This window comes from Lissotriton vulgaris, chromosome 3_1 (assembly GCF_964263255.1).
Source record: "Lissotriton vulgaris chromosome 3_1, aLisVul1.2, whole genome shotgun sequence".
NCBI classification, from domain to species: Eukaryota; Metazoa; Chordata; class Amphibia; order Caudata; family Salamandridae; genus Lissotriton; species Lissotriton vulgaris.
The window spans coordinates 1,722,996,414-1,723,140,592 of NC_141689.1; positions in this window are offsets into that span (position 1 = coordinate 1,722,996,414).

The window sequence follows — 144,179 nt, forward strand, 5'->3', positions numbered from 1 at the left end:
TTTGTCTGACCTGTTTTTGTTGTTTTTATGACTCTGGGCACTTTATCACTGCTGATCAGTGCTAAAGTGCATATGCTCACCCTATTGTAAATTGCTGTATGCATTAGTGATTCTATGATTGGCTGCTTTGGTTTACCCAGGGCTTGTAAACCAAATGCTGCTAGTGGGCTTGCAGCACTGATTGTGCCACCGACAGAAGCAGCCTGTAAAATTGTGTCTAAGGCCTGCCATTGCAGAGCCTGTGTGCAGTCTGGTACTGGCATGCTGACTGGGCAAGGGCACTCACTTGCCAGTCCCTAAACCTTCCCTTTTCTTCAAATCAGACACCCCTATTTTAGGCCCAAGGGCTGGGTGCATTGTAAGTATAAGGTAGGACAAGCCCTGGTGTGTGTGACATGTCCTAATAGTGTATTCGTTTTTCACTATTGCAAGGCTATCTGTTCTCCATAGGCCAGAATGGGAAGTTAGATTATTACATTTTATAATCCTAACTGACTCAGAGAACATGGTGGAAATTCGAGTTTAGAATGCCTGAACTCAGCATGATAAAATGAATCTTTTAGTGAAGTTGATTTTAACATTCTGTGTTTGAAAATTCCACTTTCATAAAGTAGGGATTTTCTTGTCTAATTATCCAAACCTGCCTCTGCTAGGTTATGTATTCCTTGTCTGGAGTTTGAGTGACAGGGCTGGAGGATTCAAGGAGACAAAAAGAGTGAGCCCAGTGGTGAACAGAGAGATCTGCATCTAGATGGGAGGGATGAATAGGACTGTGCCTGCCCCCCACAGTGCTGGCTCCACCCCCTGTGGTGCGTCTGATGTCTCTGCCCTGCACTGTGAAAGGAGAGAAGGAATCTTGTCACCAAAGTGCTCCAGGGCTGTGCTTTCCCTCCACAATGCAGGCTCCACCTCCTGTGGGTGTCTGATGGTATTACCCTGCACTGTGAAAGGAAAGAAGGAGTCAAGTCCACAGAGTGCCTTCAGAACTGGTTTGGACTGAGCAAAGGCCCCTCTGCCCTCAGAAGACAAAGGATTTTGGGGTATAAATATTGGGACCCGGATCCCAAGAAATTAGATCACTTTTGGACTACAAGAAGAAACCTTTGCTGAGTAGAGGAACCTGAAGAAACTGAGGAGAGACTATCCCTAAGCTGAAGAGCTGCTTGGGGGATTGGCCTGCAGAGGTTGCCTGACTGCCAAAGAAAGGAGAAAGAACGTTGTGTGCTTTACTTTCAACTTGTGAAGGATCTCCAAGGACTTGGAACAGAGCTTGCCTCCTGCTGAAGTCTTAGGGACAACAGACTTCACCCACCAGCTCCCCAAAAGTATTCCTGAAGTGCCTGCAGTTGTGCTGGACTTTGTGGGGGATTTACATGTCGCAAGGAGCTGTAAGCACGACTCAAGATCGAGAAGCGTGTCGCAGAACTGCCACTGCCGCTTCACAACATGAAGCATTCCGCATCACCGGACAAGAGAATCGACGTCGCAGCAGACGCCGACGCATCGCTGGGAAGCGTGTCACAGGAGAGAAGGATCGACGTCGCATCAGATGCCACTGCATCTCTGAGAAGTGTGTCGCAGGGCCTGTTGCGGCTCATTGCCAGAGAAGAGGATTGACGTCGCCGTAGACGCCACCGCATGACTGGGAGGAGTGTTGCAGGGCATGTCATGGCTCACATTGTTGTGGAAGCAACTCGCATCACCAGTAGATAGGATCGACGTCACCGCAGATGCCGCTGCATTGCTGGGAAGCTTGTTGCAGGGCCGGTCGCGGCATGCATCTTGTAAAGTATGTTGCATTGCCGGAGAAGAGGATCGACTTTGCAGCAGACGCAGCCGGATCACCAGGAAGCGTGTCGCATCAAGAGAGCATCGTCCTTATTTCTTTGCACCCGAATTTTGCGGCATTTCCATCACTGCAACATTACTTGTTGTGGAAGCGCAACGCATCCTAAGGTACATTAACACAAAGTGTCGCATCTTAAGAACTGAATTTAACTAAGCTAAAACTACCATCTGAAAGTACACTATTGTGGATTTTTGTCGTTTATTGGTTTTGTGGAAGTTCTATATAAAGTTTCCTTATTTTTTATATAAACTTTGTGTGGTGTCCATTTGTAGTGTTGTCACTGGGCTACTGTATGCGGTCAAAAATGCTTTACACACTGCCTCTGAGATAAGCCTGTCTGCTCATGCCAAGCTAACAAGGGGGTGAGCAGGGGTTATTTAGGAGTGTACTCCCCTTATCCTGACTAGAGGCAATGGTCCCTATTTGTCACAAGTCCCTACCTGTGCCAACTAGAGACCCCCAAATCTAACACACCCCTACATCCAGAAACTAGATTAAGGCACTGTGGGGATTTAGGAGTTTCTATGGATTTACAAACATTGAAAAATTGTGAAAGGCTGGCAATTCATAAAAAAAAGACATAATAATACAGGCTTGGGAATACATTAAAGAAGATAGAACAGAATAAGTCTCTGCCTTAGTATTTTATTATCTACAGATCTCTAGTCTAGTAAAAAAGTTATGGCTTCCAGATGGTCCACTTTCCGAAGCTCTAACTCATGCATTATTTGTTAAGCAGATGTTGGGAATTGAGAATTGGTACCACATATTGCAGCAACAAATCTATTATTAAATCATCTCAAGAGCTCTTCTGAAAATACAGGAAACTACAGGGTGTCATATGGAGGCAGCCCAATGGAAGGATTATAATAGATGGTCCAATCCGGCTATGCGCCGGGCATGTTTTAAACGATTGACACGTTTTTTCCATGTGACAACTATATTATACTCCAAATAAATTGCAGAAAATGTTCCCCGAAATGTTATAAGGTTGTGTTAGATGCAATCATTTGAGAGGGAACTGGCTTCATATTTGCTTCTCCTGCCCCAAATTGGCAGATTATTGGACTAGGATCTTCCAGTCTTTTAGTAGGCAACTTAATCATAGCCTAGATCCCCATCCAATGGCTACTTTATTGAGGATCTCTAATCTAACTTTAACTATGCGACAAAAACAATTTGTTTTTAATGCTTCTTTAATAGCTGGGTCCCTGATTTTACTAAATTGGAAATCACTGGATCGACTAAAGATTGCACAATGGGTAACGAAAATGAGAAGTATGAAAGAGAGAGAAGAACTCGATTTCCTTAGGGTATGAGGGATAGGGAATTCAGAAATGTGCACAAATATGGAAAAAAGATTACAATTAAAATCGGTATGTACTGTAGCTTTGGGGGGAAGAAATAGATTGGGATAATTAGTGGTAAATACTATAACTTTGGTATATTAAATTTGTCATTACGATCTGTCTATTCTATGTATTTTTATTATTCTGATATGGATGTCATTTTTAGGCAACCAAGAATCATATTGCACTTTACTATTTATTGTGATGGAACTCTGAATTTTTGAGGGATTTTTGATAGATTTCTGTTATTAATTGAACAAATAAAGTTTTAAAAAAAGGACTATCGAAGAACCACTATTGGATTTTTTTCAGCTGGATCACTGATAGATTTCAGCATTGTTAACAAATCTTTCGCTGAGTTAGCAGCCTTATCATTTTTAGGGCCAACAAAGTGGCATGTCTTCTTCTAATAGCATAGTGATAGTAATAATGAGTTTTTTATTGCCTTCCAGTATTTTGCATTTTCGAGGGAGTCATAAGACTTTCTCCACTTTATTTCCTAGGGTCTTACAATTCTTTTTTAGCTCACAAAGATGGGAGTCAAATCATTGAGCAGGCCTTCGGTACACAAAGCCCAGGTGCCCCCAAGATAGGATAGTTTTATCTAGCTTAGCGGTTTTCATCTTTTTCTATTATATTCTCTTTTATATCTGGGTTTGTGTGAGTTAGTAGATGCTCACATTCTATAGGTTCTAATTATGACCAATCTGTACTTAATATGTTAGGAGGGAGGCTAGGTGTATTAGGAGATGGTAGCAAAATCGTAACCTCAAGCTTGACTGATCACATCACAGGAAATGGCTTCTTTTTTTTGGTATAATTTTTATTTCATTAAAGAAAAAAAAACTTAGATACAAGGCAATAGGACAATACATTCGGATCTGTGTTCAAGAAGGAGTGTAACTGCAGTACAGTATAATACAAACATCATTGCTGCAAGGGGGGGGGCAGTGAGGAGACAAAATCAGTAATCATAAAAGCTGCACAAGACTTGGAACGTCGGATCAGGGGGAAAGGGAAACCTCCGGGGTCTCCACGTATGGAGGCGTACATACATTCCCACGGTAGGAGTTCCACTGGCTCCAAATTTTATTCCATTTCCGGGGTCTACCCCGTGCCACATACACCATCTTCTCGCTAAACATACACCAGTCCATGTTCTCCTTCCATGCCAAAACCGTGGGCGGCAGCTGGGAACCCCACAACTGCACAATATCTCTCTTAGCAATCATATTCCCAAGAGTCGCCCACTGAGTCTGTGCCACATCATAGTCATTTGGTTCTCAAACATTCAACAGGCAACGCCTGGCTTCGGGCAATAATGCCACACCCGTGACTCTTTCCATCACAGCTTGTACATGATTCCAGAACACACCACCTCCGGACACTCCCAAATTATATGAAGGAAGGCTCCAGCCAGTCCACAACCACCCCTACATAACCCGTCCACTGAATAACCCATACGAATCAAGCGGCAGCCAGTTACATATATCCGGTGTAGGATTTTAAGTTGAACGAGTCGGAGACCGGCCGGAATCGCAAACTCCTTAGGCGAGGATAGCGGCGACTGCCAGTCCTCGTCATCCAACTCTAAACCATCGCTGGTCCAAACCTCCCTGAGCCGCACCAACAGATCCGTTCGATTATTGATCAATTTCTTATATATCAAAGAAATAGTGCTGTCGGGCACGTATCTGTCAAGCACCCGATCTTCTAGTGGGGAGGATTCGGGGATGTCAGTACCCTCAGGAAAAACCGAACTCAATGCATGGGTAATCTGTGCATAACGGAAGAATTCCCTATCACTTAGCTCATACTCTACCTTCAGTGCCTCGAAGGTCTTGACTTTACCCTTGACCAACAGATCACTCACCCTACTAATACCAATCATATTCCACTTTTCAAAGGCTTTCGTCTTCCACAGGCAACCCAGTATTTCAGACGAGTAAAGCGGAGTCGCGCGGGTCAGTCGAGCCCCCCATCCCTTTGCCGCATTCACATCATGCCACACTCGTACTGCTATCTTGGTGGGTCCCGAAAGTTCCCTTCCCGCTGCTTTAGAATAAAGGGCCCTGTTATAGTCCCCACCTGGTAACAAGTACTTATCCGTCTCGATTGCAGGCTCAGAGGCTGGTCCACACATTCCATGGTTAATCCTTTCTCCATTCCCGCTCCCAATCTGTTCGCCTTTCCTCTTTCTCTGCCCCTCTATCTTCTCTCTCCTGTGGTGTCCCCCAGGGTTCTGCTTTGTCCCCGCTTTTGTTTAATCTTTATATGCAGCCCCTTCTTGTTTCCCTTCGTCAGTTTTCAGTTACTGCTTTCAATTACGCAGACGATCTGCAGCTTATCTTTCCTATTAATTCTTCCTCTTCTGCTTGCTCCAACTTTCAAAATGCCATGCTCTTTATCTATGAGTGGATGAACCTTAGCCAATTAAAGCTTAATCCAAGCAAAACGGAGCTGGTGGTGACTGGCGGTCCTCTCACTCCCTGGTCTCCCAACTTTTGGCCTACCGCTCTGGGTTCTCCTCCTTGCCCAGTAAACACCGTGAAGAGCTTGGGGGTTACCATTTCTAGTGACCTCTCGATGCGGCCTCGCATCAACACCGTCACTTCGGCCTGTTTTTTCCATCTCCGCCGAATCGGGAAGATTTGCAGGTTCTTATCCCAAGAGGCCCTTATTCTTGTTATCCTCGCCCTCATCACCTCACGTCTAGACTATGCCAACTGTCTATACGTGGGGGTTCCTGCCTGTCACCTTTCCCGACTCCAACTGGTTCAGAATCAGGCAGCCAGACTAATCTTTCAGCAACCTAAATACCAGCATGTCACCCCTCTGCTGAAGACTCTACACTGGCTCCCTGTTGCGCAACGGTGTGTTTTTAAAATGGCTTGTACCATTTTTAAATCCCTGTTTACCTGTGCCCCTGCCTTTATTTCTTCTTGTCTGCACGCTTATGTTCCTCCTCGTCACCTCAGATCGTCGGCTCATAATCTGCTGACCATTCCCAGGTTTAACCGTAAAAAACATGGGGGCGCTTGTTTCTCTTTTCTTGCTCCCACTACCTGGAATTCCCTCCCTCTTGTTATTCGTTTGTCCACCGACTATTGCTGCTTTCGCAGTTCTTTGAAAACTCACTTGTTCTGTCTGGTGCACGGTTAGCTGCTCTGACCCTGAATGTTCTTCTCCCGCCTGGTCTTGAGCGCCAAGAAAGCAATTGGTGAATGTGCGCGGTATCAAATCCCTTTTAATCAAAAAAAAAAAAATCGCTCCCAACTGTGAGGCCCAATAATATTGCCTGATATCCGGAAGTGCTATACCTCCGTCATACCAGGGAAGTGTGAGCTTGGCGAGGGCAATACGTGAGCGTCCATCCCAGATCAATTTTCTCTGCAGACTCTCCACCTCCTGAAAATAACTCGCCGGAACAACATCAAACGTATTCTGGAGCGTGTATAGAAATCGCTGTAAGGACATCATTTTAAAAAGAGCTGCGCGCCCAAGTGGTGAAAGCGGTAGCCTGAGCCAACCTGCCACGTCAGATTTTAACGTCTGAAGAGGAGGAAGCAGATTACGATCGTAACGAGCCACAGGATCTAAAGTTATGAAAATCCCCAAGTACTTAAATCCCATCTGCGACACCTGGATGGGACATCCGCGCGGTAGTGGGGGGGTATCACCCGAAAGCACATACACACAGGACTTGGTCCAATTGATCACAAGGCCGGAGTTCCTTCCAAACGAGGTGAGCACATCAAACAATACATTCAACGACTTACGAGGGGACGTGAGGTACAACAAAATGTTGTCTGCATAAAGCGATATACGTTCCTCGAATTCCGGGGTCCACTGAATACCCTTCATCGAAGGCTCCCATCGGAGCCAGGCTGCCAGAGGCTCCAGGGCAAGGGTGAAAAGAAGTGGGGACAACGGACAGCCCTGCCGCGTACCCCTCCCAAGAACAAAAGGCTTAGACACTCGACCATTCACTACAACCTACGCTAATGGTTCCTCATACAAAAAGTTTCACCCAGCCGATGAAACCGGGACCGAAACCAAATTTCGCAAGAGCGGCCCAGAGGTAGGGCCACTCCACCGTATCAAAGGCCATCATAGCGACGCAGCCCTCGCGAGAACGCCTTGCAAGCGCCTCAGGTTAAGTGCTGTATTGCGGTGTGGGATGAAACCGGACTGATCGGGTGAATCAAGTCACTAATTACTTTTATCAAGCGGTTTGCCAGCAATTTAGCGAGAATCTTTGGTTTGGCGTTTAAGAACGAAATGGGCCTGTAGGACGCACAGTGATTCCGTGGTTTCCCCTCCTTGTGGATCACAACGATGGTAGCAAGACGGTGATCACGAGGAAGGGAGCCGATGTCTTGTGACTCTAGAAACATATCACGGAGATACAGCGCCATTTTGTCAGGGCGCAACTTGTAGAGTTCGATGGGAAGACCATTAGGGCCCATAGCCTTTCCCGAGCGCACCAAGCGAATAGTGAGGGCCACCTCATTAGCTGAGATTGCAGCTTCCATTAGGTCCCTATCTGAATCCGACAGGCGAGGCAATGCAATGTCACGCAGCAACAGGTGGGAGTCTTCCTCCGGTCTATTGGAGACTGGGGAATACACTCGCGAAATACTCGACAATCTCAGTTGGGTCAGTCACACACACTCCATCAGGTTTTTCAATCTCAGGCACCACACGACTCGGCCTCTCCTATTTATCCAGCCAAGCAATCAGGTTCCTTGCCTTATCTCCCACATCATGCAGTATGCCCTGCTGCTCTCTACTCATGACTTTAGCGACATCCGTGACTAGGGCCCTATAAACAAGTTGTTTGAGGCTAAGGGCATGAAGCTTGTCACGAGTCACATCTAGTTCCAAATCCCTTTATAGTACAGTTATTTCAGTCTCTAAACGGACCACCTCCTCATTTTTGCTTTTCTTGGCTTCAGCGATTAACAATAATGCCTGTTCTCGGATGACTGTCTTAAATGCCTCCCATAGTGACACGGAAGAGGACACAGATCCCTCATTCTCAGCAAAGTACTGGTCCAAGGACTTAATCAACTCAGCACGAGTTTTGGGGTTGTGAAGATACCAGGGATTGATCGGGGCAACTCGTCCCTCAGCACCCATAATAGTGCCGATCTGGAGCCACAGTGGGAAGTGATCGGATATACCCCGGGTCAGATGCCTAATTTCCCTGACAGAGGAGGCCTGTGCTGCCGGCATCAAAACATAATCAAGTCTAGAGAGATTGCCCTGGGCACCAGAGTGGAAGGTGTATTGTACCTGTCCCGGATGCATCAACCTCCAACAATCTACCAAACCCAGTGTCTCCAAAAACCCACTTAACCAAGACTGTGACCTAGTGAGGTCTCTGGGGGGGGAGCGATCTACACTACTGGAGACAAACGAATTGAAATCTCCACCCATAAACAGGATACCATCAAGAAGTCCCAGTACCACACGCCCAAGATCAGCAAAAGTCGAGGTCAGTAGACCAGGCGGGATATATACAGAAATCAGCGACACAGTCCTCCCCTTCCACCTCCCTGTGAGAACAGCGTAGCGCCCCCTGTCATCAAGGATCATGTTGTCTATTTACAAGGGGAGAGAGTCCTTGACTAGGATGCCTGCACCCCTAGAACCAGTAGTGAACCCAGAGTGTGCAGCGAGACGATACCCTCACCGATTCAAAGAGTGACAAGAGTTTCCAATCAAGTGCGTCTCCTGCAACAACACAACGTCAGGGTAGAGGTGTCTCAGCAGTTGCAACACTACTCCCTGCTTTATCCTATCCCCCAGCCCATTGAAATTCCAACACAGTAGTTTCAACCCACTACCCCACATCCCGGAAATTAATGCAGAATCCACCCCATAGCGAACACAGTACCCAGATCCAAAAATAAAACAATACGTTGCCTTGAGAGAAAATAAAACATACCCAAACTCCCCCCTCCACCCACCAACATGGGCCTGTTACAATATCCCCCACCCTGCACCGCTGCGTTAGACTCAAAAGCCACCCCAACTTGCAGTGTGCCTGTCGCCCTAACATTAAACTAGTCTACAAAAAGAAACCCAGAGGAGAAAAGAGCCCCACTCCCCCACCACCCTTGGGTGTGCCACCGTCAATCACATAAGTTTGAAAGACGTCAAACCAAGCTGTATGTTATGTTAATTGTTCGGAAATCAGGAACCACATTGTCATTTTTATTCTTGTTCCGGCACGCCACCCTCCGCTCCACCTGAGTGTTCCGTTCGATCGCTCCGCATTGGTAATGTATCCAGCCAGTCACTCACTCCCTCGGGACGATCAAAGAAAAACGCCCGGTCCTCGTATTCGATACAGAGCCTGGTTGGAAACAGCATGGCGTATTTCAAGCCCATGTCTCTCAACCGTCGCTTCACTCCCTGAAACCCCATCCTCTGTCTCTGAACGAACTGGGTAAAGTCTGGGTAGAAGCTCACCGTTGTGTTTCCAAACTTCACTGGGCCGCCCACCCGCGATGCCTGCAGGATAGCGTCTCTGCCTCTAAAGTTGAAAATTCTGGCGATAATCGGTCTCGGAGGGGCACCCGGCTTCGGCTTCCCACCCGGCACTCGGTGGGCATGCTCCACAGCAAAGAGTTTACTTAGGCCTTTGGGAGCGAGGTAATTTAGGATGAGATCCTCAACAAGGAGATCTGCCGCAGGAGTTTCAGATTTTTCAGGATCCCCAAAAATATGTACATTATTGCATCTGGCCCTATTTTCAAAATCCTCAAGTCAACGAGCCATGAGATCATTGGAGGATCGCAGATTTCCGACCTCCGTCTGTAAGTCGGACACATCGGTCGTGAGGCTGGAGGTCTTCAGATCTAAGGATTTGACCTTCTCATTAGTCTTTGATAAGTCCGTTCTAATCAAATTGACGTCAATGGCCACGGTGTCGAGATTAAGGGCGAGAGCCTCATATTGCTGGCCAATGGAAGTCTTAATACCAGCAATGGCGCCCATGACATCCTGTAGAGTCAAATCGATCGACGCAGCCGGGTCTTCCTTTGCCAGGGTCTTATTCGTACCACCGGGGGACACCTTGGGATGGGTATATCGATCCATGACATTCGTTTGGATGATTCCCCCCCGAAGAGACGTCTTGGTTTTTCGCTTCTCGTTATCGGGCCTTCCCCCCCATAGCGAACACAGTACCCAGATCCAAAAATAAAACAATACGTTGCCTTGAGAGAAAATAAAACATACCCAAACTCCCCCCTCCACCCCCCAACATGGGCCCGTTACAATACCCCCCACCCTGCACCCCTGCGTTAGACTCAAAAGCCACCCCAACTTGCAGTGTGCCTGTCACCCTAACATTAAACTAGTCCACAAAAAGAAACCCAGAGGAGAAAAGAGCCCCACTCCCCCCACCACCCTCGGGTGTGCCACCGTCAATCACATAAGTTTGAAAGACGTCAACCCAAGCTGTATGTTATGTTAATTGTTCGGAAATCAGGAACCACATTGTCATTGTTATTCTTGCTCCGGCACGCCACCCTCCGCTCCACCCGAGTGTTCCGTTCGATCGCTCCGCATTGGTAATGTATCCAGCCAGTCACTCACTCCCTCGGGACGATCAAAGAAAAACGTCCGGTCCTCGTATTCGACACAGAGCCTGGTTGGAAACAGCATGGCGTATTTCAAGCCCATGTCTCTCAACCGTCGCTTCACTCCCTGAAACCCCATCCTCTGCCGCTGAACGAACTGGGTAAAGTCTGGGTAGAAGCTCACCGTTGTGTTTCCAAACTTCACTGGGTGGCCCACCCGCGATGCCTGCAGGATAGCGTCTCTGCCTCTAAAGTTGAAAATTCTGGCGATAATCGGTCTCGGAGGGGCACCCGGCTTTGGCTTCCCACACGGCACTCGGTGGGCATGCTCCACAGCAAAGAGTTTACTTAGGCCTTTGGGGGCGAGGTAATTTAGGATGAGATCCTCAACAAGGAGATCTGCCGCAGGAGTTTCCGATTTTTCAGGAACCCCAATAATATGTACATTATTGCATCTGGCCCTATTTTCAAAATCCTCAAGTCAACGAGCCATGAGATCATTGGAGGATCGCAGATTTCCGACCTCCGTCTGTAAGTCGGACACATAGGTCCTGAGGCTGGAGGTCTTCAGATCTAAGGATTTGACCATCTCATTAGTCTTTGATAAGTCCGTTCTAATCAAATTGACGTCAATGGCCACGGTGTCGAGCTTAAGGGCGAGAGCCTCATATTGCTGGCCAATGGAAGTCTTAATACCAGCAATGGCGCCCATGACATCCTGTAGAGTCAAATCGATCGACGCAGCCGGGTCTTCCTTTGCCAGGGACTTATTCGTACCACCGGGGGACACCTTGGGATGGGTATATCGATCATGACATTCGTTTGGATGATTCCCCCCCCGAAGAGACGTCTTGGTTTTTCGCTTCTCGTTATCGGGCCTGCCCGCCATGTTGGGCAATGTGCCCCCGAGGGGCCTGTGAGACCGGGTGAAAATGGCCCTTCGCGGTCAAACCCACCGGAGTCTTCCAAAGCAGGCACCAGCAACTCAGCACACAAACACTTGCGACAGTTGGCACACAGTGGATTCACAGAGTTGGGCTAGACCTCGGGCAACCCGATCGATCTGAAGATAGGATAAGGCCAAAGACCCAAAAGCAAAACCGAAAGTTAACTCCAAGGCAATGAGCAGAGCCCTGCGGCAGTTGTTGTTCAACTACTGCCTGGGCTTCTCAACGGCTCGAGCTCCAGGCGTCGCCATGGGGTGGGCCTCAAAAGTTCAGGATGTCGTAGTGGTGGTTCCCGAAGTCCGAATCAATTTTTGAAAGCAGCTAGTCTATCAGCTGAGTTTCATCTCCAATAACCCGTCTTCGTAATCAGGATTTCGTTCAGGATAGATGCAGAAGGCGGCGAGGGTCCCGGGAGCCCTGTGCTCACGCGGCCATCTCGGATGCGCGCGAAGCTCCTCCTCCCAAGAAATGGCTTCTTGACTGTCATATTGTGTACACTGGAAAGGTTCAAGAAGATGCCCTTTCTTATGTGTGGGGGAATTCACAAATGCATAAGTTGAATTGCAGCTAAATCTTGTAATGGATTAGTTGCCTGACAGCGAAATACATTGCCTAAGTGAATATTCAGATTGCCTAAAATTGTGAAGTTGGCAGTTTTAAGGGCCTGAATAGCTATTGCTGTGGATGTAGCTTGTAGAAACTGTGTCAGGGATAAAGGAGGGAGATAAACGAGGGGCCTGAAAATACCTACGAAGTCAAGAATTTAAGGGAAAAGAGTAAACTTTCACAGTCTGGTACTGGGAGCTGCAAGGTGACAGATTAATGCAGAGTTGTAGACTATCACTATCCCACCACCATTTCTGCCAAACCAATCACACCTGGCAACATTGTAGCCTGAGGGGATAGCAAAACCATATCCGACATGGAGCTCTCCTGAAGCTATTGCATCCGGCTGTTCCTCCTCAATAACTGCAAACAGATCAAGTTTATGTCTTGCTGAGATTTACAGTTAATCAGGAAAAGGTGCCAAGACACATATCTCATGCAACTGCTGGGTACAATAGCAGACCTTGGAGTATAGGCACAAATTTTACAGGTTAGTGCTAATAAATTAGGGTTTATAGAGTGCTAACACCTTTTTTCTACACTAATCCTGTACTGTGAGAGTTGGGATACAGAGTAAATAAGATGTTCTAGTTTTAGTTGACCAGGGTTCCTGGCCCTGGGAGCTGTCTGGATGCAACCGGGGACAGACAGGTGCAGATGGGCATGATTTTAGATAGCCATTTGCGTGTCAGAGGCGCACCCACTGCATGCGTCCACTACATACCCGTGCATGCGCTTTCTTTAAATAGTGCTGCAGGAAAAATAAGCTACAGGGCAAAGAAAATGGCGTCTCCGCATCCTAACAAGATAGTGACAAATTCTCCCTCTGCAATTAAAGCACGGGCCAGAGAGCAAGTGAAGAACTCCATATTTAATCAGTGCAACACTGAATTACAGTGCAGAATACAAGTATACAGAAACCAGTTTAAAAACACAATGTCTAGCCTAAAAACAGTTGGCACAGCCTGAATGGCCACAACATATACAGAGAGTACAACCTGTGAGAAACCCGGAGGTAAGAGTTTTCTGTGTGGGTCAACTGACAGGTTGAGAATTTCAGAGTTTGGTAGAAGTTCACCTCTTACCTCATCGTATCAACCTCATTATCATATCCACAGAATATCCCTAGAGCATCCTCTCAGGGTAAACTGACCACAACGACAAACCAGCATTGAATTTTAACAAAGATACATCCACTTTTTTTTAATTTTTTAGTCCTCATACTACCTCCAATCTTTATTAATAAGCACCTATCGGATTGTAGCGACCCATGTGCCTAGCAGATTGTACACTCTTCTTCTAGCAATAGAGGATTACTGGGCTGCCTTGGGTAGGACTTGCTCCCTACGCCCACTGCAAAGAGAAGATGAAATCATTGGACAGATCAATTTAACAAGGTGTTCAGCAAATCCCAGCAGCCACCCCCCATGATTTTCTTGTTTTTCAACCAATCCATCTTTTCAAAAAAGGCCAGTGAATTTTTCCACACCTGCCAAGAGGGAGCAGAGATTTGAGTCCATAATTTACAGATTTTGCTTCTTGCGATCAGGATTACGTAAAACTTTAACTTTCATTGTTTTACATGCAGACACAAGCTCTTCAGGTCTTGCTGCCTTATCCCAGACATAATCTAGGCAGTGATTACCTCCACAATGGTACACAATATGTCAGAGATAGTCTTACCCACAGAAAGACAGAATTCTTGTAGCATCGGACAAGTAGCAAACATATGCATGTGGTCTGCACAGTTTTTTCTGCACCGCTTTCATTTGGAGTCGCCACTTCCCCTTATTTTGCCAACCTTTTCAGGGTCCAGTAAACTCTATAGAGGGTAATAAAGTGGTTCTTCCTTAATGTAGCAGATTTGACTACCATGTAAAGTGTAGATAGAGATACTTGCTTTAACTCTTACACCTCCGCGTCCAGCAAATATCCAACCCATGGGGAAGAGGGTGCTTTCATCTTTTCATTGACCGCTATGAGTAACTGTTGATACCATAATTCCACTTCCTTCTTCTTGGCCCATAGATCTTGGAGGTCAATTTCCATTTGGTTAGATTGCACATTCGTCCAGTCCTGATTCTTTAGCCATAAGTTCGCTTGAAGTATTTTACATCTAGAAATGTATGTCTTATGATTCCAGTATTTCCATATCAGGATCTGTCCCCCACCTAGCAGCTGTCCCCATCTGTTTATTCCACTCTGTCTGAGGGTATCCGTGAGAGCATCAAGTATAAATTCCAGGGTACCTAGGGAATCCAATATCGGTGACAGCATACTGTGATATGCATTACCTAAGAAGGATCGGACCTCAAACCAAATTCTGTCTGCTGCTTGTGACATTTTAATCTGACCTTCATAAAGCATTTTGGGGGGCCCCAAAATGATATAAAAAGCCTTCCTTAGGTAATCCACAAAGCATACTCTATACATTCCACCAGCTATGGTCTCATCAGGGATAGAAACTAAAATGTTATTGGTTTGGAGATGGAAGACCCAACAATATAGCTGAAGGTCTGGGAGCCACAACCCCCTACTCCAACATCCTCCTCAACTTCTTCCAGGAGAGACGCAGGCCCTTATTGGCCCAAACAAAAGATGTTATTCTCCCCTGTAGAGCTAAAATACTTTTTTTCAAATTTTAAGCAGCTATTATCAAACAGGAAGGTGACTTTGGGTAAGACGAACATTTTTACCAAATTAACCAGCCTGAAAAGAGACAGTGGGGGATTCTGCCATCTTTTTAACAATTTTCCAACTTCTTGGCTCGCTTTCTCAAAATTCAATGCAGCAAGTTTCTTTACGTCCCTGATTATATTTATTCCGAGGTATCTCATTTCTGTAGGTCTCTTTATTTCCCCTTCATTTTGGTTCCTGTTAGACCTGTCAGCCCTAGGGTGGTCTTACCCCGTTTTTTTTCGCCCTTTTGCCTTGTTTTTTTCCACCATCTTTTTCGTTGGACCTAGGTCTCTGGGCGCCTTACCACTGCCAATCAGTGCTAAGGTGCAGGTTCTCTCTCCTATCAACATGGATGCCCCTGCTGCTGTGGAGTGGTCTTTTTAGTAACAAACTAGTAGCTAGGAGCAGGCTGAGACATTAAGATACAGTAGCAATGCCATCCCGCCTTTTCAGCACATAGCCTAGACTGTGGGAGTTCCTGGAACTTTCCGGAATAGGGGAGGGGTTACACTTTGCCGCCTTGAGAGAGTGGTCACCTGACCTAGGGGTATTTAGGGAAAGGAGGGAAACCTGTTTGTCAGTTAGCGCATCACTGCACCAGGGGGAACCTCTGCGGGAATTTAGGTGGTAGGGCCTAGGGGAGGACCCTACACCACTGAAAGTGACTGGGCCTAGGCACTGCCTTCTAAGCTGAGTTAGGGACTCTACCAAACCCACTGATCTGGCCCAGCATTGGGAACCCAGGGAACCACCTTCAGTGAACCAAGGGAATCATCCTGCCTCTGTACCACCAACTCAACCCCCCTCTCTTTTGCCCCCTCAAGAAACTACATAAGAAGGGCGCAGAAACCAGCAAGCGCCACAAGGAACCACTTACCTGCTGGGGGATAAACCAGGTAACAGTGCTGCATCATCCAGGCGCTTCCCCGTTCGACCTGTGCCCCCCTATGCTGTCCTGCCTCAGCTATCTTGCCCTGAACTGCCCGAACTGTTGCTGCAGGGGCTGTTTGCCTTCTAAGCGCTCCTACATCTCCAAGCGCTATAACCTCTTTGCACTGTTCTATCCAGAACTGTGCCTGTAAGAAGCTGCCTTGGTGTCGGAAAACTGCTGTGTCCGAAGCGCTATTGCCAGAGCTGCTTTTGTGCCCCCACGTCATGTTAAACTAAGCTCTGTGCCCTCTCAGCGTTGTGCCTGCATCGCACTGCATACCTTATTTACCACCACAGCCCAGGTCTCATCTGGGTGCCCCCTGTAGAGCTATTGCCACCGAGAGCGCTGCTGTCATCACCGCTGTGGCCCGGAGTTGCTGGCGCTGCCCTGCGCCACCTGGGGGATAATGTGGGGCCTGCCATTACAGCCACGGCCCGGCGCTTTGCGTGGGAGGCCCCCGCTGCTGCCTTCATCGTTGAGGCAGCCCCCGGAGCCAGGAGAGGGCCGCTGCAGTGCTGCAGTAGGCCGCAGTAGGCCGCACCAGACCTGAGAAGCCAACGCCAACCTGCCCACGTGACAGGGGCGCCAGCGCGTCATCGGCCGAGCCCCCCTGTGCCACGTTCCGATTGGCTCCTGAGGGCTGACGTCGAGGTAGCTGCCCCGGGATAGGCTGAGCTGGCTGCGCCCCTCTACAGCCACGTCCTGACTTGTCCCGGGGCCGCAGGAGCTACCAGGAGGCCCGGGACCGGTCCTAAGACAGCGCGGGTCTCACGGGAGGGCAGGAGCCCTCCCCTCTCACCAGCACCAGCCCGTATGAGGCCCGTTTTGCCCAACACAGCCAGAGCCGGAGAATAAGGTAACCCACCCGGGGGAGGAGGGCGGCAGACACGAGCGGAAGCGGGGCCTCTAGGGAGCAAGGAGGAAGCCCCGTGACCGCCCCGTGACTGCCGCTCCCCTCGGGAGAGCTGGAGTTTGGCCACGTTGGCCCCAGTTAGCCTGAGAAGGACCTGCACCATCAGGTTAGAAGGAACTAAGGACCCCTGAACTAAGTAATGGCCTATAGTAAAAACCGTTTTGGATGCTAGAGTTAACCCCTGGTTAGGGGAGTGTTTACTGCCTGCCTGCTCTGTTGCACCCTTTAAGTAGGGGTATATGTTTTAATGAGCCAGGTGCTTAAGGACTGCCCCTTGTTGCAGCTGATCCTAGGAAATGTGGTTATGTAGGTTCTGTTTAGGATAAATATTTTTGCCTGAGTTTTACAGGAAGGGTTTTACTCATGCCTATATAATGAAATGTAGATCGAGTTCTCATGAAATGAATTACGTACCTATTCTTTTATAATGAAATGTTGCCTGGTGAATTGATGCTGAATTGATCACAATGATTTACTTACCAGCCCTGAGCCAAACCTAGATAAAAGCATCTTGTTTTAAAAAGACTAGCTGGTGTGGTGTCAGTTATTGTGTGAGTTTTGTTGTCTCAGTGTGAGTGTGTGCTGCACTGCTACTTTACTCCTATCCTTTGGGTGCCTTCCCGCTCGCGCCAAGCTACCGCAGTGGAATTGGTGACCCCAGTTCTTACATTAGTGTTCAGCGGCGGGATAAGGATCTGTGGTTGTGCAGCACCCTCCAGTGAGTCAGTGTGCGCCGCAATTGGACACCTGTGGCATGCAAGCTTAGCAAATTGACGTCCACTGTCTAACTGATTGCCCAGATTCCTGTTAACCTGTTACCTACTTCCTAGTGTTCTTTCCCTTCAATTGTCTGGATCCTCACCTGTCAAAATGGAGTTTGAGCTGGCCAATCTAGAAGTGTACAAGGCGGCAAAGCTGAGCGACTTCTTTCAGGGGATGGGGTGTCTGTCGGGCGAAGGGTAAAGAAGGAGGACCTCAGGAAAGCCTTGAGGGCATGGGTAATGGCCCACCCAGTGGGGAGAGGGTATGGGGGACAGGAGGAGCTGGGCACACAAGAGGAGGCGGGCGCTCCAGGGGAGCTAGACCTACTGCACGGTACACAGTCAAAATATCGAGATTTAAATATCGACCTACCAAAATATCGTGTTTGATATTTCGAAGGTGTAGACTATCGATGTCAAGAATATCGTTGGACAGAATATCGACCCTAAGGTAAGTAATATCGAAATTCTATATATCGATGTAAGTAATATCGAAGTTAGTAATATCCATAGCATATATATCGATGTTACTAATTTCGATGACACTAATATCGATATTTGTATTTTTTTTGTTTTTTATTATGTATGTGTTATATGTTTTACTTAAGTATTTAAAATAATAATATTATATGTGTATTAATTGTATATATTAGTAAATTTATTTATAAGCAAATTATATGTTTTAGTACCGGAGCGGGTTGTGGGTTTATAGGGGAATAGGGTGCGAAGTAATTTAATAATGTTAAATTGATTATTAATTAGTAGGATTTATTAATAAATTGTAATTAATTGGTAATTATTTTTAAATAATTGGAAATTAATTTTAATTAATTGATTAATTGATAAATATGTTCTGTAGCCGGTTATGAGTTTATAGGGAAATAGGGTGGGAAGTAATATAATTAGGTTAAATTAATTAATAATTAGTAGTTATTATTAAATCATTTTAAATAATTGGTAATTACATTTAATTAATTGGCAATTGATTTTAATTAATTGATTAATTGATAAAAATGTTCTGTAGCGGGTTGTGGGTTTATAGGGGAATAGGGTGGGAAGTAATTTAATAATGTAAAATTAAAAATTAATTAGTAATTATTATTAAATAATTTAAAATATTTGGTAAATAAATTTAATTAATTTGTATTTCATATTTATAAATTGATTAATTGATATATATGTTCTGTAGCGGGTTGTGGGTTTATAGGGGAATAGGGTGGGAAGTTATTTAATTATGTTTAATTAATTAATAATTAGTAGGAATTATAAATTAATTTTAATTAATTGATATTTAATTTTAATTAATTGGTAATTAATTTTAATTGATTGGTAAATAATTTGGATTAATTCATAAATAGATAAATGTGTTCTGTTGTGGGTAGTGGGTTTATAGGGGAATATGGTGGGAAGTAATTTTAGCTTAATTAAGTAATAATGTTTTTAAATTAATTGTTTAGTTAATAATATAATTGTTAATTAATTATTAATTGGTAATTAAATATTATAAAATGGTATTTTTTAAAATTTATTTTAGGTTAAATATATTTAGCTAATCATGTATTTTATAATTATGTATAGGTATTGCATATGGTTTATATTTATTTAATAGTTTATATTTTTATAATTAAAAAAAGCTTTTATTTATAAGTATGTTATTTTAACCCTTACGCTATCCAACACTTTCCCTACTGTTGCACTCTCTGGAGTTGGAATAGTAATTTTAACCCTTACGCTATCCAACGCTTTCCCTACTGTTGCACTCTCTGGAGTGGGAATAGTAATTTTTACCCCTACGCTATCCAATGCTTTCCCTACTGTTGCACTCTCTGGAGTGGGACTAGTAATTTTTACTCCTACGCTATCCAACGCTTTCCCTACTGTTGCACTCTCTGGAGTGGGAATAGTAATTTTAACTCCTACGCTATCCAATGCTTTCCCTACTGTTGCACTCTCTGGAGTGGGAATAGTAATTTATACTCCTACGCTATCCAACGCTTTCCCTACTGTTGCACTCTCTGGAGTGGGAATAGTAATTTTTACTCCTACGCTATCCAACGCTTTCCCTACTGTTGCACTCTCTGGAATGGGAATAGTAATTTTTATTCCTACGCTATCCAACGCTTTCCCTACTGTTGCACTCTCTGGAGTGGGAATAGTAATTTTTACTCCTACGCTATCCAAAGCTTTCCCTACTGTTGCACTCTCTAGAGTGGGAATAGTAATTTTTACCCCTACGCTATCCAACGCTTTCCCTACTGTTGCACTCTCTGGAGTGGGAATAGTAATTTATACTCCTACGCTATCCAACGCTTTCCCTACTGTTGCACTCTTTGGAGTGGGAATAGTAATTTTTACTCCTACGCTATCCAAAGCTTTCCCTACTGTTGCACTCTCTAGAGTGGGAATAGTAATTTTTACCCCTACGCTATCCAACGCTTTCCCTACTGTTGCACTCTCTGGAGTGGGAATAGTAATTTTTACTCCTACGCTATCCAACGCTTTCCCTACTGTTGCACTCTCTGGAGTGGGAATAGTAATTTATACTCCTACGCTATCCAACGCTTTCCCTACTGTTGCACTCTTTGGAGTGGGAATAGTAATTTTTACCCCTACGCTATCCATGCTTTCCCTACTGTTGCACTCTCTGGAGTGGGAATAGTAATTTTTACCCCTACGCTATCCAACGCTTTCCCTACTGTTGCACTCTCTGGAGTGGGAATAGTAATTTTTACTCCTATGCTATCCAACGCTTTCCCTACTGTTGCACTCTCTGGAGTGGGAATAGTAATTTTAACTCCTACGCTATCCAACGCTTTCCCTACTGTTGCACTCTCTGGAGTGGGAATAGTAATTTTTACTCGTACGCTATCCAATGCTTTCCCTACTGTTGCACTCTCTGGAGTGGGAATAGTAGTTTTTACCCTTACGCTATCCAACGTTTTATATAATTAATTGTAAAAATATTAAAAGTTTATTTAATTTTTTATATTTATTACATTTTATTTATGTTATTGTTTTATGTTTGTAAATGTATTAGTAATTTAGATTATATTTTATTAATTTATAAATTAGTAAAATAAATATTAATACTTATTGTTCAGTACATATATATTATATATTTACTGTATATATTTAATTAATGTATTATTATTAAATATGTATTATTTATTAATTTTAAACATTATTAGATACTTATAACTATGTAGATTTTATTTATTAGTGTTATATACTTTATTTTACATTTATATATAAAAAAAATATAACGATGTTTTTAACATCGATATTTTTAACATCTATATTATTGTTTCGATATTTTTGTACTTACCATGTTGTAGATAGGATGTCGATATTCTTGTCCTCGATATTTTTGACTCAATATTCCTGTAGGTCGATATTCTGTCAGTGATCCCTACTGCACATTGATGTTAGTGAAAATGTGTTGCCAGGAAGACGTTCCGGGGCAGGCAGTATGGTGTCTAGGAGGAGTGCATCTCCAGAGGAGTATGAGGACAGTAGGGAGGAGAGGCAATTGAGAAGGGAGCTTGCTAAGATGGAGAAGGAGAGAGAGGAAAAGAGGTTAGCGATGGAAGAGAAGAAGCTTGTGCACAAGCTTAGCCTAAAAGAGTTGGAGCTGCGAGCAATGCAGATAAGTGCGCAAGGTAATCTGAATGGTGGCAGCGTACCAGAGGTGCCACGGGAGCCTACGTTCTATCTACCAAAGGAGGTGATAGCTATCTACAGTGTGGGGGTGACATTGAAAAGTGGTTGGAGGCATATGAGGTGTCCTTGGTAGCCATGGGGTGCCCGCGAGTTACTGGTGGGGTGGCCTGTACCAATACATACCTCCAGTGGTAAGGGACACACTCCTGACTTTAAAGAAAGTGGACCAAGCCAACTACCCTGTCATGAAGGAGGCCCTGCTTAGGAAGTTTGGCCTTACCCCAGAGAAGTATGGCCAGAGGTTCCGCAACAGCCATAAGCTGCATACCTAAAACTGGGTGGATTTCTTTGACTATGCCCAGAAGGCTTTAGATGGTTGGGTGCGTGGCAGCAAAGTGAGCGAATATGAAGGGCTGTACAATTTGTTTCTAAGAGAGCACCTTCTAGATAAATGTTTCCCGGAGCTGCGCCAACATCTGATGGACCTCAAGCTGACCGACCCTCGTGAACTTGCGGAGGAGGCGGATACATGGGATAGCACTCGGGTGTCCTACAAGGGACCCGGGGGAGATGGCCCGAAAGGTGGACAGGGTTTTCCCCAGAAGAGAGAGGGGGGAGATAAAAGGAAGGAGTTCTCTCGAGGCCCACAAAATAGACAGCCTGGGAAGGGGGTAGGTTCCCCACCACAAGCTAGATCCCAGAAACCCACTTACCCTGACAAGAGTCAGCAGCCAAGAACTGTCCGGTGCTAAGAGTGTGGGGAGCTTGGGCACTACAAGGGGGATCCCCAGTGTCGCAAAAGGTCCCCAGCCCCCAAAGGAGGTAAGAGCCCCAGACTGGCTAGTGTAGCGCTGGGGGAGGAGTTTCCCCTAGATAAGGGAGGGGAGTGGACAGGCCTGACCCTGGTCTCACTCAGGGACAGAGAGATGGTCCCAGTGACGCCCTTGCCATCGAACAGTGCCAAATACCGGCAGAGGGAGCAAGTTAATGGACATGAGGTGGAGGCTCTGAGGGACACAGGTGCCAGCATGACTATGGTACTGAGACGACTGGTGTCCCCCGAGCAAGTGATCCCTGACGTATTCCATCCGGCCGTGTTGGCTGACGGCTGTGAGTAACTACCCTGTGGCTCAGGTTCCCTTTGAGTGGAGAGAAGTCAAGGGCCTGTTGAGAGTTGCTGTAAGCCCTGCCTTGCCAGTTCGGTGTCTGCTCGGAAATGATCTGGAATATATCGCCTGGAAGGAAGTGGAGTTCCAAGCCCACACTGAAATGCTGGGGTTACCAGGATGGAGTTGCGTGGTCATGAGGTCCATGGCTACCCGGCAAGGAACTCAACCCAGGTTGGAGCCTGAGACAATGGCCCAACCCAATGCTGGTCAAGAAGAGGATGTTGTGGAGGACACGCCCCGTGAGATGGATAGGGAGCTCGCAGAGGTAACCCCGGATTCTGCGGAGGTGGACAATGTTCCAGTGGGGGACTAGCCGACCCCTGTCGAGTGGCGGGTGGAAGGAGGGCCTACCCTGGAGGAATTCTGTTGGGCGCAAAGAGAGTGCCCCACGCTTGAAGGCATGCGGTGGCAGGCCGAAGTCCAAGCGACTAACCAAGAGACCGGCAATTACAATATTTACTGGGAGTATTGCCTCCTCTACAGTGAGCCTAAGGCTCCGGTGCATGGATCCTCAAGGGCCCTAGTGGTCCCCCAATGCTACTGGGCCTTCCTGCTAGAATTGGCACACAAAAAACCACTAGCTGGACACCTAGGCCAGGACAAAACCTTTGCATGGTTGGTCCCACATTTCTACTGGCCCAGAATGTGAGTTGCCTCTGACACCTATTACAAGACCTGTAAGACTTGCCAGGCGAGTGGCAAGATTGGGACTAAGCTGAAGGTCCCTTTGGAACTGCTCCTGGTTGTCGGTACCCCTTTTGAGCGGTGTGGTGTCATTTATTTTGTGCATTTCCTTTCTCAGTGTGAGTGTGTGCTACACTGCTACTTTACTCCAAGCCTTTGGGTGCCTTCCCGCTCACGCCAAGCTACCGCAGTGGAATTGGTGACCCCAGTTCTTACAGTTCAAAATAATTAATTACGTTATTTTATACCCTGAAAAAGCGCAAAACATTCTTACCTCCACCACAAGTTGTGGCAAGGCAGAGTGGACATCTGAGGTGAAAAGCATTAGGTCGTCTGCACATAACGCATTCTTCGTGAGAGTATATCTACCTTAAAGTCCTTTATTCAATTTCGAACTTTGGGAAAATGGCTCGATATAAAGATCAAAAAGAATAGGTGAGAGAGGACACGCTTGTCTTGTCCCCCTAATTCTATATCCTCACCAGGGATGATAAGCTCTCTTTCACCAGACTATGAGTGGTTGGATTTCTATAAACCTCTCTAATGTATCTATCAGAGGTTTACCCATAACAAAGTGCTCTAGTACTGCCATAAGATAGCGCCAGGTAACTCTATTGAATGCCTTGGCAGCATTTACAGTCACTACCCCAAGGGGGCACGCTTTGTTGTAGCTAAATCTATAGTAGCGATCAAAGCATGATTCAGCTCTCTCAAGTTCCTCCCAGGTATAATACCCCTTTGGTCCTCATGTATTAAGTATCCCGTTACCTTAATAATATGGGCTGTCAGGATACTACTAAAAATCGTATCATCGCTATTAAGTTGAGAAAAAGGACAAAATGATTGACATTGAAGTGGGCTCTTGTCGGGCTGAGGAATTAACGTTATTCCAGTCTCATTACATGATTTCGGTATTGGCTTACCCTTTACTAGAATAGAGTTAAATAGGTTAACACAGATTAGAATAATCTCATCTGCAATGGTGGAATAGACTTCACTAGGAACAGCGTCGGAACCAGCTGCCTTGCCTTTTTTATTTTCTTTACTGCTGCCAATATTTCACTACCAGTTATTTCCTGACCTAAATAAACTTGCTGTTCCTGAGATAGTTTAGGAAGGTGCTTTTTTTAAGCCAAGCATCTATATCTGCTCTATTTGTTACGAGGTCCGCCAAGTATAGTTCCCGAAGCAGCCCTTGAAGACCTCTCTTATCTTGCTGTTCTCTTTTATGATATGTCCGCCACTATCCACTTCGATCTTCCTAATATAATATTGATTCCTCTCTAACCTTGCCTTCCTTGCCAGCAGTTTTCTACAGTGCTCCCCCTGCGCTATATCTCTAGTTCTATCAGCATCCCAGAGTTGCAGAACCTTCTCTTCTATCTTAACTTTGAACTTTGTTTGTAATTCCTCAAGTGTTGCAACTGTCTTCTTCCTTTCTTCTTAGCCCAAAGCCTCATTTTTCAGCACCATTTCTAGTCTCCCCATCCCTTCTGCTAATCTAGAGAATTCCGTTTATTATCCCCTTGCCCAGTTTAACAATAGACTTTTATGTGTCTCCCTTAACCAGGCTTTGTATGTGTCCCATTCTACATGCACGGGTATTGATGGCAAGTTCCAGGTAAAGAACTCCTCTCAGTCATGTGCCAGTTTTGCGGCTCTCTCCTCTGAAAGCAAAATACTTCTTTTAACTGCCCATCTCCTAGGCCCCCATGTGTCCCTCGATTCAAGTTTTAATATAAGGCTGCATGGTCTGAAAGGTGAATTTGCAGATGTTCTATCCACACCACTTTCTCCACTTCATTCCATAAAAAAATAGTCCAATCTGGAATAGTGACTGTTTTTCTTACAAAGAAAGGTATAGTCCCTACAGTGTCCCCTTATTTTGGCTGAAAACACCACACAGATTATAGTTTTCCAGCATACCTGCCAGGTATGCCCTATTTTTTGGAAAATTAATTTGTATTCATGTAGAAGATCTGTCTAAATTAATATCTAAACGAATATTAAAGTCCCCTCCTAGAATATTAGGTGCTTTAAAATCGACCACAGTGAAAAAAAGATGAGCCAAATGTGAGACCTCTATATTCGGACCATAGTAACTCACTAACATAGGTTCTGATGTATATTGACTTCTACTATAATCCAACGTCCAGACTCATCAGCATTATACTGGACCAACTCCACTCCTGATTTTGTTTTTAATTAATAATGCTAAACCTTTCGTGCGATGTGGTTGATCTGTGGCAATAATACTCTCCACCCACTTTTGCTTTGAAGAGAGGTCCCTACATTTCTGTTTCCTAAGAAGAGCTTTCTTGCAGCATGATTATTTGTTATTTATGCTGCTTTAATATTGTAAGATAGCATGCTGCCTCTTTTTAACCCTCAGTTGATTCACATTCCAACATATTATGTCACGGCCAGTGACCCATTCAACCCCTGTGCCCATATTTTTGGGGGGTGAGACGACTACTCCTGAATGGTGTTTTTCTACTATGCCAGCTTGAGGACTTGAACTTTTTATGATTTTTCTCCCACTGCGCCCCACTTGTTGTGCTTCCCCCCGGGAATCCACCCAGTCCTACAACTCATCCTATCCTATTTGAGCTAAACGCTGAGGGAGTAATGGAGTCTCGTCTCTTTGCTCAATTTACCTTTTAATTTTCCTGATTTCTCCCCTTCTTGACTTGTGCTATCTATTGGTCTACTTCTTGCAGATTGAGAAAAGTATGCATTTTGTTTTGCCACATCACCTTCAAGGTGGCCTGGAATCTCAACAGGACGTTTGCACAGAGCCCTTTCAATTCTCCTATTCTCCCATTCTGTTTCACAATTCCCACCGCCTATCTGTAGTCTCCCTGGAGATATCTGATCTTAAAAGTGACCTCCAGTGCCTGCAATAATTTTCTTTCAAGCCTCTCTATTATGGTGTAAGATTAGAAGTTTACCAAAATCTTCTAGGGGCTCTTTTGCCCTGGGAGTAATTTAAAGGGGCCTCTATGCACTCGCTGCATTCCCACAGTAAGGATAGCAAGATTCTCCTCCTGTGGGAATACACTTCTCAACAATTTTGTAACAAAGGATTTGATGTCTGTTCCCTCTGCGCCTTCCAAAATCCCCAACAATTTTAAATTATTCTGCCTGTTGTTGTTTACCAATTTTTCTAGTTTGTTTTGTTTATCCTTTGTATCAAGTGTACTACTTCTTGGGTATTTTCTTGAACTACTGTCTGTAGTCAAGAAACGATCTTTAATCTCTTGGGCAAGCTGCCCTAACATCCCCTGCAACAAGTCTGTTCTTTTTGACCCCGCACTCCCTAATTCTTCAACTGATGTGGCACTGCTTGAGGTGTTTCCTACTTCTGCAATAACTCCCCCTATTTCCATGTTAAAATCCACTACACCTAAGCATGAGAATAGTTTTTTTTGTGGGAACAGCCAGGTGTACCATTGACCCGCCTTGACTGCCTTCATCCATGTCCCTCGTTCCTTCCCTGCTTGAATGGTTCCTAGGGTGCCGGGCTACTCCCACGGTGTACCCTACTGCTCTCCCCATCCTCCCCCTTACTTAGATCTAATCCGGTCTTAAAATAAGATTTTAGCGAAGGTGTCATTTCTTTAGGCGTAATTGCTGCCAAGTCCTACTTCTCCATTACTTTGGTGGCAATCTCGGCTCTAGTGGGCTTCCCAACACACTTTTTAGTTAAGTGTTTATTGCTTCTGAGCTTTATATGTTTGATAAACACCTTCACTGGTGGAAGGCAACTCCTTTTTCCAAACGCCAATTTTTCTTCACTCACTGCCCATATGAGATTGTGGAACTTCAGCGCATATCGGTTTGTGTTCTCCTTCTGCCCCCCTACCTGAGGTCAGTCAACTCCTGTCTTTCTCAAATGCCTTTTCTCTCTATGCCCTCTCCTGTGACACACTTGTCAATCCATTTACTGTTGAGCTGGGGGCAAGCAACTGAAGAAGACTTACCCTCTGACCCAAGGAGCTCGACATCCATCAGAGCATACGTACGGGCATAATTTCCTTCACCACCAGTCCCGCTAGCATCTAAACACATCTTAACTCCACACCCAGAGCGCCTCTCCTCACACCCTCGACAGGTGCTGACTCTGTTTAAACTGACCCTGACAATGTGGCAGCCTCCCTCATGGGCACACTACATAAGGTGGAGCTGCCGAAGCTGAACTGCCACAATGCAGCAGCACAGCATTCCCCGTGCCATCATTCTCCAGTCCTATGTCGACCACCCAATACTCTTAGAGAAGGGGGGGCTTCATCCTTCAGCATAACTTTGGTAAGATAAGCATAATGCTAACAAATGTGTAGTTTCTCCCAAAGGATTGCTTCCGACCAGCGCTTTAGTCTGACGCCACGTTCCTGGATTCCTGCCCCCTGATGCATCCATCTTTTATCCCACTTGCCTCTCCTCCCAAATGTTTTTGAGTGAAAGTAAAGCGGGGTAATTTACAGTGGTGGCCAATAATTTTACCAGGGCGGGAGGGGGCAACACATGCAAACACACACACCACACTCATACCCATTCAATCACACACGCAGACACACACCCATTCACAAAACTCACTAACAAATACACATACATTCATACATACACGCATGCATGCACTAAACAGAACACTTACCTTAACTGCAGCTCAGAGGTAAGCCTCAGAGGTCCCAGGAGGGTTGGGACTGCTGCCTTCCCTCATTGGCTGACATTAGGTCAGCCAATGAGGGAAGGCAGCCATCTCAATTCTCGGAGGTCCCAGGAGGGCCGAGACTGATGCCATCCCTCATTGGCTTACCCTAGGCCAGCTAATGAGGAACGGCAGCAGTCCCAACTTCGTCACAGAATGGAATGGGCTCAGTGAGACTGCTAATCCCACCAAACTCGGTGAGGAATTGTCACTGATTGACACTCAGCCCTGGGCACTTCGGGGCTAAAACTGAAGTGCCATGGTCCGAGAAAATCGATCACGCTCCCCCTCATTATGAAGGAGAGTGCCTCAAGGCACTTTTGTCAGGCTGAGGAGGTCACGCCCACAGGACTGTAAAATCCTCCACCTCGCAAAGTTCAGCTCAGGCAGTCAGGATCATGCACATTCAGTGCATTCTAGCTCCTGGCAGCCTGACCTGAACCAGAAGAGTGCCTGTCAGGCGAACCTTTGTTCAGCTTGACAAGCACTCTCTTCTTGCCTGGAAAACAGTGAGGGTGTGGCCTCTCAGCCCGTACAGGCCGGCAGCTGCTGGTAAATCAGCAACAGAATGGCATAATAAAGGCCTAACTCACAAAATGTCTGAGTTAAATGTATGAGTTTTAAACAGTGCATTCACACAGCTGTGCTCTCAGCTAGTTCCTGCGTTCATGAGAAGGCCTAAGATAGAGCACAGGAAAGTAAAGCTCCTACATCCTCACCTCTGTGGTGTCTATTTTCGAACACAGTTGCATATTCAAACCCCTCGGGTTATTCTCCTACTGCTTCTTTTTCTTCCACATATTAATGCTGTCACCATTGATTTATGAACAAATATCCTGGAGCCAGTAAGGGCAGATAACCAGGAAGAGAATGTATTAACAATATTTGCATCATGGCATTATAGAGATAAAGTAGGCTCAACTGCTTGGTTTAACCTTTTCAACCTTTGCGCATCCCGGCAAATCACCTCAGGTTCCTGGGCCACAGATACGTCATGACAGAAACATTTCGACATCTTTCCTTTTGCCAAACAGCATGGTATAGGGAGTCGTTGTACAAAGTGGATCAACATCTATTTATATTGTGAATATTCAAGCGTTCAGCATCACTTTTACTCCTCTGTCTTTAACCTGCACCATCCCAGTCATCCAGACTTTTCATATATCTCTACCAGTCTTCTGTAAATGCACCACGCGATGATTTACTTATCAAAGATTTCAGTATCAGTGTGGTCTGTCACCATAAAGCTTGCTTATCTGCGGGCCGATTCTATCTTTCGTTGTCAGGTTTTTTAACGTTGCAAGTTATGGTATAAAACGTCTAAAGCTGGCGCTATCTGTTAACGCGACTCTGAGAACGTGACTGCTGTTTTTTTTTGTTTCCATTAAGATCTTCTTCGTTTTAACCTTTACTGAACGCTTATGGACACCAGCTGATAATTTGAGCGTGAGGGATCATTTTTCTGAAAGCAAGTGTTTTTGAACCCTGAACCTAAAATTGTAAGGGTTGGCACGAACAGTACAGGAATCGTGCTTGGCAGTGTATCTATCACTCTCTCTGTTCCTTAGCACTTTTAATTAATCAAACATTGATTATTGCTGTTAGCAACAACAAGGGTATAACTCACAAGCAGTTCCAAGAGAAATAAGCAAGAGATTTACAATTCCTTAATTAAATGAATGAGAGCTGAACGATAGTAACAAACCTCAATGGGCCAGATGCAACGAAGATTTTAACCATCGTTCACCGATGCTGCAGACTGATGTGTGTTGCATTTGGGAAAACACAAATGGCAATGTACAGCAGCGCTGCACACGTCTCTGGAATGTGCAAAAGCAAAAAGGGCTGAAAAGGGCTGTTCCTCCCTCCTTGTGATTCTCAAGGGAATATATCAAGGATGTGTGACTGCTTCTGCGATCACTAAGCAGTACAAAAAGTTACAGACTGCCAGGAGAAGCCATTTACTATCCACAAAGTGCGAACAGTCATGAGGATGGCACATTGTTCTGTATTTTAGGGATTTGTGAACCTGAGGTATTTGGTTGCATGCTTTTTCAAATCACTATTAAGGATTGGGGGGCTACATCTTTTAGTGAATCAATAGTGTGAGTGTGTAGAACTTTCTGAGTTTCGTCAAGGGTCCTACCAATGCATACAAAGTATTGTCTAACATTTCTTCCTTGATGACCATCCCATAATTTTGGAGCACAGCACTGTTCATCATCCCATTATTTTAAAGCACAGGTATATGTTGTAAAAAGCACGCATTTCCTCGTATAAGCCACGTGTTACTCTTTTACTTTAGCTCCTAAAACCGTCTCCCTGTTTTCCACTCTCCTTAGCAAAACCAACACTTTTCGAGCAGTCACTTTTTCAGTGCTTTTCAGCCCCTTTGCAATCATTCTGCAGTCCTTGTTGAGCCTCTTATCCAACCACTGGGCATTTAAGGCTTCCATTCTGGAAGCAGTCATATCATTCAATTTAAATACCTCATATGTCTTTGTGAAGTGGGGCCAAATAAAGTGAAAATAAAATAGGGATATTTATACATAAATATCACAGCTAGAAAGCCCTGAGCATTCTTTGCACTTTTTGTTTTCTAACTGAAAGTTGGACATTTTGTAGCCAATTCAAAGAAGCATTTGTGAGTACATTCTTGAGTACATGCAACAGTTTTCCTGTAATACTACTTCATGTCGTTGCGAACGTCTTTGTGAATTTGCCCCATGTCATTAGATGGACTGTGTTAGAAAATGCCCCTTTTTGCATTTTCACCCTAATTTATGTTGATTGGTGTTGTTTATTACACTCTGTTCAGTGGGCCACTGCTCTCCAGTACCCATTGAATGTGTTCTGACCCCTAAGACATGGAAAATTATGCTAATCCACAATTGGCTTATATAACTTTCATGCATCACTGTAGGATATGGTGTAGAACATACAACAGTGGAATGGTCGTTAAATGTCACCTGTAGACTGTGCAGTGTTTGGTGCTTGGTGACAAATATGAAGAAAGTACACAGTTCAATAATGAAACAGAAAAGTAATGCTGACTTTAACACAATTGATATTTTTTCAAAACAATTACTCTGCTGCAAGTTCAAGTTTAAAATTTGTACAATTATTTAAGCATCTAATATGAAAACACATCGATGTTTCTACTCCCTATGCCCTTTTTGTTCATCGGGTGATGAAAAGGTAGCATCTGACAATGTAAGGGGGCAGGGGTTTTCAGTGGTGGCCGCTCCATTGAGTGGAGGAGCACCACCCCCGTCACCACCAGTAAATAAAACGAGAATAAAACGGATTTTAGACCTGCTTTATTATCATTTATTTTATTTGCTTGGACCCGCCCCCAGGACTCTGACGAGTCTTGGAGCTGGGTCCAGGGGATGACACTGCTGGTGAGGGCGTGGTGGGCACGCCCTTCACTGCACATGAGGATTTTGGCCGACCGGCTCAGGCTGGCCAAACCCCTCATGCTCAGTGAAGCTCTCTCCAGCCTTAGCTGCACTGATGGGGCTGGGGAGAGCAGACACAGGATCCCAGTCTTCTGTGAGCGCAAGCTGCCGATGCTCAGGCCAATCCTGCGAAAGCCGCATCAGGATTGGCCGCAGGGCAGGCTGGGAGCCTGTGCCAAGAGCCAGAAGCAGGAAGAGCTGACGTGCGGAAGAGGGTAGCAGTATTAAGGTAAGATTTTTTTTGTACCTGAGCCCTCTCCACCTCCCTCTTCCCTCCTCTCCTCCTCCCTCCTCTGGCCCAGCCCACCCTGCCTCCTCTTTGGCAGGGAACAGGCCGCTACTAAGGGTTACTCTGATGTCTTACAGAAAATGTATCATGAATGTAGGCATTTGGCGGTCTAAACTTTGGGTAATTTATAACTTAATCAGACAGGCTATGGTCCAAATCGATGTGTATCTGTAAAAGAATAGAGTTACTAGAGCTAAGCATGATAGTAGAGATTTTATTTTTAAATAACTTACGTTTCAAAACTGGGAACCAAACATTTACATGATCACCCATTATGGAATTGTCCTGTACTTAACAATATACAGCCCATTCCTGTCATTTTCCAGCACTGACACACAATGTGCTGCCTAGCGCCAATGCAGGCACCTCTGCCCCAGTGGTGGGTCCTCTGCTAAGGAAGAGGAGCATTGCCCCACTACTCAAAAGGACAACTACAATGATAATAATGTATTATTATTATCATTTTAGTTTTCAAAAATAAAAACTGAAGAGGCTGAGTTTATTACATTTATGGACAGAATGCTTATTTCTTATTGCCTGCTGACTGAGAGGGAATCTACTATTTAGGCATACTATTCCAAAGATGTACAATGTAAAGAGTTTAGATGCAATTAAATTAACACAGGCCTACAGACAGAAATGCAGTTCAAGCACAGGAACTGAACTAATAGGAGACATACTTGGAGCTGTCATTCCACCTGGGCATCATCTTAAATGGCTAAAAGATTAGAAACGTGTCAACAGTGGTCGATAAAATAGCAACCAGTGCATCCGGAGCTTTGCTTGGAATTAACGCAGAATTGATAGCTATAATGTCGGTGGTTTTACAGGTTCAACTTGCCTTAAACATCTTACTTGCAGAAAAGGGCGGAGTCTGCTAAATGTTTAAATTAACTCATTGCTGTACATACATACCTGATGAACGTAGGGAAATAGAAGGCTGGGCAAATATTATATCAGGTTTAGAACCTGAATTTCGTGATCTGGGAGCACCAAGCTTATTTGAAAATTCAGGAAAGTGAATTGCCACAATTGGACATTGTTTTTCAACAGCAGGAAACGGTATATTTAAGACTATTCTAATACTAGTAGTAATAGGGGGGCTTTGCCTAATATTTATTTATGCTCTGTTCTTGAGCTGTAGATATATATTTTGCAAAAGAAAGGAAAGGTTGGAAAAGAAATGGTAAGAGAAGGATTTGGGTTTGAAGGGTATTATGAATGACGTTTACAAGAACTCTTTAAAATGTAGTGGCTTGACAAGAAAAAAACGCGACTCAACTGACAATGAAAGTGCACTCTGAGAAGGACTCATAAGAGAAATCTAGAGATGTGATGATTAATAAAATCATCAGATGGGGAATTGTGGAAGATGAACATTTTTACATAAATTTAACTTCATAATAATACTGAAATGTACCTAACTTTGACATATAAAATTTGTGTCAACACAGTGATTAGGGAACATGTGTTTTTATTAAACGGGCAAAAAGTGAAAATGCAGCTTATTTCTGCAGAAAGCTCCCATTTCTATTTTTCTTTTTCCTGCTAGGCCTCAATGTTTTCTAGCTTCAATCCTATCTCTTTATGACAATAAATGCCTATTTGTAAATGCTGATTTAACGTTATAATTGAACTGCAGAATTTGACTTGTTCGTGAAATTTGCTAGTTTCTGCAAAATATATTTCCTTCCTTCCTCCCAGTATATGACTTCATCATATTTTAAATAGTTTTCTCTGCCATATGCTTATAATGGACAAGTATATTATTGGAAGAAAATGCTTGCTTTAGGTTAAAATGTCATCAGCTAACCAGGGCATGCTAGATATTAATGTTTTATTTCATGAGCATTCCATTGTTACACGATGGTACACTGAACAACTAACTGAGTAGGCTTTCAAAGGTTCTCATGAGAAAACTTCCTGGATGACTATTTTTGTAATACTCTGTAGCCACATTCAAATAACTAAATGTTAATATGGACATTTACTGTGGGAAGCGATAGGGAAGACGACAAACGATCCTCTCCAATTGGTTAGAAGTGATTCAACATTCATAGTTTGCAACATCTTTCATGCTTTCTATATAGTATGTGTTCCTAACTAGAGAGGTAAGGCATTTTATGCACCCTTACCCTGCCATGCCATTTAGCACCTAGTTGTAATAGCCCAAATTCCCACGAGTTACTGCTAGCGATGAGTTCCTTTTTCTTCTTTACCTTTAATGAGAAGTAGTTCTATCTTTATACTGATCATAGCTATGGCTGTATTTAATTCCTTTACCTGTTTTATTAGTTGCTACTGCAGCTGTTCGGAAACATGGCTGAGTTTCCAGAACTACTCTTTATGTGGAGTTCCACATTTCATAGCTATTAGTCTTTTGCTCCAAACATTTCCTTGCTTTTTTCCAAAATGACTATGTATGGTTTCTTGCTAGGATAGGCCCTTTAGAATAATATATGGACTAATACCTTTATGAAACATGCTGTTGTTTTGTAGGCTTGCTCTAACCATATTTCTCTCAATATTTCTGTAAACATATTTATTTGACTAATCTGAATAAAAAGACAAACATACAGACTCATCTCTTAAAGAGAAAATACAACTTTAAAAAACTGTATCAAAGCTCTTATCATTGACTGAACAGTTAATGCTGTAAGATAATGATTATCACAGAGATGTATTTTGGTCATGCTCCATTCTAATACAGTGGCAAAGATTCATTGACCAGAAGAGTTGTGGAAATTGGAGGTTCACTCAGTAAGTTAAAGTGGGTACTAGTCATCAAAGCTCTTAACCAATAGAAGTCAAATCTGTCTCAATTTTGAGAGAGCTAGTACTGGCTGCATTTAGGGATGTTGGAGGATAATTCTCATGTCTGCATATTCCCCTTGTTATTTGATTACATGACCTTGGTTTTGGATGCATATTTTTGCTCTGGACATAACCAACCTTCTAACAAATCCCAGTGATTATGACCTTATACCTAAATATGGTAACTAAAGTTTTTTTTCACTTTTTGACATATCTGACCTTTAAGGCACAGGAGAGTGGCACTGAATTACATCAGTAGAGTAAACGTTGATTTCATATTCAGGCTACAGCATGGACATAAACTACTCCTATGGGTGCCTATAAAATATGCTATCAGAGCTGCCCCTTCAGCTCTGAGCCCTGCATACCCAGATGCAGTAAGCACTTTTTAAAATAAACCATCAGGTATGCTTATAGTCCTACTTATAGCATTAACAAAGCCACCTGTGAGTAGTGCCTTGTTTCCCATAAGATCTAGGTGTATAATGTTTAAATGCCATATATGTCATAATGTGTGGGTGACATGTTTCCACTATGATAGGATTAAAATGTTCTTTATACCTTATAGGCTGGATCTGCTTTTCTATTTTTATTTAGGCCTGATTTATGTATACAAGTGTTACTCTCGTAAATTGGCTTAGTAAATGTTGGTAATTGAGTTTCTGGTTGAGTGGGGTGAAACCCTGCTCAAGCAAAAACCTCATGTCAGGCTGAAACACAGAAAACTTCAAATTAACCTGTGCTTAACCCTCTATAGATTTGCACAAAAGCAGCCGGACTTATGTGCAAAGTTTTTTTACACCACTTATACACCACTTCAAACAATAAAAAAAAGTGAAAACACAGCACAAGCAAAATCTCACACTAATTCTGAAAATAGAGTAAAATATAATAAAGTATTTGACACCGTAATGACAAAATTCCACTCAGTAGAACTGTATATATGCAATTTTAGTTTCAAAAGTGTTTTTATTGAAAATTTCAGCAGGCATATATTGAGATATCTCAGCAAGAAAAACAAGCACGAGGCATAGATAGCGGGCGGGACAGACAAGCATGTCTTCCCTAGTATTCCAGAACAAGCAAAGTACATATGCCCAAGGAGCAGTTCGACATCTTGAGTATAAAAGGGCTGTATAGCAAACGAGTGACATAAGGAAAACAACAAGAACCAAGAACTCCCCTACCCTCCCCCCAGAGCCCCCCACCCCCCACCCCGACCAGTGTGCTCTTGAGTGCCAATATGACCAGCAGTGTGCCACAGAGGTTCGGCGTGGCCGATTGTAAATTCACCGAGAGTCATCGGCGGTGCTGGTAAGACGTAGGACTCGAAGGTATTTAGAGCATGTAATTTCATTGAACTCCTTGGACAGGAGGGTTACCAAAGGAAGCCACGTCTTCCGAAAGGCTTCGGTTGAGTTAGTAAGAGTGGCATGGATGCGCTCCATTCCAAGGGTGAACCAAAGTTTATGGAGCCATCCCGTGTGTGTAGGCTTAGTCATGGACCCCCATAGTGATAATATGTGCTGTGTGGCTGCCTGCATGGCGATGCCCATCTGCCGACCACGCAGTGACTTTAAGGGGAATGTTAAGGCGTTAGGCAGACCTAACAAAGCGTATGCAGGGAATCTCGGGATCTCAGTCTCGAAGGTGGAGTCGATCTCATCCAGGACTATTGTCCAAAAGTCTCCCAGTTCCTGGCAGTCCCAGAGGATGTGAGTCAGGGTACCCTTTTCCCCACACCCCCTCCAGCAGAGTTCGCTGTGCGTCGGGTTTCCTTTGTGTAGCCGGACTGGGGTGAGGTGCCAGTACATGGCTAGCTTTACTGCTGTCTCCCTCGCCTTGGTGTTGCGCGTAGTATGTGAGGCTCTATAGTATATGTACCCCCATTCTTTGGGTGACAAGGCCCTACCCAGTTCAGCCTCCCAGCGCTTTTGGCTCGGTGTTTTTGCCGGGGTGGGTGGAGGTGTGAGCATTTGATAGAGTTCGGAAATGAGGTGTTTGTCTGTAGTTTTAGTAAGCAGCCATTTCTCAAAGGTCGTCATGGGGCGGCTCACTAGGGCAGTGATTTCAGGATTAGTGAGCCAGTGTCGAAGTTGAAGGTACTGGAAAAAATGAAGATTTTCTATACCATACCCTTGTTTAATGTCCGCGAAGGGAAGAAAGCCCTGAAAATCAAAAAGGTCACCTGCAGCTCGACATGCCGTGCCTCGCCACTGAGGGAATGTGCCTGCGCCATCACCCGGAGGGAAGTCAGGGTTATCTAATATGGGAGTAAAAGGGGAGGGGAAAGTGGTCAACCCGTGTCTTAGTGCCACCCGATCCCATACCTGTAGAGTCGTGCGTGTGATAGGGGATCGTAACATGTATCTCGGTCTATGTTGCTTAGCTAGAAATGGAACTCTCCATAGCGGTGTTCGCGCCATGGCCCTGTCCTGGAAGAGCCATCTCTTCTCTGACTCGGGCCGGTACCATTCCACTAGGTATCGGAGCTGGGATGCTTGAAAGTATCGCAAAAGGTTCGGGACACCGAGACCACCTTCAGCCATGCTCTTATACGTCAGTAGTTTGTGAATTCGTGCTCTCTTCCCCTCCCAGACAAAGCCAGACAGCAAGTCCTGTAGGGTTTTCAAAGTACCCGCTGGGGGAATAATTGGGATTGTTTGGAACAGATATAAAATCCGCGGCAGAATTGACATTTTCACTGCTGCCACCCTCCCCAACAGAGAAAGAGGTTGCTTGAACCATCTCGTCAGGTCCGATCGGATCTGGGTGATGAGAGTGGTATAATTAGTGGAAACCATGAGATCTGTTGAGGGAGTTAAGGTAATCCCCAAGTATGGTATTTGGGTGGTCAGCTGAAGGCCGCTCCCGTGTCCTATAGCTGGGGCCCGTGGACGTGCATGTTTGCCTAAAGGTAAGATTAAGGATTTGTCGATATTGATGCGGAAGCCAGAGACCGCTCCGAATGAGGTAAGTTCCTCCATAAAGGCGGGTATGGAGGAATCAGGGCGGCTCAGGGTGGCTATGACATCATCTGCATAGAGACTGACAGGATGGGGCTCGCGTCCGAAATCGATGCCCTCGATCCTTGGGTTGTCCCGGACCCTCTGTGCTAACGGCTCGATATACATCGCAAAGAGGAGGGGGGAGAGGGGGCACCCCTGCCTGGTGCCACGCTGGATCTCGAACGGGTGTGAGTGTAAGCTACCCAAGCGGACCTTGGCCTGCGGGCGATGGTAGCAGCTCGCTATGCAAGAGCAGAATCGGTCGCTAAGGCCAAACCGACGGAGTACATGTTGTAAGTAATTCCAGTTCACGTGATCGAATGCTTTTTCTGCGTCGATAGCAAGCAGCGCCGAATCCGAGGTCTGAAAGTGCGATTTGTCAATAAGGTGGAGCACCCGTTTAGTGTTATCACTACACTGGTGGCTGGGGACAAAGCCAGATTGATCTGGTTCCAGAATTCCGGGGAGGCACGGGCCAAGGCGCGCGGCAAGGATACCCGTAAAAAGCTTCAGGTCAAGGTTTAACAGCGAAATAGGACGAAATGCGGAGCAGTGTGTGGGGTTTTTTCCCAGGTTTTGGCAGCACCACCACCTCAGCGGCCAACATGTCCGGAGGTATAGCTCCTACTCCCTCAAATGAATTGAAAAGGCGAGCAAGCACCGGGGCCAGCTGTCGGTTAAAAAGCTTGTAAAAGCCTGCCGAAAAGCCATCCGACCCCGGGGATTTGAGCTGGCGTAATCTGGATATAGCAGCTAAGACTTCATCCTGGCGGATAGGGGCGTCCAGAGCCTCCGCAGTAGTCTCGGGGATTGCGGTGATGGCCGTCGTGGCCAGGTAGACCTCGATGTCCCTGGATGAGGTCTCCTCCTCCCCGTATAGGGAAGCATAATAGGAACGAAATGCCTCAGCTACCTGTGCGTCGTCAGTCAGCACCTCACCGTCGGTACCCACCAGAGTATTGATTTTAGTCCATTGGGTCTTGGCCTTTAGAGCGCTGGCCAGTAAACAACCCGTTTTGTTCCCTCCAACGTAATAAGTATGTCGTAGGCGGAGAGCCGCGAATTCTGCTCTATCAATATCTGGACTGGCTAATTGGGCCCGAGCCGCCTTCAGCTGTTTCCACACACGGGGGGCGCAGGTGCGACTGTGAACTCGCTCCAGCTCCGCTACTTGTGCCGTGAGGTCTTCCCGCTTGCTTTTGCGGTCTTTGGCCCCCGCAGCAGCAATAGCTATGAGTTCGCCACGTACAACCGACTTCAGGGCTCCCCAGAGAGCTGTCACCGAGATGTCGGGTGTGTCGTTGGTGGACAGGTAGTTATCAATGCATTCACCAATACGTTTAGTGACATCAGGCCGTTGTAGCAGGGTTTCGCGGAGGCGCCACGGGCCACGGTCACGGCCGGCCGCTCGAAGAGTGAGGGAGAGTTCCACCGCATCATGGTCAGAAATGGCCACAGGTACTATGGTAACCTCCTCAAGAATCTTAAGAAGGTCCGAGGAGCCCAGGAAGTGATCAAGTCTGGCGTAGGTACGATGCACATGTGAGTAGAATGTGAATTGTGAGGCCATCGGGTGGTGGGCCCTCCAGAGGTCTATTAAGTCCCTATCCGATAGCCATTCACGACCGTTGGATGACAAAGCCCCAGTCCCCCCGTAGCGGTGCCCGGATCGATCGGTGTGCGTATCCATAACAACATTAAGGTCCCCGCCCAGGAGTAGGGGCGTATGCGGGGTCTGGAGAGCTTCAGAAATGGCGCCTTTCAGGAAGGTCTCCTGACCTGTGTTTGGGGCATAAAGGGAGCCAATCGTGAGTGTTGTGTCACCCAAATGAAATGTGTGCACCAAGAGGCGGCCCTTGATCTCCCCCACCCTGTTGCCCACCCTCCCCCGAAAAGATCTAGAGATTAAAATCGCAACCCCGGCAGTCTTTGTCGGAAGGGAGGAAAAGAATTGCTGCGGGAAGGCTCGCGAGCGCATCCTATGCCAGTCCTTCTGCAGGAGATTAGGCAAACATCCGCTCCAGAGTTCTCCAAGTAGGAGAGAACAGCTCTCCTCTTGATCGGGTTGTTTAGCCCTTTTACATTAAGCGTTATAACCTTAAGAGTAGTGTCTGTCATCGCGCAGGGGACATGTGACGCAGCGCAGAGTGGACTACAGTCGCACTATAGGAGCATGCGGTGGTGTATAGCAGGTTGTGTATGTCTCGGTTGTTCTGTGTGCCTAGCCTTGGACCTTGTATGTAGACAGGCGACCCATGTCGGCATCGGCACTTCAGTGAGGCATCTCCCGGCACAAGGATAGAATTAGTTTGGCACACTGGTCCCCACCCCGGAGCCCCCCCTAACCCAACAAACCCCCCCAAAACAACCCATAGCCACCAAAATATGCAGGGCAGTACACATAAATGAGAATGGTCGTGAGCGGCGGCTCTGTAACAAAACCCCCAACCCCGCCCCCCTCCACCCAGTCCCAACTTCCCTGAAACCAGTAGTCCCAATCCTGTCGATTCGCGCAGGATCGTGGTAGAGAACATTGAAGGGGTCATCTCCGATGGCGGCCTCTCCGGCCTCCCCACCCGACCCGCCCACCGTTTGGGCAGAGCAGTTGCGATGCATAGTCTCCCTAGCGAAACTGTTCATTACTCTGGGCAAGAAGTTTCTTTGGCCACCTCCGCCACCGCAGTCTCACGTTCTCGGGAAATGACAGAGGCATCTGGTTTGAGGCGCCGGTAAGGGGATCGTTTGTGATGCACAGTCTGCCAGCCTCCCCTGGAGGAGCCCTGCGAGCTCCTGAATACAGGTTCAGTGTCAACTTGGCCCAGACCCAGGAGGTCACATGTGTCTTTGAGAGACCGCAACTGTTGCAGTCGTCCGTTCCACTTGAATATTATCCAGAATGGATGTCCCCAGGAGTACGGAACCTCCTTCTGCCGTAAAAAGTCAGTCACTGGTCTGAATTCTTTCCTTTTCTGGAGAGTAATGGAAGAGAGATCCTGATAGAGGGCAATGGAATGACCCTGAAATTGAATGGGTTGGGCTTGCCGGGCTTCACGGAGAATCCGTTCCTTCAACGGAAAGTCCGGGAGGAAAGCCAGGATATCTGGTGGTGGGGCTGGGGCTCTACGGGGCAACCCCACTCGGTGCGCTCTGTCAATGCGGATGGGAAAGTCTTCCGCTTCCCCTAGGATGCTCCTGAAGAGGGCCTGCAGGTATGCGGCGACATCAGTCCCTTCTTCTTTCTGAGGGACCCCCCGGGCCCGTATGTTGTTGCGGCGGGAACAGTTTTCAAGGTCCTCAGCGTGGGCTTGGAGGTCTAGTTGTTGGTCAGTGAGCCGCAGGACCTCTTGTTGGAGTTGTTCAATTTCGGCGCTCCTGGTTTGATCCGCTTCCTCGACTGCGACCACGCGTTCACCGAGGTCCTCTACGTCGCGCCGGAGTTCTTTGACTTCTCCTGCAACCTCTTGCTTCAGAGATTTGAAGTCTTCGCGGAGCGAGTTGAATAGTGTCTCCAAAAAGGATTTGGTGATGGGCACTTGGTCATCCATGGCCGTGGGCGGTGTCTTCCCCGTCCCAGGGGATGGTGGGTCCTTGCCAGACCTGTGCTGTGATTTACCCAGTAATTCAGGGAGCGTCTGCGACCCCTTCTTGCTTCTTTGTCCCGCCATGGCGTGGGAGGAAGTGGGGCCCGATAGGCAGTAGGTCAATGGAGCTTGGGTCTTGGTGGGGGGGCAGCGAAGCGGCGGAAAGGTGGCAGAGGGTGCGCAAGTGTCCAGGCGGCTACTCCTTGTGGAGTTTGGGCCAGGACCAGAGCGGCAAGCCAATCACCCGTCACCCGGGGGGGCAGAGAGATGGCGCCCACCCGAACCGGCAGGCACCCTGCCCGATGGGAGATCGAGGTGCGGGGAATGTGGCTCCTCCACCCTGCGGGATGCGCCTGGTTCAGCCTCTGATATCATGCAGTGTCGGCCCTCACAGTCAGCCCTTCGCCGGGGGCTCGATTTTGCCCCCGAGTTCTTCCCTGCGCCCCCTTCCACTCTCCTCACCTGCGGGTGTTCAGCGTGCTCGGGGTTCCTTGCTCACCAGGCAGTCCCAGCGTCAGAGGTGCGGCCCATTGGGCTCTCCAGAGCCATGCAGCTATGCTCCGGGCTGTTGAGGGCCTCCAGAGGTCGTGGGAGAGCAGTGTCAGGGGCCTCGCAGGCGACGGGCCCTCTCAGGTGCTCAGGCCGGCCTCCCGGTCAAGGAACTCGAGGTGGGCGGGGAGAAGGCCCAAAGCCGGGGCCTCGATTTTCACAGCCGCCGGCTGGGCCCTTCAGGTATCCACTGGGCCGCTTGGATGGCGGCCACCGCCTCCCCCGGTAGTTGTGCTGGCAGGGGGGGCGCACAGCGTGCACCCCACTGGAAAGGGCAGCCCAGCCCACTGTTCGCCGCACCGGCAGGCTGCGAGGAGAGGTGCTGATGCTTTGCTGGCAGGCCCGAAGCCGAGGCCTCGCGTTTCGCGGCCGCCGGCCAGGGACGGCCCCAGTCCCGGGTGGAGGTGTCGGCGGGGTGGATGGGTCCCGGAGGCTCCGCAGGTGCAGCGGCGGAGGCGGAGCCCGGTAGGGCGTCGCTGGGTGCACTGGATCATCCGCACCCCGGGCAGGATCTGTAGGCCACCGGCAGCCGCCAAGGGATTGCGCACCCGCCGGTGAGGCCGCCGCCACAGAGCGCCAAGTCCCGGTCTCGCGGTGGTTCCACCGCGGCAGTCACCGCGGCAGTCACCGGGGCAGCGGTCGTGCTGTGGAGTCCCCGCAATCAGGCAGTAGTCCCCCACCTTCGTGCACAGATTGTGGGAGATTTGGGCGATTTTTCGGCGAAACGGCGGGATCGGGCAGGGAGCTCCGGAGACCTGCGTCCGATCACGCCGCCATCCCGAACACGCCCCCCCTATATATGCAATTTTGAAGATTTAAGTGAACATGGTGCTCAGAAGCACAAACCAACTGTGGTTATCTGATTGCGCTGGACCAGGGCAAAGTCATAAGTTAAGGCTGTCAGAGATAGAGCACAGGCTAGTTTCAGAAACCAAGTTAGAACCGCTGATCAAAATACTTTAAATCCTGGTTGTGAAGCACTGAAAGATTCTGTGTTGAAGATTAATTGCTCAGTGAAGGTTCCTGAGGAGCTGCAAGTCTCAGATGTGGAGTCCTGCATCGTTGTCGAGGGTGCCATTGATGAGGGGCTTGCGATGGAAAGATCTTAATTGAAGCTGCAATACACCGGCAGTACCAGAGAAGCTGCAGGGCCGAGATGGAAGTCCTGCCCCACCATAGAGGATGGCATTGATGAGGGGCTTGCGATGAAAAGGTCTGCATCGAGGGTTCATTGTGCGCGCAGTGGCAGTTCTGATGAGACTGCAGGCTGTGAGGCGAAGTCCGGTGTCAAGTACGCACTGTGCTGCCGTGATTCTAAAGCGGTAGTGAGGAAATGCATCACGCTGTCGGTTCTGGTCACAGAACCACAGCTTGGCTGGTAGAGCACATTCAGGCCCACTTCAAAGAGTTCAGGACTGGGGTGGAATGACTTGGGATGCAAGACTCACATCAAGTAGAGTCCAAGTGCTGGGTTCATGATGGTTGGAGCCTTTTCTGTCCCTAAGGCTCTGATCAGGAGGCTAGCTAATTTGGAATTACTCTGATGGTCATGTGTTGAAAAAGCAGGTCCAATCCTTTCACTAAGGCAGCAGGGCAGCAGGCAACATGGCAGCAGAGTAGCAGTCCTTCTTGCAGAGCAAGACCGCAGTCTGAGTCTTCCACAGGTCCAGAGGTATACTGAAGAGTTGGGTGTGAGAGTACATTATTTATGCCTGATGCCAGCCTTGAAGTAGGGGAAGGTTCTATAGTTTTCCGTCCCCCGGAGGTGTTTGTAATTTCGTACTTCCCTGTCCTGGCCCCAGCCTCTCTGGTGTCACCAAAGACTGGTGTAAAACCCTTTGTGAGGGTGCCCAGGCCGAGCCTTGGTGATGTGCAAGTGTGGTAGGTGGCAGTTCGTACCCGTAATCAAGTCAGAGATGGTCAATCTTGCCAATTTCCATTTGTTCCACTGTCTGGGAGCAATACACAAAGACCAACTGCCAGTTACACCTAGTCATGTTGCCTAGACTACAGGCTGTGCACATCAAATTGTTTGGGAAAAAAAACGCCAACTTTCTAAAAGAGGAATTTTCAGATTTGTGACTTTAAATCCAATTTTACTATTAAAGCGGGCTTCAAATTACAATTCTTTAGACACCAAAGTAGACATTCATTAATGTTCCCAATAGAAACTTATCACTTATTAAATGCAATAGGTCATCCTAATGATACCCTATGGTATCATATGGGAGAGGCAGGCCTTGCAGTAGTAAAAAACTGCCAGTACCAGGACATGTAAAAGTTAAAAGTACTTGTCCAGCATTTTACATATACTGCACCCTGCCCTAGGAGCTACTTATGGCCTACCCTAGGGGTGACATATTTATTAAAAAGTAAGATTTAGGCCTTGCAAAACGTTTATTTTGCTACATCAAAATGGTGGTTTAAACTGAACACATAGGCTGCAATGGCAGGCCTGAGACACATATAAGAGGCTGCTTAAGTGGGTGGCACAATCAGTGCTGCAGGTCCACCAGTAGCATTTAATTTACACCCTGGGTTCATGTAGTACCCTCTTACTAGGGACTTGCAAGAAAATGAATTTTAATTGGATGTGAACACATTTTACCATGTTTAGAGGAGAGAGTCCTAAGCCCAACGAAAACTAATTTGGCATAAATAGCAGGAGGAAGCCAAAGGTTTAGGGGTAAAACTTCAGAAAGGGACTAGTCCAATACTAACTGTATTGATTAGCAGAAAACAGACCACAAAAACTAAGAACAGCTGCAACATGAAATGACATTCCACCGTCCAATGCCCTCACTGTACACATCCACATTTGCAACCCCCTTCTAACAGGAAAATTTGCAGACCCACTTGTCCAATGCAATCCTCAAGAGCAACAAGGGCAGATACCAAAAAATGGTTAGAAGAGCAGTACCACGTGATATGCAATTGCAGACAAAACAAATCCTGTTTGTTGAAGTCAGGTGAAAGGGAGCCTGGCGAAGGATATTCAAATAAAAGTCAAATACGTTTCTTTACAGGGAATTTATAGCAAGGTATTGGATTTACAATGGCTGCGTCACAATACTTATGATTCCGATATTTCTGTTCCCCTGTTATTTATTTCCTCTTTGTATATTATGTTCACAAACATTAAATAAGTCACAGCATACAGTTAGTCTGGTAGGTCTGCTTATATTCCTTGCATACTCAAATCTTCTCTACATATGTAAACGTATGTATACTTGTAAAGCGCACTATCACCTTACAGGCATCCTGGCGCTGTATACCGCTGTGGAACCCTTCCTGGCTTTCCCTGTGAGATGCCCTCTACTGGGCACCCCCAAGGTGAAGCCAGGCATCCCAGTGCTTTCGGGCCATTGTGGAGATTAAGCAAGCTATTGCCCAGAGTTGCAGAGTGGGACCCATGATTAGAGTAGGCACCGATGCGAGAATTATCGAGTCCGTGGACATTGAGCCCAAGACCCGCCGCATTGGGAATTGAACTCTGCATCAGGGTCTGCCACTTCTAACCAGTGAGCCACACTTCTCTTATACATATATATAACATATACATATATACATACCAAACCATTGGCGAAAATGAGCCCGCGCCTCTTTCGGATGGCGGGCCTCAACAGGGTTTCGCCTTACCCCGGTACATCCAACAAAAACGTTGTCAAATTCGTTTCAAAAGACAACAAATTGAGGCCCAAACTGCATTCAAAGTGAGTTTATTAGGTGATCACACCCAACGCGTTTCGCAGTCGCAGCCGCAGCCGCTTGTTCACCAGTGAAGAGTGGTGTTAAACAATAAAGTTATATACAAAAAGGAAAACATTGTCATGTGACCAAAAGTAACAAGTGAAACCAGACTCTCACAGTTTCCTCATTTTTCAAAATTATAGATGCAATTCATTTTCTGTACCATATTTTGTGTTCATTAGTTAGTAGGTCAGCTGGGGCTTGATTACGAATAACTTGAAGATGGCCACAACGATATGGATTGTATATATCGGGCAATCGGCTAAGGAATGATGAAATAATTCCTGTGTGAAAATGTAAATATACAAGAGACTATACGTAAGCCCACTGGGGCTTAAATACGAATAACATATGAATTACTGGACTATTGGCCATAAGCAATGGATTAGCAATTGTGCCCACTGTTTTGGAATGTCAAAATAATCGAATTTTGTTTGAAATCGGCAATGATTCGTAACCAGCAATGAATTGTGGGACTAGTAGTTCCTAGTGAATCAACTATCACGGATGAATTGTGATAGATAAGATTTAATTTATTGTTAATTTCGGAATGCTGACCTACTAACTAATGAACACAAAATATGGTACAGAAAATGAATTGTATCTATAATTTTGAAAAATGAGGAAACTGTGAGAGTCTGGTTTCACTTGTTACTTTTGGTCACATGACAATGTTTTCCTTTTTGTATATAACTTTATTGTTTAACACCACTCTTCACTCATGAACAAGCGGCTGCGGCTGCGAAACGTGTTGGGTTTGATCGCCTAATAAACTCACTTTGAATGCAGTTTGGGCCTCAACTTGTTGTCTTTTGAAACGAACTTGACAACGTTTTTGTTGGATACATATATACATATACACATATAAACATATACACATAACACATATTGGAACATTTAAGCGAGAAGTGAAGAGCTTCATGATGTGTAAATACCTTACATAGGTTTATTGATCACGGTTACAAACAAGTGCAGCTCTACTTAAGAACATTCCCGCCACCAGTAAAGGGGAGCCTCAACGGGAATAAGTTGTAGGATTCAACGATTTGAGACTGGCGTCATTACTGAGGCAGGCATCACTACCTCATGACAATATGAATTTATATATTACCTCACATCGTAAAACCATATAATCTTCTACCTCATACTGGTTTGCGTAATTAGATATGTTGTAAGTTAACCGTAACCGACCTCCCAATGCATAATGTTCATACGGAGGGATATATATCTATACGCGCCTCCCAAAGCCTTATAACTATCTACCTAATATTTGTGTGATGTGACTATCTACCTCAGTTCTATGTGATGTGATCTATATGACTTTATATGTAAATCATTAACAAGCTCTCTTTTATGTGAAGCGCTCTGATACCCATGGGTCTTGTTTGCTCTATACAAAACACTATAATAAATAAATAAATAAATAAATACATAACAAATACACAATAATATACACATTAACATAAATATACACATAAAAAATTCACTTACCTTACACTGCCGCTTGATGTTCTACTGCACGTCCTCATTGTTCTGCAGCATGTTCTCCAAGAGCAAAGAAAACAGCCAACTCTCTCACCCAATCAAGACACTGTTCTAAAGTTTCTTGATTGGCTGGAGTGGGCTGGCTACACGTTACAAAAGGCACTGTAGCCCTATGCCTGCTCTCCAAACCTGCTTTTTAAGACAGCTGGGTTGGAGAGGTTTCATTTGCGCATGTTGGTTTGACCATAGCAAGGGAGTCGGCCAAACCAGCATGCACAATTCAAACTTAAGCGGCCACTTCTCACTGCTGCCGATCATTGGCAGCAGTACGGCACTGGCCCTGCCCTGCCCTCGCACTCTGTTTGGTGGTAGAAAGTGTCAAAAATAAACTGGTAATAAAACCATCATTGTTTATGCTTTGTGCCCAGCAGTGTGGGGGAGGGGGATGCTCCTCTGCACCCATGGAAAAACCGCCACTGCTCAACAACCTGTCGGGGCATTTATACACATTGGATTAAATCCTTTCATTTTAAGACAACGAACCAGGTTCTGCTCAAAGCTCTTCATAATTCCTAAGAAATACCTCAAAGAGAGGCACATCTGAATATCTTCTGTAGATCAGCTAAAGAATTGTAATTCTAATTTTACAACAGTGATAACGTATATATCAAGTATACTCACAAACATTTTCTCAGGGGCCAAAAGTATACATCATTAGAGAATGAAAACAATGTAAATCATAGTGGATTCATTTTGACAGAGTAGCACAAGGATGGATTGTGTTTTCCTAATGTTTCCTTTTGACCCAAGGTACTGCTAGAAGAAATTCAGCATTGTATACTAGTTTCTGTGATGGAGACAGTGCCAGATTTACAAAGCCTTTCCTTTGCCATTGCATCAAGCAAGGCAGCCCAAGGCACAGTAGAGGCTACAGTGAGATTAACTAAGCCAAGCAAAGTCACCTTGCATGGCTCTGCGTGGCTTTGTAATCTGGAGTAACGCAAGGAAGCGCAAGTCACTGTCTTGCACTACTCTTCCTCTCGGAAGGCATTCCATGGGTGGAGCGTGGGTGTTCGCACACATAGTTTTTGGAGCATTTCTATATTTACTAACCCTAGCAAACCTGAGTATGCTTTAGGATGCTATGCCTGCCAAGGTGTGATGTAAGGAGAAGAAGTTAAAGGAGGAAAGAGAAAAGTGCCTTGAAAGAACGTTTTGTGCAGAAATGTATCTTTTCTTGCATAAAAACAAGACTGCCTGTTGCGCAGGAACTCTTGCACCATGGCACAAAAGTGTCTGTGTTAATGCTAGGCTGCACTACCACAAGGATAGAGAAGGAGTGTGTCATATATTAGTAGATACGCAGAAAATTGGACCACTCTCATTAAATTCTTGATGAGCATTTTGCATTGTTCAAAGTTGCTTCAGTCGATGTCAGGCTTTTCCCCAGTGTTTGCAGCTGCAGGTAAACTGAAGCAATATTGAAGGTGAGATTTCTATTTTCTCCTGTAAGCAGTGTTTTGGGTACTGTGTCTGCCAAGGAAAGTTGCACTCTCAAGCTCCCTTGATGCTCAGAGAGTGAGAAATGGATTAGCTAACAGAAAGTGATGTAAAGTTAAATCTAGATACAGCACAAAACAATGATGGAAGGTGCTTTGAGAATGTGAATATCCATCCATGCTTATGAGTTTCTATAATGAAATAATGCTTGTGAATGAAAACTAGTGATAGAGAGAGCATGTGAGTTCTTCCACATTTGAGAAAAGCTTTGCTGATAAATTTGAAGCACCATAAGGTGTGGGTCCTCAAGTGATCAGATGTAACTACATTGACTTGCTTTTAATTCTGTATTTAGTCCTAATTACAAGTTCATCTTCAGACCTGTTTGGGCTTTCTAATTTTAGGTTTTGAGTGGCAAAAATAGCTATATATCAAACTAATCTTTTAACCAGTTAATAAATAGAAGCAGTGACGCTGACGTTTTAAATTAGAATGCATTTGAAATGATAAAAATCTAGTTCTTAATTGTAGTATTCAAGTACTCATCTCAACCTTTCACACTACTTTAACCTAGTCGCACCACACTTCACAGCAGTTTACATCAAGGTTTTTTCAGATACAATAGCTGCTCAGGATTGAAAAGCTCTCGTAACACATACGCTTTAGGATAATATCCTCATTCAAATCCAAACCCTCAAAATACTCCCTCATGACATGATACACAGCGCATATATAACTAGGCGTGCTTTCTGTTTGATTCGATCAAACATATATATCTAGTGCACTTTGCAGTGACAAAGATATGTTCAATTTTCTCTCCAGCTTATGGTGTCCTCTTTTCCCAATTGAAGATCTACATGACCATCTTGTTACCCAGGAGGTCATTTTAACTAACCTTTTGAATTTCTCAGGCCCACCCTTTCACTCAGCTTTGTCCAACTCAGTGGAGGGGTAATTTTATATAGTTCTGATTTCTGGAACTACCTGCTTCCCAATGTTTACCATTTCTGCTTATGCTCCCTTTCTCCAATTTCTTATCTATGAGACTGCTCATTCTAGCCAATGGGTTATTTGTTACTTACTTTATCCATTTGTAATATTTGCGACTGCTGCCCTAGCCCTTTGTTTCCCATCTGGTATTAAGTTCTTTAATTTATACCGCTTGATTGGCTGCTGCCAGTGCTCCTATATCCCTGCTGGGAAGTAGCCCACTCCAATATCAAGTCTTCTTGGAAAGGGGCGACCACTCGGTCCCCCCGAACGTATGGTGGAGTACCCCGATCCCCCCGGGAGGCCATTTTGGGCGGGGGGCGAGTCCCGGCTGGTATGCCCGAAGCGGCGTAGCCGGGGCGCGCCGTTTCCCGCCCTGTAGGGGGTTGTCCTAGACGCTGACGCCGCCGGCCACGCCCCCGGGGGGCAGGCGGGGGCGGGTTTACGCCCGCCCGAAGACGGTTAAAAGGAGCAACAAGCCAAGAAAGCATCCTCTTGTTCCTGTGCTCTGAAGCTGCACCTCCCCGCTGCACGTGAGCTCGAGACGGAACGAAGAGCCAATTTTGACCCATCCACCAGCCCCTGAGGACAGCCAGTTGTTTTGAATAAAGTTTTGATGTGGTAACTCTATTTCTTGCAGGTTGTGATGATTGTCGTGTTATTTTGAGTATGCAATAAAGAATGGTCATCTACAGTATGTTTTTTCAAATAAAGTAATTCTGCACTAGTATTGATCATTAATCATACGTGAAATAGTTATGGTTGTTTTGTAATTGAGTGATTTTAGTTAAAATTGTCGTATTTATTTTGGTCGGGCGGTAAGGTCATGATCGGTGAGCAGTAATTGGAAGATCCCTATGGGGGGGCGTCACCCATTACGGATGGGAGCGCTCGGGGGAGGTGGCCATTGGCCCCTCAACGGGGAGGCGGTCCCTTCTAAGGATGGGCCGCCGGAAGGAAAGGAAAGGCGGTCAAGGCCCCTTCCTGGATAGGAGGGGCTACGGGCCCTCCTGGGGAATTTCCCGGGGCCAGGACATCTGCGACGGCAGATGGGTAAGTTGTGTGGGGTTCGGGAGGGGGTTTACGCTACCTTTTAGACACCTCACACGAGTCCTCGGACGACCGTTAAATGGCGTCGAGTCCATTGGGGCCCCCGGCAAGTCAAAGGGAAATTGGTAGATGCACTTGAGGTACGCCTCTGTGCGGTCGCCCCCCCTCACAAGTGAGGGGGGTATTTTCTGGTTTAGGGATCTGACACCGGTTACGACCTTGCCGTTGGCCCTTAACGTTAGGATGTACAATTTCAAGTCAAATGTTTTGTAGGATGTTAGTTCGGCTAGGAGAACCTTTGTATTAGAGATCTGTTAAGATTAGCCAAACATCGTAAGGTGGAAATGAAATTGTACATAATATGAAACTGTTATTTTAATGTTTTAATTTTGTTTCATATTTTAATAAATACGGCCGGGAGGGTCACTCCCTCCCGCCTTCCAAAAAGTTCAGAACAGTTTCCAGTTTCCCATCCTTGGGGATTGCGTCGAGAGGGGGTGGCGGGTATCTCTGCCATATGGCCTGTTACTCAACAGAAACAGAATGTAACTGCCCAACTAGGCTGTAGGATTATTTAGTGTATCTCCTTTATTGAATTCAATGTATCCAGTCATCTTCATTTAATGGTGTTGATTTTTCAACCCTCCTTTTTGGATTATCAACTCCATATGTTTTCTTATATGTATGTATGTATGTATGGGGTATTTGTTTAGGGTGAACCCATTAAAAAAATCAGTAAAGCCATGCAGTGTACAGAAGTCTAAGCTTCATTCACTCAGCCACTGGAAAGATAGCTGGTTGCTGAAAGCAGAAAAGGACTGTTGCTGCATTGGGCCATAATATCCCATGAAGAGATGTGTCTTCAGATGGTTTCTGATTTAGGCGACAGCTGGAGAGTTGGAGATTTCCTCTAATTAAGGAAATTGTACTTTATTTCCTGGGTTTACATCTCATCAAAGATTTGTTGCCAATTGTTTAAGGGTGAGAGTGGTACTTGCATAGAATTTCTAGAGATTCCCAAACATAAAGAGACTGCATGTGCCTTGCTACTTAAAAGTTACCTTCCTGCAGTTTGTAGAATTTTTTTTTGCATTAGGAGAGGGATTCTGCAACTAATCTCAAGAAACAAAAAAATAGGTTGCTGTGATGAGATCATAAGCAAACATAACAGTCTTCAACAAGAAGTATCTTCAAGTGGCACAGTCTTTATCACTACCTCCAGTAAACACAACCATGTAGTTTTGGAAATACTGTATTTTTATCCAAGTTCCTCCTGATATTGAATAAGTGAGAAGCACTTTGCAGTAGTCCAGGTCTAAGCAGAGGTGCAGATCAGAAGACATTGTTGCAGTACTGAGGGCCTAAGAGCAACTCTCAGGCACCAGCACACCTTTAAGCCTCAAAAGCTTTTTTTGCATGTTGATTCTTTTGCCATGCATATATTTGCACATTCATACAAACACCACTCAGCACAGTGGATACCATTATCACTTTCCATCAGGTAATATTATATTCTTTTTGTCCCTGGTTTATTTACCACTAATATTTACATTATGAACCAATGTCAAGTAGTGCTGAAAATGTGTCAGTCGATGATGACATATTATCCATAGTCTTTTATAAATAATAATGATATGTCAACATTCGATACCCATTAACTTCCTTTTGTGCTGGTGTTTTGTGTGCACCTGAACATGCTGAAAGATGAAAAACATCAACAATGAAGAAAGATCACCACATGAGGAAGATCACCAGCTTTACCACAATCATCTGTTCCCTGCTTTACATATGCACATTATGTGTCTGCTATAATCTAGGCATCATTTGGAAAAAACGCCACAATTAAACCTTGAATTTCTGAGGGGGGTGAGGTGTGATGCCTATTGAATATGGCAGAGCCCAGCTAACTCTCATCAGAAGGACGCAGGAAAGACATCATTTATCTGCAGTTCTCCTCACCAATGCCTCCTCGTGTTCAAGGGAACTTCATTATGACTCTTCAGAGCACTGCTCTCCTCTACTGTTCATTGTTAAAGGAATGCTTTTTCTAAATACAGAACAAGGTATGTCTCTCCTCATATGGCACCAGCCATTTTTGTATGCCTCACTTCCTCCCAGACTGCTTATCTCATTATGTAATCTTACCGAAGGGGCCTCATTCGATGCAAACATGATTTACATGTATACTTCAGGGAAGGAATATATTCTTATACTTATAATTTTTTTATTTCTGGCAGGTGTTTTTGTTTTTCTTCTCAGTCCTGTGGTACTCATAGATTACTATATGCTCCCTTAGTTTCTGTGACATAGACAATTTATATACTTCTGCTGTTAAGAACTAAACTAAGAAACGTATTATTATATTTAATTTATACTGCGTCTTATACTACATTATTTCAGAGTGTTTGTCTGCTTGCTTAATAATAAGGAGTCATGCTCTGACATACCTCTAGACTTCCTTTTTTGAAAGATACTCATTTTATATAGCAACCTACATCTTTTATGGGCCGATTGAAAACAATTACAAAAGCCAAAAACTTCAGAGCTTCTTGCCAACAATCCGCATGCCATCTGTTAGTTCCACAGAGCTGGGGGATTGATGAGTAGAATATCTTTGTGTCTCAAAGGATTTCTTACTCCCCAAACATGTCTGCAAATAACAATCCTAAACCACCTGCACCTCAAAAAAGCTTACATCAAAAGGCCCTAGAAGGTTCCACCTTCGCCCATCAAACTCCCCCTCCAGTGTCTCCGGATCTGTTGTTGGAGGAAATATGGGCCTTTCGCCCTTATATGGAAGAGACAAGTGCAAAGTTGCAGAGTCTTGATGAAAGTTCGTCTCAGATGGAGGAGCAGATTTTGACAGTGGAGCAACAAATCTTTCATCTTGAAACACAGTTTTTTTCACTCCGAGTTGGAGACTCTGAAAATAGACACAGAAGAAACAATCTACATACGTATGGCTTACCTAAGAGCACAGAAGGTGCAGATGCAATTACTTTCTTCAAATGTTTCCTTCCTGGGCTGCTAAGCTTACCAATGTCAACCTTGTTTAACATACAACATGGCTCATCGATTAGGCCATCAATCTAACATGGCATCAACTTTCATGAAACCTCGAGTAGCCGTGTTATAAATTTGTGGAATATGCTGATTTGCTTTGAGTTCTACTGTCAAACTGATGAAGCAAATCTCCAGGTGAGGCAATAGCATTTCTCACAAGATTATGCTTAAAGCACTGCAAACAAGCACAAAGAATTTCTAAACATGAGACTAGCACTTTGCACTCTTGGAGCCTGATTTGGACTTTTCCACCTGTGCCAATTTAAGGTCACTTATAATAACAAAACAGCGACATACGAAGACCAGCTCATTTGAAAACTTTATTTCAAGATTGTAAAGTTGAATTCATGGAGATTTCCAGGCCCTCCAAGTGTTTGCATTTACTTCGTTCTGGATTTTCTATCTCATGTGATGTATTTATACATGTTATAAGTGAGTTGTTTCACTTTATTATTATGTATGCAGCTATCAACTTCTTTATTTGTAACTCTCACCACTAATTTACTTCTTTTTACAGGTGCTCCCCACCTGCCATCCTCTCCATGTGGCCTCAAAACCCCCCATCTCTTTGAGAATCTTATTTAAGTATATCTATCCCGCTTATTGTATCTACCCTATTGCTTACATTTGTAAGACCTCACGATTTTCCTTTCCCCACTTTTTTTAATCTCTCTTCCTTTTCTTTATCATAACTCTGTTATATTCCACATAGGTACCTCATATAGTCGCAGGTAAACACTGCAACCTTTCACCTATATCCTTCCCTACATTTCATACATAACAGTTCATAGGGACTGACCTTTTACCAAGATTCGACACTGCATTCAGAACGCAGGTTTTTCCCTGAATTGATACTCATACATTATGCATGAGGCTTCTTGGAAGCACAGCAGGACTCACAGCATGACAAACATCTCCTGTATAATATATATGTTACAGTTCAAGCCTGACATCATCCTTTAGGCCGACACAGTAACACAGCAAGGTAGAACCCTTGGGGAGACCTGTGGGTATAGATACATCATGTCTTGCTTAGACAGACAGAGGAGACTGTGACTTCCCTGCTGACACACTGACCAGAGATGCTGAGGGTCCTGCATGCTGACGCTCCAGCTAGCAGTGGTCTAACATCCCTTGTGGGGTGTCCAACTCAAGACCAGGACAGTGCCCCATATTCTCTCGTTACTCGGGTAAAAGGGTTGACTAGACCTTAGCGGGATTCTGAGCAAAACACATAACACCTACATCAATGCTAGGTACATTTAGGTACATCCATTTAGGGAGGCCTCGTAGGAGTACACATTTTCTTTAGCCTGGGCGGCGAGCTTTGCTCCGTTCATGGAGTTTGCAGAGTTTTCTGCACTCCACACTCCACGGTGCTCATGGAGTGCAGAAAAATCCGATGCAAGATGTGTAGTGGAGTTTTTTTCCCACTCGCGATCGCGAACGGTAAGTTTGCGATCACGAACAGTAAGTTTGCGAGCGCGAGCTGCCGCTCGGGTAGAATTTCTACCCGAGCGGCAGGACTACCAACACAAACTGCAGTTCGCACCGCACTCTGCCACTTGTGGAACTTCGCAGAGATTTATTGTAAATTTGCGGAGTTCCTCGTAGCAAAATTCTGCAAACTATGCTCAGGCCTGACTTTCTTCTCATGTATTTTATGTACTTGTATATATTCATGATTACTGTATGATGGTAGAACTGTACCTTCTCTTTACTTTCGTAGTACTGCTAATCATATATATCTGCTACTGTCTGATGGTTATTACAGCACATCTATTCTACACTGGAATAACAACTGTTCAATAAATCCTTATTGAAACACCCACACTGTTTATTCTGTGTATCTCTAAGACAAAAGAAGTGGGTACAAGTGACTGAGCAAAAACTAGTATATTGTTTCCACGATCCTGAGGGATCAGGGTTGTCATGTTCTGAGGTTGCCAGAAACTATTCTCTCCCCGAGGAGACTCTTGTGGCACTGTGAGCTAGCTAATGCAAACAGGTTAACGTATCCGGTGGGGGTGCTCAGAATCAGTCTACCACCAACCCGCAGTTTTTGTTATCCGAACACGCAGATCCTGTATAGGATATATAGGAACTACACGACACCTCTTTTTCCATAATTTTTTCACCCTCCACATAGAATTTCTGTCTTGTTTTTGCTCTTCATCTTCCACTTGGTTTTTATTTTCTCGCCCATGTATCAAGTCTGATCTGCTTACTTTTTTGTTACAGTTATGTCCTCAAATATTATATTTTAGAATGTCAAGGGTTTTGGTTAACCAATCAAAATACAATGGGGTATATTTACAAGAAATGGCGATCTTCTATTTTGCTGCACTGGAGCATCAAATTTGTTAGTGCCGCAGTGCAACAGTTCCTAACAAAATGTTAGCGTAGTATTTACAATACGGCACTCCATGGCTTTAGGAAGAGGCCAGCGTTAGAGAAACAAATGCTGATGTCTGCGCTGAGTTGGTAATAAAATGTGATGCTCTACCCATTAGCGGACAGAAAAGCAGACTGTAAGAAGCGCTGGCATAATTGTAAGCGCAAAAAAGGCGAAACTGGCAACCAATCTCAAGGTGCGAAACGTTTCACTTTCAGGGACGTATGTATGAGGAAATGGCACAGTGTGGTATTACAGACTGGATGTGGTAGTTCTGCATCCCAGGAGGAGCAGGTGTCTGCTGTCATCTGAGAGGAATCAGTGGTTGAAGAAGCTAGACAGGACAGTGCTGCTATGATGAACTGCAACAGGGTAAGTTACAACGAGAGGCAATGTGGGGAAGTCTGTATTGTCATGCAGTGCAAGCAGCTATGTCTCAGTGCTCTGCAGCACTGTCTGCAGGACAAAGGGTAGGATGCTGGCTCATCCATGATGAACCATGGAATCAACGGAAGGCTCATGGGCATTTTTATAATATGTTGGTGTAGGGCAGACTGCAAGCCTTATTGCTGTGTTACCCTGCTTCAAAAAGAAAGCGCAGGAATTTTCCGTATGTACAAGATATGTTGCATTCTTGTACGTTCTGCCAGCGACCAAAGAGCAGACTTCCGCCAAAGCAGACACCCTACTCCATTGGTGCCCACAAGCTGAATGTGCACCAGCATATACGAAAGCACAGGGATGCATTATATCTTCATCAATACAACACAACCCTGCACTTTCCTAATCATACAGCTTGGTGCAACTAGTTGGGTTGTGATTCTGTGCTGCACCACATGTCTATGAAATATGCCCCTTTGTCTCACCTGGGCCTATGCACATTAATTTAGCCTGCAAATCCATAGCATCGGAGCACACAGTTAACAGCTGCCATGGTAGTGACAACATGAACTCCCCTAATCTACTAAATAGGACTGAGGGTTGGGGTGAATGCAAGTGATGTACACCAGAGGACTATGGGCCATATTTACAGTGAAATTCTGCACCGGGTTGATGCAAACAAATCAGCTGTGCTGTGTTGCATAATTGCACAAATGCAGGGCTGGGCTGGATTTACAGGGATATATGCCACCCATGTGCACACCCCTGCACTGGTGCAAAAAGAACAGCCATGTGCTAATGCAAGCACCCTTGCATCATGGGGCAAGGGATCTGTGTTGGCTGTTTTTTAGAGGGCTAGGGCAAGGGAAAACATAGGGGTGCGCCGTAATCTTATAAACATGCTACATCACTGTGTTATTGAAATGATGCAGTGTGGCATTTCCTCGTACATACCTCCCTGAAAGTGAAATGTTTTGCACCTTGATTATCACCTGGATTACTCATGTTAACATCAAGGAGAGATCAGCAACCGCAATTCTCCATCTCATTTCAGTGCATGAACCCTCATCTTCTGGCCAGCAGCCTGTCCTAGACTTCAGCGATGAAATGAGAACCTCCATACCATTAACCAGGACACCCTCCAAAACCTCTTGGACTACATAGGGACACCATCTCCATACACAGGGAGGGTCAACAGCATTGTGGGGTCTCCACATCCCTTGCCTACCAAATCATCATGCCCCAGCTGCCATCCCACCCAGACCCCGGGCCTCCGAGGACCCACAGATTAACTTCAAATGCAATGCTGTAGGAGCCAAGTGGGAGTTGATAGAGCAGTTGTGGGTGGGAATGGAGACCATGGCAGTGGCCTCCAGATCCATATCTTTGGCCCCTGATCTGTGTGTGCCACACCTACAGCACCACCCTCACGTGATAAACCACACACATCAGAGGAGGAAGATATACACAGCAAATCAAAAAGTATCCAGTAGCAGTCATCTGTGCCACATACCCAATTTTGCCTTTGCTTATGAACATGCCAGGGAACATCTGCTGCCACTGTTCTCATTTTGACTTCGCACTGTTCACCTTGACCATTTGTGGACTGTCAATGTGTCAGACCCTCCCTAATGACATTGTGGTCATCATCATCACTGAAGTACTCCTCTCCTCCACATGTCCCATAGCTTTTTCCCCACATAGACTCTTTCTGGACATTTACTGGCTCTAAACATCCTTTGGGGTTATTGTCCAATTAACTTTATCTGCAAGTCGCTTCAGCATTTGCACATTTAGTTAAATGTACTTTAGAACTACCTGTGTGTTGTCTGTCTGTAGAAATCAGGACCAGGTTGACCTAGGCCATTCTGTGAGGCAAATACACTAACTACTTGCCAAAGGGACATGTGATTTTTGGAGTCATGGACAATGCTAGGCAGTGCAAGTGTAACATATTTTTTAATCACTATTTGTATGATTACTAGCAAGTGCTTACTCAAGGTTGAAAGCATGAAGTTATACTGATGTTATGCAGTCAATGTTAATGGAATGGTGAACAAAGTCACCCCACAAGTGCCCCGTCCACCCATGGTAGATTGCAGTCATACAACTTTGGGCTGACAAGTAAATGCTGCACAAGTGAATGGTTAGGGGGCAGCAATCAATGTGTGAGTCCAAAATCCTGCTAATTGGCCAAATGGTTTTAACCACAACATTCCTCCAAGGCATGTTGCATGATGTACCCACACTGAGATATTGTATGTTAACACATGATTTACACTGTGTACAACCTCCATCATGATAGCCACGTCCACAGCTCTACAATGTCTGATAGTTAGATGAAGTAAAGTCATGGCCAACCTGACAGATCCCTGTCCATAGGTAAGACACCTACTCACAAATCTGGCCAAACACTGCCAGCAAAGACATATGCATTTTCATAACATTACCTGAGCACACATCGTAACTCCTACACAGTAAATCATGGTGTAGACTTATATGTAGCAAACAATGGGCCCGATTCACAGAACTACCTTAAGACAAAATCCTAAACTTACTACTTTTGGTATAAAGACAGACTAAAGACAAACTTAAGACAAACTTAGGACAGATTTAAGACAGACTTAAGACAAAATCCTAACTTTACTACTACTAAATCTCTTCTGTGAATACCAAAAGTAGTAAGTTTAGGATTTTGTCTTAAGTTAGTTCTCTGAATCGGGCTCAAAGACATTTAATGTCAATAGAAACCGAAAGATATTTTTAAAACTACCTATCCTATACTAACTAACTATTCTAACCTAACCTATACTATCTTTTAGCACAACATGATAAACATAAAAAAAACAGTCCCCTTAAGGCTGGTTTTCACACAAGGACAACAGAATCTATACCTAAACATCTACTACCCACACATAGAATCCTATCACAATCACATATTTTTTAAAATTTTATATTTTTTGTTTTTATTTTTTATACAGACAAAATCACAAAAAACACTAAAAGTATCTAACCACTAATAACCCAACCCAACCTTAAAAATCCCTAGAAGCACTATCCGTACAGTATCACTATGCCTACACTAACCTAAACTAAGCTATACAACCATTATGTACAAATTAAAACAATGTAAACAGGGGAAAGGGCAGAAAGGGTCCTTGTGACTAAGGTTTCTTGGGTCTGGCCACTGCCTGCTTGAACTCTTGGGGCACGGTCAACGCCTGGCCCATTTTGTTCTCTAATGCTGCCACACATAACTTGAGGTTGGAGATGTCCTTTTTAATTTCCATTTCAAATGAGCTAGGCCTTCCTGTGGCCTTAGGTGTGGGTCCAGGTGGTTGCAATGGCCCACTGGTGCTAATACTGTGTATGGGTGGCTGTGAGGTACCCGGCTTCAGATTGTCCTTTCCTGACTGAGCTCCCCTTGTCGAGGGAATGTACTCCCAGTGGAAAGCTTCTCCACTTGCCCTGATATTTCTCCTCCTCGTGCTTCCTCTTCATGGCACTGTGTGCCTTTGCAACACGTCGAAGATGGTGGCAGCACTCTTTGCTTTTGTTGTGCTGCCTCAGCTGCTCTGGGGTCATGTTGTCTGTTGAAGCAATGAGGATAGCTGTCAGTCAAAGGGTAGCTAAGAACAGGTACCAACATCATGAAATGTTATTATTTATTCAACATCTGAAGTAGCAGACCCACAGCCTAAACTCTTGTTGCAACTTAGAGTGAGCATACACATGCCTAATATCTATCATTTCAGATGTCCTTAGCCCTAATTACAAAGGAAGGCCAATTGTTGCACAATGAAATTGCAACTCAATTGGCACATATAGGCATGACTATGTCAGTACTGTGTATACTTGGGAACAATGGAATGGAACACATGTTACCTTCACTGAACATTAACGTGCCTTCCGCACCCTCAATGGCGGTTATGCCATAGGCATTTGCCACAGTAAGATGTGCAATGTCTGCAATGTACATACATTGTATCAAAACAAAGAAACATATCAGGACACATTGCTACCTTTCCAGATGACTTGTCAGGATGACATATAACAATGGACGCAGGATAAGTACCTCACATTACACAGAGGCATATGAAACCTCTCACGCTTTAACTGTAGTAAGTCCATGAGGGACCATGCCACTGCTCATTACATGCTCCTAATATCATAGCATGTGCCACAGGCACGCATTCCTTATTTTTCACAACCACGTCCATGTTCAGCTATGTATCCACTACCACATATTTATTTTTTAAGTTTTCTATAGCGCGGACCAGACCCAGGGTAGGGTATCAGAGCACTTTACAGAGAGTACATAGAATGCATAAAAAACAAGTAACAAGATAAAGGCAGTACATAATATCAACATCTTCAGTCAAAAGATAGGAGGGGTACCGGCGACAAGGATAAAACTGATCAACAGGTAATAGGAGCGAGGGAGTCCTTGGAAGGGGAAAAGAGGCAGGAATGAGAATGTAGAGCTGGAATAGATCATGAGAGAGATTACGGGAGGAATTTACACATCAGGAATGATTTTGCTTCTCTTTTGAACAGAATGGTAGAGGAGATTTTTCTGATGTAAGGGGGGAGTTAGTTCCATATTCTTGGTGCTGCTCCGGAGAATGCTCGGTTCGATGTTTTTTTCTTGCTGAAACGTGATGGTTTTAGAAGTAGGTTATCAACACTCCTAGAATGTCTGAGTCCTCCAGATAGGGTGGGTTTTTGGGATAGGTACTGGGGCGTATTGTGGTGAAGCACTTTTTGAGTGATGCATATCATTTTAGGTGGATTCGAGCTTCATAAGGTAACTGGTTGAGTACTTTCAGGTGTGTCGATATGTGGTCAAATTTTCTAGATCCTGTTAAGAGTCTTGCTGCGGCGTTCAGGCAGGCATTTAGAGGGGCAGTTGAGATTTTTGGGAGCCCGGCTAGGGTGGTGCATCAGTATTCCAGCCTTGAGATGACTAAGGACTGAACTGCTGTTCTGAGGTCTGTGTTTTCAATGAATGGTTTCATTTTTTATGGTAAATGATATGAAAGCGTGCGTTTGTGGCTATCAGGTTGATGTGTGTTTGCCTGTTAAGATTTTTATCTAGTGTGATTCCGAGCAGTGTGGTGGAGTCAACCAAAGTCGGCTTGCATTTCAGAGCAGTGATCAACTTGGTCCATTTCTTTGTTTCCAGGGACTTATTGGGGGGGAGATATTAGAAGAAATTCTGTCTTTTACGAGTTTAGCTTCAGGAAGATGGTCGTTAGCCAGTGGACAACTTTTCGAGCGCCAGGTTAATTCTTTTTATGTCTTCAATGGAAAAGATCTTGATGTAAAGTTGAGTGTCCTCCGCGTACATGTGGTAGGAAATGTTCGCCTACTGGAGTAGATCAGTTAGTGGTTCGACATATAGGTTGAATAGGGTGGGTGATAGGGTTGATCCCTGTGGTGCTCCAAGAAGGTTCAGTGAGGAGGGAGAGAGATTTGTGTTCTCCATGTACGATTGTGTTCTGTTTTCCAGGAAGGATTTGAATCATTAAAGGTCTGTGCCAGAAAAACCCATCCTGTTTTCCAGTCTTCTTAGAATTTTGTCGTTATTGACCGTGTTGAAGGCTGAGGCGAGGTCGAGCAGGACTAGTAGACAGGTTTCATTGCGGTCAACAGCTAGGAGGGCGTTGTCCACTATGTGCAGAATGGCTGTTTTTGTGCTATGACCGGGCCTGAAACCTGATTGGTGGATGTTCAGAAGGTTAAAGTCCATGATGTGTTGGTTCATTTGTTGCTGTGCACATTTTTCCAGGACCTTGGCTAGCATGGGAATGTTGGTAAAGGGTCGGAAATTATTGGGATCGGCAGAGTTTGCTGTCGGTTTCTTCAGTATAGGGGTGATTTGGCCCATTTTTAGGCAGTCCTGTATGTGTCCATTTGCTAGTGATGCGTTGGAGATTTTGGTCCAGAGAGGGGAGATGACTTGGTAGAAGTGGTTGTTGAGTTAAGTCGTTGCTATGGTTTTGGTGATGTCATTAATATCGTAGAGTTTGAAAGTGGACCAGTGAGAGCTGTTTTTTGGCAGAGGTAACTCAGGTTGAATGCTTTTTGGGGTGGCTGAGTGGGTTGCTGCTGCGTTAATCTCTAGTTGGAGGGAGTTCGTTTTTGCTACGAAGAAAGAAGAGAATTCTTCACAGCTAATTGATAGTAAGGTTTTAGCCAATTTGTCAGATAGTTGTTTAAGAATTTCAAAGAGTTTCTTAGGTCTATTTTTGGCATTATCTAGTTCTGATCTAAAGAAGTCTTTTTTTGAATGTAGAACATGTTTGTTATAAGAGTTTCTATTTTTTCGAAGTAGTTTAAGATGGAGGGTGGATGGATGTTGTCTCCATTTCCGTTCTGATGATCTAAGTTTACGCCTTTCTTCATTCAGGTCTCCGTTAAAACAAGGGTTGTTTGGAATACGTTTGAGTTTTGGTGGAGCAACTTGGTGGAAGACCTTTGTCATTGTGGAGTTGTAATGATCGGTGAGGTCATTGACTTCTGACATGGTGTTGGGGGGGATGAGAACTTTCTTACAGCGGGATGCTAGGTTGTTCCAGTCGTGGTTTTTTGTGTTTCTTATCCATTGTTTGGGCTTGTTTTGTTGTGTAAAGGATTTCTTGGACGTGAAAGAAATATGGAAGGTGATGATGTGATGGTCTGACCAGTCACATGGGGTGATTAGGATGGAATCCATGGCATTTTGTTTAGAGATGAGCTTTGTGATAGCTTGAATCAAAGAGTGGTCTTCTAGGAAAGTTTTGACGCCATTGACCTGCTTGTCTAGGGGGTTATCCCAGTGGAGATTGAAGTCACCGAGGAAAATGTCGTTGTAACGAAGTGAGGAGTTTGTAGAAATGATTTCCATAAGTTGTGTTCTTACCTGGGGGATGGTGGAGGATATGAAGTTTGTGGAAGTGGTTAGCTGATGATTAGACAGAGATCCCAAGGTATGCACAGGAGTCCATGTTCGGGGTGAAAATTTGAGATGGTGAGATCAGATCGATGTATGCAGGCTAAACCTCCACCCTTTTTTATAGTTTTGTCTAGTCTAATGATGTTGTAGTCAGGGGGGACAAGAAGGTCCAGACATGGCGAGGACGATTCCTTCAGCCAAGTTTCCGTGAGGATGATTAAGTCCGTTTTCATGTTTAGGATGAGATCAGCGATGTCAGAAGCATGTTTAAATCCTGAGCAGCAGTTTAGGAGAAGGCAGGAGATCGGTTTTGAGGCGTTTTCTTTAGTTCGGCTCGTGGGTAGCTGGGTTGTGGGTAATGGACTGGAGGTTGTTCAGGTTGATTCCTCTTTGTTTTGGATGGGATAATCTGTTTGTGTTGATAGGGACTGGGAGAATAGAGAATTCTTCATCATTATTTGTGATGTGACAGGCAGGGGGTTCATATGACAATAATAGAATTTGGATTTCCATATCTGTTAGGTGGTTGAGATCTTCTTCAATTGTATTGGGGCCTGTCGGATTTTCGTAGAGAAGTGCAAGGGATTGGACTTCTAGTTCCGTTAGGCAGTGACATGTTTTACGGGTGCGTAAGTGTCGATTGGACAAAGGCAGCAGGATAGTTTTTGTCATGCTGTTAACTTCAGATAGAGACTGTTGCAGATGCGTACGTTTGGATAGAGATTTTTCGGCGAGTCGTAGGATGCTTTTGATTTCCAATAGGACGTTTTGGAGTTTCCTTAATGTGAGGTAGGACTGGCTAAGGAGTGAGTCTTGGTCCGGAGGGTGATAGGGAGGAGGGAACAGAGTTAATGAGCTGGGAAGTTTGGGGGTAGTATTCCTGAGGGGACTGATACCTGTGAGGACAGTGTGGAGCGTATGTGTGGTTGGGAGAGGGGTAGTGGATAATGAGGGGTGTATTGGCTGGCTGGGGGCTCTAAGCTGACTAGAAAGCATAACCGTGTCATGGTGGGTGTTATCCGTGTTTGGTGGATGGGTGTAGGGTGAGGGTTGTGGAGATAGGGAATGTGGTGGAGAGTGGGGATGAGGAGGGTGGGGATGAGGAGGGTCTGAGACTGGAAGTAACGGGAGGGGTCGTGTTGTTTGATCTGATGATGTTCCCATAGGAAGGTGTAGGCAGAATGTGTTCTAGGGTAGGTGGGTTGATGATGCCTCTTTTGTATGTTCTGGGTAGGGGAGATGGACTCTGATTTACAGTAGATGGGGGAGTGAGTGGAGTGGGTAGGTCCTGTGGGGCTTTGGGAGGGAAGATGGTGTGTGTTGTTAGGGTTAGAAAGTATTTGTCAAATAGTTTTAGGTCTTTGTTAGCTGCTTAAATAAGAATAATGCAATTTTTGTAGTAAATATGTTCAAAGTGGATCTGAGGTTTGGTGCAGGAGTTGTTGTTATCCTGGTTCCGTAGGGTATATTTTTATGGATGCGAATGGTTAGTAGCTTTGTAAAGGTAGACCGCCATTTGGCTGTTGTTCTTGTAAACAATATGAGGTTATTGATTATCGCGCCATTCTTGGTGTTGAAGGAAGGGTCCAGAAGCAAGATGTCGGGGTTTTTTCTAAGGAGGTTATGTTTGAAGGTTTTAGTGGCACTTTTAGATAGGTTGGGGGGGTAACTAATAGAGTGTGCGCTGTTTCCTTCATGTATCATATGAGTTCCAGCCATGATGTGGTAGGTCCTGGTGTCTTACCTCCTGGGACATGGGAGGGAAATTAATCGACGGTGGGAGCCTAGTTTGCCATTTTGATTGTGTCATTGTAGATGTCCACCTGCTTGGCGGGTGGATGAATTGTCTGTAGTGACTAAACTGTTGGGACTAAGGAACCCTATTTTTGTTCAAGCTTCAGTCACCTTACATAATAGATGTAAAACTTGGCACTGGGTAGTCTTTTCGCTTACTTCTTCCAAATTGTATTGATGATTCATTCAATCTGTCCTCGTTTGATTGTTCATGACTACATCAGGGGGTCAAGCATATACTGGTTCGGGTGAGGGAGACTGCTGTATACCTTTAGGTTAAGTTAAAGTCAGTCCTCTTCTTAAAGTCAGCCATGAGGTTTGCTAGAGAACAATTTGTTTAATTGTCAAGTAAGTTGAGCATATTTTGCTGCTTTCTGTTTGACAGCTTGGTGCCATTACCATATATTTGCATGTCTGCCACTGGGATCATGTCTGTCCTGTCAAACCACTATCATGTAGCCCATCCCAGATTGGCAAAGTTTTCTCCTTGACAGTAATCAGAGACTGAGGAGACATCGGACATGTAACATCAACTTTTCCTGTCCAATTTATCTCCTTCTAAAAGTTCTTTTGTGATAGAGTCTGGCATGTCACAAAGCATCACATCACATTCAATCCTTGTACCACACAATTAGCATTGATGAAGGTACTCACCTGTGAAGTTTGGGTCATTGAAGTTCTTCACCTCACCACGCATGTATGATGGTACAAGACACAACATGTAAATCACATCAGTAAACTTAGAAAGCATATTTGATATGCAAAAGAAGTACAGTACATATGCATGGCTATTTCTCTAGATAACCCTTTAGCTTGTAAATGATCAAATGACACAGTTGACATGCCTGAATGATACACATCAGTAAGGCTGGCTGAAGTGAACATACATATGAAGAGCCAAAAAAATCTCTTGCCAATTTTCAGAACCAGGTGATGAACTTCATTACTACCAAATTTCACTATGGTAGCTGACTTTAATGATGCTCTATACCTACATAATTCACATACCATACTCAGCAAGGTATTGCCATACTCAGGCCCTCTTAAATGCTGACACCAGGAAATGAGTATGGTACATACATCTCAGTTCGTGCATACTTGTTCCCTAAGTTAGGTGAGGTTTGTACCTGTCAGTGCTGCTGAGTGCATGATATTGTTCACAGATATTCCATGTATCCCTAAGTTTAAAATTGCATAATTGAACAATGACACATATGGTTTAGATTGAGATATGTCTCATTCGGGCTAGCATATCCTCGGATACAATACCATGTGAGCAGGATCCCATCTGAAATACATTGGCCCTCTCATACTAGAGGCATGTACTATGTGAGTCTCATATGTAAGGACAGCTCCAGTGGCTCTTGCTTCAAAACCTCCTCCATGAGGCCATGCAAAGGCTGCATGTGGGATTTGCTATGCATTCAGATGTATGTGGTCAATCAAGCCAGTGCAAAGTACAGCGTAGCCATGGTGGACATGAAGGAACCATAACTTTTTCATAAGAAATGCTGTTTGAGATCAGTGTTATTTGTATTGTCACATTCAGAGTTAGCTAAGCAGTGTAAGTCAAGGCAGGCCTCATTAATGCTTGACAACTATGGGGCGGTATGTCAAGGTGGATCATCGGCACATCACTATGAGCCTTATTTCCAAGGCCCTTGCGAAGCCAGTCCATGACTTTTGACAATGTAAGAAGTGGCATGCCAACAGCCCAAGGGGCTTGTATATAAGCCTATTTATGTATAATGTATGTTCTGCAATGGCCCATCACAACTGTACCTTACAAATGCCTGATGTCAAATAAGAAGCTCTGGAGCTGATCTGCACTACCTGGTCTGTCAAATGACTTGTCAGGATGGGCTATGGGCATGTACATCAGCTCAATGCCTCCCTGTGAATCATTTGTATCACCTACAGGGACACAAATACTTGTTTGGCTCACACAGTTTCACAGATAGCACTGGTGCACTGATCATGCCAGCACTACAGCCATGGCATTTCTGGCTTTTGCATGGGAGTAATGCAAAATTAATCCTAAAAGTCATGTGAGCCATATTTGATCCTACCACTGATCATCAATGGGTACATGAGTCAAGTAGGATAGCATACTAATCATGGGTACATGCCAGTTGCTCCACCAACTTCTATACCGATGTAATCCAAGAGGTCTGACTCCCTGCTGACTACATTGTCCCAGCATTGTTTTAGTTGGTGGATGTTGCAGTCCACTCCATACATCCTCTGCATATGTTGGTGTATGGACTCCCACTGTTGTTTTCTGACCTTCACGGGTAGCCCTGTATAACACAACCCCACTGGCAAGCATGGCAGACAGGCAATGTGTCACTAGCCACAGGAAGCTCCCAAACTCATGCTCATTCATGGGGTGGCAATAGCTCTTCCCTGGCATGATCCCACCCAAAATAATTACACCTAAACACAATAATAACCCCCACCCAAACCCTTACCACCGGTATACCAAATATACCCTAAAGGATGAACAACCAACAGTACACAGAACAATACACAACAATAGACGACAATTACGCACAGAAAGGATTGAGGGATATGACAGGGACAGCAGACATGACACACTAGCTCCAACAACACCATAACCACTCTCCAGCACAAGCAAAACACCACCGCTCCCAAGCCCAGGCAAAAAAACTGTGACTTAAAGTGAAAATGAAAATAACTTCACACTTGCTGGTTTACACCACTTCCCTTTATTCATTACTTCACTTCCTGGGCAGATGCGCAACGTTTTCAGCCGATGCGTCGCTTTTTGATGCTACAAGTCAATGCAATGATTTCACACAATGCCTGACAAGGAGCAATGCATTTTTTAGAAACCACTGACTGGGAAGCGTCCTTTTTAGGTGACGTGGTGGCTGACAAATATCACGCTTAATGGTGTTGCATCAATTTTTTGGGTGCAATAGGTCGAAAGTGTGTTTTTTTGCATATTGGAAAGTGCAATACATCTAGTAATGTACAGGGATTTGCAGTGTTGGGTGTAAATAGTGGAGTTGACCTATTTACAGTCTTACATTTGCTTAATATTTGTGTTTTTCAGTGAACATATGTGTGGGTTCATCCTGTTAAGGGATCATCCAATGCATAGTGCCAAAAAACACTGTGGTAGGACAAGGGCACACCTTACCAGAGGTGCCGGTGAGCTAAATTTTTTTGGCACCCATTGACATTGTATTAGATTCCTCCTAGGGATTCAAGGGACTACCACTGCCATTGGTCAGTGGATGCAAATCTACGGTTGCTCAGCCTGCTGTCAAACAGGGCCATGTCCCACAGTGGAGGTATCAGCCTGTAGTGAAATTTGGGAATGTGCAGAGATTGGCTGGATCCATCTGGAAGGGGATTTATGTACAGTGCCATTTGATTGTTTGAGTATTTGCATTTCATATCCAAGGGCTATACCCCACAGGAAAGTGAAAGTGTCATCATTTGCAGCCAACATGATCCTCAGTCATTGTAATTGTGCTATGGTAGATCACCATGCATGCCTTGGCACGACCTCCTACATATTGCTTAAAGTAGGGCTACATAAATCATAACATAACTACACTCTGTATCAAGGGGGGGTTTCTTGTGCATATGAGTGGGTGTTAAAATGCAACACTGCTTCACTGGCAAAGTATGGTATGTAGCATTTGAATGTGTGATATGAAATTACCTAATGGATTTGACATGTGGATATAGTTGTTGATGTAGTATATGTAGACTATAATTTTGAGACTGTGTAGGTGGAACACTTCATAGTCATCATACTATCAGTGGCCTCTACTATTGTCCCAAGTTTGAGGCTATACACATGGCTAGCAGCAGGAGAGACACACACACAGTCATTGCTCATTATCTATGTTACCACACCATGTTAATTGTGGCTGGCAATGGAATACTATCTGCTACAGGTAGTTGGCATGCACACTATTTCATTGTTACCAGATAATGTCCAATGCTGTTTGCTACTCATAGCTGCATATATTATCTGTGTGACAGTTAGAAGCAGGTCAAATGTGTATGTTTAGGTGTTTACTGTGACTATGTAATCAAAATGCATGCACAGTAGTAGTGCTAATACATTTATTTATAAATAGTTCTACAATGTTATATCTGTCATTATTGTGTCATCCCATGTTCATGATGTGGTCCCTCTGACATGTTGTGGAACTGATGGTCCAGTCTGATGAGGCTCTTCATATTCCTCTTCCTCATCATCTGGCAGGTTCTGCTGCCCATTGTCATCAGCCCATGGCACATTTGGCCTCACACATATGTTGTGCGATGTGCAGCACACCAAAATTATTTTGCACACCATAGGTGGTGAATATTCAATCAGCCCCCAGAAACATCAAGTCTCCTGAAGCAGGATTTTTGAACTCTAAATGTTCGCTCAATGATGGACCGGGTGCTGGTGAGGACCTGATTGTAGCTCAACTGGGCCTCTGTTTGTGGGTTTTTCAGAGGACTCATGACCCACGGCATCAGAGTGTATCCTTGGTCGGCTGCTGAGACAGGAGGTGTAAAATTAGTTTAGAGTCATGACAAGGGATGGTCCTACATGTGTGTACATTCAGTGATGTGTAATGAATGACTCATACACTTTGCTTACTGTAAGAGACATACTGTGCCATTGTGTGGCATACATGCATGCATGGTTTGGAAATGACTAACACTGTGCTACTCATATAGGTGTGCTGAGTTCAGTAATTCACTTACTATTTATCATACTGGTGAGTGTCAATGTCATGCACGTGAAGATTGTTCGCCAATAATTAGAGTCAATTTGCAATTAAGTAGACACATGTCTCGCATTCATCTATTTTGTCTAATATTGGCTACCATTGCTATTCCAGAACTGATACCTGTCTGATTTGACAAAATGTAACTGGAGCAGGTGACGTGGAGTACTTGAGTCACACATATTATCCATTGAGAGTTGGAGTCAATATTGTGCAATGTGTACTTCCATGTGAAGGATAGTGAGTGGATATCAATGTTGGGCATGATAGTGTACACATGGCAGTGAGCAGAGTCCACTATGGTGACAGTACCCGATGGGTTTGAGATATGTGTTCATTGTGTGCTGTACAGTACAAACAGGAGACTAACTACACTACAGTGCCACACTGCTTGTGAACAGTGTAGGACATATTTTCCATGTGATTCAGTGTCCAGGGTTTGTGGCTGAACTGTCAGAACCTGTGCAGCATTGCTCCAAGACAAACAGATACTTTCGAAGATTACTGTGTTGTTGACAGTCATGGGTGATGTAGTGTGTGCATGAGGCTGCATACTTGCTGCAGTGTCTGGGGCTTTAGAGGACTGAAAGATTGGTGTGTGCGCCTCAAAACGGTGTACACATAGGATGTGAGTTGTATATGATGAGTGATGTAATGTAGCATGGTAGACATGATCTTGTGAGGTCCCTATATGACAATATTTCTTAGTTTCACAAGTCTGGGATACATCTCATGCCTCATGACCATCGGATTTACATGTAGACCCACATCATTTTAACAGGGATTACCATGCTTCAACAGGGTGTTTAGAGGCAGCATTTTACATGGTATTGCATTAGTGAGGCTGTTTGAGACTATTGAATGCACATACAGGGCCTCATGTAGCAGTTGTTGCCACTGGGCAGCAATGGATGTTATTTGGCTGTGCTGATCTGCTTCTAAAGTGAAGAAGTGGAATGTTCCATATTCTAAACATGCAGCACATTTACAGATTGTCTGCATATGCACCATCACATAGTAGTTATTAGTGCTATCACTCCCCCTTGCACCATGATACACATGTGTCAGGTTAGTGTCCTCACATGACGTCATACTTTTAGTGACACATTCCAGCACCAAAAGGCCACAATATATGCAATTCCCTCTTTCTATGTGTCCTGTGGAATGCAGGACACATAGTAATTGGACATGAGAGACATGTAATCATGTATCCTCATTTTCATCTCCCCTCAGGTGGGGGACATAGGATGTGAGGAAATGTGTGAGATCTTTATTGGTGTTGCATAGCAAAGGCTACATGAAGGCCCACGGCACACATCCTTAATGTAGGATGGATGAATGCTGCACTTTGCTGTGACTTGCCTTACTGCATACCTATAAGACCATGCAATATCATGGAGACAGACTTTGCATTGTAACACTGATATGATTTGGGGAGCTGCTCCACCAGAGCATCGTGAAAAGTGATACTCCATCAGCACAGTTCACTCGTACATGTGGCCCACAGTAGAGTAGGTGGTCTCGACATGTGTGACTTGTATGATTGTGTTGCTCATATACCTTGTAGTATGGCTCAAGAATGTAGACCCACACCAAATACACATGCACTGTCTCATTCAAACCAAGATTTATATGTCATATTATATGCTGAGAGGAACTTACCGACCAGTAGGCCATTACCGTAGGTTCCGTTCTGGATGTGTTCATTGATGGCTGAATGCCGGAAGATGAAGGAGTCACAGGACATTGCAAGGTTACTTCGCAAGGACATTTATGAAGAGCCCCAGATGGTCCATAATTGCCTGTACGTTTGTGGAATAGGTGTGCTTCCTGTTGAGGTAGATGTGTGATGTTGCCACTGGAGGCACTGTTTGCACTTGGGTGCAGCCCATTGCCCAAACACATGTGGATATCTTGCAATAGCATAAAGCCTTGCTTGCTCTCCTGTTGTTGCTGTGATGTGTTGGGGAAGTAGAGGTACTGTGTTGTGAAGCTTGTGATGGCATCCAGATGGGTGGGAGGAACCTTGAGAAGGATGTCTGGGATACACCTGCCTGACACTCCCGCTGTGGTGCGTTGGAAAGTTCCAGACACCAACATCTGGAGTAAAGCCAGTAGCTTGGCCTGCAGAGGTATGTTGGTGCAGTGCTGTGATGTTGGCTGCAGCCTTTCTGCAATCTAGTGCTAGAGGCGGACAATGGACTCCTTCCTGAGCCTGTATTGGGCAATGACGTCCTCCTCTCTGAGGTCAATTAGGGTTATCCTCTGGTGGAATGTCCGCTTCCTTCTCCTGCGCAGACTCTTCGGTGATGGTGATGGTGGCGGATGTCTCTTTGGTGCTCCAAGCTGCAACATTAGTAGATCCATGGTGTAGTTGAGCTTGTCAAAGTGATTTGGGTATGTTCTGCGTTTATACTAGTGCGCTTGCCTATTTTTAGACCTGCTTTTTCTTAGCTGTAAAAAACTCATGCTAATGGGTTTCAACTTTTTTTTTTCAAAAGTAGCGCCATTTCTGATAATCCTTACACATACTGCAGTGGCAGTTTTGCCATGGTTTTCCTAAGGGAATGCCTATCTTGCATATCATTACCAAATAGCACAGCTAGCAGATCTGGCGTTAAAAAAAACGTAGACGTTAGCAGTGGAAAACTGAGCTACCGGTCTCTATCGTCACTTTGTAAATGAGGCACTAAATAAAAAAAGTCGCCATGTCAAAATATTGTTGCTGCAGTGAAATTATTCTTTTAAATATGCCCAAATGTGTTTTATCTCACTTATCCAATCTTAAAAACAGATATTGCACGATTGCAAGAATCACACCTTACAGAAGTTGAATCTTTAAAATTGATGATGGGGGGCGGGGGGTTGGAGATTCTTTCTGTTCCCTAGGCAATGGCAAAAAGAAGTGTTGTAACTTTATGTCATAGATCTCCTAACATTTATCTAGATTCAGAAAAAACAGGCACAGAAGGTAGATTGTTACTTACATAACTTCTGATTGAAAAAGTTCAGATTTTCATTTTCAATATTTATGGGCCTTCTATGACAGATTGTCGATTCGGGTCTACTATAACTCTTCCTCTTCACTCCAACAATTCGCAGATGATCATTTCATTTTTGCAGGAGATTGTTTTCAAGTTGTTGATCGATTGATCAACAGAAATTTTACCTCTCCATTTGCACCCAAAAATATTTGCTAATGCCCTTAAACAAAGGACATTAATGGATGCCTAAATACTTTGTTAACCTGCTTTGAGAGAATATATATATTTCTCCACAGCACATCACACAGTCAAGAATTGACCACATATTCATATCTCATAACTTAACCCAAAACTTACTCTCTGCAGAAATAGGATACATTTTAATATTGGATCATGCCCCTGTATTTATACAATTAGGCACACTGCCTAAAACTAACTCCCCAAAATGCTGGAGATGTAATAATTAATTGATATTGTATACCTCATTTTCTCATATCTTTCTCTCTATTCTTTCATGAGAACTTCCAATTAAACCAGTCAGATGATCTTGCGTTTCCAAGCTTTTGCCTGGGATTTATCATCAATCATGTCTCCAGAAAAAAATAAATCATCTATTACTAAATCTAGAGAAGTTGTAGCAAAAACTAAGCACTTAGAGCACACCAAGTACACATCAAAATTAAAAGACTGCTTAGAAGACAGCATGAATGCTAAACTTCAATTTAATACACTATCCACTGAAAATGCCTCTAAATATCATTTTAAATCTAGTACCAAATATTACAGAGAACAAAACAGATATGTAAAATGATTGCCCATTGATCACAAAATTAAAAGAAGCAAAATTAAAATGGAATCTATTGTAGATACTCATCAAACTTTACATTGTAAGAATTCTTAATTTATAAATATCTTTATAACCCTGAAGCTTCCCCATCTGACACTGACATTCTTTTTTATCTTTCGACTATACAAAAATCTTCTTTGTTGGAACTCAATTTCTTTGACCTTGACAGAGATATAACTTTGATGGAACTTCATACTGAACTATATATTCACTCAAAAAAACAAAGAACCAGGCTCAAATGTGTTTGCAGGTGAATTTTTGTGTACAGTTTTCGAACTTTCTTCGTCCCAAAATGTCTTCTCTTATGGATTCTTTTTTACCTTACGGTAAGTCCTCTAGATCCTTCTTAGATGCTCTCATTTGTCCTATACCCAAACAAAGCAAAGATATACAACATTGTAAAAATTACAGACCCATTCCATTTGTTAATATCAAATATAACATTTTCTCTAAGGTCTTGGCTCTTCGACTAGAATTCTTACTCCGTCATTTCTTTGGTAAGGAACAATCTGGCTTTGTTAAAGGGAGATTCATATCTGATAATACATGCCTACTGTTTAATATCTTATCCAGATCTGCTCACATTTCTGATTCTTTAGCAGCAATCAGTTTAGATGCCAAAAAGTCCTTTGATTGTGTCAATTGGTCCTTTATTTTTCACAGACTGGAATGGTTTGATTTTTGCCTAAAAATGATCACTCTCATATCCCTTTTATATACTTCTCCACAGACAGCTATTTTCGGAAATAGTCTTACTTCCTCATATTTTATTTTCAGTAGAGGAGTTCAACAAGGCTGTCCCCTTTTTCCATTTCTTTTTAACTTAGCGCTTGAACCCCTCATTCTAAAATACGACAAATTCAAGATCTGCACGATTTTTTCAGTAATGGACAACAGATTAAATTGGCAATAAATGCTGTTGATATCTTACTTTTGATTTCAAACCCCTAATCCTTACTTCCAGCTTTTTTTAATTAAACCAGTTCTTATTCTCTGTGTCTAGTTACAAGTTAAATCATGAGAAATGAGATATTGGCCTTGAATAAATTCACCTTTAAGCATGACTTGATCATCTCCAGTTCCTTATGGAATAAGTACTAAAATAAAATATTTTTGGGTATGGTTCTCTCAATCCATTAAAACTTCCATTTCATTAAACCTGCAGGAATGCATTACTGAATTAACAACACCCATAAGCCGATGGCACCTTTTACAACGTTCTTGGTGGGTAATCTTGATGCTATCAAGATGATGTTTGTTTCCATAATTTTATATACTATACTGTACATCCCATTAAATATCCTTTCTAAATATTTTAAGAAAATTAATTCTATACTTACTTCATTACTCTGGAACAAAACAAAACCTTATATTTCCCTCCTAAAAGGATTGGGGGTAAATTTCTTGCGCTTTTCTAAATACCAAATGGTCTTCTTATTAAAACAATCTTTGTACTAGATTTCTGAGTCTTAAGAGTGATAGCCATTAAGAAAAGACTTGCAAAAAAAGATGTTATCTCCTTTTTCTTTTTGCAAAGACATGCCTTTTTTACACAAACCACAAGGTCTCTCCTGGCCAAATGAAAATAAATCAATGCAAACTGTTACATTCTGTAATGTCATACATCCCCAATGATATCAATTACTTCTTCAACTCCACAATTGTTTCCAAAAATAATATCCATAAATTAGAAAGCATGTAGAAAAAAAGGTTTAATATAGATAAATCAGCTATGAGTTAACCACACCTTTCTGTCATTCTCAATGGTGCGACCCCTCTTAGGTTTTCTTCTTCTTTTCAAAGCAAATTTCAAATGCATATACTCATTAAAAATCCTGCTGAGCAGCAAAACTCTTTTTTATATTTACAATAGACTCTTGGTTGATATATTTATCAGAGGCTTGCGACACCTTTGGACCACGTAATGTGGCACATGCAGGACAGAAACCTCGAAGTCAGATTTATGAAGCCATTTTGCATGGCTCTGAGTGGCCTCATAAATCCGGAGTAGCACAACACAGTGCAAATGGCAGCTTTGTGCTACTCTGCCCTGGGTATGTTTTCCATGGGTGTTGTATTGGGCGTTACCACTCAACTCCCATTGATTTTGACACATTTTGAGATTTACAAGACTTGTAACCTGGGAATGCACCAAAATCTTACGCCATACCAGGAAATGTGTAGAAATATCTGTATTTCTCCTCTTTTTTTCCTCTTCTGCAGCATTGTACAGCGCACATAGAAGGAGGAACAAGCATCTCAGGATTATTTTTGTGCAGGAAGGTGTCCATTCCTGCAGAAAAATAATCCTGCATGCATGTTGAAAGAATACCTGCATTGGCGCTGGGCAGTCCAATTTGTGCCAGCACAGAGGGAAACATCAAGAATGCTCTGTATGCTTTAAATACGGTGCATTTCTGCCATTACCCAGGGACACAGCACAGCAAGGTGCCTGGCTACGCTGCACTTCGCCACTATTTCATAAATATGCTACTTAATATTACCCTCATTTTTACACACCATATAGCCAGGCGTTTCTGATACTTCCAGGTCATGTCATGCACAACAGCCACATTAAAAATATTTGCTGTTCACATGTCCTTTCGTCCATTATTTTTTATTGAAAATTTAGAACCAGATGAACCTCACCTTTTAATCAACAGCACTTTTCTCCCTTCTCTATGGTTTCTTAGGAAGTTTGTCTGATGATTGGGACAATGTTTCAGTAAATATAGACATTTTGATCTATTACTTGCCGTTTCTTCCAAACAAATATTCAAACCAATCTTTTTGAACATGGGGGTGCACTATATGTAATAATCACATACTAGGCACCAGTTACATTCACCCTGAATCACTTGTTTTAAAATGTAGTTTTATGATCTCCAGTCACTAATTTTCTAGATAAACATGCACAATCATCTTTCCAACGTCAACCACTGACAAAAGTGGTTCTCCAACTTCTTGACTTCTCTTGTTCTCCCTGATAACATTTAGAAAGATTTTATACATTTCAAATTTGCTTATATAAATATCAGGCAGCTTTTACTATTAACCATGCTTGTTTCCTTTTTGCTGATATTGTCATATTATTCAGTTGTATTATCTTTCCTTCTTCCCTCCCTTCTCTCTTTTTATGATCCATTTTCTAATTTTGAATTGAATGTATTATCTTCTTGTTATTGTTTCTAACTTCAATAAACTCTTTGAACTTTAAAAAAGATGATCTTCTTTGCAAAGGCGAATCGACTCTCCAAAAGGGCTCAAAAGAGAAGATCCCTGGTAACCAGCTTTCAAGAAACCAAGTCAACAGGTTTTTGGAACTCCCATGTGTGTCTATGAATCTCTTAAAGTCAGCAAGCAGTCAAGGCTTCACTCACAGGTTGTGTGGAGATGAAACTAGGTACAGTACAACACAAGGTACCACTGTTGCAATACAGTATGAATGCCAGCCAATGTTGTGTATTACTCTTTTAATAATTCACAATTCAATTCTTAATTAATGTTTTGGAACTCAAAAGAGGTCCACATACAACAAGACAAGACAAATATAAAACCCATAAAATCACACATTATACAGAAAAATGAAGAAATAGATACACACATATTTAAACAGTTATACCCATAAACTCATTTTCTGTTGCAGCAACCTAGATATAAATTGATGTAAATTCATAAAACCATAAGAGATTTAAACTGTTTAGCAAATTACTCAAATTTTGAACATTCAAAATTCATATAGCACTGCAGAAATCCTGAATCTGAGTTAATATAAATTCATAAAGTCTTTGAAATATTTCGAAACTTTGGTACATATTACTTCATTTTTTGGATGAAATAAAAAGCACGTGCTACCCCAGCTGATTTGATATTATTATTTTAGAACATTGGCATTAGAAATTGGCGACACTAGAGAGATAATGTGGAACAAACAAAAATTATATGACTAAGATCCTGGGTCCCAGAGTTACACAATTTACACTCTTTCCCTTTTTTCCCAGAATAGGACCAGTTTGCCGTTGGAGCATTTAGTTAAAGCAATTTCATTCAAAATAATATCCAAAAACGGCAGAGACCATGGTCCAAATTCCAGGTCAGGTACTGCTGAGCTCCCTTGGGCTTGCTGTCAGAGATACCGCATCCAGTTTTTTTTACATTCAGAACATAACTTTTGTCCAATAGCTAATAGAGCTAGAGGCATCCTTTTGGTAGCTTTTAAATTGTTTGGGAGAAAGAGAAGTTAAAACATCTTCCTGCAGTTCAAGGTAACTTAGCGCCAAGTCATAATCCCAGGAAAATGTATATATTCCCGGTTCAAAGCAAACAATTTCACAATTCATAAAATCCCTTATGGAATTCTATTCACTGTTCATGAGCTGAAAGCCCCACCGAATCACACCGGCCAGCCCTTGTATATATGAACTTGTCAAACCAGATTCCAACCTCATTGCTGCGGAAGTAACAGACGAGTTCAAAGTACACAATTTACATAACATTTGCCCTTCCACTTTCTCTAAGAAGTACCATTTTGATACCTTTGTAGATTCTATGGCATATAGTAGAGTCAGAGGCACTTTCACCTTAAATACAGATAGCATATGAATAAAATGTCTTCACCCCATTGCGTTGTAAAAAACATGTAACCCATTGGCATGCGAAGTAGCTTTAGCAGAACAATATTTAATATGTGCTTTTTGCAGCATGTTACCTGCTGCACTTTTCCCTAAAAAGGGATAAGAGTTTACGTTCTCCAACTTTTCTGAAACTATACTCCAACCATATTTACTGATCTTCCCCACCTTCCTGCTTCTTAAAATTAGTTCCTTACTCTGTTAGACTCTGATTTTCAAATAATATAGAAAGGTATACTCTTGCAAAGATACAAGCTTATCCCCCAGGCCCTTGGGAGTAAGGTCCAGAAATGCAATGTCATCTGGATACACTAGACAAGGAAAAGGATGACAACCTATCTCTGGAGCACCTCCCTTGTTAGATACGAAGCAGTCAGCAAGGTCTGAAACATACAATGACAAAAGTAATGGGGCCAGCAGACAACCCTGTTTCAGCCATCTTTTGTTGGAATTATAGAGAATTGTGCTCGATCCCCCCTAGTAACAGCTGACATCATGTGAAGGAATGAAGGGCAATTATTAATGAAAGGAAAATACCAGGCATCCCTAACTTCTTTAGTTTTTTTCCATATTGTTAGACAGTCTACTCCATCGAAGGCCGTGGAAAAATCTTTGAATGCCACAAATATATCAAGCCCTCGAATCGAGGTTTAATATTCCACTATCAGATTCAGAATTCATATGTTATTGAGTGTACAATGCTTCTTTCTGGAACACGCAAGTTCAATAGGGAGTATTATTTCCTCCTTCACCCACTCTGTATGGTTTTCCAAGACACTTCTAGCAAATATTTTCCCTACAGCTACTATCAGTGCTATTTGGCGGTAGTTGCCAGTGAGATGGCTTGGGCACTTTTTGTGGATCAGAATTAAAACACTTCCAGACCAAGATGGATAAGTAATTCCATACTGATAACAACGAGCAAAGAGGTAGTAAGGTAAGAGGCCCACGAGATGGGCCACCTTTTTACAACAGTAATGGGCACTTCATCCGGGCCCATTGCCCCATAGGACCTGATTCCCTCAATTATACCCACAATCTTTTCTCCAGAGGGAGCATGTCAAACTGGGGTGAAGAAGAAGAAACAACAATGGAGTGTGAAGCCATATAAAATCGGCGTTGTCTGAATAAAGTTCTTCCAAATTGACTCCAAAGGTCGGATAAGTAACAGATGCAATTATGCTATCATTTGAAAACAGGAACGATAGGCAATAAAATAAACATTGGTAAACAAAATTGGGCACGAAAACCCCTGCCTACTCCAGAGGGGAGGTGCCATCAACGTTCTCAAAGTGCTGCTTCGACACCCACAGCGCAGGACCCATAAAACGCTGTCTACTCCTTCTTCCCTGATGGAACTCCACGTCCCAGGGTTCACTGCTGCTGCTCCAGGGGGGAGGCACCATCAAGGCCCTCAAAGCGATGCCTCGACCCTTGTGGCACTGGACATGAAAACTGCTGCCTGCTCCTTCTGCCCTGGTGGGACTCCACGTCCCGGGGTTCACTGCTACTGCTGCAGTGGGGAGACACCATCAATGCACTCAAAGTGCTGCCTCGACCACCGCGGCATGGGATCCAAAAACTACCGCCTGCTCCTTCTGCCCTGGTGGGACTCCACGTCCCAGTGTTCACTACTGCTGCTCTAGGGGAGAGGCGCCATTGATGGGCTCAAAGCGCTGCCTCAGCCCCCCTGTGCGGGACACGAAAACCACTGCCTGCTCCTTCTGCTCTTGTGGGACTCGATGTCCCAGGGTTCACTGCTGCTGCTCCAGGGGGGAGGCGCCATCAACACACTCAAAGATCTGACTTGAGCATCGTGGTGCAGGTCGCACATGGGCCGGGCCCTGGAAAGCACGGCCCAAGGGTGGGGCCCATCGGTGCTTATAAGTGTCCGTAGGAGGTTAGGCTGGGCCCCCCTCTAACACCTGGCTACTGACCAAGTGTCACACCAAGGTAATGGTGAAAAGAAAGACAAAACAACATGTACGAGGAGGTGAGACTATTAGCACCTTGTATTCATTTTTAACATGGGTGACGAACGTATGATCAAACAAAATAGAATTAACTGAATGCCGTCTTTCACTGGTAGTGGTTAGAACTCGTTCCAGCGAAAACATGGGCCTTCATGTTATAGACCTTACCGACATTGTGGGTCACAGGGTCAAAGGGGGGAACTGGGCAGAAAAGCCAGGCTCTACTTTGGACATACCCTTATTATCACAGGGGCGACCCATTCAACCACTAAGGCATCTGGGAATATAAACTAAACCTACAAAAAATGATGCCTATGGTAATACTTTATGAAATCTCTAATGTAAGACAGATACCATAAATTATCTGTCTTCAGTTTCTTAAAAACTCCGTGAATTAATCTCAAAATCTACTTTGTCATCATTCATCTAGTCACCATCCAAACAATTCAATAAATCCAACAAGCAAAAGTTGGTTTCTATTAATTATTTTAGTAAACCATATCTTTCTTAAGGAAAATTAATTTTCTCCTTTTCTGATTCTCATTTACTTTTTTTATACATATATAAACATATTTAACATTTTTTGAACATGTATATTTGTACAATATGTACAATATCTACAAACATAAAGACAAACACAAAAGAGCAAAGAAATGTTCTCCTGAACCGTTTTTGTGCTTCTAATGCCCAATTACTTAAACAAGGAAATTTATGGCACTTAATTATAAGACCTTATTTCTTTGTCTTGGTCACCACATTGTATTTACATGGAGCCGGGGAAAGTCAAAATCCTTTGTACTTCCTTTTTACTTGAGGCTCTCATAAAGATTTTTTAAACTCAATTCTGTATTTTTTGGTGGTGCCAATATAGACAACAGTCAACGCGTTTCAGCCTATAGTAATTCAGGCCTCCTCAGGACTTTGGGCAACAAAATATTTTCCTAAAAAATACAAATAAATCATATTGACATATATACATTATTAAGACTTCGTTGTCAAGATATAATACACCATATCTTCAAGTGACCATCCTAACATAGAAGTCCACGATCCCTAAAGGTATTTTGGCAACGTAACTCTATGGGTATCACCAAACAGCGTGCAGATAGAATCCCAAGTGAACGAGAATACAATAAAGCCAAAAAATTGAGCTAAAGAATAGGAGAAACCAAATTCTACTTATTCACACATCAACACTGGACAAAACAAGCGTAGTGAAGAAACGGAGGCTACCCTTAATTCTCTTCTATCACAGTGCTCAAACCGTGCTCAAACAACCAATTCCCAAGTAGTAAATACCTGCAGCAGAATGTAGTCTAGATGGTTCCCAAAACTCCACAGGTAGGTCGCAAGCCTACCCGACCGAGGGGGCTAAACGAAATTTAAATGGCCCCAACCTGTAGTATCTGAAAAACAAATTAAGCGCACTTTCATGTAAACTAGGAATCTCTGTCCGTGTCTCAAAGGCACAGTAGAATCTGAGACACCTACCTTAGGGTATTAGCGTATATCGAGAATCGCTTCTAAACCAGTCACAATTTCTTGAGGGTACGGCAGCGCACCGCGACCCTGCACGGCGCTGTTTGAACTTCAACAAATGGTTCCAAATCCCGTATTCCTGAGTGATAACTCGAATCTGTTCCATAGAAGCCCATGTTCTCGTCTGAACATGGGCTTCAATGGGAATTCACAAGAGCATATTATCAAGCCCATTATCGCCACTTTAGCTGCAGTTTCCTGCCGCTAAAGCAGCGATAATTTTAACGTTGTTCTTGATAATATGCCCCCCGTATGTGGTACCCAGGAAAGTCAAAAGACAAATGTGGGCTCAGACATAGTTCTAGAGAGCCAGATATTCTTAAGTTGGTTATAAAGCTCTCGATAGATGTGCTACTGAAATTTTGCATCCTGGGAGGGGATCCCAGGGGCGTACCCACCATTTTTTCCACTGATTGACAAGATAAGGAAGGACCAAGGGTTTGTTTTGACTTTGAAACAAATCAATATGGGGGAGTAAAATATTCATTGATATAAATCTTTTCTCCTGTTGATGAGATTGGCTGGACCATATGCCCTTCCAAATTATTGGCTGCTATAGATGTACAGAGTATAGGGGAGGATTCGACTTCTGCCAGTGATTCTACATTTATTTCTGGATTTATCTTCATTGAAGCCAACTTATTAGATCCAGCCTCCCTTTGGGAACAGAAGGTAGAGATTGCATTAAAGCCTTTCAAAGCAGTAATTTGTAGAGACTTGTTTTTCAGATGATTGGCTTTAGTTTTCTACAAGCTCTTGAAAAGACCTGACTCCCATAGCGGAGTTTCTTAGCTGTTGTGGCTTAGCCTCTACCAGGCGAGCCTTTATATCAAAAACTTTCTGGGGAAAGGCTGTTGAATTCTGGGCACGCAACAGTGAATGGCTATTTGTACACCAAGAGGTGGTCCACAAGCTGCACCCGGTCCACCAGCCAACCTGCCCCAATGCAGTATCACACCCCTTCTCATACTTCTTTCCCCCTGTTTGAACAGCTCAAACCAACTCCTTCTGCATTTACCAGAATACCCCTAAAGCCTCCATTCAACGAATACTGGCAATGCGGAGGATGGGGCGGAAAGCAATGGAACTTCTGGGGATAAAGAATCTAACTGTACTTTATGGTTGGTAGACACAGACACTGGGGCCATGCTGCATGTGCTTCTGGGCCACTTCTGTGTATGTAGTAAGAGCCATTGTTCATATAAGAATTATCTGCTTTCTTGTCAGATTGCTTGTCCTCAAAGAACGGCTATATAAGAGGAAACACGAGCTCTTAAGTACTACAGCACTACAGCACTCACTACTTTTCCTCGCTTAGTTGTCCAATTGTTATCCACCTAGCTGCCCAGACACCTGGAATCCTTGCTTGATCTCGGGGTGGCCGCCACTTGCCTCTGGTTGCTTCTGGTTACTGCTGCAAATGTTCATGTGCCCACATCATACTAAAAAAATACCTTCTTAGCAGTTCTTTAGTTGCTGCAGCAACATTCCCAGCAGCTTCCGCTGCTTCAGGGACAGGATTTTCAAAAAAGGGCAGCTCCAGCCACTCCTGCATCTGCTTCTTTGGCCCCACCCATTTTCTGACAGGGAGAGCAGGGATAATCAACCAGGAGCATGCTGCTGTCTTACTTCGCCTACTGGCGGCTGGTGGCTAATGTTGGCAATGGCTCAGCACTGTTTCCAACAGGGGTTTTAGTGGGTAGACTTCGGTGCTGTTAGGCCTGACCTAACACGGAGCAGCACAGATGCGACACACACTGTGAGGTCATTCTAGTGAGTGATCACATATAATCACTGCCCGTTTATTTATCACCTCCAACCGAGCCAGGTCACGAGGGGAGCAAAAGGATACAAATTCAGGGAAAGGCTGGGTGGCTCTCTACATCCCTCCCATCTTTTAATCAAAGCATATATATAAACAAAACTCTTTTGCACACATTTACACACAAGGTTTCTTAGCTTATGGCTGGGTGCCTGGTTCAAGCGCAGTTGATATTGCTGACTTCTCAGCTCCACACTCTGCTCCTGTTCACTGGCAGGGTCTTCCTCGGATGCACTTCAGGGACACGTCGTCTGACTCTTTTTTTCATGACTTCACTTGCAGGGGAGCAGACTGGAGTGTGTTGCGCACCCTCGCCTCACCTGCATTCTTCAAAGGCAATGAGGCGCAAATATGGATGCTCCTGGCAGCGCAGCTGTATGGGGAGGATGAAGCCATCTTAGGAAAAGCCACACCCCCTGGTGACGCGGGTGTGGCAAGCCAGGGCAGTGGGTGCAGCCGGCAATTACAGCAGGCTGGACCAACAACGCAGCAGGCGGGAGCTGTCCTGCTGAGGCCCTTGACGCTGACGGTGTCACTGTGACACCAGGTAGCAGCAACAGGTGGAGTCGCTGGCAGAGGTGAGGAATCATCCCACCCTCATTGCCAATGAAGTGGGTAGACCTCGGTGTGTTAGGCCTGACCTAGCATGGAGAAGCACAGATGCGAAACACACTGCGACTACTAAACCTCGAGAGATAACGTGCGATCACCGCCGGTTTATTTATCCCCTCAGACTGAGCCCGGTCATGAGGAGTGCAAAAGGATACAAATTTGGGTAAGTGTAGAGACGGTCTAGTTGATCGCGCTCAGGGCCGGAACCGGACGGGAGCCGGCAGGAACCGGAAGGCGGCCATTTTGTATAGGCGCCTAGCCGGGTGAATGAAAAGCGCGCTTCCCTGGCGCTCCGTGAGAATCTTAAATAAAACCTCTTAAAAATATACGAGGCTGTGTGATTATTGAGCAGAAGGTACCCTCCTACAATGGCGACGAGGCGGGACACGGCGAGAAAGTAGGAAGCCAAGAAAAAAGTAATAAGCATTCTATGAAGAATACACGCCAATGAGTACCCAGGAAAACTTGATGAGGGCACACCACAGCAAGCACAAAAGCGATAATCAGGAGCGCGGCAGAGGGAGGTGAGCAGTGCATGAGGCCAGAGGTAGCATAACCCACGTGCCTCACACCAGCCGAGCAGGCACATAAGGAGTCCACCAGCAGTACAAGGGTGGCCACTCCAGGAGGAAGGCAGTGCCAGAGGGAAGCACGCCATAAGTACATAGGGCACCCAAGGCGGCAGAGACAAAGCCAACCCAGTGCACAAAGGAGTGGGAGATGCAGGCGCACAGAAGCACCAGTCACAGACTCACCACAGCAAAAGGCTGGCGGATCAAAGGGCGCAGCGGGAGGCGCAGATAGCAGACGAGACCAAGGGAAAGACACAGAAGCCAGGCAAGCATCGGGCAGCCCACCGAATCGCAACGTTTCTGTCCAAGAAGTCCAGAGAGGTAACGAGAGAATGGCGACACCGTCCACGTCCCTGGCAAATATGATGCCTTTCCTCCCAAAGAGAGGAGAACCCACAATGCTGTGGGAAGACTGGAAGAGGTACTTCTTGAACTACTTAGAAGCCTTAGAAGAAGAAAGCGACGCAGAATACTCCAGCCCGAGGAAGAAGAAAATCCTACTACACAATCTAGGACCAGAGGGCCTGAGGGTGTACGACAACTTGGTAAAAGCCACGAGAGATCCAACAGACACGGACGTGTTCCGACATGCAATAGATGATTTGGACATGCATTATAGGCCGGTAGTCTGTGTGGCCATAGATCGGTCCAACTTCTTCCAGAGAAAGCAAGAAAGCGGAGAGAGCATAGACGAATATGTAGCGGCATTGCAAAAATTGGCCTTGACCTGCAAATTTGGCAACCTGAACGACGAACTGGTAAGGGATCAAATAATCATGCATACGTCCAACACGACGATACAGGAGAAGCTATGGGTGAATGGCGATGCCCCCCTCAAAGAAGTGTGGGCGTTGGTCAAGAAAGCAGAGATGTCCAAAAGATGCGCGCAAGCAGCCAGAAAGGAGACCGGGAACACGCAAACGGTGTGCAGGGTGACGACGCATAACAAGGGAGAAAAAGGCAAGCAACAAGGACCACCCAAATACCAATACACCAAGCGAAGCCAGCACAACGCTGGTGCGTCGTTTAAGTCAAGTGGAGAGAGACGGACAAGTTGTTACAGGTGTGGAAGCACCTCGCATCTGAGCAATGACAAAGTGTGCCCAGCATTTAGAGCAAAAAGCGCGTTCTGTGGAGTGTTTGGACACTATGAAAAGGTATGCAGGTGGAAGCCCAAGGTTGGCGGCAGTCAAATATATTGACCAGGGCAGCCCCGAAGAAGAAGAAACACATGCCGAGGAAGAATACCTCGAAGAAGTCTTATACATTGATGCCCAGGTCCTGGACGTGGATTGCAAGGAGTCCAACAAACCTATACTCAACATGAGCATAGGAGGCGTGAAGATCGACATAGTAGCTGACTCGGGAGCCCCCATCACAATAGTACAGAGAAAGGTGTGGGAAGAGAAAATGTTAAGAGAAATAAAGGAAGAGCTAAGGCCAATGGACTTGAGACCAGTCACCTACACGGGGCAAAGAATACCCATGCTGGGGTATTGCCCGTTGACATTCGAATTTAGAGGACGTCGACCAACATGTAAGCTATATGTGGCTGAGAAAGGGCCATCGGTGCTTGGCTGGAAAGATCAAGGCGCACTAGGGATCCAACTAAATCCTGGAGGCATTGAGAAGGTGTTGTTGATGGACATGGAACAAGAACAAGAAGAGGAAGCATGGGAGAAGACATACCCCAAAGTGTTCAGCAGGAAGATTAGGGAGTTGACCAAATTCAAGCACATGATACGACTGAAGGAAAGAGCCACGCCTGTGAGCCACAAAGTCCGAAACATTCCGTTTCGCTGCAGAGAGGCGGTACAAGAGGAGTTGGACACATTGGAAAAAGGAGGCGTGATTGAAGCGATTGAAAGCGCAGAGTGGTTATCGCCTTTAGTGGTAGTGCAGAAGCCCAATGGCAAGGTGAGTCTATGTGTGGACCTCCGGGAACTCAACAAGAACATTCTCGTTGACAAGTTCCCGCTTCCACGAATAAATGAAATGCTCGCGAGGACAAAGGGAATAAAATGGTTCTCAACTGTAGACCTGTCCTCGGCATACCATCAAGGGACACTCCATCCCAAGTGTAATCACCTTACATCCTTCATAACGCCATTTGGGTGTTACAAATTTGTGAGAATGACGTTCGGATTGGCATCAGCAGCGGCTGTATTTCAAAAACGAATGCACCAGCTATTTAAAAATGTGGAAGGTGTCCAATACTTCCAAGATAACATTCTTATAATGGGGAAGTCGAAGCCAGAACACAATGAGAAACTGCACACAGTACTAAGGGTGCTACAAAACAACGGCCTCACCGCAGAGTGGGCAAAGTGCAAATTTGGGGTACCGTCAGTGACATACCTGGGGCATGAAATAAGTGAGAAGGGGATTGAACCCAAGAAAGAAAACATGGAGGCGATAAGAAAAGCCCCTGCCCCAGGCAAGAAAGAAGACGTCAGGTCGTTCCTGGGCATGGCGGAATTCTATAGTAAGTTCATCCCAAACTTCGCCACAAAAACGCACCACATGCGACAACTACTGAAGGAGAGAAACGGATTCAAGTGGGGCAAAGAGGAGCAAGAATAATTTCAGGCCCTGAAGAAAGAAATGAGCGAAGCCATACCCCTCAAGGGTTTTGACCAAGGAGCAAAATCCATTCTCACCACTGATGCCAGTGACCGTGGCCTCGGAGCAGTACTGATGCAAAGGTCAGACAGCGGGGAAGTGTCCACCATTTGCTTTGCATCCAGAGCTCTGGCACCTAATGAAGAAAAGTTTAGTGTCACAGAGAAACAAATGCTAGCGGTGGTGTGGGCGATGGAACACTTCCGACAGTTCCTATGGGGAGCCATGTTCTTAGTTCGCACAGACCATAAGCCTTTAATAAAAGTGCTGATGTTGAGTGGCCATGCGCACGCCACCCAGAGGATAGCGAACATGACATTGAGGCCCTTGGACTATGTATATGAGGTGGAGTACCTACCAGGACCCCGGAACAAGGTCGCTGATTTTTTAAGCAGAGCAGCCGCCAAAGAGAAAGCAGAAGAACAAGAAACCCCAGGATGGGAGGGATACATGGTGGCAACCATGCAAGACCTGGAACAAGTGATCAGTGAGCAGGAGTGGGCCGAAGCGTATAGGCAAGATGATGACATCGAGGCAATAAAAGGATATGTGACACATGGGTGGCCAGAGAAGAGGCACCTAGATGAGAAATTGAAGAAGTATTGGGAGGTGAGAGAGGAGCTATCCCTTGGAGAGAACCCGATGTTCCTACTGAGGGGAGACAAAATAATTCCTCCCCAAGGACTAGTAGGACACCTTTTGGCAATCTTACATGAAGGACACCAAGGAATATCAAGAACGAAGGCCTTAGCAAGAAGAGCATATTGGTGGCCCGCCATCGACACCCAAGTGGAGAGGTTTGTGAGAGAATGCGATTCGTGCTCTAAAGCAGACAAAACACAAGCCTTGGTGAGACCACAACTGGGCAAGTTTCCCATACCCAACAGTCAATGGGAGATGGTGTCCATTGACATTATTGGACCCATCTTGAACAGTGAGGGGGTACAGAAATATGCCATTGTGTTCGTTGACAGGTACTCGAAGTGGCCTGCGGTGGAGGTGAGAGAGACCGTGGACACAGAAATGGTACTGGCGTTTCTGAACGCCATCTTTGTGAAGGAAGAAATCCCCAAGATCATAACATGTGACAAAGGGCCACAGTTCACCTCAGCCAAATGGAAAGCGTTCATGTCGAGAAATGGGATTGAAGTCAAACACACACCTATATACCATCCGGCCGGAAATGGGCTGGCCGAACGGTTCAATCGTGTAATAATGGGGACCATACAAGCGGCTATAAGTGATGGGCAAGAATGGGAAAAAGAGCTACCCAAGATGCTGTGGGCATACCGCATCACTCCGGGAAGCACAGGCTACAGTCCATTCAAGATATTGAGAGGAAGAGAGCCGTTCACGAAGGACAACCTCGCATGGAGACAAATGGTAGTGCAAAGCAAATGGTCTCCGGCGATTGTAAAAAGGAATCTGGAAAGAGCACAAGAGGCATATACAGAACATTACATCAAGCGATGTAATACTCAGGCGGTATCTCTAGAAAAGGGAGACTGGGTGAGAATGAAGGTAGCCACCTTGAAAAGGAAAGGAGAAAGCAATTTCACGCCACCCCTTCAAGTACTGGAGCCATATGCCAGGTCCGCGTTGTTGAGCGACGGCAAGGTATGGTCACCAGACAGGATGGCGAAATGCTACAAAATCCTGAGATGGGAAACGGAAAGTGAGACCGGATATGAAGGAGGAGCTATGAGGAATGAAGTCAGTGGAAGGACACAAGAGCATGTAGGAAGAAAGGAAGAGCAAGTAGAGGACATAGAAGACAGAGAGGATGAAGTGGAAGAGGAAAGAGCTACAGGAAGTGATACCACCGTGACAGAGCAAGAGGAAGGAAGGAGCGAGGAAAGATAGGAAGGTACAGGGATTGTGGTGAGTGACAGGCGAGAGCAGCGCACTACCCCAAGGACCCTGGGAGGAAGAAAGGAAGCAGAGGAAGTGAGAACGCGAGCGGGACGTGTGGTGAGGAGACCCAAGAAGTTCGAGAACTTTAACATGGACATGCAGTAATGCTGTGTTGTGTTAGTTATGATGTTTGTTTATGTTTAAAGGGGGGAGATATGTAGTGACGGTCTAGTTGATCGCGCTCAGGGCCGGAACCGGAAGGGAGCCGGCAGAAACCGGAATGCGGCCATTTTGTATAGGCGCCTAGCCGGGTGAATGAAAAGCGCGCTTCCCCGGCGCTCCGTGAGAATCTTAAATAAAACCTCTTAAAAATAAACGAGGCTGTGTGATTATTGAGCAGAAGGTACCCTCCTACAGTAAGGGCCAGGTGGCTCTCTATAGGGAGGAGTTCCGTCAGAATCAAACCTCTGCCTTCCTTCATCTGCTGGCGGCACACAACCCACACTGGCATCACGCTGCTCCCCCATACCCAAGCCTCAATGCCACTAAGAAAGAGATGGGGGGCAAGGCAGGGATGGCGGGGAATATAGAGAAGAGCGGATTGGAACAGAGAGCCGCTTTTCAGCTGCTCGTTGGCCGTTCGACAATCGTGTCGCGATACTCCTATACTTTCCGTAATATATCATATCTAGTAAAAATATTTACACTGTATATGGTAACTAGATAATGGACAACACACAAAGAACAGTACACTAATGTAACACAACAGTGAGAAAGGAAACCGCTAATCTTACAAATAGATCTGTAATCTTGTGTGGCAAACAGCTAACCAACTAAAGGCTAGAAAGGTAAGTTATTCAGTAATTAATGTAGAGATCCTGGATAAGTGCACCTTATGAAGTTCACGGATCTTCAATTTACACAAAGCTCAAATATTTATTCAGCACACAAAACACTTGGAAAAGAAGGTCAAAGGACCGTAACTGAGCATTTCTGGTGCTATGAAGGCTTCACAAAGAGCTAATGTTCAGAAACTACAAAACTTTACTTATTTTGCATCTCTTAGTTATCAAATAAGGTTTCTGACCTGAAGCATGCATGAACATTTTAAAACCTCAAAGCAAATCAAAGAGAATGAAAGGTACAGAGGAAGGGGCAGCTAAAACTTTACCAGCAACTGCTCAATCACCAGTCAACCCCAAAGCCTGAGTGCCTGCTCTGCAGAGAACTTGATTGGTGGTAATTAGCTGCCTCTATTAACCTCAGTACGTTCCCTGCTAGCTGCAGAATGAGCCTAAATCCCATTGGCTTCCATTAGACCTTGGCCCCTATATTTAAAAATGTATAATTCTTGATCCCTCTATCTAATTTGATGTTTTATTTATTTATTAATACAATTTATAGAGCGCATACATATGCCCGCGGGCGTCTTGGCGTCTTGGTTTTAGATTCTTTTTCATCATTAAAATGTATTTCTTTGTATTAAATGTGTTTGAGATGTCTATCTGAATCAATTCTAGTCTCTAAGATTGTTTTGTTAAGGTTGCATAAAACAGATGTATTTTCTCTTTGAGAAGTCTGTCCCTTTGTGTCAAGGTACCCACGGTAAACTTAGGATTCTTCAAAGAAATGTACTTTTACTTGTAAGTGTTAGTTTATAGTTTGTTTCACATGTTGGACATTAGACACAGCTCACATCAAAACTTGGGCCACTCCTCTGCTGTTATTAATCCAGTTTCTTGCAAACAAAATTCCCATTTTAGATTCAGACCAGCTATGAAGCCTCAAAATCAGAAGTAATCTGGCTAAGTGATCTAGCACATATATTTCTTATAGAGTTGTGGAAGAGATCAATAGAGCAGTAGCTCATATAGAATAGTAAAATTCCTCCAACAAAGAACATTCCAGCTGGCAAACGTCCTCCAATAATAAACTTTCAGATAAACGTTTATATCTAGACGAGTGGATGGCCAGTGACATAACCAGAGATGGTCTGATTTGCCATGCTCTGCCGAGACATCTGATAGGATGCACTGTGCTCCACAGTAAAACCGCTGGATGTATGTAAAGAGGAAGTACTCCATATGTTATGACTCAAGGTTACAGCAACCTATGGGTGTGGGGGTGGGGCAAAACAAAGTGTAAATGACAATTTTAACATCAATATCTGGTGGGGCGGGGGGCGTTATTACGTCTCTCTCTGTGTTTGTACGAAAAAGCAGCAGCGGACCTTAAAATGCCGCACCTAAACTCCAGTTCCAATAAGTCAATGTTTAAATATATATATATATATTTTTTTATATTTTTCTGTGCTGCCAACCCCGACACCAGCTGCTGTTTGGCGTCGCTGTGCTCTCCAGATCAGTTAAACAATTTTTTCAATGCTCATGGGGGCGCACCAAAATAGAAGTCCAAGAAAAAATAAGTAGAAAAATGTTCTTTATTTATCTTTGTCCGTTTAAAATACACATCATCAGTAAAATATGCAACGAGTTCAGCCAACGCGTTTCACTCCCTACCAAGGAGTTTCTTCAGGGCTGAAAATACAATAAAAAACAAATACTCCCAGCAGTTTCCTGCGTCTTAAAGTATTTACACATTTCCCATTTGACACTACATCATATAAAGATTCTTTATAGAACACTTATTTCCCAAAAGAAGGAAATACACAATAACCAGATGTTGGGAAAGACTGATCAAAGATTGTTGTGTAGCACACAGATGTAATTCACAGATGTAATTCTTAATATACATTCATATTATAAAAAAGGCAGTTATCTTAGGAGCACCTTTCTAGACGGTTACCACCACGGAAGGGGGAAGAGTTTACATGGAAGGCCGTGAAGAAAAGTGTAAAGATCATAATTGGTTCACAAATTCACAAATGACTCATATTGTAGTACCACAAGAGTTTTAAACCCAAGCGCATCGGGATCCGCGGAGAGAAGTGGACGGCCCACAGTTGATTAACAGAACCACATATGTCTCAATTTGCAATGACACAAAAGCTAGTACCAGTATTTCACATTTATGGGTAAGAGAGAGTTAACATCCAAGAACTACAACCTTTTATATCGCTTTCCTATAGGTGCTTGGAACTAATTTTTACCTTATTATACCATACATTTGAACAAGAAAAAGAAATCACAGATTTAGGCACAATACATCATTTCTTATCTGATCTCTAAAGTTCATATCATAACATTACCATCCTAATGTCCATTCCATTAGTGTAACCCACATCCAAAATAACACATCATTCTTCCAACCATTTCTATTTGGGTTTAAATTAGAGTAGAGCGAGAATGAATCGGGAGTGGTAGAGGTAATTTAGACTTGATTCTCTTATGGGTTAGTTATAGGGAAGAGTATAATAACAAGACTGTAATTCTTACCACTGCAATTCTTTTTGGTGTGTTGCGTTCAGGTATTTCCCCTGTTATCACGCTAGTTTTTTTATATATATGCCAGACGTTTGTTCACTCCTGTACAATTCTATTCAATAAAGGAAAAGTTGTTTTGAGCCCTTTATATTTTAAGAATTTTAAGAATTATTTTTCATTTATTCCCTTTTAAGCATACCTTAAGTTCATGCAGTTTCTGTCTTCCCTTATTTTTTCACGTTTTCAAAAACTTGATATATCTTGCCCATAAGTCGATTCAGGTGGTCCACTGTTTTTCCATCCCTGGCCGTATTAGTGCAAGGTTGTTGCGGTACTAGGTGGTAAAAAAAGTCAAAGGAGACACTAAGCCCATCACGCAATCGTATTTGACATTTTGCTATGTTGTGTTTAAACTTAATGTCGTAAAGACTTCCCTGCTAGCAGTTATATAGTCATGTAAGCCCGGTTTCAAGAGTAGCAGACTATTAGTTAGGTAAAAATAAAAATAATTCTGCCTTACGTTCCATCAAAATATATCATCACCCTGTGAAGGCAAGAGGACACACTCCCCTGTGCCACAACCCCGCAAAATACCGATGAGTCCCACCCAGCGCTAGCAATGGGGATCACCCGTCTACGACCTGGCCCCCACATTATTACATCCAAAATTAAGGAAACGATTTTGGGAGAGCATTTTTATGATAGGGTTCCGTTGTTTTCCTTATGTTCAAACCCTCAAGTCTCCCAAAAAAAAAGAGAAAAGGACCCATGAAAGCACCGTTGTAATCAGGTGGAGGAACTCATATATATAAACCCCCACCTGAACTGCTAACCTAAGTGATCTAGCACATATATTTCTTATAGAGTTGTGGAAGAGATCAATAGAGCAGTAGCTCATATAGAATTGTAAAATTCCTCCAACAAAGAACATTCCAGCTGGCAAACGTCCTCCAATAATAAACTTTCAGATAAACGTTTATATCTAGACGAGTGGATGGCCAGTGACACAACCAGAGATGGTCTGATTTGCCATGCTCTGCCGAGACATCTGATAGGATGCACTGTGCTCCACAGTAAAACCGCTGGATGTATGTAATGAGGAAGTACTCCATATGTTATGACTCAAGGTTACAGCAACCTATGGGTGTGGGGGTGGGGCAAAACAAAGTGTAAATGACAATTTTAACATCAATATCTGGTGGGGCGGGGGGCGTTATTACGTCTCTCTCTGTGTATTGCGCATTCATTCTGCATGCCCTTGTCCTATCTAAAAATACAAATGAAACCAGACATAAAAAAGCAGGCTGTTAGTATGGGCATAAAGAACCAGATTGAAAATGACTATCATAATCACATTTTAAAATGATCAAAATCTAATTAAAACAGTGATGAATGCCCAGGCAGTCCCGTATTACGATCTCCGTAGGTATTTGTGTAATAACGTGTTTCTTCCATTTTATTTCGACATCAACGAACAGCTGGGAAAATATTATTTTGTCTTCATAGGCTGCTGCTATTTTTGCAAGCGATGAGTTGTGCACATACCACCAGTGGAGTCAAAAAGCGTCCCGGATTCCAACCATTTACTAGGATTCTGAGAATAAACACATGGCCGCCGCAAGCCTCTGTATAGCTCTGGAGTTCCTAATTTTAGTTCGCCGTGCTTTGAACGTGATGCCAAATATATTGCACAATGCAACAGTTTGGATGTCGGTAAAACCCCGGAACATGACAGGTTGACCCGGCCATTTCCAGAACAAACGTCTCTAAGCTTCCTCGGCTTGAATAATTGAAAAGCTGAGAGCCCAGGCGTCAGATAAACGTAAAGGATAATTTGAATTTATTGCAAGTAATGAAAGAATGCTGCCGGCGTGTCAGTCATTTAGAAGAGTCAATATTTCATAGCTCCTGTGCCTACATATGTACTAATTTGCCACAAAAAAAGAAGAAATATAAAATGTTGGCAGAACTACATCGACTTATTGGTTTCCATGGTAACCACGCCCTCACATGCAATTAGTTTTAAGGGAAACCCAATCACCATGGCAGTCGTTGTTCTACGTTGACAAAAAGGAAGAAAATGGCGAATGCCCACTCGAAAGCAGCGTGTTAATATTTTATCAGGGCCTGGAGCAAAGGGAATATAGTCTTGAAGCTTTAAATCGTTGAGCGTTAATAATCTAGTCAAACGTTTTATGGCCAGCACAACTTTTGTTTTTGGTTGATGGATGGTTTACATTTCAACACAGCACGGCGTGCTACGGGGAACTGTTCTGTGTAGTGTTAAAATGAACTGCGCAAGTCGTTTTGTCCGGCGTCTTGGAAACCGTTTTGGAACGTGCATCAATGCGCAAAAATGAGGGACGTTACAAGCTATCGACAACGCTTCACCCAAGTAGTTGCATTGAATGCAACTCTTTAATTGTGCATGTGCAGGAATGGTGGTTGCACAACTGCAGCGTAGAAGCAACGCACTCTCTAGTTTAACACGTTTCATGGTAATTTTATTATTATTCCTAATCCCTACTAGTCGCATTGAGAAGTACATGTCACATAATTAACAAAGTGTCAACACCAAAATGACATACATAAAATACCACTAGCATTGCTCAAATACAACCCACACACATTCAAACACACATAAACACATAACGTGCACATACCCAAATACAAACATACCAACATGCACACGCGAGCACAAATGCACATTCCTTTAAGCACACAAACATACGCTATTATAAACAAGTCACGTGCAAATTATACCGTTATAAGAACTATTTTCATGTGAATTAAGGAAGTTCTCAACTTCTCAATTGCAACAAGAGCCGAGATTAGCCGAAATACAATTCTGGGTTGTCTAAATGGTAATTTGGCAGCCAGAGAGTTTTCTGTATTGAAGTAAATATGGTTGTTTTATGTTATCCGGCATTTTGATAGGCATGCCAGTTTCCCGAGGCGTACTTTCTCAAACACAAAAGCGAGTACCATCATTAACCTCTCACAATATGCCCCTGGGTGCAAAATGGTGGCACAGCAAGTTTTGTGACTGAGGCACCTGGGTATTCCCTTTCTTCATCATGGTAGTAACTAGAGCAATATTTTCCCACTATTGACATAAAGCAGCATACCCAGTGCTGCAATATAAGCCACATACCGTAAAAGTAGGGCAAGCATGAATTGATTTATGAGTACTTTGAGCTTGTGCTGTATCTTATTAGAGCAAAAAGAATTGCGGTATTAGATAGCGCCAACAATCTTTGGCAACAATCATCTCCTCATCTGCAAATGCGGTTTAGTCCTCTGCTTGCATTTCCAACATACTCTCATTTAAAGCAAGAAGCAAGGCTTGCATGTGATGTGGCCTCTTGAGAATTATAGTTGCAATACACACGATATGGCTATTCTAAAAGGTAGCTTACACTTAGCGTTATATTAAAGAAAAAAACCTCTTTCGGAGTGAAGTTTTATTTCATGCAAAGTTTGTTTTAAATCCGTTCATCAGTTTTTGAAATATCTTTTGGCAACAATTTCTATGGTAGTTAGTATGGGAAATGCTACAATTTTTTCCATGGACAGATCTTCACAAGACTTGCCATGCTGAAACATATATGGATATATTAGAAAATTGGCAAGTTTCATAAATATGTGGTCATAAGCTCATGAGTTATGGGCAAATAAAAAATAAATGCTTTTCCAATAGAAAGCGTTGCTGAACCGTAAATATACCAAGGTGAGCGCCATTGTGTGTTGTATTATATTATATCATATTACATTTATTATATTATATTATTATATATTATATCATATCATATTATAGAATAGTATAGTATAGTTTACTATAGTATAGTATAATATAGTATAATATAGTATAGTATATTATGATATCTATATACATACCACTACAAAAACATTTGGAGCATTCACAGGGTGTTAAAATTGGCTTTATAAACCGCAGATGCATTTCAGCGTAATGCCTTCCTCAGTGCCATAAAACCATTGTCCAAAGTGCACGGTGTCAGGTTCATTTAAAACATCCAGCATTCCTATTGGTTAGAACATGGCCAATAGGAGGACAGCAGTCACCCCCAATGTGGTAGTGACGTGTCGATATCCACGGTGTCATTGATTAAATTATGTGCCACTCTGCCCATTTAACATGTCTTGCCCCGATATGCAATTGGATGGCGGCCACAGTCACTCACACCAGGATTCGCTACATTTTTGCAAGTCCTGTCATAGCTCGATGTTATCACACATGGGCTGCCGCTTTCCTTTGTAAGTTTGAAAAATAAACCCCTGTGCACTTAACACCCGTCGCCTGCCGCTGGATGTCAATCACGACCTCTCCGCAGGTGTCCATCAAATGGCTGGGCATACCTGGATTTGCATAATTAAACAACCAGCGATGGTCGAGGGAGTTTGAAAGCAGCAGTTCAGGAAGACCAAAAATGAATCGGTTTTCAAACTTCCCACAAGGCCGCCGAACAAAAACATTCAGAACACTCGCGGGGTGTTAAAATTGGCTTTATGAACCATAGACACATTTCAGCGTAATGCCTTCATCAATGTGAAAAAAAACATTGTCCAAGGTGCAAAAGTGTTAGGTACATTTAAAACATCCAGCAATCTTATTGGTTGGTCCGTGGACACTAGGACATCCATGGTGTCATTGATTGAATTATGGACCTCGCTGCCCAATTAACATATCTTGCCCGGATGTGCAATTGGATGCTCGCCACTGTCACCCACACCCAGTTTCGGGCACATTTTGTTGCCAGTCCTGCTCATCCAACTCATCAATAACTAATATACACACTCATGTAGTTAGTGACTAACTGATGCAGCATGTTATATAACAACAAAGACAGCGATGCCCACATTCACATAGTTTAGTTACTAATCCATGTATTAAGTGAGACACTTTTAATTACTCACTTAAACAGACAGTCAGATAGATACTAAATCCTCCAACCAGACAGTTATATATCCATTCAATCTTCAATACAGATTGGTATATATATATATATATATATATATATATATATATATATATATATATATATATATATATACATATATATATATATATATATATTCATTCACTGGAAAAAAACATAGGTTTGACACCAGTTATAGTTAGCTGGAAATTTTACTGACATAAAACCATTGAAATTCCCACGTTATAGTTAGTTGGACTCACTATAACTTGCGCGCCTGCAATGCACTGCTGATGACGTCACATATTACATCACTCATGACATGGTCAGTGACATCACTGATGACATCACTGATGACACCATCCAGTGAATGTGTGTCTTTCTGAAAAATAAATATGTTTTATTTATGTATATGTAAAGGCCGATGGAAGAATAAATGTTTAAATAAGTGTCTAAATGGATTTTTTTTTTAAATTGATTGGGTAAACTGGCTTATTAAGTGTATCTCAGTGAATACATACATTAGCGAATAATGTTTAAATATTTAAATATATGTATCAGTGTTTCACTTTGTGTATAAGTGGCTGCATGGGTTGGTGAGTAGCTACTTGTGTGTGTATATGGGTTATTAGATGTATTTTTTAGTATCAGTATGAGTGTCTGTATGGTTTGGTGGGGCTATTACTTAGCACATAGATGCATCAATGACTGACTCACTGTTTCTATGTGTTTTGAAGACAGCATATGTGCAGGACTATATGGGTGGATGATGGGTATATGTGTGTGTTAGTGAGTGAATGACTGTCTCACTAGTGTCTTTATCAGTAACTACATATGTTTTAATCTAGTATATGTGAGTATTGATGTATATAAGTGAGTATATGTGAGAGTGAGAGATTGTAAGAGTTCCTGTTTAAATAAGTATGTGTTTCTATAAGTGATTGTTTAAGAGAGTAAGTATGTGTAAGTTTCCTTAGAAGTAAGGTGGTAGTGTGTGTATAGCTGTATATGCAAATAAATGGCTGTTCAATAGTTTATTTGCATGTGTGAGTATGTGTGTGAGTAACGTTTGGATGACTGTCGGTGTGTAACAGGATGTATAGGTGTTTCACTACATATGATGAGTGAATATATGTATGAGTGACTATATAGAACTGTTGGTGAATGAGTGGATGAGTATATAGATGGTGGAATTACTGAATTGGTTGTTGTAACTGGTATGGGTATCTACATTTTTTTGAAAATGTTAGTTTTCATTTTTGAATATGTGTTTCAAGGGTTACATTACACTGAAAGGAGGCCTGTCACTCTGTCACAAGGATGGTGTCATCAGTGATGTCATGAGTGATGTCACTGACCATGTCATGAGTGATGTAATATGTGACGTCATCAGCAGTGCATTGCAGGCGCGCAAGTTATAGTGAGTCCAACTAACTATAACGTGGAAATTTCAATGGTTTTATGTCAGTAAAATTTCCAGCTAACTATAACTGGTGTTAAACCTATGTTTTTTTCAGTGAATTTAATAGGTTTTTAAATGCTAATTCCTAACTAGAACTGGTGTGAAACCTATGTTTTTTTCAGTGAACTTCATAGGTTTTGTAAATGCTTATTCCTAGCTATATATAGGGCCTGAAACCTATGTTTTTTTCAGTGAATTTCAAAGGTTTTTTAATAGCAAATTTCTATAGCTATGAAATATATTATTTTTTATAATGAATCCTATATTGTATATTTATGTAATACTATTTTTTATGTATATTGTTCATGGTTTTGTAATTTTTTTTATTTTGTTGCCCTGTTGCGCTCCCGGTGCGCGTACCGGTGAGCGCACCGGTAAGTGCAGTCTTTCAGCGCGCCCCGGTGTGCGTACCGGTGAGTGTCCCGTTTGCGCTATCATCATCGTGACATATCTCGTAGCCGCGTCCGCGTGATACGCACGGGGTAAGCACACCCGGAAGCACCCGAGCGCATATGATCGCGCTACGTAAGCGCCCCAGGGAGCGTAGCATAAGCGCGTCGGGTCATGTGACCTGAAAATAACACTTTTCATTGGTTCAGGACAGTTTTGGTTTCCAAATGATGAAATCCCGGGTCATGTGACCTGAAAATAACACTTTTCATTGGTTCAGGACAGTTTTGTTTGCCAAATGATGAAAGCCTTCACCTTTTTTCCTCATTCTCACTTTTTACTTTGACTGAGGAAGACCTGTTTGCAGACCTATTTGTACCTATTTGTACTGAGAAATGGCTACTGTAGCAGCAGCAGCAGGAGCATCTCAACCACCACCACCACAACAAGGACCACCACAACACCACAGTGGTGGAGAAGAAGAAGAGGAGGAGGAGGAGAGGCGGTACCTGCCTGAAGATACTACCACCTATAAGCCAAAGGAGCACATTGTGTGGGAGTTTTTTAAAATCCCAAGGGGCCTCAAGAATGTTAATGCGCCAAACGTTACTTGTTTGATCTGTGGCACTGTACTTTCCAGGGGGAACCCTGCCAAAAAGTATTCTTTTGGCGACAACACCATGATTCACCACATGCAACACCGGCACCCAAACAACTATGCTGCGGCAGAGGTCAGAGAACTGACCAGAAACCCTCCCCAGTCTTCTCCCAGCACCTCCCAAAGTAAACTACCCACTCCATTGGGTCCAGAGACAAGGGAGATGGTCCCAAACATCCAAACCCAGTTTGGAGATTTCAAAATAGTTTGCAAATTTTGTGGAAGGACAATTTGCTATGGTGAGCAAAGTATTAAACTCATCAACCGTGCTGGTAACAACCACAAGTGCCAAACAAACCTTAATTTTTTTTGCTTCAGTTGAGCCGTTTACAATTCCCTGTTGTTTGTTTGTCCCCATAAAAATTCCCCCAAAAATATAAAATTGTTTATAAAAGCCAAAAAAAGTACAAAATGTTCCAAAAAACAATATAAAAAATATAAAACAACAAAAAGAATAAAAAAACAGTTCTTTTTAGAACTACCTCCAATTTATAAAAAAATGCTACATTTAAAAAAAAAATCTGTCATTCTTTTTTCCCCATGGTACGCTCCCCGGTGCGCGTACCGGGCCCTTCCCCCGCGCAAATTGAAAAAAAAAATGTTTTGCCCTGCGGGGCCCTTTTATGGCCCCCACATCAAACCTAGGGGGTCAGGGGGGTCTAAACTGCCCCCTTTTGGTCAATTCCCCATTTGTTTTTGCCACCTCTTGTGTCTCAATCCTACTGAGACACAAGATGGCGGCCGCTCCGGACTATTTGGAATGTTGAAAGACACCCGAGAGCCAATCAGCTTTCCGCTCGCGAACTCGGTGTTGGGGCGCGCTTATAGATATATATTTTTTTTTTAACCTAAATTACTCAAAATCCACTTGAGCACATATCTTGAGACATATCAAAGGCACATCGGGCTACCAGTCCCTACATTTTTGCCAAGTTTGGTGGAAATCCATTCTGCCGTTCGGGCTAAAAGTGAGTCCAACCGCCCTATTGAAATTAACATGGGTAAAACATGTTTTGGGACCCCCCCTTTTATCTCGGCCCCCGCTTGACAAATCCCCCCCAAACTTTCAGGGAAGTAGTGGAGCGCAGCAAGGCAAATTTCAGGAAATTTTCAGGCAGATCCCTCAATCGACGCCAAAGTTATTCCCAATATAATGTTGCGGACTCCCTATAGAAAATAATCCTAACTATAACTACCTACTAGCGACCGCCAGTAGGTAATATATATATATATATATATATATACACACACATATATATACATATATATATATATATATTACCTACTGGCTATCGCCAGTAGGTATATATAGTTAGAATTTTTTCTCTATGGGACTTTTGAAAATTCTATGTCTAATAACTTTGGCGTTTGTGGACGGAATCGGCTGAAATTTTCAGGAAAATGGCACATTTTGATTCTGAGCAGCCCCTGAAAATTTGGGGGGGTTTCGTCAAGGGGGGGCCGAGAAAAAAGGGGGGTCCCAAAACGCGTTTTTTGCATTGAGTTTTCCATAGGGCGGTTGGACTCACTTTTAGCTCGAACGGCTGAATGGATTTGCACGAAACTTGGCAAAATTGTAGGGACTGTTAGCCCGATGTGCCTTTGCTAGGTCTCAATATATGTGCTCCAGTAGTTTTTGAGAAATTAACGTTCAAACCAAGATATATATCTGTAACGGCGCTCTGGGCAGCGATCCGGTCCGCTTACTTTTCGCTTATCGGAACTTTGCGCGCAGAAAGCTGATTGGCTCTCCGGTGTCTGTCAACATTCTAAACAGTCCGGAGCGGACGCCATCTTGTCTCTCGGTAGGATCGAGAGAGAAGAAGAGGTGAAAAATGAAAGGGGAATTTAATGAAAGGGGGCAAGGTATCCCCCTCTTGACCCCCTAGGAATGTTGTTGGGGTTATTAAAGGGTCCCGTGGGGAAAATAAAAAAAAAAAAGATTTTTCACGGTAGAAGCGCTTCACGGGCCGCGAACTGGGCCGCAAACTGGTAGCGAAACGGGAATTCGCCATTTTGTGCTTCGTTAATTAAATTACTAGGTATAAGGGGGTGCGGGAGACGTATCCTAATCCCCTTACTAGTTATAAGTGGGTGCGGGAGACGTATCCTAATCCCCTATGTTTCCTGAGGGTGGCTGAGGAGGCTGATATATGTTGATACATCTCTTCCAGCGGCTGTGCGTGAGCTTTTTTTTTTTTTTTGCTGCGTGACAGTCCGGAGCGGCCGCCATCTTGTCTCTCGGTAGGATCGAGAGAGAAGAAAAGGTGAAAAACTAAGGGGGAATTTAATGAAAGGGGGCAAGGTATCCCCCTCTTCACGCCCTAGGAATGTTGTTGGGGTTATTAAAGGGTCCCGTGGGGAAAATAAAAAAAAAAATGATTTTTCACGGTAGAAGCGCTTCACGGGCCGCGAACTGGGCCGCAAACTGGTAGCGAAACGGGAATTCGCCATTTGCTTCACGGGCCGCGAACTGGGCCGCAAACTGGTAGCGAAACGGGAATTCGCCATTTTGTGCTTCGTTAATTAAATTACTAGGTATAAGGGGGTGCGGGAGAGGTATCCTAATCCCCTATGTTTCCTGAGGGTGGCTGAGGAGGCTGATATATGTTGATACATCTCTTCCAGCGGCTGCGCCATCTTGCCTTTTTTTCGAATGCCACAATTTTGTCGTGCACGGCAGCCATTTTAGATGCCAGGCTGGTCCCAGGATATCACCTAACCCTGCGGATGTAGTTTATGGCCCCAGCTGTAGAGAATTCAGACATGCCAATCCTCCTGATTCAGGCGTGTGACTACTGATTTCAGTGCTAGTCTCCCGCCTCCCGATTTCTGCAAGCAAAAACCCGGGGGCATATTACGAACAACTAGCGATAATTTTTGTCTCTAACTTGTTTAGAGACAAAAATTATCGCCGCACATCGGCGATTTTTATCGCAGATAAACCTTGCTATTATCGCAGAAAAGTCAGCGATATTCATGTATTATTGACCTAATGCTCTTAGCCATGTTATCCACCTCCCATTGGATAACATGGCTAAGAACTGCTCAGGGCAGGTGTTAGATTTTGGAGATATTCGCGCTTAGCGCGAATATCTCCAAAAGTTGGTAATAGAAGGTAGCGATGTTAGGGACTGTTTCCAGTCGCTAACATCTTGGCACGCCACTTTGCATGTCATTAGTGATAAATATCACTGACATGCAAAGCGGGGCCCAAGATGGTCGCTATCTCCTTTTAGCTGTCACTAACTGGTGTTAGCGACAGCTTGGTAATAGGGAGATAATTTTATCTCCGCTTTCATGGCTTTTAAAGCCAAAAAAAGCGGAGATAAACCCCCTTGATAATATGCCCCACGATTCCTTGGGGGTTTCAGCCGACAGGGCTTGGTATTGTGTTACATGGTAATTTTTCCATGAAACGTCAGAGGGTCGATGCAGGGGTTGTAGAAGAGGTGATAAACCATTTAAGCCTCATGAACAAGCGCATGGTCTTTTAAAGATTTGTGAAGTACTCGGGGCGGCGGTGTGTGTGTGCCCTCTTTCAGGAGCGGGCGGGGGGGCACTGCCAGCAACTTGCCAGGTCAGGTAGTGTTCAACACGTGCATCACCCTTTCTCTGCCTGCTATTGCGCTCCATGCTTCGGAAAGGTAAGAAAAAGAACGTGCATTTGAGTTTGAAATATCCGATCCTGCAGCAGCACACTTCCAAAGCCCACACATGACAATAACCCGATTCAAGGCCCCATTCACCCGTTTTTAAAAAAATAGATAACACTCCAACAAAGTAAGGTTATAAAACTTTATTAACTACTAACTTTAACAAACGGAACAAAAACTAAAAACATTTAAACATTTCTCAACACAAAAAGCAACAATGGTTAGAAGCGGTCTTTTGTGCGAATAGTCCCAAGGCAGCACAACGTGCAGAGTTCTGGACGGCACCCAGGTGATGTCGCCTGGGTGCCGCACTGGTTTAGGGATCCTACAATGCTGCTCCGAAAAAATTGGCGTGGGGCGTCCCGGGTGGGGCGAGGGGAGGCCTCGTCAGTAGCGGTCTGTTGTGCGAATAGTCCCAAGGCAGCACAACGTGCAGAGTTCTGGACGGCACCCAGGTGATGTCGCCTGGGTGCCGCACTGGTTTAGGGATCCTACAATGCAGCACAGAAAAACAGCGTGGGGCGTCCCGGGTGGTGCGGGGGGAGGCCTCGTCAGTAGCGGTCTGTGTCCAGTGTCACATGGCTGACACAACATGTACGACAGGCACCCAGGTGATGTCCAGTAAACTGCCGCACTGGTTTTGGTATCCTACAATGCTGCTCCGAAAATTGGCGTGCGGCGGCTCGGGGGGGGGGGGGCGTGGGGGAGCCGGCGTGAACGGGCCTCCCCAGGTGGCGGCCATCTAGCTGAGTTGCGCTCGCTCTTGCGGCCACAGCGTCTCGCTCACCATGTTGTTGAGTTGCTCCCACTCTTGCAGTGCAGCGATAGGCGGCTGCCACATGGCTCTTAAAATGGCGGACAGCTCCTCGGTTTTAGGCCTGGTCCACTGAAATGGCCCTGGGACACTTTGGAACTCGGACGCTTGCCTGCTAGGGCTTGGGCTCCATTCTCGAAAAGCGTCCGCTCAGCCGTGAAGATTGTATAAAAGTCTTGGGGGCCCCCGACTCCCGCAGGCTTCCGGTGGGGAGCGGCTGCCATGATTGCTCGCGGAATGACCACGACGGAGCCACGAGATGGTGGTGCTCTCATGCTGACGCCAGCTTCAGTCTGAATGATCCAGAAACAAGGTGGGGCTTTCATCGTTTGGGAAAAAAAAATGTTCTAAACCAATGAAAAGTGTTATTTTTAGGTCATATGACCAAGCCTTCCATCTTTAGGAAACCAAAAGTAAAATGAACCAATGAAAAGTTTTATAAACAAGTCACATGACCTGTTATGCGACATAGGGCTACAAAAAGCGTAGAAAATCCGTTGGCACGTGAGGCGGCGTCAGTAGCGGACCGATGTGCGAATAGGCCGAAGGCAGCACAACGGGCCGAGATCCGGATGGTACCGAGGTGGTGTCCAGCAAATTGCCGCACTGGTGTGGCCATCCTACAATGCTGCGCCGAAAGACGGCGTGTCCAGCTGAATTGCGGTCACTGTTGCGGTACAGTGACTCGAACGCGCCGAGATCCGGATGGCACCGAGGTGGTGTCCAGCAAATTGCCGCACTGGTGTGGCCATCCTACAATGCTGCGCCGAAAGACGGCGTGTCCAGCTGAATTGCGGTCACTGTTGCGGTACAGTGACTCGAACGCGCTGAGATCCGGATGGCGCCGAGGTGGTGTCCAGCAAATTGCCGTACTGGTGTGGCCATCCTACAATGCTGCGCCGAAAGACGGCGTGTTCAGCTGAGTTCCGGTCACTCTTCCGGCACAGTGACTCGAACGCGCTGAGATCCGGATGGCACCGAGGTGGTGTCCAGCAAGTGGCTGCACTGGTGTGGCCATCCTACAATGCTGCGCCGAAAGTCGGCGTGGGGTGCCCCGTTGGCTTATGAGGTGATGTCAGTAGTGGACTGATGTGTGAATAGGTCGGAACCAGCACAAGGCGCCAAGATCCGAATGGCAAGTCCTGGATGTTGAGTGCCTCAGTTGAGATTTCTGAGCAGTGCTTGTAGGACTGTCTGAAGCTTATTTGCACCTGCTGCAGCTTCACTAGGTCCGGCGGAACTTTTTGCCTTTTCCTTTCTGCTTCTTTTCCTACAATGCGTTTCATCTGAAGACACGACCAGGTCCCTGAATGTGTGCAGGGGGACGCTATTGATTGAATGAACGCGCCGAGATCTGGATGGCACCGAGGTGGTGTCCAGCAAATTGCCGCACTGGTGTGGCCATCCTACAATGCTGCGCCGAAAGTCGGCGTGGGGTGCCCCGTTGGCTTATGAGGTGATGTCAGTAGTGGACTGATGTGTGAATAGGTCGGAACCAGCACAAGGCGCCAAGATCCGAATGGCAAGTCCTGGATGTTGAGTGCCTCAGTTGAGATTTCTGAGCAGTGCTTGTAGGACTGTCTGAAGCTTATTTGCACCTGCTGCAGCTTCACTAGGTCCGGCTGAACTTTTTTCCTTTTCCTTTCTGCTTCTTTTCCTACAATGCGTTTCATCTGAAGACACGACCAGGTCCCTGAAGGTGTGCAGGGGGACGCTATTGATTGAATGAAAATGGCGGCTTGACACAAAGCTGACTCAAGCGTTACTGTTGGTGCTATACAGACAAAAATTGGTTTTCAGTTTGTACATTCTTCAGGTTTTTTTTTTCCATCCAAGTCTGATTGAGAGTTTGTAGAAAAATGGCTTCAGATTTTCCACATACTACTCTTCAACATTCTTCCTAAATGTAAGAATGTGAAACTCACTAGGAGAACGGCTGTTTCTGTTTCCTTTCAAAATGCTGCCACCAATATTTTCTGAATGGAAGACACCATCTTGTAGCATAAAGGGCCGAAAGGGGTTCTGGTCTGGCCGATGGTTGGTGGAGACATTTTGACTATATCTTGGACCTGCCCGGCCTCGCCCAAAATGGCGCCGGTATAAATGGGACTCGTAACTCTTTGCCCGCAAATGTATATCTAGAAAATGTTATTGTAAGTGGCCCTGTCGTATTTTAATTACAAAATGTACGTCCACCGATTCCGCAACTGTTAGACACCTTTGTTCTTGTCACCTAATGGCCCGCTCGTTACGTTCTTCTACAGTGTAAATGTCTCCTCATCATATACGATTTCAGTTTGCTCCGTGGCCGGCCCACGTGGTTGTAGGCCCGTATTTGTATACTGACATTTTTACAATAAAGGTTTTTAAAACAAAACACGGTAGTAGTATTTTCATTTGTAAAGTTTTTACTTTTACAGCCCTTCTAAAATTTAGACAGCTATCAGGTGCTATTTCACTAAGACACCGTACCTCTTTGACAAAGCCTCTGAATTGTGTCATGGAAATTTATTCTATGAAAGTCCTGGGGGCTTGCTTATATGGCTCTGAATTATGGGGTTTTTCGAATTTGACTAATTTGGGCCGAGCAGAAAACAGGTTCCTAAGAGGGGTCACAATGGTCCCACAAAGTACCCCAATAATCCCGCTAAAACTAGACCTGGGCAGAAAATCCGTGGTGGATATAGCGAGGCTTCGGCCACTCCTGTATTGGAGGCGAATTATGGTAACCTCAGAGCTAGCACATTATGCAGCAGCTTTGATGGATGTCATTAAATTCGATCGCTTCCACACTATCCCATGGCTAAGGGAGTTGCGGGGTTTGCTTACAGAACTGAAATTGGACCACCTATGGGACAACAAAGATCTAACTTGCTTCCCCTCTAAGGAAAAGCTAAAAGAGCTTTATTGGGAGATGATATATTTTGCAATATTCAGGGACAGTACAAGCGCAAATCTAACTTCTCGCTTCTTAAACTTAAAAGTGTATCCATCGTACGAATGTTTTTGGGACTTAATCGAAAAACCGTATGATAGAAAACTTTATTTTCAATTTCGCATTGGCACTTTACCTTTAAAGGCATTTAAGAAGCACTGGTCCCAGACATGGGATGAACATTGTCACCATTGCAAAGAGGAAATTGAGCACATCTCTCATTTTTTGTTTTGTTGCCCTTTGTATCTGGCCCCCAGACGCAAGTGGTTAAAACCACTATGCCTAAAGTTGGGAACCCGAAGCCAAGCTGAAGCCCTCAGGATACTCGAATCTGATTGTACAACATTGTATGTGGTTGGTGTAGCAAAGTACCTGGCATGGTCGTGGTTAATTCGCACCCGATCATTATTGGCTACTGTAGTATAATGGAAGTATGTATATCTATAAATTGTAAACTGTTTTATTGCGACAAACTGTTTGTTTTTAACCTATGAAATGTGTCTCTTAAATTGTAATATTGTGTCTGTAATTTTACGACTTTTTATTATGTCTTATTCGACATCAAATGTTTAATATGTATTTTTAGAAGTATTTTTATAAGTAGTATTTATTGTATAGGGTTAGGTGAATGCTTTTATGACAAATTGTCGAATAAAGCTTATAAATTGATTGAAATTGAAATTGACTTTTAGTGACTGTTTTCGAATCAGTAAAAGGCAAGTGAAATAAAGCAGTCCAATTACATGACGGATAAAAGGTATAATATGTAGGAACGCAGTAAAGATAAATGGTCAAGGGCAGTTGTGTTTTCCACTCCTGCAACATAAAGTGATCGATAAGAATCTGATAATCAGGCGTATCGGCGACTAAGACAGCAGGCCGAATCTCTTTTACTCAACGGCTCCGTCATGGAAGGAAGAAACGCCCTTTTTCTCGAAAAAGGAATATATTTTACTTGCAAGACAGTTGTAAATTTTCCGGGAAAGTACATTAGCCTGGAATATTATAACATATGTTTGAAAAAAAAATATTGTTCGAAAATAATAAAAAGCGTAATTTTTAGGTCATATGACCAAGCTTTTCATCATTAAATTAACAAAAGTAAAATGAACCAATGAAAAGTTTTATTAACAAGTCACATGACCTGTTATGCTTACGTTACGCGCTGCGCGCCGCGCCTCGGATCACTTCCGGGTGCGCTAACGCGGCGTGTCATAAAACGCATTACGCGACAACGTAGGTCAAGAATATAGTCAAAATGTCTCCACCAACCAGCGTTCAGAACACAACCCCTTTCAGCAGTCCAAAAAGTTCTGTTAAATGACAACAGAGGGGACAGGCAACAAGAACCATCAGTCAAAGAGGGGAGGGCAAGTTCTTCTCTTCCGGGTCATGTTGGGGCGCTACCGGAACTGATCGAATTGGTAGTCTACAGTGTTTCTGGATGTTTCAGACTAAAGCTGGCGTCAGCATGAGACCACTACCATCTCGTAGCTCCGTCGTGGCCATTCCACGAGCAATCATGGCAGCCGCTCCCCACCAGAAGCCTGCGGGAGTCGGAGGCCCCCAAGACTTTTGTAGAATCTTCACGGCTGAGGGGACGCTTTTCGAGAATGGGACCCAAGCCCTAGCAGACAAGCGTCCGAGTTCCAAGGTGTCCCAGGGCCATTTTAGTGGACCAGGCCCAAAACCGAAGAGCCGGCCGCCATTTTGAGAGTCCTGTGGCAGCCGCCTATCGCTGCACCGCAAGAGCGGGCGCATCTCAACTACATGGTGAGCGAGACGCTGTAGTCGCAAGAGCGGGCGGTAAACAGCTGAATGGCGGAAGAGGCACAGTGTAGCAAAAGCGGGCGGAATGGCAACTAAAACGATAAAGGGGCGCCCCACTACAGCTTGTCTTCAGGTCAAACGGATTGTGGGACAAGGTCCAGAATTGAAGAGTCATCAAAAGGCAAAAAGTTCCGCCGGACCCCGGGAGCCGGCCGCCTATGTCGGGGGCGATCTCAGGCTACACCAGTGCTATAAGACTTGGGGAGGGTGTCGGAGCCAAGCGTCTTCTCCGAGTCCATGGCCATCACACCGCCCCTCAGGGGCCTCCGTCAAGCTGTTTAGGAAGGTAACATATCACATTGTTTTCTAATGCAGTCAGGTCCACAAACGACACTCACTTACTTTGAGAATAGTGAAGCTGCAGTAGGTGGAAATAAGCTTCAGACAGTGTTACAAGCACTGCTCAGAACTCTTAACTATGGCACCCAACATCCAGAACTTATGCTATTTGAGAATGGTAGTGACATCGAAGCATCTCAGGGACCAAAACCATTAACGTACTTTCACGTATGAAAATCTTACTTGGGGAGGGGGCAGGAGCGAAGCGCCCCCTCCCAGTCAGCGCCACCACACCGTATGTTGAAAATCTGAAGCCATCGTTCTACAAAGTCAACCAAACTTGGATTGAAAAATCTAGAAAAATGTACAAACTGAAAACCAGTTTTGGTCTGCATAGCATCAGTAACAACGCTTGAGTCAGCTTTGTGTCAAGCCGCCATTTTGATTCAACAAAGCACAGGCATTGAAAAAGGCTGAAATTCAGAACTCTAAACTATGGCACCCAACATCCAGGAGCTTGCTATCTGGATCTTGGAGCCTTGTGCTGTTTTCGATCTATTCACACATCGGTCCACTACTGACATCATCTTATAAACCAACGTTATGTAAATAGTTTTTTAATAAAATGTTTTACCCTGTTTCTTTGTTGGTGTGTTGTCTATATTTTTAATATTTGCATAGGGTTTGTCGTTATTTTGTGCGGGATGGGTGATGGAGCCGAGCTGTCTTGCAGCCCTCATGGTGTGGAGCTCAGTTCATCTCACTATTTTCGTATTTCTCAAGAAGGGTTGTTCCTAATATTTCTATTTTAGCGAGGTCAAAAAGAGATCCAATTAGTGGCCTACTGATTTTGCTCGATTACTTTTATTTTTTTACACGATTTTCACTATCTGCAAAGACTAAACAGAGTATTGCGACTTTGTGCTTGTTTGTAAATAGAGAATGATCCAAAGAGAACCAATTCTAAAACAGTAAATGCTTGGACAACAATCAATCAAATGGAGAGACAAGGAGGCACGACGGATTACAACGGGGTTAAAGGCCTGCGTTAACTACCCTTCAGTATCTGCAAAGAGAGAGTACTACTAAGGCAAAAGAGGGGAGGGGGGGGGGGGTGCAGCGTTCAAAGCACATCAGCGTGCATAAATACGAAAATGTTTTTATCTATCACGTACTTGACATTTTAAAGCTTTTCATATTTGCTATTAAAAAACCAATGAAATTCACAGAAAAAACCATAGGTTATAGTGGATATATAGTTAGGAATTTGCATTTACAAAACCTTGAAAATTCAATGAAAAAACCATAGGTTATAGGCCATATATAGTTAGGAATTAGCATTTACAAAACCTTATTTTACTCGCATAAAACCATTGAAATTCCATATATAGTTAGAAGCGCTAACTATATATCGCGCACCCGCAATCCACTGCTGATGATGTCACATATTACATCATTCATGACATGGTCAGTGACATCACTGATGACATCACTGATGACATCTCAAATGACATCACTGATGACAACTCAAATGATATCAATGATGACATCTCAAATGACATCACTGATGACATCACTGATGACAACTCAAATGACATCACTGATGACATCTCATTTGTCATCACTGATCACATCACTCATGTGATAATACAATGAACCTCTTCAGACTCTAATATAACCTTACATACACTCAGTATAAACAGACACTCACAGACTGTCAGTCATCCATGGAGTTACTCACACACCTAGTCAGTCATGCAAAGAATCAATCACACCTCCATTTCCTCAACTATACAGTTATACACATCTTACTTATTCAAACATATAATAACACATATTTACTCTCTTATATAATCCCTGATACAAGCTCACAGTGATCGATACAGCCACTCACACATTCACTGGCTCTTATGTTCAGTTATTTATATATCTCAACTCTCACATGTATTGTATTTTACATACGTACTTACTTGCTCATGTAGCAATGAGAAATCCATTCACTCACCAACACACCCATGCATAGTCAACCGCCCATATAGCTGTTTCCACATGCACTCTTGAACTCATACTCCTAGTGAATCAACTGCTTACACATCTATGCACAGAGTCACGCACCTCCCAGCCACCCACACACACACTCAGCCTCCCATTCAAATACTTGGGCAACCAATCAATAACCCATATGGCCACTCTTATAGCTACTGATCAACACATGCAGCAGCTTACACAACAACAAACATACTGATGCACAAATTAAGACAGTTTAGTCACTAACCCATGCACTCAGTGAGACACATTTAATCACTCACTCATACAGTCAGTCATGCACCTACTAAATTCTTCATCCAGACACTTATACATCCACTCATTCTTTAATATGTGAAACATATTTTAACTTTACAGAAACATACAGTCACTGGGTGTTGTCATCAGTGATGTCATCAGTGATGTCATTTGAGATGTCATCAGTGATGTCATCAGTGATGTCACTGACCATGTCATGAATGATGTAATATGTGACATCATCAGCAGTGGATTGCGGGTGCGCGATATATAGTTAGCGCTTCTAACTATATATGGAATTTCAATGGTTTTATGCGAGTAAAATAAGGTTTTGTAAATGCTAATTCCTAACTATATATGGCCTATAACCTATGGTTTTTTCATTGAATATATATATATATATATATATATATATATATATATATATATATATATATATATATATATATATATATATATATATATATATATATATATATATATTACCTACTGGCGTTCGCCAGTAGGTATATATAGTTAGGATTTTTTCCCTATGGGATTTTTGAAAATTCTATGTCTAATAACTTTGGCGTTTGTGGACGGAATCGGCTGAAATTTTCAGGAAAATGGCACATTTTGTTTCTGAGCAGCCCTTAAAAATTTGGTGGGGTTTCGTCAAGGGGGGGCCGAGAAAAAAGGGGGGTCCCAAAACGCGTTTTTCCCATTCATTTTTCCATAGGGCGGTTGGACTCACTTTTAGCTCGAACGGCTGAATGGATTTGCACGAAACTTGGCAAAATTGTAGGGACTGTTAGCCCGATGTGCCTTTGCTAGGTCTCAATATATGTGCTCCAGTAGTTTTTGAGAAATTAACGTTTAAATCAAGATATATATCTGTAACAGCGCTCCAGGCTGCGCTCCGGTTCGCTTACTTTTCGCGAAACGGAACTTTGAGCGCAGAAAGCTGATTGGCTCTCCGGTGTCTGTCAACATTCTAAACAGTCCGGAGCGGCCGCCATCTTATCTCTCGGTAGGATCGAGAGAGAAGAAGAGGTGAAAAACGAAGGGGGAATTTATTGAAAGGGGGCAAGGTATACCCCTCTTGACCCCCTAGGAATGTTGTTGGGGTTATTAAAGGGTCCCGTGGGGAAAATAAAAAAAAAATGATTTTTCACGGTAGAAGCGCTTCACGGGCCGCGAACTGGGCCGCAAACTGGTAGCGAAACGGGAATTCGCCATTTTGTGCTTCGTTTTAATTGTTTAGAGACAAAAATTATTGCCGCACATCGGCCACAATGCATGAATATCGCTGAAAAGTCAGCGATATTCATGCATTATCCAGCAAATGCTCTTAGCCATGTTATCCACCTTCCATTGGATAACATGGCTAAAAACTGCTCTGTGCGTGAGCTTTTTTTTTTTTTTTTTTGCTGCGTGACGTGTGTTAACGTTCGATTCGATGGAAATCAGGAAGTGTTGACCACCATTTTGTCACTGCGAGTAAATATTTTGTTATAAATGAATCCTTATTGATAAACATTGTCTGCGCCATCTTGCGTTTTTGTCCAATGCCACAATTTTGTCGTGCACGGCAGCCATTTTAGATGCCTTGACCAGGGCCACTCTCTGAACTCCGCCGATCCTCAGCATGGCTCCCCACCCTCGCAAGCATCTCCCCCACGCACTGGTCACCCCCGCTCTTTCTCTCATGCATGGGCCATATACTTCCCCCCATCTGCGCTGCTCTTCTCTGAGAATCACACCCTGTGCCCGCCCGACACCTCCCTTTCACCCTATTCACTACCGCACCCTCTGACACTCCTCTTCCTCTGTGTCCGATTGTCCAGGCCGGACCTAGGCTATCACCTAGCCCTGCGGATGTAGTTTATGGCCCCAGCTGTAGAGTATCCAGACATGCCAACCCTCCCGATTCAGGCGTGAGACTACTGATTTCAGTGCTAGTCTCCCGCCTTCCGATTCCTGCAAGCAAAAACCCGGGGGCATATTACCAACAACTAGCGATAATTTTTGTCTCTAACTTGTTTAGAGACAAAAATTATCGCCGCACATCGGCGAATTTTATCGCACATAAACTTTGCTATTAGCAAGGTTTATCGCAAATGCGATAAAAAACGGTCGCAATGCATGAATATCGTTGAAAAGTCAGCGATATTCATGCATTATCCAGCAAATGCTCTTAGCCATGTTATCCACTTCCCATTGGATAACATGGCTATATACTTCCCCCCATCTGCGCTGCTCTTCTCTGAGAATCACACCCTGTGCCCGCCCGACACCTTCCTTTCACCCTATTCACTACCGCACCCTCTGACACTCCTCTTCCTCTGTGTCCGATTGTCCAGGCCGGACCTAGGCTATCACCTAGCCCTGCGGATGTAGTTTATGGCCCCAGCTGTAGAGTATCCAGACATGCCAACCCTCCCGATTCAGGCGTGAGACTACTGATTTCAGTGCTAGTCTCCCGCCTCCCGATTCCTGCAAGCAAAAACCCGGGGGCATATTACCAACAACTAGCGATAATTTTTGTCTCTAACTTGTTTAGAGACAAAAATTATCGCCTCATATCGGCGAATTTTATCGCACATAAACCTTGCTATTAGCAAGGTTTATCGCAAATGCGATAAAAAACGGCCGCAATGCATGAATATCGTTGAAAAGTCAGCGATATTCATGCATTATCCAGCAAATGCTCTTAGCCATGTTATCCACTTCCCATTGGATAACATGGCTAAAACTGCTTAGGGCAGGTGTTAGGTTTTGGAGATATTCGCGCTTAGCGCGAATATCTCCAAAAGTTGGTAATAGGAGATAGCGATGGTTAGGGACTGTTTCCAGTCGCTAAAATCTTGGCACGCCCACTTTGCATGTCATTAGTGATAAATATCACTGATATGCAAAGCGGGGCCCAAGATGGTCGCTATCTCCTTTTAGCTGTCACTAACTGGTGTTAGCGACAGCTTGGTAATAGGGAGATAATTTTATCTCTTTTTTTTTTGGCTTTTAAAGCCCAAAAAGCGGAAATAAACCCCCTTGATAATATGCCCCATGATTTCTCAGGGGTTTCAGCTGACAGGGCTTGGTATTCTGTTACGTGCTAATTTTTCCAGGAAACGTCAGAGGGTCGATGCAGGGGTTCTAGAAGGGGTGATAAACCATTTAAGCCTCATGAACAAGCGCATGGTCTTTTAAAGATTTGTGAAGTACTCGGGGCGGCGGTGTGTGTGTGCCCTCTTTCAGGAGCGGGCGGGGGGGGGCACTGCCAGCAACTTGCCAGGCCAGGCAGTGTTCAACACGTGCATCACCCTTTCTCTGCCTGCTATTGCGCTCCATGCTTCGGAAAGGTAAGAAAAAGAACGTGCATTTGAGTTTGAAATGTCCGATCTTGTAGCAGTACACTTGCAAAGCCCACACATGACAATAACCCGATTCAAGGCCCCATTCACCCGATTTTTTAAACATATATAGCACTCCAACAAAGTTAGATTTTAAAACTTTATTAACATTTAACTATAATGAACGGAACAAAAACTGTAAAAACATTTAAACATTTTTCACCCAAAAAAGCAACAATGGTCAGAAGCTGTCTTTTGTGCGAATAGTCCCAAGGCAGCACAACGTGCAGAGTTCTGGACGGCACCCAGGTGATGTCGCCTGGGTGCCGCACTGGTTTTGGGATCCTACAATGCTGCTCCGAAAATTGGCGTGGGGCGTCCCGGGTGGGGCGGGGGGAGGCCTCGTCAGTAGCGGTCTGTTGTGCGAATAGTCCCAAGGCAGCAGAACGCGCTGAGATGTTGATGGCACCCAGGTGATGTCCAGTAAACTGCCGCACTGGTTTTGGTATCCTACAATGCTGCTCCGAAAATTTGCGTGCGGCGGCCCGGGGGGGGGGGGGCGTGGGGGAGGCGGCGTGAACGGGCCTCCCCAGGTGGCGGCCATCCAGCTGAGTTGCGCCCGCTCTTGCGGCTACAGCGTCTCGCTCACCATGTTGTTGAGTTGCTCCCACTCTTGCAGTGCAGCGATAGGCGGCTGCCACATGACTCTTAAAATGGCGGACGGCTCTTCGGTTTTGGGCCTGGTCCACTGAAATGGCCCTGGGACACCTTGGAACTCGGACGCTTGCCCGCTAGGGCTTGGGCTCCATTCTCGAAAAGCGTCCCCTCAGCCGTGAAGATTCTACAAAAGTCTTGGGGGCCCCCGACTCCCGCAGGCTTCCGGTGGGGAGCGGCTGCCATGATTGCTCGCGGAATGACCACGACGGAGCCACGAGATGGTGGTGCTCTCATGCTGACGCCAGCTTCAGTCTGAATGATCCAGAAACAAGGTGGGGCTTTCATCGTTTGGGGAAAAAAAATGTTCTAAACCAATGAAAAGTGTTATTTTTAGGTCATATGACCAAGCCTTCCATCTTTAGGAAACCAAAAGTAAAATGAACCAATGAAAAGTTTTATAAACAAGTCACATGACCTGTTCTGCGGCATAGGGCTACAAAAAGCGTAGAAAATCCGTTGGCACGTGAGGCGGCGTCAGTAGCGGACCGATGTGCGAATAGGCCGAAGGCAGCACAACGCGCCGAGATCCGGATGGCACCGAGTTAGTGTCCAGCAAGTTGCTGCACTGGTGTGGCTATCCTACAATGCTGCGCCGAAAGACGGCGTGTCCAGCTGAGTTGCGGTCACTCTTGCGGTACAGTGACTCGAACGCGCCGAGATCCGGATGGCACCGAGGTGGTGTCCAGCAAATTGCCGCACTGGTGTGGCCATCCTACAATGCTGCGCCGAAAGACGGCGTGTCCAGCTGAGTTGCGGTCACTCTTGCGGTACAGTGACTCGAACGCGCCGAGATCCGGATGGCACCGAGGTGGTGTCCAGCAAATTGCCGCACTGGTGTGGCCATCCTACAATGCTGCGCCGAAAGACGGCGTGTCCAGCTGAGTTGCGGTCACTCTTGCGGTACAGTGAGTCGAACGTGCCGAGATCCGGATGGCACCGAGGTTGTGTCCAGCAAGTTGCCGCACTGGTGTGGCCATCCTACAATGCTGCGCCGAAAGTCAAATGAAATCAAGTGAGAGGCCTAATTTCACTTGTGTGTGTTGTCGACACACTTATTATAAGAATCAGACTAAGTTGAAGACTGTCTGAATCTTATTTGCACCTGCTGCAGGTTCACTATTGCCCTGGTGTGGCCAAAGGTCGCATATGACATAGGCGGCCGGCTCCCGAGGTCCGGTGGAACTTTTTTCCTTTTCCTTTCTGCTTCTTTTCCTACAATCCGTTTCATCTGAAGACACGACCAGGTCCCTGAATGTGTGCAGGGGGACGCTATTGATTGAATGAAAATGGCGGCTTGACACAAAGCTGACTCAAGCGTTGCTGTTGATGCTATACAGACAAAAATTGGTTTTCAGTTTGTACATTCTTCAGGATTTTTTTTTCTATCCAAGTCTGATTGAGAGTTTGTAGAAAAATGGCTTCAGATTTTCCACATACTACTCTTCAACATTCTTCCTAAATGTAACAATGTGAAACTCACTAGGAGAACGGCTGTTTCTGTTTCCTTTCAAAATGCTGCCAACAATATTTTCTGAATGGAAGACACCATCTTGTAGCATAAAGGGCCGAAAGGGGTTCTGGTCTGGCCGATGGTTGGTGGAGACATTTTGACTATATCTTGGACCTGCCCGGCCTCGCCCAAAATGGCGCCGGTATAAATGGGACTCGTAACTCCTTGCCCGCAAATGTATATCTAGAAAATTTTATTGTAAGTGGCCCTGTCGTATTTTAATTACAAAATGTACGTTCACCGATTCCGCAACTGTTAGACACCTTTGTTCTTGCAACCTAATGGCCCGCTCGTTACGTTCCTCTACAGTGTAAATGTCTCCTCATCATATACGATTTCAGTTTGCTCCGTGGCCGGCCCACGTGGTTATAGGCCCGTATTTGTATACTGACATTTTCACAATAAAGGTTTTTAAAACAAAACACGGTAGTAGTATTTACATTGGTAAAGTTTTTACTTTTAGTCACTGTTTTCGAATCAGTAAAAGGCAAGTGAAATAAAGTAGTCCAATTACATGACGGATAAAAGGTATAATATGTAGGAACGCAGTAAAGATAAATGGTCAAGGGCAGTTGTGTTTTTCATTTCTGCAACATAAAGTGATCGATAAGAATCTGATAATCAGGCGTATCGGCGACTAAGACAGCAGGCCGAATCTCTTTTACTCAACGGCTCCGTCATGGAAGGAAGAAACGCCCTTTTTCTCGAAAAAGGAATATATTTTACTTGCAGGACAGTTGTAAATTTTCCGGGAAAGTACATTAGCCTGGAATATTATAACGTATGTTTTAAAAAAAATAATGTTCGAAAACAATAAAAAGCGTAATTTTTAGGTCATATGACCAAGCTTTTCATCATTAAAATAACAAAAGTAAAATGAACCAATGAAAAGTTTTATTAACAAGTCACATGACCTGTTATGCTTACGTTACGCGCTGCGCGCCGCGCCTCGGATCACTTCCGGGTGCGCTAACGCGGCGTGTCATATAACGCATTACGCGACAACGTAGGTCAAGAATATAGTCAAAATGTCTCCACCAACCAGCGTTCGGAACACAACCCCTTTCAGCAGTCCAAAAAGTTCTGTTAAATGACAACAGAGGGGACAGGCAACAAGAACCATCAGTCAAAGAGGGGAGGGCAAGTTCTTCTCTTCCGGGTCATGTTGGGGCGCTACCGGAACTGATCGAATTGGTAGTCTACAGTGTTTCTGGATGTTTCAGACTAAAGCTGGCGTCAGCATGAGAGCACTTCCATCTCGTAGCTCCGTCGTGGCCATTCCACGAGCAATCATGGCAGCCGCTCCCCACCAGAAGCCTGCGGGAGTCGGAGGCCCCCAAGACTTTTGTAGAATCTTCACGGCTGAGGGGACGCTTTCGAGAATGGGACCCAAGCCCTATCAGGGAAGCGTCGGAGTTCAAAGGTGTCCCAGGGCCATTTTAGTGGACCAGGCCCAAAACCGAAGAGCCGGTCGCCATTTTGAGAGTCCTGTGGCAGCCGCCTATCGCTGCACCGCAAGAGCGGGAGCAACTCAACTACATGATGAGCGAGACGCTGTAGTCGCAAGAGCGGGCGGTAAACAGCTGAATGGCGGAAGAGGCACAGTGTAGCAAAAGCGGGCGGAATGGCAACTGAAACGGTAAAGGGGCGCCCCACTACAGCGTGTCTTCAGGTCAAACGGATTGTGGGACAAGGTCCAGAATTGAAGAGTCATCAAAAGACAAAAAGTTCCGCCGGACCCCGGGAGCCGGCCGCCTATGTCGGGGGCGATCTCAGGCTACACCAGTGCTATAAGACTTGGGGAGGGTGTCGGAGCCAAGCGTCTTCTCCGAGTCCATGGCCATCACACCGCCCCTCAGGGGCCTCCGTCAAGCTGTTTAGGAAGGTAACATATCACATTGTTTTCTAATGCAGTCAGGTCCACAAACGACACTCACTTACTTTGAGAATAGTGAAGCTGCAGTAGGTGGAAATAAGCTTCAGACAGTGTTACAAGCACTGCTCAGAACTCTTAACTATGGCACCCAACATCCAGAACTTATGCCATTTGAGAATGGCAGTGACATTGAAGCAACTCAGGGACCAAAACCATTAACGTACTTTCACGTATGAAAATCTTACTTGGGGAGGGGGCAGGAGCGAAGCGCCCCCTCCCAGTCCGCGCCACCACACCGTATGTTGAAAATTTGAAGCCATCGTTCTACAAAGTGAACCAACCTTGGATTGAAAAATCTAGAAAAATGTACAAACTGAAAACCAGTTTTGGTCTGCATAGCATCAGTAGCAACGCTTGCTATCAGAGTGCATGAGTTTCATGCTCGATCGATTGAGCTAGCCGGATCGGGCAATAAAAAGTATAAAATAGTTATGTAAATAGTTATTTAATAAAATGTTTTACCCTGTTTCTTTGCTGGTGTGTTGTCTATATTTTTAATATTTGCATAGGGTTTGTCGTTATTTTGGGTGGGGTGGGTGACGGAGTCGAGCTGTCTTGCAGCCCTCATGGTGTGGAGCTCAGTTCATCTTACTATTTTCGTATTTCTCATGAAGGGTTGTTCCTAATATTTCTATTTTAGCGAGGTCAAAAAGACATCCAATTAGTGGCCTACTGATTTTGCTCGATTACTTTTATTTTTTACACGATTTTTCACTATCTGCAAAGACTAAACAGAGTATTGCGACTTTGTGCTTGTTTGTAAATAGAGAATGATCCAAAGAGAACCAATTCTAAAACAGTAAATGCTTGGATAACAATCAATCAAATGGAGAGACAAGCAGGCACGACGGATTACAACGGGGGCAAAGGCCTGCGTTAACTACCGTTCACTATCTGCAAAGAGAGAGTACTACTAAGAGAAAAGAGGGGAGGGGGGGGCAGCGTTCAAAGCACATCAGCGTGCATAAATACGAAAATGTTTTTATCTATCACGTACTTGACATTTTAAAGCTTTTCATATTTGCTATTAAAAAACCAATGAAATTCACAGAAAAAACCATAGGTTATAGTGGATATATAGTTAGGAATTTGCATTTACAAAACCTTGAAAATTCAATGAAAAAACCATTGGTTTTAGGCCATATATAGTTAGGGATTTGCATTTACAAAACCTTATTTTACTCGCATAAAACCATTGAAATTCCATATATAGTTATAAGCGCTAACTATATATCGCGCACCCGCAATCCACTGCTGATGATGTCACATATTACATCATTCATGACATGGTTAGTGACATCACTGATGACATCTCAAATGACATCACTGATGACATCACTGAAAACATCTCATTTGACATGACTGATAACATCACTGATGATATCATTCATGTGATAATACCATGAACCTCTTCAGACTCTAATATAACCTTAGATACAATCAGTGTAAACAGACAGTCACAGACTGTCACTCATCCATGGAGTTACTCACACACCTAGTCAGTTATGGCAAAAATCAATCACACCTCCATTTTCTCAACTATACAGTTATACACACCTTACTTATTCAAACATATACTAACACATATTTACTTTACTCTCTTATACAATCTCTGATACATGTTCACAATGATCCATACAGCCACTCACACATTCACTGGCTCTTATGCACAGTTATTTATAGATGTCAACTCTCACATGTACTGTGTTTTACATATGTACTTAATTTGACATGTAGCACTGAGATATCCATTCACTCACTAATACACTCATGCACAGTCAACCGCCCATACAGCTGTTTGCACATGCACTTTTGAATCTATACATATAGTGAATCAACTACTCACACATCTATGTACAGAGTCACACACCTCCCAGCCACCCATACACACACACTCAGTTTCCCATACAAATACTTGGACAACCAATCAATAACCCATACAGTTACTCATATAGCTACTGATCAACATATGCAGCAGTTTGTAGAACAACAGATATAATGATGCACAAATTAAAACAGTTTAGTCACTAACCCATGCACTCAGTGAGACACATTTAATCACTCACTCAATCAGTCAGTCATGCACCTAGTAAATCCTTCATCCAGACACTTATATATCCACTCATTCTTCATTATGTAAAACATATTTTAACTTTACAGAAACATACAGTCACTGGATGTTGTAATCAGTGATGTCATCAGTGATGTCATTTGAGATGTCATCAGTGATGTCATCAGTGATGTCACTAACCATGTCATGAATGATGTAATATGTGACATCATCAGCAGTGGATTGCGGGTGCGCGATATATAGTTAGCGCTTATAACTATATATGGAATTTCAATGGTTTTATGCGAGTAAAATAAGGTTTTGTAAATGCAAATCCCTAACTATATATGGCCTAAAACCAATGGTTTTTTCATTGAATTTTCAAGGTTTTGTAAATGCAAATTCCTAACTATATATCCACTATAACCTATGGTTTTTTTCTGTGAATATATATATATATATATATATCACCCACATAGGTAGTTACAGTTAGGACCTACTTTCCATAGAAAATCCACAACATTCTATTTGGAATAACTTTGGCGTCGGTGGATGAATCTTCGCGAATTTCTCCAAGAAAATGGCCTGCTCGGTTCCGCTCCTTCCCTGAAAGTTTGGGGGTGATTCGTCAATTGGGAGCAGAGAAAAAAGGGGGTCCCAAAACGTGTTTTCCCGATGCAATTTTCTATAGGACGTTTAGCCAGGGCTACAGCCCGAACGGCTGAACGGAATTACACCAAATTTGGCAGAGAGGTAGAGTTTGGTTTGCAAATTGTGCTTTTTGTTAAATGGTGTAAATCCGTTCTGTAGTTCCTTAGAAAATTACAAGTGAAATCATAGCGATATCTAGAGACAGAGTACAGCACGCGTACGGAAATCCGTACAATTACGAGAACGAGCTGCATGCTGATTGCAAGTCAACTGTGTGTCAACACTCCAAACCAGGAAGTGTTGGAAGCCATCTTGTTATTCGCTAGAAGCGACTCACAAGACAACAGAAAAAACAAGTTGAGAAATAAGGAAAGGGGGCAGGGTAGAAACATCCTGACCCTCTAGGTTTGCACAGGGGGTCGTACATGGATCTTAAGGCTCAATTTTTATAAAAAATCGGGGGGTAAGCGTATGGTATACGTACGCGGTGGAAAAGGGAAATAAAAAATTGAAGTCCATTTTATTCATTAGGTTCCGGGGGGGGCAAATTCCGGGGGCACTGTTTTTCATAGTGGGGGGCTTGTAAGGTGCCCCGAGCACTGGGGAACACCACCCCTCTGTGGTTTTATTTTTATGTATGCGGGGGTTATGGTCCTCTTCCCCTCAGTCTTGGGGACCGTCCCCCTGACGAGGCTTTTTAAAAAAATATATTTTTTGAAAAAGTGTGTTTTCAGCTCTCCCTCGCTCTCTCCCCGTACACGTTGCGGGGACTACCACCTTCCTGAGGCAATATTATGTAAAATGACCTTCCAGCCCCAGGTACCTGCGCTCCCCGGGGTTTTTTAATGTTGAAGAGGGTCGCGTTGCCCCCCTCCTGGAACTCTTGGTGGCCCTGGGGTCCACCATCTCCCAGGGTCGGTTCTTGCAGTTTCTCGGGGTGCTTACTTCCGGGACACTGCTGTTTGATATGGTAGAACGGTACCGTCGCGCTTCCACTTTACCACAGGAAACCGCTTTCCTATTTGAAAAAGAGAGCAAGTTAATCTGTTCTCTCTGTCAAGAAAGCAGATAGTTTTTCGAAAGAGAGAGCAGCATTTAAGGTGATGTCTCTGATAAAGCAATGCCGGCTCTCGAAGGACGCGGAGAGGATCGTGGGAGCATTGGGGCTAAAAAAAAAAAGTTCTTTTTAAGAACTAACTTTACTGGTCAAAAAAAGAGCTATATTTCTATGATAGTATGTAAAACTTTCCTTTTTTTGTGCACCAGTTTTCTCTCTACGCATGCGCCGCCTCGTTTTCAAGCTCACGTTTTTTTTCTTTTTCTTCAAGTTCGCCAAGCAAACCTCTCCTCATTTCAGGTATTAAATTTGCTGCTTTCTTTTCCCGGGCCGTGTGTGTCATCCGCAGCTATACTTTTGTGATATATTAATAAACATATTGTATCTATGTTTATTTGAAATGTAGTGTTGAGGCGCCAAACTTTGATTACATACTCTGTTCACATCCATTTTAGTAGTTTTTCTCGGTTATTTTTATTATACCTTTTACTTTCATTTTACTCTCCGCTTATCTTCTCTAAAATCCATGAGATTTCCTGGCATTGACACCACAGTGTTTGTCCTTGGCCTCCGATCTTATGACTTGGTCACACGTATACCTAAAAACTGATTTGAAGGACGTAAGCCAGAGCCATTACAACGTGTGTTCGTCAACACAAAGATATTATTAAGATTATGCGTTTATCATGCGTGGAAAATGCATACTAGTTGTAAAAGCATGTGTGGTAAAGCCATATGCGTGCTAATGGCTTCGTGGTGACGATCACGTGTGGTTATTACCGAGTTGTAATGGCTGTTTCTCCCCAAGACACTGCAGGAACCGGGTCTTGGTGTGGTGGACTCCAGAGCACCAGGCGGAGGGCACGCAACCCCTCTCATAAAATATAAAATCTTTGTGGGTTGATTGTTTCTGGGTTTGAGGGGCGTCATTGAGGCCCACACTTACTTTTGTAGGGTGGTAGGTTTGCATGGGAAAATGTCGCAAGATGTTTGTAAATGTGGTACACATTGTTTCGTATTAGTTTGATTTCTTTACCATGTTGTAGTGTACCCAGAGAAAATATAAGTCAGTACTTTTCAATCTTACTCTTGAACATCTTACTATAGTACTTTAACATTATAAATATTATTTTTATTGTGGACCGTAAACTCCCCCCCCCCAAAAAAGAAGTATGCAGTTTTCTTTATTAACTTTTATTAAAAGAAGAACTGTAAACCAAAACTTAATGATAACTATATTTTAAAGAACTAGAAAAAGAACTTTAAAAAAACAATATTTTAAACAAATTGTGAAGTGGACTCCAAAGGACGTTGGATTGGTAAGCTGCAAAATAAAAAAGAAAATTAGAGTTTAGAATTATGTAGATGTGAGTAAATGAGATGAAGCATTACAAGTCAAGGTAACAGTACGATTTTACGTATGCAGTGTGCCTGGTACATTTTACTTCTGTTATAGTGCTGCGTTCAAGTGGTGTCTATATGGAAGTGCCTACTGCGTCAGTGACACAAAAGTGGCACAACGGGATTGTGAATACGCCGATTTATTTCTAATGTATTGTAATGAAGGCATTGTATATCTAGGCCTCTGTGCTTACCGTTGTATAAACACTGCGGCCGGTGGAATTCAAAACTTGAAGACTTCTTTGCTTTTACATGTGAAAGCAGACAGCATTTTCTATAAGTTTAAAAGAGAAAGAGAAATTATGTCGCAGAGAGTGAGAGAGAGAAAGCGAGAGAAAACAACATTAAACCTGTCTCGCAGAGTCTAGAGTTGAGATTTTTTCTTGAAAAGTTAGATGTAGATTTACAAGCTGCTTGCGTCACTTTTCCCACGTTAAAAGTGACACAAAAGTGGCGTAATAAGCTTGTAGATCTGTTTGTCAGACTGTTGTAACATATCTGTTGTCAGTGCTCGGAAGTAATGATACATTTTAGATAGTGAGCTGCTGCTCACTACCCACTGTCTCCTTTCACAAATGAAGGTAGCACTACAGTTTTACATGTGCAGTGTGCCTAGTACATTTCAGTTCTGTTATAGTGCCGCGTTCAAATGGTCTCTATATGGAAGTGCTTACTGCGTTACAGACACAAATGTGGCTCAACGGGATTGTAAATATACCGACTTATTTCTAATGCATTGTAATGGAGGCATTGTATATTTAGACCTCTGTGCTTACCGTTGTATAAACACTGCGGCAAAACACCCCGGCCAGTGGAATTCACAACTTGCAGACACATTTTCTTCTACAGGTCAAAGTAGATAGCATTTTCTATAAGCTTAAAAGAGAAAGAGAAATGATGTCACAGAGAGTGAGAGAGAGAAAGAAAGAGAAAACAACATTAAAACTGTCTCGCAGAATATGGAGTTGAGATTTTTTCTTGAAAAGTCAGATGTAGGTTTAGAAGCTCCTTGCGTCACTTTTCCCATGTTAAAAGTGACACAAAAGTGGCGTAATAAGCTTGTAGATCTGTTTGTCAGACTGTTGTAACCTATCTGTTGTCACTACTGGTAATTATATATTTTACACAGTGAAGCGAGTGCACACTACCCACTCACTCCTTTCATAGATAATTTGTTGTTTCGGAAGCAAATTTCTTTGTCACCTAGTGGTATTGCATTATTGAAAGATGGTGCTCTATGTGTGGAAGAAGCCTTCACTGTAATCAAGAGAGTTAATCATTTCAATTCAGATATGGCTGTATACAGCAGAGTGGAGATAGCAGCGTCCAAATCTTATAAAAAGAAAGATGATGTGAGAGAGTAAGAAAGAGAAAGGGAAAAAAGGACATTAAAACGTGGGAGAGACACACAAGACAGGGGAGGGGTACGTGAAGCCAGAGGCGCAACCACAGTCAAAAATATCGGGGGTGGGGGGGCTAGAAAAAATTTGGGGTGGGGGCTTTAGTTCAAGCATAAAGAAGAGTGAAGCTGCAGGAGCTGTAAGCAGAGGGGGGATTATCAAAGCCTCATTAACAAGCAAAATCTCTTTTTCAAAGACCTGTGACGTACTCGGGTGCGACTGTGTGTGGGCTCAGGAAGCTATCTCATCCTAGCTGAAGCCCCGTTAGCCCAATGTTTTTTGTGCCTGCTGCATACTACATATTCTCTCCTTTGACAGATAACTTGTCGTTGTTTTAGAAACAAGCTTGTTTGCTCACCTTGTGCTATTGCCGTTGTCCGTGTTACATAATCCATCCTGAAGCTGTACATCTAAAAGATATTAAAAGAAAGATGTTATGATTGGTAATTCTTGCTATATTAATTTGGAGTTAGATAATATTGCCCTTTTATAGACGTTGATTGTCAGATTTCTACGAACTGTTTGTATTGTGAATATATTCCGGACATTTCAGCAATTATAAAAACGTTACTGCTATTGGGAAAAAAATTAAACATGTAAATTAATACATTATGTAGGAGTGCGTTCGTCTAAAATACTAAGTTTTATTTTTGTATGTAGTCAGCTACAACCCTTTGACTCCTTTTCATGCATACTCAAGCCTCACTCCTCACCTTTTCATGGAAAAGACACCTTCTCCATTAGGTAGTTCCGATCTCCAACAAAGAAGTCTCATATATGGTGCAGAGGCTTGATATCTCTATGGCTAACGACATATTCGTGCTCCCATCATCATCATCGCAGGTTCTTTACCCGCTCAGTGCTTTGGGCACCACTAACTCAGTGACCCAAGAGGCCACGCATGTGGTAGTGGGCCCCTTGTTCGGTGCTTTGGGAACAACTCTAAAATGGCATACAACACGTGCGCTATGTCTTTTTTATACATAGGGTCACATGTGTAGTGACCGATATGCTGAATGGGTGTGGTGTGGGTGTATACCAGTCATGAGGGAGTGTGTGTGTCAATCCGACAACTAGACTTGCAACTAAGAAATCACTACAATGGAAATTTGGGCTTTATAGTGTTGTTGTGTTTTCCTGGTAGCGTAAGAGTGGCTTTCTTTTTTGTATGTGACGTTACAATACAGTCACCATGTATGTATCCTATTTTGAGACGCATTTTATTGTATAATGCGTTTCAAAAACTAGTGGTAGCGTGATTTTAAATTAAACTGTGAGGTCTGCTTACGAGTTTGTTGAGTGTGGAAGTATTTTTTATTTTCTTTTTTCTATTCTATTATAATTGTGCTGACTTTTCTCCTTTAGCGTGCAGTACTATATTATTTTATAAAATGTATAAGTGTTGAAATCATCTTTGAAAGTAGAATGTAAGCATGTAAGCTGCTGTTTGTGACAAAAAACAATGCCGGTTCCCGCAGGAAGTGGGGAGCCGGCTGGGACGGAGGAGGCCTTGGGGTCTTCCCACGGTCCACAACGTTACATTTGAGCCCCGGGGGATGGGGTCATCGGGGATTATGAAAAATTAGTGATAAAGGCTATTTTTTTATGGTTGATTTTTGGTATGCGTACCAAGCACGTAAGGACGACATACGGTGCAAAGATTGGAAGTTGTCCCATAAGCGTACTGAAAGAAGAAAAAGAAGAATATTTTTCAGATATTTATGAAGTGTATGTGTTTAGATGTTGGATGGCTCTAAAAAGAGCACTTGTGTTTATTAGGAGATTTTAGTACCCACAAGTAAGTACCAATGCAGAGTCTAAAGTTCAAGAGGAATACTCTGTTTCCCTCATTTGTAAAATGTACACCGTCTCTCCTATAGATGCCATCCATATTGAAACGTAGATTGTTGTGGTAGATGGACCCCATTCTATAGTATCGGATGAAAGGCAGTAACAGATTTATTCACATGTTTCCTAGCTTTTTCAATCTGTGGACAATAGTGGTTGGACAACCTCCATTTCTGCCTTTGGCATATATTAGAATATACAAAGGCAGCTTTGGGGAAAAGTGTCATCAATTGTTGAAAGGTGTCCTTCAAAAGCATTTCCAGACCTACCCCTGTCAAAGCGCCTAGGTCATTGCCACCACAGTGCACAATTATGAGGTCAGGGTGTTGGAGATGTAAAAAGGATTTCAACAATGGATGCATGTTTCTGTTTTTTAAAAGCCTGATTTTTATTGGTTAAGAAAAACGGATAGAAATTGTTTCCCACAGGAAAAAGAGGACGATATGATGACCGACCTGTGCAGATTCCTGCATCTGAATACGGACATCAAGATTATATGCAGAAGATCCAAGATTTTGACAAAAATTCCGTATTTTTTTCATCTTTTGTTTGAGAGTGATTTGTCTGGACTTTCTTATGCAGTAAACCATATATTGAAAACAGGTGTACATCTGCTAAATGTTTCGGCAAAGGAATTTATGGATAAAGTACTGCAGAAAGATAATGTTTTGGAATCTCAGCTAATTAATCTCATGGTGTGTCAGCGTGGTACTAATGAGTATTGGTACCGTCGTCATGGAGGACTAAAATGTATGCTAAGGAACTTAGGAATTCCTACATGATTCCTTACTCTAAGCTGTGCTGAATATGTTTGGGATGATTTACTTACATTTCTTCAAGAGGCACATCGAAATATACTAAATATTGAATACAAGACACCTGGAGAATTGTGCTCTTTGGATCCAGTTAATGTATGCAGGTATTTCAATCATCACCAATAAAAAAAATCCTCCTCTTGGAGAGGTTTTGGACTTCTTTTGGAGAAAGGAGTATCAAGCAAAAGGTGCTCCTCACATACACATGCTAATATGGATTATTTCCGTTATGTATGCATGTCAATGATACAAAGATAGTTTGGATCTTTTATATAGATTAGAAAATCTTAAAAGATAAATATACTGAGTGTTTTGTTATGTTATGTTAGTATGAATTTGTAGAGCGCACGTTCACCCCGGGGTTTCTTGGCGTTGTGTACCGCTGGGGAACCCGTTCTGGCTTTCCCTGTGAGATAGTTCCTATTGGGCATCCCCAACGTGAAGCCAGGCATGCCCAGCAGCGAGCGGGCCATTGTGGAGATTAAGCAAACTATTGCCCAGAGTTGCAGCGTGGGACCCATGATTAGAGAGGCACTGAGGTGAGATTTATTGAACCCACTGACATTGGTTCCGTACCCTGCCATGTCGGGAATTGAACCCTGGTCCCAGGCCTACCTCTACTTCTGGGTCTGCCACCTCTAACCGATGAGCCACACTTCTCCAGAATTCTTTGCATTTCACTACAACACATGTACTAGTTTGAACCAGGTAAGGTGAATAGAGATATTGAACTTTTTTTGCTACTGTATTTTATAATAACAGCCTGTTTTTTTCAGATAGTGATAAGGAGTGACTGGTTTGCTAATTTAAGACATTTTAAAACTGTACGTTCATATAAATATTTATAAATATGTAATGTTATAAAGTAGTTGAGAATGGTATTTATATAATATTTATTAAAGGGCAAATTAGTTGATAAAGCTAGTTTTGTGTTCTGTATTAGGAAAAAAGATAAAATAAAGTGTTTATGTTTTTGTAGGAGGTCAGCATAACAAATTTACAATGGAAAATCCAGGAAACAATATGGAAGACGATTTTGAAAATACTAACACTGTCATAGAAGAGATGAACATAGCTTTTATGAGCAACATTATTGAAGTAGAAGAAATGAATGTTGGAGATATCAGGTGTGATTTTCTTGATGAAACCTTGGATGATGCTTTTGTGGAAGCATTAGATGAGATTGAGATTCATCAAATGACTTTTGAAAATGATATCCAGGAAAATGAAATTCTTGGTGAAATTATAATGGAAGATGCATTAACTTGTGAAATGCTACAAGGATAAATGTATTATTATATACAAATAATGGTTTGAGACACTCTGCTTCCAGAATTGTAATTATTTAGCTACTACCCAAGTAGTCATGGTGCAAGTGGTGCTTAGGGTATGGACTGTTTCAAACTCCTATAAACAACATATGTATTTTTTTTATACACCAGCAAACGTGTCTTTTATAGGTTCTATTTCCTAGTTTGTATCATTAGACTTTTACCAAACACTCTCACACTACTGGTTCAATGTTCTAGTGAATCATTCAGCAGTATGTGCTTATGTATATACTGTTCTAAAAGTGAAGGTGCTATACATTCAGCCAGACACTCTTCCTTTCACTCTCACTTGGTAGTTTCACATTCTCCATACACTACTGATGTATTCATGTATTCATTTATGAACTACACTTTCATTTTGACAAACTTTCACAAACTAATATAGAAATATAGTTCTTTGTTTGACCAGTGAAGGTATGTCTGATAAGAACTGTTTTATTTGTCTTTTTGTATTTTTTCAACAAGTTTTTAAAAACAAAACAAAAAAATTGAACTGGAAACAAAAAAAGTGTGGAACAGGAACAAAAAAGTTAAAAATAAAATTAATGTTTTGGACAACGGAGCTCTTCTTTAGTGTTCTCAATGAGATCAACAGACTGCTGATTGTAACAAAGTAATTTGTTGCAATATTTACAATGAAATTTCATATCTGGAAACTGTGGCACAATATTAGGATTCGGACTGCTTGGAGGAGGTGGTGGAGATGAGATAGTAGGAACTATAGGTTGAGGACTCTCCTGCAACGTTTGTGTTGCCATCTTTGCATAGTTATTTGGATGCAATTTTTTTGACATGGTGAACCATGCTGGTTGTATTGAAAGAGTGCTTTTTAGGGGGATCAACCCTGGAAAGAGTAACCTCACAGATCTTGCAAGTTTCTTTCGGTGCATTGACTTTTTTCAGTCCCTAAGGATATGTAAAAAAAGTCCAAATATAAGCTTCTTTTCTCTTTTTCTGAAGTTGCTCAGCAACAAATTCTTCTTCACAAGAATGTTCTGATGAAGTTTCAAAAAGAGCAGCCATTGTGTAGTTTGGTTCTAAAGGAGTACAGCTCCACAGAATAGATGCTTCTCTTGAGAAAGTCTAAGTAGAATGATCAAAATAGGAAGGGTCTTTCAACAGTTTAAATATGAAGTATTATGAACGAATCAAAACCTTTCTTTTATGCTCACATGGCTTTACATACACTTATAGTGCATTTACTGTCCGTTTATGTTGCGAGTACGTACGACGTACAGTTGCATTTTTCGTTGTTGCTTTCCATCTAACTATAACATGTGTGAAACTTTTTTTTTCCCGTGAATATATATATATATTATATATATTGTTTTGAAGTCACGTACGCGTAGGGTGCACTTATGGTGAGCGTACGAACGACGTACCGCTGCGATTTGCGTAATTGCTTTTAAAAGTAATATACACTTATTAAAAGTAAAAAATAACTATTTTTATGATTATCCCAGATAATGTCTTCCCTTAATATTTACATTAAATACATAAATATATCTTTTTAAACAATTAGAAAATTTCAAGCAGTACACGTTGATTGGTTTTAATACTTCCTATTCTAACTGTTGAAAGACCCCACCTATTTTAATCATTCTGCTCTGTTCTTCACTGAAGAAACATCTTTTTGAGAAGGAGCTGTTTATTCTAAGATTGTTCATTATGGCTGCACAGCAACCTGAAGACATCTCTGAACATTCTTCAGAAGAAGAATTTCTGGTGGAGGATTCAGCCCCGAAGAGAAAGGAGGCATTCATATGGAAAGTTTTCTTCTTTCCAGAAGGAGAAAAGAAAGTCAATGCTGCGAACGTCACGTGTAAAATGTGTTCAACAGTGCTCTCCAGAGGAAATCCTGCTAAGCACTATTCATTTGGAACAGCGAGCATGGTGAGGCACGTAAAAAATATTCATCCTAACAACTATGCTCAAGCTGCATGCAGCACATTACGTAAGGAGACTCCAACATCTCAAGCAACTACATCATCTGCTGGAGAATCAAGTTCGCACCCAGATATTCGCCCTGATTTTTCAGATCGTATTTTGTGTAAATTCTGCAAAGAAACTCTTTGTTATGGTGAGCAATCAATCGACTTAATTTGCAGACGGAAACAGAAACACCATTGCTCCCAGCATTATTTTTTTTTGTTTATTTGATCCTGTTTTTGACTGTTTTGTTTCTCCAGTTCCCTTTTTTTCCTGTTGAAAAAACCCCCAAAATTGTTCAAAAAAAAAAATACAAAACTTCAAAAAAGACAAAAAAAAATATTTTCAGAACTACCTTCAGTGGTCAAAAAAGAGCTATATTTCTATGATAGTGTGTAAAACTTTGTTTGAATGAATGTGTAGTGCATAAATGAATGAATTAATTAATACATTAGTAGTGTATGGTGAAAGTGAAAGTGTAGAACTATAAGGAACTGCTACAGCATAAATCTATAATGTGTTTACTTATAGTATACTGTAGTACTTCCAAAGCACTTGAATGTAACATATGTGCATAAATTTGTTACGCGTCTATGCTTCCCTTTGCACTGCTGGTGAACCTGCCTAGGTGAACTTGTAGGTGTTAGGGGCAGATTTACAACCCCCTTATGCCTCTTTTACACCGCCGTTGCATCACTTTTGTGATGCAGCAGTGGTGCAAAAGATGCGCCATGGTGTGTGGTATTTACAATGGGATGCATCTGGGAGGTGCGTTACATTGTAAATTCCTGTACCAGAAGGAGACATTCCTATGCGGGGGAGGGATGTTCCGGCGCAGGAACACCTCCAAAAGTGGCTGAGCGGAATCTACAAGATTTCACTTTGTCACTTTTGGGCTCATGCTGCGTCAAAATCCTGCACTTGCTTGAAGCAGGCATGAGGATTGACACAGCATTCTGAGAATAGGGCCCCCAGAGCATTGCTGGAGATGCATTGCACATGCAACGCAACTCAAGCAATGCGCTGCCTTTACAGCACAGATACATCACATATTTTCATGGTGCACCGCATTGTAAATACGGCAGATCAATGGTGGTGGTGTCACGGTGCACAATAACTGGCATATCCCTGGGGATGTGGCAGTTATTGTATATCTGCCCATTAGTGTTTTAATGTAGTGAATTGATTACTACACACTGATGAATGAGTCACTACAAAACTAAAACAGCAGTGACCGAAAGTTTGGTGGAAGTGTAAGGATACAGACTGGGGAATTGAAGGAATAAAAGGCAAGTTTGCAGGTGCATAGAAGAGTGTATGCATAGTCTATAGGGATTACAAGCAGTCCATGCCCTAATACCTACTTTTCTGCATGAGTAGTTGGGTACTGACAGAATGATTACAGTTCTTCAAGGAAAGTGCCTGACTGAATTTATAACAGCTTCGGTTTTACCACAGTGCATAGATAAGCACATACTGTTGAATGGCTCACTACAATACTGAAACAGCAGTGACAGAGTGTTTGGTGGAAGTGTAAGGATTCAGACTGGGGAATTGAAGGTATGAAAGACAAGTTTGCAGGTGCATAGAACACTGCATGCATAGACAATAGGGGTTGAAGCAGTCCATGGCCTAAGGCCTAATTTGCTCTATGAGTACTTGGGTACTGACTGGATGATTACAGTTCTGTGAGGAGAGTGCCTGACTACATTTATAAGAGCTTCAGTTTTAGCACAGTGCATAGATAAGGACATTCTTCTGAATGGCTCAGTACAATACTGAATCAGCAATGACAGAGTGTTTGCTGGAAGTGTAAGGATACAGATTGGGCAATTGAAGGTATAAAAGACAAGTTTGCAGGTGCATACAAGACAGCATGCATACTCTATAGGGGTTTATACAATCTATGGCCTAAGGTATATTTTAATGCATGGGTACTTAGGTACTGAGTGCATGGTTACAGTTCTGCAAGGAAAGTGCCTGACTGAATTTATAACAGCTTCAGTTTTACCAAAGTACATAGATAAGCACACACTGCTGAAGGGCTCACTACAATACTAAAACAGCAGTGTCAGAGTTAAGGGTGGGCGTAAAATCCGTTTCGCAGACGAATTTGCGGATTTTCAGCGATTTCGCGATCCACGAATCTCGCGAAATCGCGGTAAAATCCGCGAAACAGCGGGGGCGAATTTTCAGCCAAGCAAGGGTTACAGCAGCAGGTGCAAAAGTTGAACCTAATTTCTTTGTAACCTTTTACAAAAGGGTTACAAACAAATTAACTTCAACTTGGAAACCTGCTTCTAATTGCTTCCTGGCGCCTCGTTGCCTACTTGCAACTATTCTCTGACCCTGCTCTGACCCTTGAAGCAGGGTCAGAGAATAGTTACAAGTAGGCAACGAGGCACCTGTCCAAGGAATTAAACCTCATCAGGAAGCACTTACAGATATAAAACAGGAAGAAGAGAGAGGATGGCAAATACACCCATTTTGAGTTGTCAGGAGGGGTTAAACTAAAAGAGACCTTTACAGCACAATTTTTATATGCATTTTGCTAAAAATAAAAAGCTGTATGTTCTGTAGGGGCAACTCAGGAATCTGGCCCTTCAGAGATCCGGCCTCTCTTTCTTTCTCTCGTTCTCTCTCTCCCTCTCTCTTTCCCTCTCTATCTCTCTCTATCTATCTATCTATCTATCTATCTATCTATCTATCTATCTATCTATCTATCTATCTATCTATCTATCTATCTATCTATCTATCTATCTATCTATCTCTCTCTCCCTCTTCTCCCATAAACGACTGCATGGGTAACTTCGCTATGCAAGCGGCTCGCGAAGATGCAAAAAGCCCCGCGAACACGCAAAAAACCCTGCGAACACGCAAAAAACCCCTCAAACACACAAAAAACAAAAATACGCAAACTCGCACAAATTCGCGAATTTTGCGGATCGCGAATTCGCAAATCCGCAAATTCGCGGATGGCGAATTCGCAAAATTCGCCCATGCTTATTCAGAGTGCTTGGTGGAAGTCTAAGGATACAGACAGGAGAATTGAAGGTATAAAAGACAAGTTTGCAGGTGCATAGAAGACAGCATGCATAGTCTATAGGAGTTTAAAGCAGTCCGTGACCTAAGGCCTAATTTGCTCCATGAGTACTTGGGTACTGACTGGATGATTACAGTTCTGTGAGGAGAGTGCCTGACTACATTTATAAGAGCTTCAGTTTTAGCACAGTGCATAGATGAATTTGAATTTGAATTTAAAATATTTGTAAAGCGCTACGTTCACCCTGCGGTTTCTTGGCACTATGGAGACAAGTTTTAGCAGAGCGGGGCCATGAATAGCTGGCGCAGTGAGATAGATAGGACAACTTTACAAAGAAAAGGCCTGTTTAAACAAAAAAGTTTTAAGGTCTTTGCGGAAGGAGGAGTAATGCGAGGCAAATCGTAAGTGGTCGGGGAGGAAATTCCAAAAAGTAGGAGCCAAAGTTGAAAAATTGGCCCCTCCCCACTTTTTACGTTTGTAACGTGGGATTTGCAGAAGAGATTTGGACGATGAGCGAAGCTCTCTGGCAGGGACATATTCACTGATCAGGGAAGAAATGAAAGCGGGGCAGAGCCCTGGCGGGCCTGAAAAACCATACAACCGGTTTTGAAAAGGGAACGTTCCCTAACAGGAAGCCAGTGGAGCTCCTTTAGGAGGGGTGAGGAGTGATGAGAACGCGAGAGACCATACACCAATCGAGCAGCTTGGTTCTGAACCATCTGGAGCTTCCGCAGGCTGTACGCTGGGATGCCGTTGTACAGGGCATTGGCGTAGTCCAGCCGGGAAATCACCAGAGCAGACATGATCAGTTTAAGTGCAGGGGGGGAAAAAAAGGGGAAACAGTGCGAATAGTACGAAGAGTGAGAAAACAGGAGGAAACAACAGAGCTGATTTGTGAATGTAAGGTGAGTTGGTTATTCATTTTGACGCCCAGGGTTTTAACTGTGGAGGAAGGAGTGGGGGGGACCAAAGGAAGAGGGCCAGAATAAAGAGTTCCAGGGACTGGAAGAACCACCTGTGAGAACCAACTCGGTTTTGTCCGGGTTCAACTTCAGATGGTTGTGGTTCATCCAGTCCCTGATGAAAATCATAATAGACTGGAAATTAGAGACAGAATGGGAAGAAGGAGAGAGACTGAAGATGAGCTGGAGGTCATCCGCATAATTATATACGGTGACCTCCAGCTGCTGTAGTGCAAAGATTAAAGGAAAGATATATAAGTTAAACAGTAAGGGAGAAAGTGAAGAGCCCTGGGGAACACCACAAGTGACTTGAAGTGGGGTAGTCGTGAAATCCCCCAGCCGAACCGCCTGGGTGCGGTCCCTCAGAAAGGACGATAGCCAGACCAGGGCTGAGCCCTCGATTCCCGCCGCTCTGACACGTGAAAGCAAGATGGTATGGTCCACCATGTCAAAAGTGGCGGAGAGATCGAGGAGCACCAGAGCCTGATGTTTGTTTTGGTCCATGCCATCCCTGAGGTTGTCCAGGACCGACACCACAACAGATTCCGTGGAGTGCCTGGGACGGAAGCCGGCCTGACGGGACGCCAGGCCACCATTTGCTTCTACATGGGCGCTGAGTACCGAAGTGACATGGCGCTCAAGCACCTTGCCCAAGTAGGGCAGTAGAGAAATGGGGCGATAGTTGGCTGGGGTAGACGGGTCAGAGCCGGACTTCTTCAAAATAGGCACTATTGTGGCTGATTTGAGTGCGGGGATCACAACTCCCTGGGCAAGGGAACTGTTAACGAAAGTAATCGGGGGCTGGGGGCAAACAGAATAAATCTGTTGGAGAATTCGTGCCGGGAAGATGTCTGCCGGAGAGCCTGATTTGACCTTAGGAAGTATCTCTAGGAATACTTCTTCGGTGAGGGGAGGAATTGAAGTAAGACAACACTGGACAATAGATAAGGACATTCTTCTGAATGGCTCAGTACAATACTGAATCAGCAATGACAGAGTGTTTGCTGGTAGTGTAAGGATACAGATTGGGCAATTGAAGGTATAAAAGACAAGTTTGCAGGTGCATACAAGACAGCATGCATACTTTATAGGGGTTTGAAGCAATCTATGGCCTAAGGTATATTTTAATGCATGGGTACTTAGGTACTGAGTGCATGGTTACAGGTCTGCAAGGAAAGTGCCTGACTGAATTTATAACAGCTTAAGTTTTACCAAAGTACATAGATAAGCACACACTGCTGAATGGCTCACTACAATACTAAAACAGCAGTGTCCGAGTGCTTGGTGGAAGTCTAAGGATACAGAAAGGGGAATTGAAGGTATAAAAGACAAGTTTGCAGGTGCATAGAAGACAGCATGCATAGTCTATAGGAGTTTAAAGCAGTCCATGGCCTAAGGCCTACTTTGCTCCATGAATACTTGGGTACTAACTGGATGATTACAGTCCTGTAAGGAAAGTGCCTGACTGAATTTATAACAGCTTCAGTTTTTCCAAGGTACATAGATAAGCAAATACTGCTGAATGGCTCACTACAATACTGAAACAGCAGTGTCAGAGTGGTTGGTGGAAGTCTAAGGATACAGACAGGGGAATTGAAGGTATACAACACATGTTTGCAGGTGCATAGAAGACTGCAAGCATAGTCTATAGGGGCTTGAAGCAATCCATGGCCTAAGGCCTACTTTGCTCCATGAGTACTTTGGTACTAACTGGATGATTACAGTTCTGCAAGGATATTGCCTGACTGAATTTATAACAGCTTCAGTTTTAGCATAGTGCATAGATAAGGACATACTGCTGAATGGCTCAGTACAATACTGAAACAGCAGTGTCAGAGTGTTTGGTGGAAGTGTAAGGATACAGACTGAGCAATTCAAGGTATAAAAAATAAGGATGCAAGTAGATACCGGACTCCATGCATAGTCCATAGGGATTTCAAGCAATCCATGCCCTCAGACACACTTTGCATATTTTTTTTTCAATATAATCTAATGCTTCCACAAAATCAGCATCAAAGCTTTCGTCTTGGAAATCACAGCTCATATCTGCAGCACTAATTTCTTGTTCTTCACTCTCACTGCCTGTGAGAGATACGTTTAGTTCTTCAATGACAATGTTGGTAATTTCCAAACTGTCCTCGGTATTGTTCTGTTCTTTTTTCATAATTAATCTCTTATGTTGTAGGTCATTGTACAAAAACATAAACACTTTATTTTATCAGTTTTCTTAATTCATAAACCAAAACTAGCTTTATCAACTATTTTGGCCTCAAAAAAATACCTTATAAATACCATTGTCTAATAACATTCCAACAGTAGAGTTTTAGTACTTTATAAAGTTATATAAATATAATTACTTATAAGGATATCCTGTTCTTAAGTTTTTGAAACCAGTCACTCCTTATGATTATAGGAAAAGACTCAGGCTGTTATAGTAAAATGCAGTACTAAAAAATGGAGAATATGTCTATTCACTTTACCCGTTCCAAACTAGTAAATGTGTTTCAGTAAAATGCAAGAGATACTATTGGTTGTCTAGAATAATACTGTGTATCTGTGTGTATTTAGGTACCATTATCACACTAGTTTTTGAATACTTCATATGTTTTCACACACATCAATTCTTAAAGACCTATCCAGTACTCACCTTTTAACATAATAAGAAATTAGTGATTCCTTATATAAGTCGAAAATACTCACAGCAACAGGTATAGAACACCACTTTGACACAAAGTATTGTGTATTATGAAGACATATTTACATAGAGAAGAAAAACTACACACAATACCTTATCCTGTCTTTCTAAACATAAAAGAATATGGTCTCTACTAGCCAAGCATGTCTTTCTATTCAATACCATACTGGTACGTTGCAGAAAGCTCTTCTGAAGCCATGTTCCATTTTATACATCTCTATAATAAAAGTCTCTGGCATTTTCTAAATATATGTTCAAAGATAGTAGCTCCTCAGGTACACTCAGTATATATGTTAACTTTCTCAAATGTGTTTAAAAGATACAAACCATCTTTACACAGCTATGTAAATGTAATGCTTTTATATAGCGCATGAATCACCCCCGAAGGGGTATCAAGGTGCTGTGCACATACCGCTGTGGTACCCTTCCTGGCCTTTCCCTGTGAAGTGCCCACTCCTGGGCACCCCCAAGGTGAAGCTAGGCATCCTAACGCTGTTGGGGCCATTGTGGAGATTAAGCAAGCTAATGCCCAGAGGTGTACACATGATTAGAATAGGCACTGAGGCGAGAATATCAGGTCCAGGGAAATTGAGCCCAAGACCTGCCGAGGCAGGAATTGAACCCTGGTCCGGGCCAGACCTCTTTGTCAGGGTCTGCCGCTCTATCCATTGAGCCACACTTCTCTACATGTATGATATGTTCTCAGTCCATCTCTAGTTACTTCAGCTCTGTAGAAGCACATCCCATTGACTATTTTTTATAGTTACTTATGCTTACCTTAAAAATAATAAATAATAAAACAAAGTATATATTATAAATTTAGCATCTGTGGAAGACAAGAAAAAATACAGTTACAATATATATTTTACAACACAAAGTAATTTGTAAAGCATTTCATTTGCCTTTTTTACTGTTCTCAGAATATATTGAATTTCACTAGAAACAGTGAGTTCAATAGTACTCATCACATAACAGAGGGCAAAAAAAAGACAATCAATAAGATTATCTTTAAAAAAACATTCAACATTCTCAATAACAATGTAAAAAATAGAAAAAAAATTATGTTAAATGTTTTTTTCTAAGAGCAATTTCTTACGTAAATATGAGACATCTCAAACAATCATAAAATAACAAAATATTGTGATTAATTTTCATACACTGTAAATAATGTTACGTACAAATATATGCTCACAAAGTATACAACAAAAAGTCCTTAATGGTTTCCGATACTTTTCCTCATGGCCAAATAGTATGTGTCAAATTCTTAGTTTGGAAGTTATTCAATAGTCATCCTGAGCGTCCGCCTCCCAGCCTTCTGATCCAAAACCACCGACATCATTTGCGGCGTCCCCCAGTGCTCATTCTTCAGCCCAATGCTATTCAACATCTACATGGCCACCCTCACACACGTGGCCCGCCAGCACAACCTCAACATCATCTCCTATGCCGACGACACCCAGCTCATCCTCTCCCTCACCAAGGAGCCACATACCACCAAAATCAACCTCCACAAGGGAATGAAGGATGTCACCAACTGCATAAGGAGCAGCTCTCTAAACCTGAACTCAGACAAGAGGTACTCATCCTCGGACCCACCCCCTCAGCCTCTGATGACTCCTGGTGGTCGACTACACTGTGAACAGTACCAACACCTACCGACCATGTACACAACCTAGGATTCGTCCTCAACTCCTCCCTCTCCATGTGTAAGCGAGTTTACACTATCTCCTCGTACTGCTACAACACCATCCACATGCGCCACAACATTTACAAATGGATCCTTACCGAAAGAAGAAAAACAGTGAAACAGGCCCTCATCAGCAGCAGACTAGACTACGGCAACACACTCTACACAGGATTTCCAGCAAAACACCTACAACAACTACAACAAATCCAAAACACCTCCGCCTGACTGACCATCAATGTCCCCTGCTGCAGGCACATCACCCACCAACTGATACACCTACACTACCTCAACATCAACAAGAGGATCATCTTCAAGCTCCTCACCCTCACTCACAAAGTACTTTACAACATCAGACCAGCCTTCCTTAACAGCAGTAATCCCGAAAGGCCAAATTTTGTTCCTAAAATTTTGGCTTTAAAAATATTAGGTAAGAATTTGGTAACTCTTTCGGCAAACATTGTTTAAAACCCAATTGAATATCATTACAATGTATCCAACCTTTCGGACATTTTAAATAAACAGTATAATGTCCAGATGTTGTAGTAGGACCATCATGAAAAATAATTGTTACACCTACAAAAGTCCTTCCTGATATTGATACTTGAGTAGCTACAACATGTTTAATTAAAATTTCCAATTTCCTTCTATCAGTTCTACAACATTGCAGCATTAAAATTACATACTGTCCATATCTTTGTATAAATAATGCTGATTACATTTGTGATTTACATTGACTAGACTCCATGTTTTGACTTGCTCTTCTAACTATATTGTTAAAAGACACTGATTCACAGTCTGGTAAAGTCAAATATATAAATCTTTCAGTGTCTATGTTAGTGCTACATGTAAACAAACAATTTTCACAGTCATGTTGCCATTTGAAAGAAAAGCCAAAAAGGTTTTCAATATCTATACCTTCATCTTCCAATACAACAAGCATATACATAAGAAATTCCTGACAATCTTGCTGAATATTCCTTGTAAATTGAGTAGAACCAGAACATATGTCCAAAACATTTTGAATATCAGAAACACTTTGTATTTTACTTTTATCACTACTACATTTCTCATCAACAGAATACAACGAACAAAATCTTTCTTCCCGATTTTCAACAATTTGCTGTTGCAAACTTTCATGAAAAAAACAACATTAACAACTACATTAGCATAGCAGTTGACACCAGAACTATTTTCAAACTGATAACCAACAATCTCTTCAACAGTGTCCTTTTTCTTTTTGCTTGCAATCACAACTTCATCTTGTTTTTTTCTTTCTCTATAGCTTCACTACAGATATTCTCATATCTTCTTTTTCTACCTACCACACGCTTTTCAAACACTGGATATTGACCTAAATTGGGTGCATAGTCTTTTCTTAACCTATTATACTCTTTCACACAATTTGCATCTGCACTAATCTTTGTCTCATCAAAATCAATCAAGTACAATCCAGATAAAGTTCTCACCCAAGACAATGCAGCATATGCCATACCCTCTTTAAACACAGTACTTCCAATACTCACTAAAGCACTATCTACACTTAAACCTTGAGATTTATGAATGGTCACCGCATACGCCAAAGAAACAGGAAACTGTATTCTGCGAACATACAAATGTTTTACAAGGAAAAACTGAGCTGAACAACGACTAAATTGTTGTACTTCTTCAATTTGATCAAATTTGATTTTCAAAAATTGAATACCATCTCTATTTACATAATTAACAAAATCAACAACTTTACCCATTGCTCTATTTACTAAACCTTTTTCCACATTCAAATTACGAAGTAAAATTACCCTACAGTTTACACATGCATATAAATTCTATTCTAAACCAGCCGTTTTACTTATCGATTTCTCTAAAGAATCCAATTTCCTTTTCAACTTTTCGGTCAAAATAATAGTGTTTCCTATGGCCGAGATACCCGCCACCCCCTCTCAACACAATCAATCCCCAAAAGGAGGGAAACCGGAAACAGTTCTTGAAGTTTTTGGAAGTGGGATGGAGTGACCATCCCGGCCGTATTTATTAAAACAAAATTAAAACATTAAACGTTTCATGTTATGTACAATTTCATTACCATATTACGATGTTTGGCTAACCTTAACAGATTCTCTAATACAGAGGTTCTCCTAGCCGAACTAGCATACTACAAAACATTTCTTGACATATTGAAATTGTACAACCTAACGTTTAAGGGCCAACGGCAAGATCATAACCGGTGTCAAGATCCCTAACCAGACTTACCCCTCCCACTTGGGCTGGGCGACAGCACGGAGGCGTACCTCAAGTGCAACTATTCCCAATTTCCCTTGACTTGACGGGGGCACCTAAAGACTCGACGCCAGTTAAAGGTCGTTCGAATACTCGTGTGAGGTATCTAGAAGGTACCGTAGACCTTATCCCAACCCCACACTACTTACCGCATCTGCCGTCGCAGATGTCACTGGCCCCGGGAAATTCCCCAGGAGGGGGCTGTAACCCCTCCTACAAAGGAAGGGGCCTTGACCGCCTTTCCTTTACTTCCGGCGACCCATCCTTAGAAGGGACCGCCTCCCCATTGAGGGGCCAATGGCCACCTCTCCAGAGCGCTCCCATCCGTGTTGGGTGACGCCCACTCATAGGGATCTACTAATTAGTGCTCACCGATCATGACCTTACCGCCTACCAAAATAAATACGACAGTGCAAATTAACCTACGAATACATTGGCCACTATGACCGAAAGAGCATGCATTAAAATTCAACATTAAACTGAATATCTTTAATGGCAAACATACTCAAAACAACCATTCTTTATTAACTCATCAACATGGCACTACAACTTGTATATGAAAACCGAAGCAAAAATTAATCAACTTTATTATACACAACTGGCTGTCTTCAGGGGCTGGTGGGTGGGTCAAAATTGGCTCTTCGTTCTGTCCCGAGCTCACGTGCAGCGAGGAGGTGCAGCTTCAGAGCACAAGAACAAGAGGATGTCTTCTGGTCTTGCGTTCCTTTTTATCCATCTTCAGGGCGGGCGTATACCCGCCCCTGCCTGCCCCGAGGGCGTGGCTGGCTGCGTCGGTGTCTAGGCCAGCCCACTCTAGGGCGGGAACGAGCGCGCCCCAGCTACGCCGCTTCGGGCATACCAGCTGAGGCGCGCCTCCCGCCCAAAAATGGCTTCCCGGGGGGATCGAGGCACTCGGCCATACGTTCGGGGGGACCGAGTTGGTCGCCCCTTTCCATATGGCCGAGATACCCGCCACCCCCTCTCAACACAATCAATCCCCAAAAGGAGGGAAACCGGAAACAGTTCTTGAAGTTTTTGGAAGTGGGATGGAGTGACCATCCCGGCCGTATTTATTAAAACAAAATTAAAACATTAAACGTTTCATGTTATGTACAATTTCATTACCATATTACGATGTTTGGCTAACCTTAACAGATTCTCTAATACAGAGGTTCTCCTAGCCGAACTAGCATACTACAAAACATTTCTTGACATATTGAAATTGTACAACCTAACGTTTAAGGGCCAACGGCAAGATCATAACCGGTGTCAAGATCCCTAACCAGACTTACCCCTCCCACTTGGGCTGGGCGACAGCACGGAGGCGTACCTCAAGTGCAACTATTCCCAATTTCCCTTGACTTGACGGGGGCACCTAAAGACTCGACGCCAGTTAAAGGTCGTTCGAATACTCGTGTGAGGTATCTAGAAGGTACCGTAGACCTTATCCCAACCCCACACTACTTACCGCTTCTGCCGTCGCAGATGTCACTGGCCCCGGGAAATTCCCCAGGAGGGGGCTGTAACCCCTCCTACAAAGGAAGGGGCCTTGACCGCCTTTCCTTTACTTCCGGCGACCCATCCTTAGAAGGGACCGCCTCCCCATTGAGGGGCCAATGGCCACCTCTCCCGAGCGCTCCCATCCGTGTTGGGTGACGCCCACTCATAGGGATCTACTAATTAGTGCTCACCGATCATGACCTTACCGCCACAGGCCCGGATAGTTGACCGGCTATCCGGGCCCCCCACAAAACTCCTAGCTAAAGGTCATGTACCAACGTTTTTAACCATGCT